Below are 144,179 nucleotides of genomic sequence, written 5' to 3' on the forward strand. Positions count from 1 at the left end.
AGAGGAGCTTGAACATCTTCATGTCGTTCTTGCAGAGAAAACTATTCATAAAGAGTTAATATCGTAAACATTTTGACATGTGTATCAGAACTAGGAAGAAAATGAGAAGCAATTCACATGATTGTTTGCGTGAAAGAAACTCACAAATAAATTAAAGTTACAGTGCTACCTTTCATTATTTTCTCTGAATAAGCAGATAAAGGTTTTTAATGCGCAAAATCAACATGTTTTCACCTACAGTTGTACTAAGCCGAAATTAAATTATTTTATTTTGCAATAATTCAACTGGAACCTTGATTGGCAAGCTGCTACATATGTTGATGTTAGCATCCTCGGGCATTTGTATTAAAGCATGGTTTTTGGTTACAGCTAAATATTTTGTGTGCAATTACTGAACTAAAATGTAAGAAATCAAATGCATTTATTGGATGGAACTGCTCACCAAATGTTTATTGTGGCTCTTGTTCTCAGGAACGATAAGATACTTACTGCTGTTTTTCTCCTGAGCAGTAATTAGATGACCAGGAAGACATTTGTGTGGCCGTGTGTGCACTATTGTGTGAGCATTGATTTCACTTACATTGAGATATTTTGCTTATACAGGAAGGGATTAATAATCGCATTAAAGTTCTTAATTAAAGTCATATTTTACTTTTGAAAATTAAGAGAATTACTTTGTGAAACAACGATTTAGAGATGCCGGAGTTGGACTGGGGTGAGCAAAGTTAAAAATCACAGGACACCAGGTTATATTCCAACAGGTTTATTGGGAAACACTAACTTTCAAAGTGCTGCCTCTTCATCAGGCGATCTTCATCTCTTCATCTGCTCGGCCAAGAGATTAAGGATTGGTGCCCGTGAGGTGTTGAAATGCACAATAATGAGGTGTTAAATGTTTATTGAAACTCTTCTGCAGAATTAATTTCACAGAATAAACAATATTTGAACAGTCTTGAGCTGACTGGAACTAAAATCCTGTTGCCCTCCATATGGATAACACTTGCATGCATTTTGATTAAATAAAATGATTTTCATTACTTAGATACTTTAAAATGTTAAAAACCGCAGTGTTCTCAAATCTAAAATTTAGATATAATGTAATATGATAAATAGTGTTATTAATGACTTGAAGATAATAAATTGCAGATTGAGAGATTATTGGAATGAACAACAGGCAGAAGCAGATCCAAAACTGGATTGAAAATGAATTCAAACTCTGCCTAGATATTTTCTAATCACCATTCTAAACTGCTCTGGCGTATCTCTGTTGGAGAAGGGAACTGAACCCACACCTCCTAGTCTCATTGGAGAGACACTACTAGAGCTCCACAAGTGTCTTTCATTATGTTCCTAACAAGGAAGTTCGTATTATAATCAATTGTGATTACTCAAATGTAGCTAATCAATATTCATTCCGATAATTCGGCTGGGAATTAATTCGACTGTTTCTGAGTGTAATGGAGTGAGAATGAAATGGTAATTCACAATAATGATGGTACTAAGCACATATGCTATACTTAAAAATTAAAGTCATGGCAATTGAAAGAAAGATAAATACACACATCATACACTTATTGTAAAATCATGCAAAATACAACTGCGGAATATGATTAAAGCAGTTTTTCTTATAATGAAATGATAACTGGAATGATTAGCAGCAGGATTTAATCGCAAAAAAAATCATTCAATGTGACTATTCTGCTGCAGGCAGCTCCCCTTCCTTACGCACATGTAAAACTTCCAACAATTCAAACTTTACTCTGATAAAGGAAAGAACGTGCGCATGTAAATTCTTTTTTATGTTGGCAAAAAAGTCACAAATTTGAATTTGTTTTAGCTATAAAATATTTAAATATTACTGTGATCAGAAATACAATAAATCTTCACATTGAAGAAAAATATAATCAAATCAAATCGAATCAATATTCACAATAATTGGCAGAGTGAACACAACAATATCTTTCCATCAGTTAATGTACTGAGCCATAATTGCACTGTTATATCCCTTAATGGATTGATCAATTTTAGATGTTAACAATAACTAAATTATTAATATGCTGTCAGTGAACTGAAAATTAATGAGAAATCTCATTATTGTTTGAACGAGCAATGTGTCGACATAAACAGTAATTATTAGTGAAATGTCTTAGATATCTCTTAATCGATGAGGCGGTGATTACTTTGATTGTTGGAACGAGTAGCATTCAGATATTTATAATGAGCATTGGTTGGAAAATCAATGTTTTTTTTGGTGTATACCTGAAATATTTTGTTATTGCAGCATAGGCAGTAAGAAATAATGGATTAAAGTATGATGTGCATCTCACCTTACTAAATATTTTCGAGTTTTCTAACAGGTTTCTGGTCCAATCTTCAGTTTAACAAGGGTAATTTTGGGTCAGAACATCAGTAACTGCAAACATTTTCAATACATCTCCATCGAAGTTGCTAATCTGATAATTCAGAACAAATATCAAAAAATTACCTCTGTAAATTTAATTGACTATATTTTTAGATTATAGTCAAGTTCGTTCTCTACTTATTTCCTTCCTATTTCTGACACCAGTAGCTAAATATTGATTAGATTAAGTGTCATATGAGTTCGATATTAGTTTTCTCTCAAAGACCTGTGCAGCACAGAAATAGGCCATTTGGCCCATAACGTTGTGCTGAACGTAATGCAAAAGAAACTCATCCCTTCTGCCTACTCTTGGTCCATATCCTTCCAAATTATCGAAACGAACATTAAAGAGCCTTAATATATCTGATTCCACCACCACCCTTGGAAGTTCATTCTAGACACCTACCTGTGTACAAAACAAATTGCCCCTCACATGCCCCATGAACTTTCCTTCTAACCTTAAACGCATGCCACATAGTTTTTGACGCTTCAACTCTGGGAAAAACATTCTGACCGTCAACCATATCTATGTATCTCATGATTGTACAGACTTCCATCACGTCTTCGCCCAATCTCCACCACTCCATAAAAAAAGCAATCTGAGATTTTCTCGCCTCTCCGAATCCAGGCAGCGTCCTGGTAAACGCTTTCTGTACCCTCTCCAAAGCCTCCATACCCTTCCTGGAACATGGTGAACAAAAGTGGATACAATACTTTAAGCATGCCTTAACCAATGTCTTATAAATTTACAACATGACTTCCTGACTCTTGTAACCAGTTCCCTGACCAATAAAGGCAAGAATGCCATTTGCCTCCTTACCACCTAATTACTTGCATGGTCACTTTCAGGGAGCCACGGTCTTTATCACCAAGATCCCTTTGAACAATAAAGCTGTTCAGGGTCCTGCCATTAACTATCTACTTTTCCTTAACATTTGAGCTTCCAAAGTGAGACACCTCACACTTGCATGAATTAAGCGTCACCTTTAATTTCTCTGCCCATATCTGCAATTTATCTTTTTTCCTGCTGCATTATTTGACAACCCTCTAGATTGTCCCCAACTGCAATGAACGCTATATCATCTACAAACTTATTAACTCACCCAATTAGATTTTAATCCATGTCACTTCTATATATTTGTATCACAAACAGAAGAGTTCCAGTAAAGATCCCTGTGGAAAAAAGTCAGAAAATGGGGGAAATGCAGAATTCTTGAAGAAATGAGTTTTTTTTTCAATGACAGAACGATTCCGATGAATAATCTTGTAAGGTGTGATTTTTGTTTTTAAATTAACCCAATATTATAATTCTCAGTTTACTGATCTTAATAAATACCCAGTACAAACTGCTTTGAAAATGTTGAATCATGTGAAGTGTTGAGTTTTAACATTAATTATTATTTAATTGTCATTTCAATTCACACACCATCATGAAATTTACATTTTAGTTCAATCCATTATTTATGAGAGTCAGGATCATAATGAAATACTAACATTCTTTTCAGATCAACACACCTGCAATCAACGAAAGTTTTCTCACCTAACACTCATTATAAATATCTCATTCTCTTTCATTTGAATTCTCGAATTAATGGAAGGATCATTAATCAGTCTTATCAATTAAGAGATGGCTAACTATTTTTCACATAAATATTTCAGTTTTTTCCAACATATTGCACAATTACATTGCAATAAGAGTTTTCTTATCATTCTTAAATTTGTTATCAGCAATTTTAAAACTAATTATTGGCAAAATCTAACCGGTAATCATTGTTGAAATCCAATATCTCCAGCTGTATATGTGGAACTATATCTCAGTACATCAATATTGCACTCTACAATCTCTTAATGTTAGCAAAAATAATTCTAAGTGTGAAAGTTTAGCTGGATTGAATTGGTTGTGAGCAAAAATACATTCTGAGGACGGGTTTTCTCCACAGATGCTGCCAGACCTGCTGAGTTGTTTTCCAGCCATTACTGATTTTGTTTGTGATCTCCAGCATCCACAGTTTTGTTTACATTCTTATATTGATTGTATTTCACTTCAATTCTAACATTTCTATATTTCTGATTATTACAATAGGAGATAAGTATTTTCATGTTAAGCATTATTTAAATTTCACGTGTTTCTTCTGTAAATAAACCAGAATTAACAAATGTTTGTTCTATGCTATTACAATAAATCTTTAATTCTTAGAAATCACAAATTTTTGAAAATGAGAGAAGTTGTCTTTCGCTGAGTAGTCGCATTGAATGACTAATGCTTTCGTTCCAACTCATGTGCATTACAAAGCAGGTTAATTTTAATTTATGCAGACGAATAACTGCTTCAAACATGTTGACTTACTTGATTATCATGAGATTTATTTTTGTTTAAGATCACTGTTGCTTCGTTCCATCATTATTAGAAATTACTAATTCTTTTTTATCAGTCCATTACACACTGGAACTGTCTAATACAATCCCAGTCCAATTATAACAATAAATTATAACAATAAATTTCTGAGCAGTTTTTCCTGTGAATAAACACAGTAAGTATGGGATTATAGTCCTGCCATTCCTGCATGGGAATATTATGGAGGTAATGTCTATACTCGTAGACCAGGAGCCATGGGTTCAATTCCCACCTTCATCAGAGATGTGTCAAAACACCTCAGAGTTGATCAGAAAATATCTAAGTGTCCATTGAATTGCTTTTCAACCAACATTGTCCCGCCTTGTAACTGTTGTTCATTATAATGATCACAACATCTTGAATTTATTTGCTTCACATCAGTTAATAAAGTATGAATGTTATTACGCTGCTTCTAAATAGCTCTCAACTTTTAATAACTTTGCAGTCTTAATGATTCTACGATGTAAATAATATTTAAGGTGAGGGGGAAATATTTAAAAGGGTTCAGAAGGGCAACTTTTCCACACAGTCTGTTTCACATATTGGCATGAGCTGTGAGAGGAAGGGCAGTGCCTGGTACAATTACAACATCTAAAAGACTTTTGGACAATCTATTGGATAGAAAACGTCCAAAGGGGTTTGGGACAAACACAAGGAAATGGGACTAATTTAGTTTAGGAAACCTGGCCGGAATGCCAATTTAGGCTGAATGGCCTTTTTCCGTGCTGTATCAGTCTAGCATTCTACAATTCAAACTTCACTGTGATTGGTAAAGGAAAGAACAAACGGGTGTTAATTCTATTTTGAGTCCATAAAAAAGTGACAGGAATTTTAAATAATTTTGTCACATGAAATAGTTTACTCTTATTGTAATTAGAAATACAATGAAAGTGAGCATTTACGTGAAATATAATTAAATCAATTCAACTGTGTTTCCATGGTTAAAATAAAAATTGATATTCACAATCATTGTGACTTTGTACATTGCAATATCTTCACATTACATCATGTACTGAGTCATTAGTACACATTTATACCCCCTACTGAACTGAATAATAAGTAGATATTAGCAACACTTAGATTTTCGAAAATCTATCAGTTCACTTAGAAGAAGGAGAAATTTAATTTTGTTACATTACTGTGCAGTGTGCAGACATGAACAGGAATTATTGCAGTGAAAAGTAGTTATAGTTCTTTGAATTCATAAGGCTGAGATTACTGTGATTATTCAAATGAGCAAAAGTCAGTTTGCAAAGTGTGTTGGATGCAAAATGATTGGTTCCATTGTGTGATAGTTGACCTGAAAACAATAGCATTGTTGCAATGGATTAAATTCAAATATGGATTAAAATAATATATGTATCTGACGATACACGTTAGAAAGACAAACAAATTATTCTACAATTATTATAAGGATAATGAATTCCTAATAAATGTTGTATTCTGAACAAATAAATTGACTCAATATTTTAAAAACACTTTGCAGACAATACAGAAGTAATGTACTTCATTTAATTAGTTTACTTGTAGAAACATGTGTTTTTAATTTATGACATTTTATTCTGATCGATGTTCAAACATTTGTGTCTGAATTAAGAAGAAAATAAAAAGATAATGAACGTGAATATGAGAGTCACCACAAGATACAGTCCATGACATTTGATAGTAAAAGGAATTTGCATAATCCCATGACTATTTAATATTAATAAATAATTGACTCCTCAGGTACTGAAACAGTCCAAGTCCAAGTACAACACGATCTGGACAATATCCAGGCTTGGGCTTACAGGAGACAAGTAACATACATGGCACACAAATGCAGGCTTTCACGTATAAGACATAACCTAACCACCATCCCTTGACATTCGATGGTGTTACCATGACTGAACACCCACTATCAACATTATCCTGTGGATAATCATTGATCAGGAACTGAATTGGTCTCACCACATAAACACAGTGGCTACAAGAGTAATTTAGCTCCTGGCTCCTGAAATCCTGTCCAAACGCTACCAGGCACAAGTCAGGAGTGTGATGGAATACTTCCCACTTGCCTGGATGAGTGCAGCCCTAACAACACTCAAGAAACTTGATACCATCCGGAATAAAGCAGCCCGCTTGATTGGCACTGCTGCTACTGAGCATCAGTGGTGGTGAGGGTGGATGCCTGTGGATGTCCTAGCTTCAATCTCTGCCTCTTCTTATTAACAAAGATAAACCAATCTTACATTGCTCAACTTTCTCATCAAAACCGAGTACAGTATTCACCCCAGCCCTCTGTTATACCAACCAGCAGCACTTCCACCACCAATAGCAGTTCCTCTTAAAATATTTTGTCAGTAACTTGTAAATAACTGGTTACTACAATTACAGCTGAAAATGGGTTGCTAGAAAAGCGCAGCAGGTCAGGCAGTATCAAAGGAGCAGGAGAATCGACGTATCGGGCATGAGGGTCCTGAAGAAGCAGTGAACCAAATTTTGAAATAATATTGTGAATGGGTTCCTGTGGACCTGGAACGGCAGAATAAGCTAGTATTTACTGTCTGAGGAAAGCAGTAGACCTGGATCCAGTTACCTCAGGGATCCCATAATATTCCAGTATATCCCACCGATACATGGCTGATGGAGTTCGCCAATTTAATCTTGCCAACACCTCAATATCTCAGTTGGGGAGAAAGAACATATCCAGATATTACACAGAGTATTGGGTCAGGTCAGGCAGGCCGGGCTTAAAATTAACCCACAGAGCGTGGGAAGGTAGGGAGAGATGTACCTGAGACATCACATCAGGGAAATAAAATCAGGAAAGGAGGGGGACAATCCCAGTTGAACGAAAGACCGTGATTTCAAAACTATCACCCGCAAACCGTGAAGGGGATAAGGCAAACTTTAGGATTGTTTAATTATTGGAGGACTTTTGTGGAGAATTACCCAGAAATGGCAGAACCATCACGAGCCCTGACAGAAGCACGGACATTAGCCAGGGGTCAGGGAGTCAACATGTACACAGACAGTCAGCATGCCTTTGGTATAGTTCATGACCAAGTGATGGCCTGGGCTCGGTGAGGGTACATCACCTTGTCTAGGGGCCACATAGAGCATGAAGAACAGGTCAAAGACTTTGTGGAAGCAGCTAACTTTCCCAGTGAAGCAGCAATAATGAAGATTATAGCTCACAGGAAAGTAGAAACCTCACACCAACAGGGCAGTGAGTATGTGGGTAAGGCAGGTGAATAGACAATAGGTCCAGGAGTAGGCCCTTCTGCCCTTCGAGCCAGCACCACCATTCATTATGATCATGGCTGATCATCCTCAATTAGTATCCTGCTCCTGCCTTATCCCCATAACCCTTGATCCCACTATCCTTAATAGCTGTATCCAACTCTTTCTTGAAAGTATCCAGAGACCTGGCCACCACAGCCTTCTGGGGCAGTGCATTCCATACACCCACCAGTCTCGGGGTGAAGGAGTTCCTCCTCAACTCTGTTCTAAGTGGCTTACCCCTTATTTTTATACTGTGTCCTCTGGTTCAGGACTCACCCATCAGTGGAAACATGCTTCCTGTCTCCAGAGTGTCCAATCCTTTAATAATCTTATAAGTGAAATATTGACTGAAACAGTGCAGACATTTAAGGAGATGGCAATGGGCGTAGCTACAGAAGTGAGAGAGGAGGTTTAAAGATATTCCCAGAAACAGTCCCACAACGGGAGAAACAGGAATGGGAAAAGGGTGGGGCAGTAATAGGACACGACAGAGTCTGGGTGATCCAGCAGTGCCATTACACTGTATAAGACAAACATTATTAAAAACATATCATGGGAGGATAAAATGCAATATCAGATGGTCCACTACAATCCTTGCCTGGAACAGGGAGAAATACAGCAAGGTATTGTCGAAGGTGTGTAGTGTGTTCACAGTGTGAGCCAGCGAAAGCAATCAGGATAAAATGGAGGCAGCAGCAGGGACCCAGGGACCCATGGGAACAACTACAGATGGATTTTACACACAAACCCATCCCAATCCCAGGGATGGAAGTCCTACTGGGTTTTAATAAATAGGTTTACTCAATGGATGGAAGCATTCCCCTGCAGATTATGACCAAGGGACAAATGTTACAGGGAACATAGCCAAAGAGCTATGTGACCTGTTTGGTACTGAACAGAAATCCCATCCCCCATACCACCCCCTCTTGGACAGTAGAAGGAATGACACAGACACTGAAAGCTAGTCTGACTCAGGCTCTCTCAGAGACAGGACAGCGATGGGTTACTCCCCACCAGCCTAATGAAACTGAGGACAACCCCAGCAAAGGGGACGGGGCTGTCCCCCTTTGAATTAGTGACTGGATGGACTATGCAGATGCCACAGGGTATGGTAGTGGAAGGGCCGGAGATGAGTGGTATTGGGAGGACTGGAGATTTGCAATGACAAAGATAGGGTTAAACCATTTGTGAAAGAACTGGCAAAGCAGCTGCATGAGCTGAGAGAATCAGATACTGAAAGGGAACTCGGGAATATCCGAGCTGACATTCCAAACACTGGAGTTCAGGTCAGGGGGAAAATATTACCGGAACGTATGAAGTAAACACATCAAAATGCTGGACTTATCTGGGGGAGTCAGAGAGGGACCTCTCCCATCATTTATTAATAAGGAGCTCTGAATAAACGTTGGTCATGCTGGTCAACACAGAACTCAAAGCTCCTCTTTGATATTTGTCCCAGCAACAGTTGAGAAGGGGCATGTTGCTGGCTGGAGGTCTCTGGCTAGTGCTGTTCCACAAGGATCAGAACTGGGACATCAGTTGTTTGTAATGTATATAAATGAAAAGTTTGAAAATGTAAACAATTTAATTAGCAAGTTTGTAGATGGCACAAACTGTTGAAGTTGTGAATCGTGAAGAATGATGTCAAAGGATACAGCAAGAAAGAGATGAGTCAGAAAGTTTTGTGGAGAAATTGCAGATATATTTTAATTCAGACAAGTGTGAGGTGATGCATTTTGGAAGACACATAGCAAGAGGAATGTATACAATAAACGGAAGGGCCATGACCAGCACTGATATACAGAGGGGTCTTCAGTTGCAAGCTGAAAGATTCTGTCTTTAGCAAACAGAATAAAGGATAACCCTGAAAATGTCTATAGGTATGTGAAGAATAAAAGGATGATTAGGGTAGGAATAGGGTTAATAAAAGACAGAAGTGGGAAGTTGAGTGTGGACCCTGCAGAGATCGGAGAAGTGCTAAATGAACATTTCTCATCGGTGTTTACACAGGAAAAGGAGAGTATTGTAGAGGACAAAAATGTGGTACGAGATATTAGACTAGAAAGGATTGAGGTTAGTTACACACAGGTGTTATCATTTCCAGAAGGAGTGGAAGTCGACAAGTCCCCAGGCCGGATGGGGTTTATCCGTGGATTCTCTGGGAGGCTAGGGAGGAGATAGCAGAGCGTTTGGCTTTGATATTTGAGTCATCATTGTCTATGGGTTTAGTACCCGAGGACTGGAGGATTGCAAATCTGGTGCCCTTGTTCAAGAAGGGCAGCAGAGATGACCCAGGTAATTATAGACCAGTGAGCCTTACTTCCATTGTAAGAAAGATTTTGGAAAGGATTATAAGAGATAATAGTTATAATCATCTAACAAGCAACAATTTGATTTCAGATAGTCAACATGGTTTCGGCAAGGGCATGTCGTGTCTCCCAAACCTCATTGAGATTTTTGAGAAGGTGACCAAGCATTTAGATGAGACTAGGGCAGTTGACGTGGTATACATGGATTTCAGTAAAGCCTTTGATAAGGTTCCATATGGTAAGTTGATGGAGAAAATGCAGAGGCATGGAGTTTAGGGTGATTTAGCAATTTGGATTTGAAACTGGCTTTCTGAAAGAAGGCAGCGAGTGGTGGTTGATGGAAAATATTCAGTTTGGAGCCCAGTTACTTGTGGTGTTCCACAAGGATCTGTTTTGGGACCACTGCTGTTTGTCATTTTTTATAAATGACTTAGACGCAGACATAGGTGGATGGATTAGTAAATTTGCAGAAGACACTAAAGTCTGTGGAGTAGTAGCCAGTTTGGAAGAATGTTACAGGTTGCAGGGGGATTTAGATAAACTGCAGAATTGGGCTGAGAAGTACAAGTGGAGTTCAATGCAGCTAAATGTGAGGTGATGCACTTTGGGAAGAATAACAGGAAGGCAGAGTACTGGGTCAATGGAAATATTCTTGGTAGTATGGATGTGCAGAGGGTTCTTGGAGTCCATGTACATAGATCCCTGAAAGTTGCCACCCAGGTGGAGAGTGCTGTTAAGGCGGCATACGGCGTGTTAGGTTTCATTGGAAGAGGGATTAAGATCTGGAACCGCAATATCATGCTGCAACTATACAAAATGCTGGTGCGGCCACAGTTTTAATATTGTGTACAGTTCTGGTCGCCCCATTACAAAAAGGATGTGGAAGAATTGGAAAAGGTGCAGAGGAGATTTATCAGTATGGTGCCTGGTTTGGAGGGAAGGTCTTATGAGGAAAGGCTGAGAGACTTGGATCTGTTCTCATTGGAAAGAAGGCAGCTCAGGGGGGATTTGATAGAGACATACAAGATGATCAGACGATTAGATATGGTAGACAGTGAAAGTCTTTTTCTTAGGATGATGATGACAGCTTGTACGAGAGGGCACAACTACAAATTGAGGCGTGATAGATTTAAGACAGATGTCAGAGGCAAATTCTTTACACAGAGAGAGTGGTAAGTGTGTGGAATGCTGTACTAGCTAAGGTAGTCAACTCAACGACATTAGGGAGTTTTAAGCAATCCTTAGATAAGCTCACGGATGATTTTGGGATAGTGTAGGGGGACAAGTTGAGAAAATTCCACAGGTTGGCGCAACATTGAGGGCCGAAGGGCCTGTTCTGCACTGTATTGGTCTATGTTCTATGTTCTATAATCTGAATCTTTTTCCAAGGTAGAAATGACAAATTCTAGAGGCCATAGATTTCAGGGGACAGGGGGAAATTTAAAGAAAATGAAAACCGAGAGAACAGCAGATGCTGTAAATCAGAAACAAAAACAGAAGCTTCTGGAAATGCTCAACAAGTCTGGAAGCATCTGTAAAGAGAAATCAGAGTTCACGTTTCTGAGGAAGGACCCGAAACATTAACGGATTTTTATTTTCACAGATGCTGCAAGACCTGCTGAGCATTTCTAACAACATGTGAAAGTTTAAAGGGAGTTATGTCAGGCAAGTTTCTTATGCAAAAGGTGGTAGATGACTGGAATGTACTCTCCTGGGAGGTGGTAAAAGCAGAAACAATAACAATGCTTAAGAGGCATTTGGACAGGCGCATACGCTGGCAGGGGTTGGCAGAAATATGGATCATGTCCAGGCAGGTGGAATTAGTTTGGAATGGCATCATGGTCCGCACAGACCTGTTGGGCCAATGATTCCGGTGCTGCACTGTTCTGTTTTCCAGAGTGTAAAATGTGTGGAGCGAGAGATAATATTTTGAGTGGAATATGCCTCTTCTTGAGAACACACAGTAAGTTGATGCATTTTGAGAGAAGCAATGTAGAAAGGGAATATATATTTGAATGGCACAGACACAGAGAGCAGGACAGCAGGAATGGGGGACAATGTGGACCAATCATTAAAGGAGAGAAAACATAAAGTGTTTTTAGTAAAACAAATGGGATGCTGGGCTTCATTGATCGGGGGAATGATAACAAACTCACGGAAAAGATGCTTACCCTTGACAAAGCTCTAGTTAGGTCTCAGTCAATCATTGCATTCAATTCTGATCAACTGGTCAGATTCCTGGTCAGAACGAGGAAGTTAAAATACCATAGAGGGACCAGTTCCATACCTTTTGCTTCTCTTTCAGGACACAGTGGGGTCTCAAGGGTTAAACATTCTCTTGCCAAAGGCCTTGTTTCATCAACTGAAGGCCTGTACTCTTAGAATACAGGCAGAACACCTCAGAAGGGGGGAGGCTGACAGTATCACAAAATAGAACCTCTTGCAGCCGCACATGTGGATTGCCCGTAACCCCAGACAGAGGAATTTGCCCTTTCCAGACAAGACTGAGTGCCCTGGGCAAAACCCTGTTAAACTGCCTCCCGCTCCCATTGTCTTACCTCCCCTCCATATGAGCATAGGTAAGTGAATCCCCCATTTACGGAAGGAAGAACCCTTCTGCCTTAATCTCTTCCCATCACCACATAATCATGAACAATACGATAATCAGTTTCTGTAATCCATCACACGTTATCACAGGACATCGTCTTTCATCAAGCTTTGTAAGGTCATAATTACCTACTTTAAACTATATAATGACAATCGTCTATGTGACTGATATGCCTTTGTCTAATTCCTATTAAATATTCTGTTTCTGTGGGTAAGGCAGAGATTCGTGAAGAAGAGTCTCTACAAGTAGACACTTGGCTACTTTAGAGAGGCTTTGAAACTCTCGCCGGCTGTCCAATAATAAAGCTACTGCTGTTGTGCAGAAAACTTGCGTCGTCTGGATTGTGGAACAAAATAGGCATCAACAATGAAGGATATGAGTGATCTTCAGAGTGTGGAGTACAGACTTACTGGAGTGGTTCACTGATGAAGAAAATGCAGTCACGGGATTGATTTGAAGGAATTGCGATTTTCTTTGAAGTGAAGTGAAGATATATTTTTGATAGAGCTGTATAAGATTATAACACCTACATATAACAGACAAAATATCTGTATTTTGATAGGTGATGGCACAAGAGTTAAGGTCAGATGTAAGGTTTTGAGACAGCGGGAGATGAGCAAGTGTTTCTGCTGACTGTATTGGCTGGAAATATGCAGAACATGTTTCCTATTATGATGGTGCAAGTAGAGAAGATCAATGATTGATAAAAAACAATTAGATCAGTTCTGAGGGAAATAAACTTGCAGAGTTTGGGGTACGTAGGGGGAATGAGAATATTGGATTCTGCTACAGAGAGCCAGCTTGGATTTGATGGGCCTCTTTCTGTGCTATAATGCATTTTACTTGGACTTGCTTAACTTGCTCTGGTCACCGATTAAGTTTTCATTTAGGTAATTCTGCTCAGTGTTCCTACTCAGACCCAAACAAGCTGTCCCTCCAGGTGATAATGTTTACTGTTTTTTACTGGGTTCTTGGGGGTTGGAGGGGGTGGTGGTGGCGGGCTAATGGTGTGTGTAACAGTCTGCCAGCATTTATCTGAAATGGCAAAACACCAGTGCAGTCACACTAGGGACCGACTCTGGAAATGTGGGGAATGCCAGAAGGGAATTCTTTACCGATCCCACCTGGAAACTGGCCAAACCAGTCAGACTGGGGAGAAGCTGTTCACCTGCTCTGTGTGTGTGTGGGGGGGCGGGCGGGGGGGGGGGGGGGGGGGAGGGGGGTGTGGGGAGGGGGAGAGATTCACTCAGGCATCCATCCTGCTGAGATACCAGTCAATTTACTGATAGCCACAGTTCAAGGATTTTTTTTCTCTTTTTCACGCCAAGTGAAAAAGAGAAAAATGGTTTTGGCAGCTCATGAACAATGGTTTTGGCAGCTCATGAAGTTGTGCACATCGAGATCTTGGCTTTGGAAATGTTCACAACATCGTTGAACATGCACAGATTCACACTGGGTACAGACTTTTATTTTCCTTTAATCATTCACAGGATGAGGGTGTCGCTGGCCCAGCAGCATTTACTGCCCATCCCTAATTGCCCAGAGGGCAGGTAAGAGTCAACCACAATGTTGTGGGTCTGAAGTCACAATGTAGGCCAGACCAGGTAAGGATGGCAGCTTCCTTCCTGAAAGGGCATTAGTGAACCAGATGGGTTTTTCTGACAATCGATTAATGGTCATCATTAGACTCTAAATTCACAAGTTTTTTTATGGAATTCAAATTCCCCCATCTTCTGCAGCAGGCTTTGAACTCAGGTTTCCATAACACTATCTGGGGTTTTAGATTAACTGCCTCGCGACAATACCACTCGGCCAATACTTCCCTACATCGCTGTCCATCTGCACAGAGTGAACAGTGATTTTCTGGTTCATCAGAACAGAGTAATCACACATACGTTTGCTCAATAATTGCAGGAGTTGGATGTTGATTGGCTATTGACATCCATCTCCGAACAATGTATTCTGGGGTTTGTTTCTAGTGATGATTGGAAGCACCATCAGTCTTGTTATCTTTTGGGGATAAAAACAATTTCAGTTAGCTTTCTGTTAAATGCATGGCAATCAATTCTTTCTCACAACTCACAGGCAGATTAGTTTCTTTTGAAGGGCTGTCCAACTCCCCAACCTCCTCCATCCTCACCCCCAACTGTACAATAATCTCATAGAGTCTCTTTATGACTATGAATGAGAAAATCTGATCAGCTGCTTCTTTCCCTACTCCTATGTCAAGTTGGATCTTAAACTCCGCCCGCTTACTGCAGTTGTGATCCTGCATCATTGTAGAGTGTTGCTCGTATTTCATGTCTTGGCCTATCAGTATTCATGATACTGCATGTAGTATATGGGGCCAACAGTGTAAGAGTTTAGCTCTTTCCTTCCAACAACAGCAGTAGAATTGTACTCCAACAAAACTTACAGAATCACAGCCAAGCATATCCCCCAACTTACCTCTTACCATCAAACCAGAGTATCAATCCTCTTTCAACTGAGAGAATTCAGGAGGGCATGTCAGTCACAGCAGCATGAATACCTAAAAATGAGGTGTTGACCTGATGAAGTTCCCGAAGAGGACTACTTGTGTGCCTAACAGCATAAGCAGCAAGTGATAGACAGAGTGAAGCAATCCGGGAAACAACAGAACAGATCCAAGATCTGCAGTCCAACCAAATCCAGTTGTGAATGAAGTCAGAGCACAGCTGGAGTTCTGAGGACAGTTCTCTTCTAGATATTACCCAACAAGAATGTCAGACTGGATTAATTATCATAAAACTCAAGTCCGTTTGATATTCATATATTTACAATCAGTGTTCAATTCACCAAATGTAGAGGAAAGGTAAAGATAATCTTCAAGTGATTGTAACAGTGGAGACATCTGAATACTTGATCAGCAAATTAAAGCCTGTTGTGTTTAGATAGTAATAATTTGAAAGAGATGTTTAAAACGTATGGTGACTTGAGTACAATGGAAGAAGTTGATTGGTGGGTAGCTGATAATGTTGTTTTAATCTGAAGTTAATTTAGGATTAGTTAACAAATAAGCACATGTTAGGGAATCCCAGCACTATGGAGTGCACATCCAGTTCCATGTGGGAAAGTCAGGGCAGTTCTTGTGTGAGCAACAACCACAAGAACACGGAGGTGACACGGGAAATGACAGGAACACTCATTTGACTGCGGTTAAAATACTGCACACATTTCTGATCCCCACATTCCAGGGTTGATGTAATCACACCAGAGAGGGTACAGAGGAGATTGATCAGAGTGTTTCTACAATTGGAAAATTTCTGCTCTGAGAAAGGTTGGATAGGCTGGGGACGATTTCCGAGGAGGATGAGCTGAGATTTAATTGAAGTGATAAAATGCTGAGGAATCCAGATCGAGTGGATAGGGAGGAGCTATTCATTAACTGAGAGGTCAGAAACTGCAGATTTTATATTGAAACTCATTCCCAGAAAGAACGGGAGGGGAGAATTCATTTCACTCGGAGATGGTGGGGAGCAGGAACTCATTGATGGGGTGGCAGAGGCAGTAACCAGCATCACATTAGAATAAAAGGACATGGATGTAACTGAGATGCTTGAACATGCAGGGCTGCGGACTAAAGTCTGCAGAATGGGTCATTGTGATTTATTTAACAATTCTCCAGAATATTAAACTCAAGTCCAATTTGAGAATTTATGAACATCTTCCGACCTGAATTTCAAATGTCAGAATACATTTATCAGAAAGTTACAGCACAGATCGAGGCCACTTGGCCTATCCTGCATGTGTTGGCTGTAATAGAATGACCCAGGCTTTACAGCGTTCTGTACTCACCAATGAGAGCAACAATTTCAGACTGCGCATTCTGCCCTCTATGTTGTTATAATCTGTTTTTTCCAATGTATTTCTTTGACAGCTGCTCACCTTGTTTCCTGGTTTCTTTCCCAGTCCTAACTCCATTCCCCATGGCCTTGAAGGACTACCATTTCTGGAATTTAAATCTCTCCTGCCTTCCCCCATGTGACAGACTGTCTTTTTGTCCTTGTCTCACCCCCACCTTTCTCACAACTTGTGATATTTCTGATGGTTCCCAGACCTCTGTGACTTCACTGCGCCCCCTGGGTCAGTGGCACGAGTTTTGAATTCTCTTCCTCATGAGATAATCGGAAATCTTTCTGGCTGCAGTTTCCCCCAGATTTTATTTTGAAAAAAAAAGAGGATTTGCGTCAGAGTCAAGTATTTGTGAGCCTTCATCCACAATCCTGAGCACTTAGACATAATATATGACCCTCCCACAGATGTGCAGGTTTGATGGATTGGCCGTGCTAACATGGCCTGTAGTGTATAGGTTAGGTGGGTTGGGTTAGCCATGCTAAATGTGGGGTTATGGAGGTAGGGTGGGACAGCAGGTCATTGCAGACTCGATGGACCGAATAGTCTCTTTGTGCGCCTAAAGGATGCTGTGATTCTAACTAGTTGTGATTGTTGTCACATTTTCCTAAGTCCAGGTTCATTCAGCTCAGATACATATGCTGCCTTTTGTGTTTCTGTGGGTGCTCACTCAATCCTTTCCTTCTGTTTTACATCAATTTCACACTGTATGTAAGGGTGGGAATGAATCTGTAAATACTCCAACCGAAACCCGTCAAAATCAGGAACTGTTTCTGCTACTAGCATCACTCACAACAGGAAAATAAAGGTTCCGTCACAAATCTGACAGAAACACAAAAGTTATAATCACCAGGAAAGGCTTAACAGCTTAAAACTCTTTTCTTAAGAAAGGAGGAGGCTGAGAGACAACCTGGTACAAGTAAGAAGCTTTGTGTCTGTGTTTTCAGAGATTTGAGGTTGAAATCATTGGGTTGGAAGCATGTTTCATTGCCCAGGTCATCAAAGGTGCTATCTAAATGTGCATCTTTCTTTCTGCTTATCTGTCTGAGTCAACAATCAGATGGATATGTTATTGTCTGAGTGTTTTCCCAAATCCCTGATTGAATTTGCCTCCCCCCCACAATCTCAGGTGCCAGCTGCCTCTAGCCCACCCACATGGGCATGTTGAAGAGCATGTCAGGAGAATGGATTGAAACCGAGAGTTCAATGCCAGAATGAAGTAGGAAGAAGGAAATAAACGGGATTTTTGGATCCCAGGGGATACAGACTGCAGGATTAGTCCTTGTGGGCATTCCTGCAGTAACATGAGACAGCATTCCATGATGAGAGTTAAATCCGGGTGGCAGTAGAGGGAACCACTGAACATGCGCAGGTTTAGTTCAAACACAGGAGGTTTGTTCAGTCAGTAACAGTGTGTTAGACATGGAAGTGAAGTGACCATTGAGGGGAAATGTTACCACAAGCTGCAGATCGATAACTTTCATTGGAACAGGAGGAAGCCATTCAGCCTTTCAATCCTGCTCTGCCATTCAATAGATCATGGCTGATTTATGGCCTAAGTTGCAATGTTCAAAACTCTCCAAACTCATCAATAAACTCCTCTGCAACAGACAAGATCAATATTCAAAAACGAAACATCTGCAAATGCTGGGAAATCAGGAATAAAAATAGACATTGCTGGAAAAAAATCAGCAGATCTGGCAGCATTTGTCGAGAGTGAAGCTTTGGATCCTGTGACTGATCAGGTGACCACCTGCAGCTGGCCATTCTGTCTTTTCTGTAACACTCTCTGGAACAGGTTCTGGTGGGAGGGGAATGAGACTGTCAATAACAACTGAGAAAATAGGAGGACGTGCTCAATCAGAATAAAACACATTTTGGTCTTCCACTTTTAATTCAACTGCAAAAATTATTCATGATCATTTCAGAAATAAGATAATAGGCCAGAAATCAACTCTTCGTGTCATTGGGTCTCAGAAACCGTTAGTTCTGACCTGATCCAGCCGACATGTGAATCTAGACATTGAATAATATGATTGATAACCATCTCTTGGGCAGTTAGAATGGATGACAAATGTTGCCCCAGTAAGTGATGCCGTGATCCCATGAACAAACAAAACAAATCCAATCGCTGTGGTTACTTGTGAACTGGCTGGTGTTATTGGAAGAGAATGAATAGGAAGGTTTATGGGGTAAAGGGAGAAGAATGGCTTACAGTGAGGTGATCCTTTGGAGAGATGATGAGCCAATCAGCCTCCTTTTGCGCAGTAACAATTCTGTGAATATTTCATTCTAAGCCATCTAAGGAAATTTCAGGGCAGGGTTTGTAAAGAGGTCAGATTGTATGAGTGTCTTGGTGAACACAAGTGAGACACAGGTACAGAGAGGTTTTGGGATGGATTAAATTATATTTTATACATTTGCATAGTCATCAACTTTACAGCAGTTAAAACTGGGAGTGTAATTAGAGCAGCAAATAAATCTTAAACATTTATGCAGCTAAAGGGGATGCTGGGTGAAGATACCGTAGTTAGTGCTTATTTTATTCCAGGCACACCAGCCTAGGAGCACATCCTTCCTGTATCTATCCTCTCGAGCTCTTGAAGATTTTTGATCCTTTGAAGGGTTTAATTTTAGAAACTCCAGAGAAGACAGCTTCAAGCTCCTCAATCTCTCCTGCCAGGGCAATGCTGCCGTTAGAATTCAATTCACTGGTGCAGGTTACTGGCTGCTTCATGGACTGGAACTGGCAATTGAGAATGAAAGGTTACTGTATAAAATACCTTCAATGGTATTGGCAGACGGAAGTGGTTTTAGGAAAATGACCTTGACTTACGGGCATTGAGTGTCAGAGCACTTCCTGTTGTGGGGCATCCTGTTTAGATACAATCTATTGCTAACTATTAGAACTGACTTACACTGGCTCCGTCAAAGTGGTCAGAGCATTATGGCTATCATTGAAGCTAGTAACAAACATCCCATGGGTTAAAAATCGTAAATGATAGAGTAGGTACGAGGTCTGATGACACTGTTGGAGTATTGATTTTGTTGTTAATCACATTAACTCGGCTGGAGTTGACTGAATTTATATTGTCTCTTTCTGAATCTCAGGATATCTCTCTGGGCAATAAGTCTCCACAAACAGCAATGTGATAGTGAGCAGGGATCATCTGTTTTGATTTAAATTGGGATTATAGCACTGCTGCTTCACAGCACCAGGTACTAGGTTGGAGTCCAGCCTTGGTCAACAGCCTGTGTGGTGTTTGCACATTCCCCTATGATTGTGTGGGCCCCCTCCAGGTGCTCTGGTTTCCTCCCACAATTCAAAGATTTGTGGGTTAGGTGGATCAGTTGTGCGAATTTGTCCACAGTGTCCAGAATTGTGCAGACTCGGTGGATCAGCCATGGGAAATGCAGTGTTACAAGGATGGAGTGCTCCAGGTGGGATGCTCTTTAGATGGTTGGTGGGGTTTGATGGGCCAATTCTCTCATGCCACACTGTTGGGATTCTATTCTATGATTGAGGATAAAGGCTATTCTATGATTAAGGATAAAGCAGGGTGTCCTTGGAGAAGGAGCATGTGGTATGTATCAATGCTCTCGATGCCTTTAGGTAGAGTTGGGCATCGCAGGGGATACAGTGCTTTATCTCCATTGCTGACCCCTCACCCCTAACCCTACTTTGATTTGGTCCATTCCCACTCTGTCATTTGTAATGGTTTGCTTTGCCGTAATGGGCTTTGTTTGTAAATATTCAATTGGTTACACGGGTGGATTACTGCTGGTAATTATATAATAACAAAACCCAAAATGGTGTAATGATGAACGTGGGAATGTTGCCCAGCTGTGTGAGATAACACTTCTGGGTAGGAGAAATGGGGGGAAAAAGAACACTTCACAGCTCACAGAAGGAGAACTCAAAAGCAGTTCAATCAAACCAAAGGTTCAGATAGGGAGGGAATACTTCCCTGGAGTTTAAGTAACTGGAAAGTGATGGTGTCCGGGAATAGACAGGATTTTGTTTTACAGTGCGTTTGAAATTTTTAAAAACTGTCATATTCAGATAGTTTCATTTCTTTTCTTTTAGTTTTATTTATTGTGGAATAAATAGCTACAATATTTTAAAACCAAATTCATAAACCTTGTGTTAAAGACAAATGTTAAATAAAATCCATCAAACCATCCCTCACTGAAAACTGATGTGGAGGTGCAATCTCCTGGAGAATCCCTGCCCTGCCGACTTCTTTCTACCCGGGCTCCATAGCTATTTACCTACCTGGGAGATGGCAGCAGTAGGCCATTCGGCCTTTCAATCCTGCTCCACCATTCAAAGGGAAACAGCTAGCCATGAAGCTCAATGTCCTGATCCTGTTGTGTTCCAATCCCCTTTCATGAATTTACCTCAAAGAACTATATCTAAGACCTTCTTTGGCTTCACTGCATTTTGTTCCAGTGGCGTTGTTTTGTTACTGTGTTGGTGTAGGCAGGGGTAATGTGATGGTGCTGCCTCCTGGAGGATGCACTCAGCGTCCCTCTTCATCCTGCAGTCACATCAATTGGGTTTCAGCAACTAGAGATAGAAACCATTTCCAGGATATGGGCATCACTGGCTCAGCCGGCATTTATTCCCCATCTCTAGTTACCCTTCAGAAGATGGTAGTGAGCTGCTGTCTTGTACCATTCACAGTCCATTTGGCACAGAGAGACCGACAATGCTGGGAGGGAGAGTGTTGCAGGATTTTGGCCGAGTGATTCTCCATCTTTGGTTCTTCAAATTCTGGTTAACTTAATCACGATCGGCACATGATGTTGAGATTTCAGTCTGCAAATCTTCACTATCTAACACCCTGTATAAAGGAATATGTACAGATTAGAAATTCAGAACAGACAATTCTCGTTTCTCTGGAATATCTTTTTCCCCTTTCTTCCCCCAAAGCTGTAAGCCTCCAGCCCACTTACTCTCTCCCACCATTCTGACTCTACTACCCCCTAAGATACACCCTCCCCATTCTCATGGAATTGTTGATAAACAGGTCTATGCCACCACTTCCCGTCCCTGGTTGGACTCTTCACCCTTTCTGGGTTCACTTCCTTTCCCTCAGTTGCTGCTAGTCAATAATGTAACAGCAGAATGAATCAAAAGGAAACAGAAGGAGGTGGCAGATCCTGGACAGAACAGGAACCTGCAGTCTGGGAAAATGGGTGACATCCTTTGTTTATCATTGGTTGATTCCAGTGTTATGACAAGTTGGGAATGTAATTTGGTCCCATGTAGGTGTGGTGACACTTTGATCCTCCAACAGATCAATACTACAAGCAAATACGTTCCTCCTCCAGACAATCACAGTGTGAAATACTTTCCAATAGTTACCCCAAAGCACATGTTCCAAAACTCACCAACATTCTGTACCTGTGCAGTGCCAGGTTTCCCCACAGACGTGTGGTCCCTGCCTCGGAATTTGGGAGTTGCAGTCCTCATGCAGGCACTGGAGCCCTGTCTCTGGAACATGAATGAAAAGTGTGGGATGGAGGATGTTGTGTATCGGATCCCCATTCAGACATACGGGACATGTGGGCTGTCACTGGGATTTACTGAGACATCTGCTTAGACAACCTGATTTCTGACGTAAGGAACATAGATTCAGCCAATTGGGGGATAGGGAGGTTATTAAGGCGCAGTAGGATTTAAGAAGCGATGGCTCAGTGGCTAGCACTGCTGCCTCACAGCGTCAGGGACCTTAGGCGACTGTGTGGAGTTTACACATTCTCCCCATGTTTGCATGGTTTCGTGCAGTTCTCCAGTTTCCTCACACAGTCCAAAGATGCGCAGGTTAGGTGGATTTCCCATGCTAAATCGCTAACAGTGTCCATGCACGTGCCGGTTAGAGAATTAGCCATGGGAAATGCAATGTTACAGGGAACGAGTGGGTCTGAATGGGATGATCATCATAGGGTTGGTGTGGACTCGATGGATGAATACTCTGTTTCTGCACTATAGAGACTCTGTTCCTGCACTATAGAGACTCTATTCTATTCTCATGAGGAAGAATGTACTTATCTCGATGTGTTGCGAATCTGTGGAATTCCCTATTCAAAATGCGGTGGATGCCAGGACAATGAGCCAATTTAATGAAGAGATACAGATGTTGAATTTGCAATGAGATGAAGGGTGAGAGAGAGCAGGTGGGAAAATCCAGCTGAGACCGATGTGAGCTCAATCATCACCGTATTAAATGGTGGGGCTGGTTCTCCTGTGCCCAGTGCTTATCTTCTTACGGTAATAACTGGAAAGCTGAATCCAAAAATCACCACCTTCACCAAAGGAGATTTTCGGAAAATGACAGATAGTCAGGTGGATTAGCATTCCAAGCTTAGATAGTGTGGAAATGTGTAGGAGATAATGATTTTGCCATTTTAAACTGAGGGGAGACTGTGATTTATGGTTTTAGATTGTGTCGTACATTGGCACGCTGTTGTGAATATATATCCTGTACTTTATTACAAAGCCAAGGTCACTGACAATTAAAACCAAAACACCCAGGAAACATCGCCTCCCCTCGTAATCTGATAAAAGACTTCTGATAATTCTGATTGAACTTAGAACACAGATGGAAAGCTGGAAGATTAGATCCGCTCCCAAGATCCTGTGCTTAAACAAAAGGAGACTACAATAGGATGAGGCAGGAGTTGGCTAATGTAGACTGGAAACAAAGACTTTCCGGTGGGAAAGTTGACGGACTGTGCGGGAATATCAAAGCAATTTTTTGAAGTGCTCAGCAAAAGAATATATCAGGGAAAAGGAAGGACTGTAGGAAAAGGAATAATCTGCCATGGGTGGCTCAGAAAATAAGAGAAGCTTCAGCAAAATCGCCGTTTCGGGCAAAAGCCCTTCATGATTCCTGATGAAGGGCTTTTGCCCGAAACGTCGATTTTGCTGAAGCTCCTCGATGCTGCCTGAATTGCTGTGCTCTTCCAGCACCATTGATCCAGAATCTGGTTTCCAGCATCTGCAGTCATTGCTTTTACCCACGAAATAAGAGAGTCTATCAAACTGAAATAAAATGCATACAAATTGCCAAAGACCAAGGAGATTAGAAAAACTTTAAAGATCAACAGAAAGCTAGATGGGATTGGCGGAGAAAAGTGATTAATACCTATCCCCAGGGCCAGAATAGTAGTTTACACTGCTAGAGGGGAACCTATTGTGTGGGGAACATATGGTCTCTGCAATTGTTGAAGCACTTCCCTGTTACCATAGAGATAATCCTGATCAAGTTACAAATCACAGCACACCCCAAAAAGCTTGTTCTTCCAAATAAACCTGTTGGACTATAACCTGGTGTTGTGTGATTTATAAGTTTGTTCACCGCACCCCAATACCGGCTCCTCCACATGAGAATCCTGATAGATACCCCCTGAAACTGAAGCACCTGTCAGATACTTGAGGGAGCCACGGGAGCGTGGGGGAAGTGCGTGTGGTTTAACCACAAAGTGCTGAGCTGAACTCGACTTTCTAACTGCCGTTGCCATGGAGATAATACTGAGAGACAGTCTCTATTCAAAGTCCCAAACCACAAAGGTACAAGAATGGGAGCGGCATATCGGACAGGCGGGGAGTTACCTGATGCTGCCTGGAGGTGTTCTGCATGTACACTATCCAGGTAACTGCCATGTCTCATCAATAAAGACTCAAAGAAGACCTCTCAGAGTTCTGTGCCCAGTTATTCCTATCCAGCAGGGTTCAGGAATATGGGTACACAGCAGTCAGTCTTCACAGTGGAGGATACGAAGAACATGCCAGTAATTGATAAGGAGACTGAGGAAGGTGAGGACCTAGATAATAACCATTATCGTGAAAGAGTTAGTGCTGGGCAAGCTAATGGAGCTAAAGGTACACAAGTCTCATTGCCCTCATGGAATACATCCCAGGATACCAACAGAGTTAATGGGAGAAATAGCAGATGCACTTAGAGTCATAGAAGCCGACAGCAGAGACAGGCCCTTTGGTACAAACTGGCCCATGCCGACCTGAATGTTCATTCACACTAACCCCATTTCCCTGCACTTGGCCCATTTGCTTCTGACCCTTTCCAATCCATGTATTTGTCCAAATGTCTTTTACCTGTTGTGAGTGTTCCTGCCTCAACCACTTGCACTGGCAGCTCATTTCATATACATATCACTCTCTGTGTAAAACAGTTGCCCCTCAGCTTCCCTTTTATTCTTTCTCCTCTAACCTTGAACTGATCCAATCAATCCGTCCAATCCTTGAGTTCCTGGGAAAAAGACTGAGTGCATTCACCTTTTCCATGCCTCTCATAGTCTTATACACTTCTTGAAAAGAGCCCCCTCAGTTTCCCCTGCTCTAAACATAAATCCTCACTTGTCCAACCTCTCCCTATAACTCAGACCCCTGAGCCCTGGCAACATCCTTGTAAATTGTTCTGCACCTTTTACAGTTTAATAACTGAAACCAACATTACATTCATCATATTTCAAGTATTTCCCCACGGCGCTGGAACCGACGTGACAATGCCAATGGATTATAATCCATGATCGAGAATGAACTCCTTTACAACAATCCCGTTTTCATAGTGCTTCCCATGGTGCAGGTATCCTTGTGTCTTTCTGGTTGTATGGTTAATTAAAGACTTCTCCTTCTACAAAGCAAAGTTGTGGCTTAATTGTTCCTGGGAAATGTGCCATGATTTTCCAGACTTTCAAAAACAAATGAAACCTCTCTCCACACTCACCATGCTGACATGGACTTGGCTGTGTCTCAGTACTTTTGCAGTCACACTGAGATTTGGAATATTCGCCCACGGACAGAGTGCACACCTTTCCTTCCAGATGAAAAGGCCAATGATATGCAGATCGGCACGGATCAAGTAACTATCACATCTGAACATGAAGGTCAATTTGTATTTCTCATCCGCAAATCCACCCTTTCAGTACCTTACAACAGAGCACCCAAGTTACCACTGTTAATACAGGATGGACATTCATAAGACAATTGTAGATTAAACTGTCGTTTCCTTGTTCCCCCAAAGCTTTAAACCTCAGTCTCACAATTTCTCTCTTCTGTGAACTGAAATCCAAACCAATCCCCCACTCCTTTCCTCCACACCCAGTTCTCACACACTCTCTCTTCGAATTCAGTTTCCTAGCTCCTGATGAGAACCATCCTGCATACACTGTTTCCTGCACACTCTGGCCAAGACCCACCTTACTAAAATGAGCCAAATTAGAATTCTAATTGCAGACCCATCCTTGTCCCTTTCCATAACAACCCTGAATCTTCACAAAAGAGTTCTGATAACTTTCTGCAAAACGCTGCACCACTGATAGTCTGATCACATGTCAGGGTAGCAAGAAAAGGGCCATTCCTCTGGGTCCTGCTCCAAGAGGGATGAAGCTGCTAATGATAGATTAATCCCTCACACCCACAGCCTCCTTCCCAGGCACTGACCTATACTGCGCATACTCCCACAGTTGCCAGCACTGCACCCATGCATTGGTCTCCCCTCCTACAGCACGTGCTCCCGATCATACAGGAGTCCGGGTGATTGACAGCAGCTGCTGCCCAATATATCAGAATCCCTACAGTATGGAAACAGGTCCTTCGGCCAAACAAGTCCAGACCGACCCATTTCCCCTAACTAATGTAACTAATACTATGGGCAATTTAGAATGGCCAATTCACCTGACTTGGGCATCTTTGGATTGTGGGAGGAAACCGGAGCACCCGGAGGAAACCCGCTCAGACACGGTGAGAATGCGCAAACTCCACACAGACAGTCGCCGTGGCCGGAATCGAACCTGGGTACCTGGTGCTGTGAGGCAGCAGTGCTAACCACTGAGCCGTCTCTATCGACGGGAAGGGGCGGGGCTGGAGGACTGGGTCAATGGGATTGTTAACAATGAATGAATGCGGAGGACACTGAGGGATGGACAGGTCAGTGAGGGACAGGATCAGTGCAGCAGCAGGAGGGGATACTGGACAAACTAAGTAATGGGAGAGTCTGACAGGACAGAAACTACAGGAAGGTTCTGTTTGGAGGCTCAGGCAAGGACAGCTGGGAGACAGTATGGCCTGGTGGCTTGGGCAGGTTTACTAATCAGCCTCTTCAAAGATGCTGTTACTCAACTCTGAGCCTGATCCTCCTAGTCCAGAGGTAAGGACACTTACATTATTTCCAGGTGGGCAAGCGATACAGGCACTGCCTTTCAAAAGGAACTCACCTGTATTGGTGACATTAACAAGACTCAATACAGACTCACTGACAAAATGCTGGTGTACTTGAACTTCATCCAGAATATTAACACCTATAACTGGGCAACGCAGACCCCAATGTACAGAGTTAAATCCTGGATACTAATAACAGCTTTGTGCATGGGAAATCATATCTCATGAATTTGACTCAGTTTTGTTGAAGAAGTAACAAAGAGGATTGCTGAGGTCAGAGCATGGATATGGTCTACATAGACTTAAGTAACGTGTTTGACAAGGTTCCTCATGGGAGACTGGTCAGCAAGGTTAGATCGCATGGAGTACAGAACTGGCCCGAAGGTAGAAGGCAGAGGGTGCTTTTCAGGCTGGAGGCTTGTGACTAGTGGAGTGTCACAAGGATCGGTGCTGGATCCACTACTTTTCGCCATTTATATCCATGATTTGGATGTGAACATAAGAGGTATTGTAAGTACGTTTGCAGGTGACACCAAAATGGGAGGTGTAGTAGACAGTGAAAAGATTACCTCAGAGTACAAGGGGATCTGGATCAGATGGGTGAATAGACTCAGGAGTTCAGTTTAGAAAAATGCGAGCTGCTGCATTTTGGAAAAGCAAACTTTAGCAGGATTTATACAGTTAATAGCAAGTTCCTGGGGAGTGCTGCTAAATAAAGAGTCCTTGGAGTGCAGGTTCATAGTTCCTTGACAGTAGAGTAAGCAAGTAATTAGGATGGTGAAGGCAACAGTTGGTCTGCTTGTCTTTACTGGTCAGAGCATGGAGTATAGGGGTTGGAAGGTCATATTGCGGCTGTACAGGACATTACAAAAGTTGCTGAATCAATATTCCATATCATTCTGTTCTCCTTCCTATCAGATGGATGTTCTTAACCTTTAAAGAGATCAGAAAAGAATGATAGCATGTTGCCAGGGTTGGATAGGCTGTTTTCCCTGGAGCGTGAGAGGCTGAATGGTGACCTGAAAGAGATTTTTAAAATCAGGCTGGGCATGGATACGGTAAATAGACAAGATATTTGCCCTGCAGTGGGGGAGTACGGAACTAGGGGACTGGGAGGGAGGGTAGGCAGACAGGGGGTGTATGGATCGAGAGGGGTGAGACAGAAATGGCTGGGGAAAGAGGGGGGTGACAGAGAGGGCGGCACAGAGACGGGTGGGGACAGAAAGTGGGATTAGAGAGGAGGGGAACAGACAGGGGGAACGGGGGGAGGATGACAGAAAGGGGGAACACGCCGACGGGGGTGGGGTGGTAGAACAGGCCGACAGAGGGGAGGGACGGACAGAGTGGGGGGAGACGGAGGGGGGGGGGGGGAGCAGACAGAGCGGGAGAGACGGGGGGAGCAGAGGGGGAAGATGGAGAGTTATTTTATAGATCTAAAACTCAACCCTGTTCCTGTTTTCTCCTCCTCACCTTAATTCCCTCTGGAGGGCTCAGAACAACTGTATAGTTCTTGGAAAGTAGAGTTTCAGGGAGATCAGGTGCTGAAAGTGGCATTTGGGACACGAACATTGAATGGAATGTGTTGATTCGATTCGATTCCACTCTCTGTGTGGTGTTTGCACATTCTCCCTGTGTGTCTGCGTGGGCTTCCTCTGGGTGCTCTTAATTTCCGCCCACAAATCCAAAGACATGCAGGTTAGCTGGATTAGCTTTGGGTAATGGTAGGTTACAGAGTTAGGGTGGAATGCTGTTCCGATGGTTGGTATGGTCTCATGGGCCGAAAGGCCTGCTTCCACACTGTAGGGATTCTATCACTGAGTATAGGGATTAGGAGGTCATGTTGTGGCTGAGTAGGGCATTGGTGAGGCCAGTTTTAGAATACTGCATTCAATTGTGGTCTCCCTGATTTCAGAAAGATGTTACCAGAATAGGACTCAACCTCCTAATGACAAGTTCGTGGGAAGTGTTGACAGACAAACAGACCATGCAGTGTGGGTGGATAGTTCCTTGAAAGTGGGGTTGAAGGTAGACAGGTCAGTGAAGGTGGTGTGCGGTATGCTAGCTGTTTTTGGGCAGTGCGTTGAGTATCGGAGTTGGGAGATCATGTTTCGGTTGTACAGTTGATCGGCTCGGCCACTTTTGGAATCCCATACTGCTTTCAATTCCAGTCTCCCTGCTATAGGAAAGATGTTGGGAAACTTGCAAGAGTTCAGAAAAGTTTTTCCAGGGTGTTACCACTATTGGAACATTTGAACCATAGGGAGAGGCTGAATAGACTGAGGCTATTTCCCTGCAGCACTGGACATTTTAGGTGGCTTTATCGAACTTTATAAAATTATGAGGAGCAATGATAGGGTGACTAGTCATGGTTTCTTTTTTCCCAGGGTAGGGGAGACCAAACAAATATGAATCTTTTTTCCAAGGTGGAAATGACAAATTCTAGAGGAGAGACGGCAAGTTTAAAGGATATGAAAACCGAAACAACTGAAGATGCTGTAAACCAGGAAGAGAAACAGAAGTTTCTGGAAAGGCTCAGCAGGTCTAGCAGCATCTGTGAAAAGAAATTAGAGTTAACGTATCTGAGGAAGGGTGACCAGACCCGAAACTTTAACTGATTTTTCCTTCACAGATGTTGCATGACCTGCTGAGCATTTCCAACAAAATCTGTGCAAGTTTAAACGGAGTTGTTTGGAGTATATACCCGAGAGTAACTTTATAAAGTGCGACGGAGACCATATCTGGAGTAATGACAGATGTTTTGGTCCCTTTATTTAAGGAAATGTGTCATTTCATCAGAGGCATTTCACAGAAAATTGACTGGGATGAACCCTGGTTTGCAGGGATTATCTTTTAAGAAAAGGCTGAAGAAATTGGGTCTCTACTTACTGGATTTGGGAAGAATAAGAGGTGATCGCATTGTAACATGTAGGATTCTTAAGGGGTTTGACAGGGTAAATACTGAGCGGATGTTTCCCATCATGAGGGAGTTTGGAACCAGATTCTGGGTCACTCACGGAATCACGGGTTCTGTTTTGGATTCGTCAAGTTTAAGGCAACACTGACACAGGTCAGGGGTTTCAGTAGCAATGGAGCTGGGGTGAGGTGGAGATAAGCAACATTTTAAGAGTTTGAAATTCCTGGTGTTTGTGATTGTGTAGATGTCTGATCAGAAGGTCATCTTGGGGTCAGATATGAGAGCAATATTGTGAAGGGTGCGGTTCTGTCTCAGATAGTTCCCAGTGGGCGGGAGGGGCTCAGCAATAAGGGAAAGTAATTTGTAATAGCAACTGAAGACAATGGCTTTAACCATTGCAACGTTCCTTTGCAGGAAATTGCAGCCAATCGCGTAGTGGGAGTGTGATGAGCAGTTTGATAACTGAGTAATGGAGAGCGATGATGGTGAGGGAGAGCTGGGCATTGTCAGTGTACATGTGAAACCTAACACGGTGATTTTGGACAATGTCACCTCCTGGAAGTATGTAGATGAGAAACAGGAGGGACCGAGGAGAGATCCTTAAGGGACACCAAATACAAGGAATTAAGAAAGGAAAGGGAGAGTTGGGATGGAGCAGGTTTTTCCAACAACGGTGGGGTCAAATATTAGTTTGCAGCAGAATGGGAGAGAAGGACATAACCAGAAAAGACAGACAGATAGAACAAGGAACAATATCTGTGAATTGGGAAGGGGGAGTGATGAAGAGGAGGAGCAGCCCAACTCAAAAAGCACTATTCCTACATTCGTGACATCACCCAACTCCACCCTAGTCTCAGCTCATTTACTGAAATACTCGTCTATCCCTGTGTTATCTCCAGACTTCATTATCCAAACACACTCCTGGCCAACCACACAACCTGTGAGACCCCGACAGCTCATTTTCTTTCAGACTCCCAACGATGTGTTTATTCATTGCTTCACCTGTCTGGCTGTTTCTACTGTTGCCAAGGCAACACGGTCTGGAATTCCCACCCGAACGCCCTCAGACCTGCTTTCCTCCTTTAAGGTATTCCTGAAAACCTGCTTATTTGGCAACTCTTTTGATCACCTGACCTAATATCCCCATCTGTGGCCTTATGTCAGAAGTTCTCAATAGTATTTCTGTGGAATTATAAACATGATAAAAAAAACAAACTGTTGATGATTTGCACATACATTGTGAACTCTTCACTGTCGCTGAGTGAATAATCTAAAACAGCTCTTACCCAAACACATTGTGGGAGCACCTTCACCACACGAACTGCAGCTGCACAAGGAAGTCAAACATCACCTTCTCCACAGGCAATGGGGCTTTGGCACTGATCATTGGTATCTGTGGAGGGAGAAACACACAGTTGATATTTCAGGGAGTGCAAAAAGCATTATAGGGAGGGAAAATGGTGCAGAATTTGGGATTTTCAAATTTGCGTTTTAGAATGTGCACTAAGTTCTGTAAAACCTCTCATCCCATACCATGAAAATTTCCTCCTCTTCCTGGTCAATATGTCTTTCATTTCCCCTGCCCTGCACCTTCACACATTGCCAATGCCTTGGCCACAACAACACTGTGCTGTCAGTGAAGTTTATCACGTGGTTGAGTATAGTCCCGCCCCTCATTCACTCCGATTGGTTGAAGGCCCAACTAGCACCTCTAGCCCCCGTTCCCCCACTCTTATTGGTCCTGCGCTGACATCAATAATCCGAGGCCCATTGTGCGCTGGAGCATGCTCAGTGCTTCCTGCTTTTGCTGTTGTTCATCAGGTGTAAGAAAGAGAGGGCTCATCCCTGTTTCTCCTGATGTCAGACAATAACAACAACTACCTGCATTGTATGGAGCCTTTCACACTGACAAATCTCCAAAAATGCTTCATGAATGATGGAAACGTTGATTAAAGAGAACGATTTTTAGATACATCTTTAAGGCGGACAGAGGGGGTTCGGGAGGATATTCCAAAGGTTTGTGTCCTCGGCAGCTTCAATTGTGGAGTGATATAGGTGGGCAACAGCTTACAATGGAGACAGTTAGTGGCTAACCATAGGTTAACAATGTCATGTCGTAGCCCCCTACCCCACACACCAGGCCTTGTTCTCACAGCCTGCCATTACACATTACCTATGGTAAGCCACTAACGGTCTCCATTAACAGCTAGTCACCCTCCCCCAGCCAGATGGTTATCCTTTATCCAACTGTTCTTCTCACTCTATCCCCACCTATCCTTTACTCCTTTTATCCTTCCCCCACACTATTTTCTGCACATAAACTGACTTTTATTCTCAGTAACATCTGTTCTGTGGAAGGGACACCGGATCTTAAACTTTAACTCTCATTTCTCTTCACAGATGCTGCCAGACCTGCTGAGCTTTTCCATAACCTCCTGGTTGTTGTTTCTGATTTACATCTTCCGCAGTTCTTTTGGTTTTAATTTACCGGGAGTTTGTAATTCAGGTCCAACAGCCTCTGTCCCAGTCTCTGCTGTCTCTCCCAACCCCAAACAGTGACACTGCACCTGCACAGCTCATGGACAGGTGTTGTCTTGCTGGCCACACCCCTCATTCAATCCCATTGGCTGCAGGACCACACAGACTCTCCTCCCATTGGTCTAGAGCTGCCATCAATCAGCCGGGCCCCATTGTGATGAGAGTGGAGGGCTAATCGCTCTCTCTGCCCTGGGATGAGCTTCATAATTCACAGTGAATGGGGCAGTATCACAGAGCACAGGGGCTGGGGGCTATTCAGCCCATTGGGGCTGTACTCTCTCCCTCTGGAGATGCTGCAAGTCTGTCCCAAGTCCCCTCCCATGTGCCCACAGCCCCCCAAATCTTTCCTTAAAAAGTAAATTCCAAGTCTGCTTCAGAATACCTGCTGAATCTGTGTCGTTCAGACTGTTCCAGGTGCTCAGAACTTACTGAGTAAAATAGTGTTCACATTTTCACCTTGTATTATTTGCCAATTACTTGAAAGTAGTTACTAAAAATTGTGACAGTGTTAACAATCCCTCTCTCTCTCTGCAAATTCAAGATCTTGGAACCTAATCTGCACCAGATCGAAATCACTGCTTCACCTTCTCAGCTCCAAGGATAATTATCTGTGCTTCAGCTAGCTCTCCACCAAATAGAGGAATGCATCTTAATTTATTAAGATCAAAGAAACAGACCTTCGGTCCAATTCGTCCGTGCCAACAAGGAATCCTAAACTAATGGATTCCCATTTACCATCTATTGGCCTGTATCCATCGAAACCCTTCTTATTCATGTACCCAATTGGAAGCCTTTTAAATGTTGTGATTTGATCAGCCTCCACTACTTCATCTGGTAGCCCCTCCCATACACACACCACACTCAGCTTGAAAACGTTGCCACTTATATCCCTTTTAAATCTTTGCCCTCTCAACTTCAACCCAAGTGCTCTCGTTTTGGACGCACCTAACCTGAGGGAAAAGGACGCCAGCTGCTCACCTTATCCACGCCCCTCATGATTTTATAAATCTCCATGAAGTCACCTCTCAGTCTTTGACTCTCCAGATAAAATAGCCCCAGCCTATTCAGCCTCTCCCTGTAGGACAAATCCTCCAATCCTGGCAACGTTTTTGTAAATCTTGTCCAAACCTTTTCAGGTTTCACAACATCCTTCCCAGAACGGGGAAATTCAAACTGAAAACGGAATTCCAGAAGTGGCTTAATCAACGTCCTGTCCAGCCACAGTATGAAGTCCCAGCTTCTGTATTCAATGCATTGACCAATAACGGAGTGTGTTAATGAAGTCCCATTTGCCAGCGGTTCACCCTTATCCCTCTAAAACCTTCCTCTTCATGTACCCAATCAGATGCCTTTTAAATGCTGCAATTGTACTAGCCTCCACCCCTTCCTCTGGCAGTTCATTCCATACTTGCAATGCCCTCAACATGAATAAGATGCACCTTAGATCCCTTTTACATCTTTTCCATCTCACCTTAAGCCTGTACCATCTAGGTCTGGACCCAACGAACTTGGGAAAAAGTCCCTGACTGCTCACCTTATCCATGCCCTTCATGATTTTATAAGATCACCTCTCAGCCTCCAACTCTCCAGGGAAAATAGTCCCAATCTATTAAGCCTTTTCCAATAGCTCAAACCGTCCAACCCTGGCAAAATCCTTGCAAATATTTTCTGAACCCTTTCAAGTTTCTCAACATTATTCCAAGAACGGGGAGATTGGAACTGAAAACAGAATTCCAGAAGGGCTTTAATCAGTGCCCTGTCCAGCCACAATATGACGTCACAACAGCTGCATTCAATGCATTGACCAATAACGGGGGGGGGGGGGGGGAGGTACCAAATGCTGCATTCACTACCCCGGCTACCTGTGACTCTACTTTCAAGGAACTATGAACCTGCACTCCAAGGTCTCTTTGTTCAGCAATGTTCCCCAGGACTTTACCATTAAGTGTATAAGTCCTGCCCTGATTTGCCTTTCCAAAATACAACAGCTCACATTTATCTAAATTGAACTCCGTCTGCCATTCCTCGCCCCAGTGGCCTATCTGATCAAGATCCTGTTGTATTCTGAACTAACCTTCTTCACTGTCCACGACACCTCCAATTTTGGTGTCTTCTGTAAACCTACTGACCATACCTCATATAGTCACATCCAAGTCATTTATTTAAGGGCCCAATATCCATCCTTGCAGCACATCGCTCCTCACAGGCCTCCAGTCCGCAAAGCAACCCTCCATCATCATCCTCTGTCTCCTACCTTCAAGGCAGTTTTGTAATGGCTTGCTCTCCCTGCATGCCATGTTATCTAACCCTGCTAACCAGTCTGCTTTGTGGAACCTTGTTGAATGTCCATATAAACAACGTTCACCGCCTGGAGTAATCAATTTTCTTTGTCACTTCAAAACATTCAGTCAAGTTAGTGAGACACAATTGTGCATGTACAAAGCCACATTGACTCTCCCTGTCATTCCTTACCTTTCCAAAATAGATGGATATCCTGTCCCTCAGAATCCCTTCCAACAACTTGCCTGCCACTGACTTCAGGCTCACTGTTCTCTTGATCCATGGCCTCTCCTTACCAGTTTTTTAAAATAATGGCACCTCACCTGTCGCTATCAACGATACAAATACCACAGGAGAGCTGGAAATGTGTTGCTGGAAAAGCGCAGCAGGTCAGGCAGCATCCAGGGAACAGGAGAATCGACGTTTCGGGCATAAGCCCTTCTTCAGGAAGGGCTTATGCCCGAAACGTCGATTCTCCTGTTCCCTGGATGCTGCCTGACCTGCTGCGCTTTTCCAGCAAAACATTTTCAGCTCTGATCTCCAGCATCTGCAGACCTCACTTTTACCTCAGGAGAGGCCCAACAATCACCACCAGATTTCCAGAAAGTTCCAGAATACACCTGATCATTTTCCAGGGCTTTATCCACCTTGATGCGATTTAAGACATCCAGTACCACCTCCTCTGTAATATGGACACTTTTCAAGTTATCACTGTTGATTTCTCCAAACTCTCGAGCTTCCATATACTTCTCCAGTAAAAATGACTTGAAATATTTGCATATCTTTCCCACTCCCTGTGGTTCCATAGACAGCCTTGTTGACCTTTAAGGGGTCCTATTCTCTGGTCCAGCTAATCTTTTGTCGGTCATATATTTGTTTAATCTCTTTGGATTCTATTCCAGGACATCCCAGAAAGGCCTACTTCACGGACTGTAAATTTCCTCTGACTTGATCAACACATACCCTCCACTTCCCGCACCTCCGCATTTACCCCACCCCTCCAGCCATAATAAAGAATATAACCCTGCGGTCTTCACCTTCCACCCCACTAATCTCCAGATACAGCACATTAACCTCTGTCATTTCTGCGACCTAAAGTCGTACCCCACCACCAGAGACATATTTCCCTCCCCACCTTTATCTGCGTTCCGCAGAGACCATTCCCGCTGCGCCTTCCTTGTTCGGTCCACACCCTCCCACCAACCCACGCTCCACATCCTTGACCCTCCCTTGCTGCCATGGGAGATGTAAAACATGCGGCCACACCTCCCTCTGACATCTGTCTAAGTTCCCAAAAGGATCTTTTCACATCAAGCAGAGATTTGCCTGCACATCCCAAAACCTCATATACTGCATCTGGACACTATGGGAAGAAGGGCCTATGCCCGAAACGTCGATTCTCCTGTTCCTTGGATGCTGCCTGACCTGCTGCGCTTTTCCAGCAACACATTTTCAGCACTGGGGAGAATGTACCAACTCCAACACAGACAGTTGCCCGAGGCTGGAATCAAACCCAGGTCCCTGGTGCTGAGGAAGCAGCGCTAACCACTGAGCCACAATACTGTGGGATCTTTGGTGCTGATGCGCTGCCCCACTGATACCTCAGTCACTCACCCTGCCTCATTTCCTAAGAGGCAGTGATGACGGAGTGAAATTATCGCTAGACAGTTAATCCAGAGACCCAGATAAGGTTCTGGGGACCCGGGTTTGAATCCCATCACGGCAGGTTTTGGAAAGTGAATTCAATAAATATCTGGAAAAAATAATCTAGTGACAACAAGGATTCCACTGTCAATTGTTGGAAAAACCAATGTGGTTCACTAATGACCTTTAGGGAAGGAAAATGCCATCCTTACCTGGCCTGGTCTGCATGGGACTCCAGACCTATAGCAACGTGGTTGACTCTTAACTGCCCTCTGGGTAAACGCAGCAATAAATGCTGGCCGAGCCAGTGACAGCCTCATCCTGTGAATGAATAAAGAAACAGGTCAGGTTTTGTTCCTTCTCTAGTAGGTACATCCTACAAACTGATTCTGAAATGTTCTCGTACACACTGAACAAATACCTTTCCATCCAAGCCCTTAATACGACAGCACTCCGAGGCTATGTTGGTAAAGTTAAAACCCCTTATCATTGCATCCATAATATTCTTACAGATAACTGAGGTCGCCTGGTAAAATTGTGTCTCAATTCCCCGCTGACTATTGGGAGAGACTCTATAATACAATCCCATTAAGATGGTCATCCCTTTCTTATTTCTCAGTACCAACCAAATAACTTGCCTGGATGTACTCCCAGGAATATCCTCCCAAAGCCCAGCCATAATGTTATCCCTAATCAAAAACACCTCTCCCCCTGCTCTGTTGCCCCCTTTCTATCCTTGCTATAGCATCTATACCCTGGAACATTAAGCTGCCAGTCCTATCCATCCCTGAGTGAAGCCTCTGTAATTGCTGTAATATCCCAGTGCCATGTTCAAAACCATACCCTGAGCCTGCCTCCCTGACTTGTAAGGCCTCTTGCACTGAAATAAATGCAGTGCAACTGGTCCGTCGCACCTCATTCTATGACTTGCTCTTGCCTACCTTGACAGTCTGAGTGGTGAACAGTACCAGCCTCAGACTCACCTCTTTTCTCACTGTCTCTTTAGGATTACCCCAACTTCCTCACTGGTTTAATGCCTTCCGAGTGGCCGAAACAAATCTCCCTGCTCGTCGGGATCCCATTCTTTCCCTTCCTATGCCATTGCTACCAATGTACAATGACCTCCCACTGGTTATTTTCCCTTTTGAAAATACTCTGCTCCCTCTGTGAGACATCCTTGACACTGGCACCAGGGAGGCACCACCCCATCCTGATGTCTCACTGTCAGCTGCTGAAACAGCAGACTGTGCCCCTGACTAGAGAGTCCCCTATCACCGTCGATCGTGTGGAACTGGATATACCTCATATTATGTTAAAAGCCAGTCTCAGTACCAGTAACTTGACTGTCAGTGCTACATTCCCCTGAAAGTCTATGACCACCTACATTTTCCAAAACAGTATACTTGTCTGAGATGGGGATAGCCACAGGAGACTCCTGCAGTACCGACCTACCCCTCCTAGCTTTCCTGGCCGTAACCCATCTCCCTGACTGTATCTGCAGTATCCTGCATTCCTGACACTGCCACCTATAACACCCCCGGCTCCTGTCAATTTCTCACTGCCTTTAATCACTCCTCCACCAATCCATGCGATCCAAAAGGATATGCAATCACACTTGCTACAGACATAATTATCAGGATCATTGAAACTCTCCCTAATCTCCCACATCCAACAGGAAAAGCACGCCACTCTACAAAGGCCATCTCTCCGCCTTAACAATCTACAGACCAAAACAAAGGCACAGTCTTACTGCTCGAAAAATACTGCCCGAGAATAACTTAATGCTTATGTTTCATATCTTAAACATTTAATCAAGAGACCCTAAGACATTAAAAAGAAATCCTCACCTTACTCACGATTGTAGATTGAATAAAATAAAACCGACTAAATATTTGAAGAGACTGAAACTCACTGAGCCGATCCCCGGCTCTGAGTACTTCCAAGGGCGAGGTCTCTCTGAGGGCAGCTGTGAAATGTCACTGTTTCTCTTCTCTGCCCACTCCATTTCCAGAGAGGTTTTTAACTTCACAGCAAGTCAGCTCAGAGGGGTCACTGTTTGGTTTGATTCACTGGGGGTTGCCTTTGCTGCCCAGACCAGTATTTATTGGCCACCTTTACTTGTCTTGGAGAAAGTGGTGGTTAACCGCCTCCCTGAAATGCTGCAGTCCATGTACACCACAGTGATATTTGGACAACAATCCCCCTCTGGGCCCACAACCCTCCCTGTCTCTGTAATCCCCCTCCGGCTTCAGAAATTACATGTCTGTGGCATAAGATTTTTATTTGGATTCATTTTTGTTTAATAAACCCCCCCAAAAAAGTGAAATATTTGGCCCCAAACAAATTTCTGTTGATTGACCTTTCGGAGAGGCTGACACATGGACGTTGCAGTATTTTATCTCACATTGTACACCGAGAATGATGGAACTTTCTTTTAAACATTGCTAAAGAGGGAGGCAATGGCTTAATGGTATTCCTGCCAGATGAGTGATATGTACAGTGTTCCGAGGACTAGGGATAGAATCCCAACATGGCTGATGGTGGCATCGGAATTCAATACAATCTAGAATGAAAAGGTGAATGATGACCATGAAACTATTGTCGATTGTTAGAAACCCACCTGGTTCACTAATGTCCTGTCGGGAAGGAAACGGTCATCCTCACCTGGTCTGGCCAACATGTGACTCCAGACCCACAGCAATGTGGTTAACTCTCAACTGCCCTCAGGCAAAATACTTTAAAAACTGTTAACAAATATTCCGCAGGTATCACTTATAAACTGGCTGTTCACATTGGGACCATGTGAATATCTGAAGGGCCTGAACTAAAACTGAGTTTCAGCTTCACCTTCTCCCTGTCTCACATCAGTCTGTTTACACCCAACTCCAGAACACTCTCATTGAGCCAAGCAGCCCTCACAGTTGCAGCCCTGTCATCTTCATTTTCTGCTCATACCTACATTGCCCTCAGCCTCCTGTACTGTTCGAATGCATCTCAATGGGAGCTCAGGAACAGCACTTCATCTTTCAATTCAGCCCTTTGTAACCCCAGAGTCAACATGGACGTCAGCAGTTTCTGAATGAACAGACAGTTGTCAGAAGCTGGAACATTCCACCTGAAAAGGTACTGGAATTTGAGCCCAAAAGGATTTTTAATGGGAAGTTTGCAGGTAATTGAAATCATGAAGTTTACATGTTAGCATCATGAAGTGGGTGATTGGGTCTAAATCTGAGAGTTCTTACAAAGAGACGAGGTGTAATTTGGATAAATCTGTGCTCCCTCTCAGGCCAATATCTCCTTCCTCAGCTGCAGCGCCCAGAACAGAGCACACACCCATAGGGTGATCCAACCACGAATTTGTACATCTTTCTGCTTAACAAAAATATTGGAGATATCTTCCCACAAACAGAACAGACAAACCTTTCTCCTTCCACAGTTAAATGCCAATGATATTCAGATCCTGATGACTCTATTGACTGTAAAAACTTGCTTTTGAGATCCCAGCCTCAATTATTCTGATTTAATATCCTATGAAATGAATTCACAAAACAAAACTCACAGTCAGTACAGGAAGAATATAAAGACATACTTTTTTTCTTGGTATGTGCTTGATGTGTAAATGCCTCTCTTCAAGTTGCACGCCCCACCCCCTCCACCCTAGGCACATGCGCCTCACTGTACCTTACCCCCAATAAAAATGGCGGCCATATCCCAGGACCTTTCACTGCCTGAGGGCCGCAGCCATTTTCCCATCTGCTGCAAACGTGGGATTAAGAGTTTCTAATTCAGACTTACAAACCGCACAGAGTGTAATTAAAACTTCCCATTCTAAAGTGACTCATTATCTCCCTGTCTCTGAGGCCACTCTCCCCTTCCCTGTTTGCGTCTCCCACATTCACCAATGGCCGAGTCACGTGGCACTGCATCGGCTGAGTTACTGGTGACGTGTCATCCCACTGGCCACGCCCCACATTCACTCCCATTGTTTGGATGACCAGCTGGTTCCACTTGGTCCACCAGTCCCACCACCTTTTCCTATTGGCCCGAAGCTGCCATCAATCAGCTGGACCCCATTGTGAGGTCAGTGGTGGTATCCTCCCCATGTCTGAATAACACCCAGAAGGTGTATGGATGATGTCAAATCTGGAACAACAAGCAGAAGGTGCTGGGAAAGCTCAGCAGGTCTGGCAGCATCTGGGAACAGAAATCTGTCCAGTGGCCCTTCCTCAGAACAGATGAGAGCAGGGAAAATTAGAATCTTGACAGCATGGCCCAAAATGTCCACAGAGTCCCTCCGAAAGGTATCCCACCCAGACCCATTCCCCTACCCTACTACTGTATATTTCTCCTAACTAATGCACCTAACCTACATATCCCTGAATATTATGGGAAATTTAGCTTGGCCAATTCAACTAACCTGCATATCTTTGTATTGCAGGAGATAGGGGTTAAGGTGTAAATAACAGGGAGGGACAGAACCCTAAGAGGGACTGGAACATTTGGAAAGAAAAATGAGTGGATTACGATCTGGCTGGGAGGGTGCATAGCTGTTAATGGAGGGGACAGGAACCTGTGTCTGGCAGCATCTCAGTGGAGGTGGCCGAAATGACAACTGATGATCTACGTTCTGCTGCAAAAACAGACCCCGAGCTTCCAGCTGCCTGCCACTTTAAACACACGAGTCTGTTCCCTGGCCAACATCTCTATCTCATGCTTAGTGCTGTGTCCCAGTGAAGCCAGAACATACCAAATGGCCCCATATTTCGAGGACTGCAATTTCCCCTCCCATGTGGTCAATACCATCCAATGTATCTCCTCCACTTCCTGCACCTCTGCCTTTGAAACCCACATCTCCAACTGCAACAAGGAGAGAACCCCCCCCCCCCCCGCTCCACCAAGTCCTTACCTTCCACCCAGATACAACACATCATCGTCTATCATTTCCACCAGCTACAATCAGACTGCACCACCAGATTCTTCAGGGGTTTGACCGAATAAATACTGATGTGTCTGAGGGTAAATACTGGGGGGGGGGGGGGGGGGGGGGGGGGGGGTCTGAAACCAAATTCTGAGCCATTCACAGAATCAAGGGTTCTGCTTTGGGTTCGTCAAGTTTAAGGAACACAGACACGGGTAAGGGGTTTCAGTAGCAATGGAGCCGAGATGAGGAGGAGATAAGCAACGGTTTAAAGACTGGAATTCCTGGTGTTTGGGATTGTATAGATGTCTAATCAGAAGGTCAGCTTCGCGTCCGATATAACAGCAGTATTGTGATGAGTCTAGTTCTGCTTCATAGTTCCCAGTGAGAGGGAGAGGCTCAGCAGTTAGGGAAATGAACTTGTTAGGCAACGGGTTTAACCATTACAATGTTTTATTGGAGGAAACTGCACCTAATCGAGTAGTGGGAGCATGGTAAGCAGTTTGATAACTGAGTAACAGTGGAGTAATGGAGAGGGATGATGGGGAGGGAGAGCTGGGCATCGTCAGTGTACATGTGAAACCCAACATGGTACTTTTGCACAATGTCACCTCCTGGCAGTATGTAGGTGAGATACAGGAGGGGCCAAGGATAGATCCACGAGGAACACCAAATGCAAGTAATTCAGAAAGGAAAGGGAAAGTGGAGATGGAGCAGCATTTTCCAACAACCGTGAGGTCAAATGTCAGTTTTTCACAGAATGGGTGAGAAGGACCATAACCAGAAAAGATAGAACAAGAAACAATGCCTGTGAATCGGTGAGGGGGACTGATATGGAGGAGGAGAAAAGAGAGTTGGAAAGTATATGGTTTCGTGAGATTAGGGTAAAGGGTCAAGATGAGCTCTGATAAGGCTTGACATGAGATGAGATTGGAGAAAGATGTAGGTTTGGACAAAAACCGGGAACACCACATGAAGCAGTTTGACTCAGTGGGCTAGTGGGAGGGATGGAAGCAGCAGATCGGATTATCTCAGTCTTAGTGACAGAGAAACTCCATGTGCTCCAAACCCATGTTGTTGGAGGGGAGAGTGGAGGAGACAGGAGGATGGACAGTGTTTACAAAGAAACAAAACCTGGGTAAGTGATATTTAAAGTGAGTGAACAAACCTAATGTATTTAAATTTTATCCAAAATATTAAAACAAACGACTGAAGTCCTGGTTCGAATCCCATCTTGGCAGATGTTGGAATCTGAATTCAAGAAAAAATAACTGGAATTAGGAATCTCCTGAACTCCATGGAATCATTGTCAATGGCGAAAAACATCCTGCCAACCTGACAGTGACCCAGCAAGCTACTCACTGAAATAATCACTGCAAAGTTTCAACAAAGGAATGAAACTGGATGGACCACTCGGCATCTAACAAGGCACCAGAAAATACAACCACAGAATCAGCCCTCTCGATGGTGCAATGTCTTCCAGACGAACATCTGGATTTTGGTACCAACATGTGCAGAGCTGTCTCACAGACCAATCAAGGAACAGCCTGACATACTCATACTCATGAAATCAACCCTTACAGACAATGACCAGACACCACAATCACCATCCCAAGATATTGAAATTGTGGTGATGGAAAAGCGCAACAGGTCAGGCAGCATCCGAGGAGAAGGATAATCGATGATTCGAGCCTAAGCCGTTCATCAGCCTGACCTGCTGTGCTTTTCCAGCACCAGACTCTTGACTCTGATCTCCAGCATCTGCAGTCTTCACTTTCTCCTGAAATCTCTGGATATGTCCTGCCCCACCTGCAGGACAGACCAGGCAGAGGTCGTGGCACAGACAGGGAGGATTTGCCCTGGGAATACTCAGCATTGACTCCGGACACCAGGAAATCTCATGGCTCCTGCTGATTACCACGTACCGTCCTCCCTTGGCTGATGGATCAGTTCTCTTTCATGTTGAACAACATTTGGTGGAAGCACTGAGGAAGTAAAATGGTGTCAAACGTACTCTGGGTACAGGAATTCAATGTCCACAATCGAGACTAGCTCTGCAACAGAATTACTGACTGAGCTGGCCAGGTCCTGATGGACACAGCTGCTCAACTGAGTCTGCAGCGGGTGGTGAGGGAACCAAGAGGGAAAAACATACTTGATCTCATTGTTATGAATTGACCAGCTGCAGATACATCTGGCCATGACAGTTTCAGTAAGAGTGACCATCACACATTCCTTTCTGAGTCATAAGTCTTGGCTTAAAGTTGAGAAAAACCTCCATTGTGTTGAGTGACACTATCACCGTTCTAATTGGGACAGACTTCGAAGAGATGTAGGATCTCCAACTGGGTATCTCTGAGGCACTGTGGGACATCAACAGTAGCAGAACTGTACTCCAGCACAATCTGTAATCTCATGGGTTTGTAAGTCCTGCTCTCACCCACCACAATGGACAGGAAAGGATGGCATGCCATGTGCAGCACCAGGAAGACCTAGAAATGAAGTACCAACCTGGTGAAGCTACCAAACAGGACCATTTGCATTTCAAACAGCATCAGCAGCAAGCAACAGAGCTAAACGATCCCACAACCAATGGAACAGATCGGAGCTCTGCAGTTCTGCCACACCCAGTTGTGAACGGTGATGGACAATTAAACAACTCACTGGAGGAAACATCACAGAAATCCCCACCCTTACTAATGGAGGGGCCTCACACATCCATGCACCAGACAAGATGACAGCATTTGCAGCAATCTGAAGCCAGAAGTGTAAAGTGAGATGATCCATCTCGGCCTTCTCCAGTGGTTTCCAACATCACAGATGTGAGTTTTAAGCCAGTTCGATTCAGTTTGAATAACATCAAGAAATGCTTATGTCGTGCAAAGGCTACGGGCTCTGTCACTATTCTGGCAATAATACTGATGGCTTGTGCTCCAGAACTTGCCACCAACCGAGCCAAGTACCACTCCAGCACTGGCATCTACTGACAATGTAGAACATTGCCCAGGCATGTTCAACACAGGGCAATTCAACCCAGCCAATTTCCCTCTCTCAGTCCACACTCGATCAGCAGTAAAGTGATGGAAGATGTCATCAACAGGGCTACCAAGCAGCAGCTGCTCAGCAACAGCCAACTGAGCGACACTCGTTTTAGGCTCCACCATGGCAACTCAGCTCCCGATTGTGTTACCGCCCTGATTCGCAACCTGACGACCAATTGAATTCCAGAGGTAAGGTGAGGGTGACAGCCCAGTCCCACTCCAAGATCACTATTTCTAGCTGATTCTACCCTTGTCTCAGCTCATATACTCTCATCCACCTTGTGTTATCTCCAGAATTCATTATCCAAACACACTCCTGCCAGCTTCCCACATTCAACCTCCCTGTAATCTCAAGAAAAACTAAATCTCTGCTGCCCAAGTACTCCCTTGTACCAAAACATGTTGATCCATCAAAAGGCTCCTATTCATAATCAACAACATAGAGCCACAGAGATATACAGCATGGAAACAGACCCTTCAATCCAACCTGTCCATGACGACCAGATATTCCAACCCAATGTAGTCTCATCTGCCAGCATCTGGCCCACATCCCTCAATTTAAAATTCTCATTCTTGATTTAATTCCTGGTTGTGATCATCCCTAGCTCGCCGCATCACACATCCTTGAAGACCTCGACAACCCATTGTGTTCGAAACACCCAATGATCTGTTCATTCATTATTTCACCTGTGTGGCTGCTTTTACAGTTGCCAAAGCAACATTTTCTGAAATTCGCAGCCAAAACCTCACAGGTCTGCTTTCCTCCTTTAAGACATTCCTCAAAGCCTGTTTATTTGGCAATGCTTTTGGTCACCTGACCTAACATCATCAGTCTCTGACCTTATGCCTAAAGTTCCCAACAATATTCTTGTGAAATTATAAGCAGGATAATAAAACTACAAACTGTTCTTGATTTGGACATTACCTTCAAATCATCACTGTTGCTGTCATGAATAACCTATAATGCCACTTACCCAACCACACTGTGAGAGCACCTTCACCACACAAACTGCAGCTGTACAAGGAAGTCAAACATCACCCTCTCCACAGGCAACAGGGCTTTGGCATTAATCACAGGTATCTGTGGAGGGAGAAACACAGTCGATGTTTCAGGGAGTGCAAAACGGATTACAGGGAATGAAAATGGTGCAGAATTTGATAGTCAGAAATGGAAGGAAAATGCATTTGCTTATTGGAAAAAAAGAATTCTCGACTGTCAAAGATTTTCCAGAAAAAAATTAATAAGCAGCATATGGTCAGGGGCTGTGCAGCAGTGAAAAATTAACTTACAAAAATGTCTGTAAAAGTAATAGTAAAATACTAAACAGACCAAATATACACGCATTGTTCGAGACTGAGGAAGCCAGATATTGACAAAGTGGTCATGAGGGAGCCCAGAGATGAAGCAGAGCAGTATAAGCTGTTATGATCCCACATAGAGATGTATAGCACCAACACAGACCCTTCGGTCTAACTCATCCACGCCAACCAGGTATCCAAACCTAATCTATTCCCATTTGCCAGCACTTGGCCCCTTTTCCTGTAAATGCTTCCTAATCATATCATGTGTCCATTTAGATGCCATTAACATGTTTTAATTGTACTAGCCTCCACCACTTCCTTTGGCATTCATTCCACCCACTGCATGAAAGAGTTGTACTTTAGGTCCCTTTGAAATTTTATCCGTTCACCCTAAAGCAATGCCCTCTACTTCTAGACACTCCTACTCCAAGGAAAACACCTTGTTCATTTACTCTATTCATGCCCCTCATGATTGTATAAACCTCCATAACATCACCACTCAGCCTATGGCACTCCAGGGAAAACAGCCCCAGCCTTTTATGCCTCACCCTACAGCTCAAATCCTCCAACCGCAACAACATCTTTGTAAGTCTTTTTTGAAACCTTTCAAGTTTCACAGAACCCTTCTGATCGGAGACAGGCCAGAACTGCACACACTATTCCAAAACTGGCCTAACAAACGTCCTGTACAGCAACATGACCTCCCACATCCTATACTCAATGCTCTAACCAATAAAGGAAAATATACTGAACACCTTCTTCAGCATCCTATCGACCTGAAACTTGACTTGCAAGGACTATGAACCTGCAATCCAAGGTCTCTTTGTTCTGCAAACGTCTCCAGGGCCTTGCCATTCAGTGTACAAGTCCTGCCCTGATTTGCTTTTCCAAAACGCAGCACCTCACATTTATCTAAATTAAACCCCATCTGATCAATATCTTATTGTAATCTGAGGTAACCTTCATTATCCACAATACCTCCAACTTTGTATGACCTGCAAACTCATTTACGATACCAAATCATTTAAATGAATGACGAAACAAATCCAGAAATAAACATCCATTTCTCTGAGTTTGAATGTGCTCTGTGTAAATCCTGCCCAATGACTCTGTACCAGAGAAAGGCTGCACATGCGCTTGGCTGCACCTTACCCCCTACAAAGCTGGCGGCTCCGCACGTGTCCAGTGAATTCTTGCCCCGAATAAAGATGTTGGCGGTCACTCATGCCTGCAGCCACACTGAGGCAATTCCCCGTTTACTGAAAACACGAGACTGGGACGTTCAAATTTGTGTTTTCCGATGTGCACATTTTGTTTGTAAAACCTCTCCGCTCATACAGAATCGCTCTCACCTCCTGCGGTTCCACAGACAGCCTTGATGATTTTTGCGGGTACCTATTCTCTGCCTGGTTACTTGTTTGTCCTTAGTGTATATGTACAATCACTTTGGATTCTCCTTAAACCTATTTCCTAAAGCTATCTCATGTCCCCTTTTTTGCCCTCCTGGTTTACCTCGAGTACACTCCTACTGCTGCTACACTCCTCTAGGGATTCACACAAACACAGCTCTCTGTACCTACCATATCCCTCCTTCATTTTCTCGACCAGGCCCTCAATTTCTTTCGTCAGGCAGCACTCTTTACACCTACCAGCCTTGGCCTTAACAGGAACATACTGTCTATATACTCTCATTGTCGCAGGCCTATGGAGGCAATGGCAGATGAGGATACAGAAGCAATCATTCTCAGAAAAGAGGTAATGTTGGGAAAGATAACAGCCTAAAGGTAGATGGGTCTCCTGACTCTGATGGAATGCATCCCAGGGACTAAAAGAGATGTTGCGGGGCGTGGGGGGGGGGGGGGGGGGGGGGGGGGACAGAATAACAAATAGACCAGGTGATAATTCACTAAAATTTGTTGGATGTCTGGTTTTGACAGACTGGAAGCTGCAAATGTTGTGCCACTATTTTTCAAAAAGGATCCGTTAGCTTAACTTCTGTAGTGGAGAAAATGCTTGAACCTCTCAAGGAAGTAGTGGTGAGATATCTGGGTAGAAATTGTCTCATTGAGCAGACACAGCATGGATTCATGAACGGCAGGTCACGTTTGACGTGTTTACTAGAATTACTTGAGGATACGACGAGTGCGTTGGACAAGGGGGACTCGGTGGATGTGGTGTACCTGGATTTCCAGAAGGCATTCGATAAGGTGCCACATAAAAGGCTGCTGAATAAAGTAAAGATGCACAGCATTATGGGTATCATTGATACAGGATCGGTTAACCAACAAAATGTAAAGAATGGGGATAAATGGGTGTTTGGATTTGTGTTGGCACTACAACTGTTTGCAATTTACACAAATGTTTTGGAGTTGAGGACCAAGTGTACGGTGTCAGAGTTCACATTTGATACAAAGATGAGGTAGAGCAATGTGTGCAGAGGCCACTGTAAGTATGCACAGGGATACAGATCAGTTATGTGGGTGGGTAAGGATCTGGCAGATGGAGTTCAATGTTGGGATATGTGAGGTCATCCATTTTGGTCGGACTAACAGCAAACTGGATGATGAAATGTTGAAAACATGCAGCAGGCTGCTGGACAGAGGGAGCTGGGTGTCCTTGTGCATGAATCACAGGAAGTTGGTTTGCAGGTGCAGCAGGTAATTAAGGCAGTGAAGGCAATATTGTCCTTCCTTGCTAGAGGGATGGTTATGCTGCAGCTGTACAGGGTGCTGGGGAGGCCACACCTGGAGTACTGTGTACAGGTTTGGTCTCCTTACTTCAGGAAGATGTACTGGCACTGGAGAGAGTACAGAGGAGGTTCACTAGTTTGAGTCAGGAGTTGAGGATGGGTGCATGTGGAGAGATTGAGAAAACTGGTTCTATAGTCATTGTAATTTAGAAGAATGGGAGGTTGGATAGGAAACAATAAAATTATGAAGGGAGTAGATAAGACAGAAGCAGGGAGGCTATTTCCACTGGGGGTGGGTCAAACTACAGAGCATTACCTCAAAATAAGGGAGAGCTGAGCTCAGGAGGAGGTTCTTCAGCTAAAGGGTTGTGAATTTGTGGAATTCCCTGCCGAGGGCAGCATTTGACGTTATCAACTTGAATGCCTTTAAGGCAAAATGTAGATTTGTGAACAGGAAAGGAATTAAAGGTTATGGTGAGAGATCAGGAAAGTGGAGCAGAGGCCATGAGAAGATCAGCCCTGGTCTTATTGAATGGTAGAGCAGGCTTGAGGGGCCAGATGAAAGTTCTTGCCTTGTGCCATCAAAATTGGCCTTTGTCCAATTCAGAACCTTAACTTTTAGATCTGGTATATTATTTTCTGTAACTACTTTAAAACTAGTAGAATTATCAGAGACTCCCAACAGTGTGGAAGCAGGTCATTCAGCCCATCATATTAATACTGATCTGGAAAGCCTCCTAACCTCCTCCTATAACATTGCATTTCCCAGGGCCACCTAACCTACACATCCCTGAACATTATGGGCAATTCAGCCTGGACAATCCACCCAACCTGCACATCTTTGGACTGTGGGAGGAAACCAGAGCACCCGGACGAAATCCATGCAGAAATCCCCAATAAGGTGATTATCCCTTTCTTATTTCCCAGTTCCACCTAAATAACTTCACTGGGCGTACTCCCAGGAATATCCTCCCTAAGCAAAAACACAATGCTATCCAGAATCAAAAATGCCACTCCCCCTCCTCTCTTGTCCACCTTTCTATTCTTCCTATAGCATCTATACCCTGGAACATTAAGCTGCCAGTCCTATCCATCCCTGAGTGATGCCTCTGTAATTGCTATAATATCCCAGTGCCATGTTCAAAACCATACCCTGAGCTCCTCTGCCTTCCCTGTCAGGCCTCTTCTATTGAAGTAAATGCAGTGCAACTGCTCAGTCCGACCTCATTCTGTGCCTTGCCCTTGCCTGCCTTGACTATTTGACTTCTGAACTGTACCAGCCTCAGACATATCTCTTTCCTCACTATCTTCTTGGGTTTACACCCACTCCCTCACTGGTTTAATGCCTCCAGAGTATCACCAGCAAGTCTCCCTGCCTAGACATTAGACACCTTCCAAATCAGGTACAATCCATCCTTCTTACGCAGGTCAACTCTACTCCAGAGGAGATCACAACGATCCAAAAAACGTGAATCCTTTTCCCCTGCACCAGCTCCTTAGCCACTCATCCAGCACCTCCTCCTCCTCTGTAATATGGACATTTTCCAAGATGTCACCATTTATTTCCCCACATTCTATATCTCCCATGTACTTCTTCACAGTAAACACTAATGCAAAATACTTGTTTCCTATCTCGCCCATCGCCTGCAGCTCCACACAATGGCTGCCTTGCTGATCTTTGAGGGTCTCTATTTTCTCCCTAGTTAGCCTTTTGCTCCTCATGTATTTACAAAAGCCCTTTGGATTATCCTTAACCTATTTTCCAAAGCTATCTCATGTCCCTTTTTTGCCTCCTGATTTCCCTCTTAATTATACTCCTACTGCCTTTATACTCAATTTTTTTTTGGATTGGAATAAATGCAAAATATAATATCCTGACAATAAAACAAGGGTAGTACTTATACTCAATAAAAGTAGGGCCTTGAGTAGTGATATGGGAACAAAGAGACCGAGGGGTTCACGTCTCTGAAGTTTGTGTTACATGTAGACAGGGTGGTTAAGGTGCTTAGCACACTTACCTCCATTGTTCAGACCTTTGAGTACAGGAGTTGGGACGTTATGTTGAGGATGTACAGGACGTTGGAAAGGTCTCTTCTGGAATACTCTGTCCAGTTCTGGTTGTGCTGTTATAGGAAGGATATTATTAAATTGGAGCAGGTTTAGGAGAGATTTACCTGCATGTTGCCATGAATGGAGGGATTGTGTTCTAAGGAGAGGCTGGATAGGCTGGGATTTTTTTCACTGGAGTGCAGGAGGTTGAGGGGTGACCTTAGTAGAGGTTTATAAAATCAGAAAGAGTGTAGATAAGGTGAATGGACGAGGGAGAGGGGGATTCAAATCTCGGGTGCATTCATTTTGAGAAGAAACGAGAAAGATTTGAGAAAAGACATTAGGGTTTTTAAAAAAAAATTATATGTGTGAAATGAACTTCCAGAGGAAGTGGCAGCTGTGAATACAATTACAATATTTAAAAGACATTCAGATAAGTGCATAAATAGGAAACATTTGGATGGATGTGGACTAAGCGGAGGCAGGTACAATTAGTTCAGTTTGCAATTATGGTTGGCATGGACTGGTTGGACCACAGGGCCTGTTTCCTTGCTGTATAACATTATGACTCTAAATTCCTCCATCCTCAACTCTCCCGTTCACTGCCACTTCATCCAGCCTCACAACTCTTCCTTATTTATATAATTCCTCACCAGCCACAGAACGCTCCCTATCTCATGTCCTCCAGTTTCTCAAATCTCTGCGATATGTGCCTTTCTTTAGTTCCAGCCTTGAGGATGCCCTCATTCACTCCGATTGGTTGGAAGACAAACTGGTACGACCTGGTCCTCCAGTACGGCCCTCTGCCCCCTATTGGCCTGTGCTGACATCAATCATTGGGGCCCATTGTGAGGTGAGTGGTGGGATCCTCCCCCTCTCTGCCCTGGGATGAGTTACAATATTCACTGTCAATGGGGCAGTATCACAGAGCACAGGGGCTGGGGCTATTCAGTCCATTTGGGATGTACTCTCTCCCTCTGGAGATGCTGCAAATCTGTCCCAATTCCCTTCCCATAGCCCATAGCCCCCCCAAATCTTCCCTTAAAAAGTAAAATTCCATATCTGTTTATGAATAACTGCTGAGTCTGTGTCCAGCTGCCATTCAGACTGTTCCAGATACTCAGAACTTACTGAATAAAATAATGTTCACATTATTTGCCAATTACCTGAAAATAGTTACTAAAATTGTGACATTGTTAACATTTCCACTCTCTCTGCAGATTAGATATCCTAGACACAAATTTGCACCTGGTCAAAATCACTGCTTAACCTTCTCAGCTCCAAGGACAATTATCTGTGCTTCTGCTAGCTCTCCACAAAAGAGGAACACATCTTATTTTCATTTATTAGTGTCAGAGAGATGTACAGCACAGAAACAGACCTTTGGTCCAATTTGTCCATGCCAAATAGGAATCCTCAACAAATGGAGCCCCATTTGCCAGCTATTGGTCCGTATCATTGGAAACTCTTCCTCTTCATGTACCCAATCGGATGCCTTTCAAATGTTGTAATTGTATCGGCTTCCACTATTTCATCTGGCAGCTCATTCCACACATACACCACACACAGCTTGAAAGCTTTGCCCCTTAGATCCGTTTTTAATCTTTGCCCTCTCAACCTAAGCCCATGTGATCTTATTTTGATTCCACCTAACTGGGGGGAAAGGACCCTGGCTGTTCACCTTATCCATGCCCTTCATGATTTTATAAATCTCCATGAAGTCACCTCCCAGTCTTTGACTCTCCAGGGAAATTAACCCTGGCCTATTCAGCCTCTCCCTGTAGTCCAAATCCTCCAACCCTAGCAAAGTCTTTGTAAATCTTGTCTGAACTCTTTCAAGATTCACAACATCCTTTCCAGAACAGGGAATTTCGAACTTAAAACATAATTCCTGAAATGGCTTAATCCATGTCCTGTCCAACCACAATTTGACGTCTCAGCTTCTGTACTCAATGCATTGACCAATAAATATAAGCATACCAAACACCACCTTCACTAGTCTGCCTACCTGCGACTCTACTTTCAAGGAACAATGAACCTGCACTCCATGGTCTCTATGTTCAGCAACATTCCCAAGGACTTTACCATTAAGTGTACAAGTGCTGCTCTGAGTTGCCTTTCCAAAATCCAACAGCTTACATTTGTCAAAATTGAACCCAGTCTGCCATTCCTCGCTCCAATGGCCCATCTGGTCAAGATACTGTTGCATTCTGAACTTGTCCACTTCTTCATTGTCCACTACACCTCCAATGTTGGTGTCTTCTGTAAACCCACTGACCATATCTCATATTCACATCCAAGTCATTTATTTAAGGACCCAATATCCATTCCTGCAGGACAATGCTGCTCACAGGCCTCCAGTCCGCAAAGCAACCCTCCATCACCACCCTCTGCCTCCTACCTTCAAGCCAGTTTTGTATCCAAATGGCTCGTTCTCCTGCCATTTCATGTTGTTATCTAACCTTGCTAACCAGTCTGCTTTGTGGAACATTGTTCAGTGTCCATGTAGACAACGTCCACAGTCTGCCTTCATCAATCATCTTTGTCACATCTTCAAAAAAACTCAATCAAGTTAGAGAGAGAGAATTTCCCACACAAAGCCATTTTAGCTATCCCTAATCAATCCTCATCTTTCCAAATACATGTAAATCCTGTCGCTCAGAATCCCTTCCAACAACTTACCTACCACTGACGTTAGGTGGACTGTTCTCTTGTTCCCTGGCCTTTCCTTACCACCTTTTTAAAATAATGGCCACCCATCTTCCAGCATCTCATCTGTCACAAACAATGATATAAATACTTCAGGGAGGGGCACTGCCATCACCTTCCTAGCTTTCCACAAATTTCTGGGATACACCTGATCAGGTCCCAGGGATTTATCCACCTTGTTACTGTTTAAGACATCCAGTACTTCCCCCTCTGTAATATAGACACTTTTCCAGTGATCACTATTTATTTCTCCAAACTCTCTAGAATAGAATAGCATAGTATTTCTCCCACCTCCTGTTGTTCCATCGATGGCCTTGTTGATCTTTAAGGGGTCCTATTCTCTGTCCGGTTATTATTTTATCTTTAATGTATTTGTAGAATCTCTTTGGATTCTCCTTAAACTATTTCCTAGAGATATTTCAAGTCCCCTTTTTGCTCTCCTGATTACCCTCGAGTATATTACTGTAAAAACGTGATCCTGTACTCCCAATTCCTCTGCCTCTGCCATATCTGCTCCCAGGAGAAGCAGTTCCACTCCAGGACATCCCAGAAAGGTTTCCTATTTCAAGTACCACATTTCCCTTCCACGTGATCAACAATGCGCTCCAACGCATATCCTCCACCTCCTGTACCTCCGCCTTCCCCCCCCACCCCTCCATCCACAATAAGAATATAACCCCCCAGTCCTCACCTGCCACCCACGAATCTCCATTAACCTCTGCTATGTCCGCTACCTACAGTCAGACCCCACCACCAGGGATATATCTCCCTCCCCAGCCCTTTCTATCTTCCGCAGAGACCATGGGATCTGTGGTGCTGATGTGCTGCCCCACGGATACCTCAGTCACTCACTCTGCCAAATGGTCTAGTGAGATTATCACCAGATGGATAATCCAGACATCCAGATAACATTCTGGGGCCCAGGGTTTGGATCCCATCACGGCAGAGAGTGGAATGTGAATTCAATAAAAATTTGGAAGTAAGAATTTATTAAAGACCATGAATCCATTGTTGATTATTGCGAAAAAAAACCTCATCAGATTCGCTAATATCCTTCAGGGAAGGAATCTGCCATCCTTACCTGATCTGGCCGACATGTGACTCCAGACCCACAGCAATGTGGTTGACTCTTTACTGCCCTTTGGGCCCAGCCAGTGACACCCTCATCCTGTGAATGAATAACAAAGAAGGTCAAGTCTTGTACACAACCATACTATTCTTACAGAGAAGTGATCTCTTAGTAAATTTGCTTCTCAACTCCCTGCTGACTATTTGGGAAGGGGGGTCAATAGTACCATCCCAATAAGGAGATCATCCCTTTCTTATTTCTCAGTTCCACCTGTATCACCTGCCTGGATGTACTCCCAGGAATACCCTCTTGAAGCCCAGCTGTAATGTTATCCCTAATCAAAAATATCTCTCCCCTTGCTCTGTTGCCCCCTTTCTATCTTTGCTATAGCATCTATACACTGGAACATTAAGCTGCAGGTCCTATCCATCCCTGAGTAATGCCTCTGTAATTGCTATAATATCCCAGTGCGATGTTCAAAACCATACCCTGAGCTCCTCTGCCCGACCTATCGGGCTCCTGCATTGAAATAAATGCAGTGTAACTGCTCATTCTGTGCCTTGCCCTTGTCTGTCTTGACTGTTTGACGTCTGAACTGTACCAGCGTCAGACTTAGCTCTTCCTCACTCTCTCTCTGGCTTTACCCACATTCCTTCACTGGTTTAATGCCTCCTGAATAGCACTAGCAACTGTTCCCTTCCAGTGCAGGTACAATCCATCCTTCTGATGGAGGTCAATTCTACCCCACAAGAGATTCCAATGATCCAACAATGTGAACTCTTCTATTCCTATGTCATTGATACAAATAAACAACAGCCTCCCCTCAAAATGGTTATTCTCCCCTTTAAGAATATTCAGCTCCCTCTCTGAGACATCCTTATACAAAAATTACACATTCGAATAATAAACCTTATACTCATCACGTCATCATAAAAGGATTACATGACACATTGAAGGTTTGGGGAGACCTTTTGCGAGAATGCGATGATTCAAAGGAGAATTTTTAAGCAGCAAATGGGATTTATCTGGAACACAATGCGAATATCCAGATCCTGATATACTGAGTAATTCAATCAGAGTTTAGCAGAATATTTACTAAGATTACCATCTGAATGTCCACCTGTAATATCCTGTAATACAAGTTTATAAAATCTGTCACTACCAGTTCAAGTTAGAAACCCACACCATTCCCTCCTTGTGGCCCAGGATGACTGTACATATTACCCTTGATGACATCAGCAGTCAACTAAGGGGGCAATCTGTGGGTTTCTAGGAGATTCCAACTTGAGATCTCATGTGACTGAACACAGCAGTTCTTTGACACGTTGGAGAAAATGATCCAAGCGTCAGTGAGATATGGGGAACAAGAATGACTTTCTTTTCTTTCATTCCGTGCTGCCGCTCTGCCTCATCAATAAGACATGGGTGTGAAAGGCTAACGATGGGCAAGTTGTCTCCATCCTGACCAATGGGGAGGAGGATCCTTGCAATCACTCCAAAGCGTATCCCTAAAAAGATAGCAACGCTGCTTGCTTCCCACTGCCCAGTGCTCCCAGTAAATGTTTGGAAGAATGGGAAGGGGGGATATCTCCTAGAAAAGGCATAACTGTAAAAATGTCTAGGAGGATTATGAAAAGAGAGAGATGCTCAGGAGAAGGGGGCAACAAGTTGCCAGATAGGGCGTAACTTGGAAAAGTGGGAAGTTGCTCAGTTTGGAGGAGATAATAAAAGAACAAAGTACTATTTAAATGGTGGAAACTGTAGAAAGCTGCACAACAAAGGGACCAGGGGTAATTGTTCAGGAAACACAGAAAGCTACCACACAGTTACAACAGGGAACCAGGAAGGGGAATGGAATGTTTTGTTTCAAAGGTTTTTAGTATTAGAGTTTGGAGTATATACCTGAGAGTAACGTGTGGAAGTGCTGGTGAGACCACCATATCTGCAGTAATGAGAACAGTTTTGGTCCCTTTAGATAAGGAAATGTGTCACTTTATTGGAGGCATTTCAGGGAAGATTCAATGAGATGATCCCTGGTTTGGAGGCATTATCTTTTAAATAAAGGCTGAAAAGGTTGGGACTCTACTCACTGGATTTTGGAGAAAGAGAGGTGATCTCATTGAGACAGATGGGATTCTTTAGGGGTTTGACAGGATAAATACAGAGAGGATGTGTCTGAGGGTAAATACTGAGAGGGGAGTCTGAAACCAGATTCTGAGTCACGGAATCAAGGGTTCTGTTTTGGATTCAAGGTTAAGGCGACACAGACACAGGTAATGGGTTTCAGTGGCAATGGAGCTGGGGTGAGGTGGAGAAAAGCAACGTTTAAGAGACTGGAATTCCTGGTGTTGTGATTGTGTGGATGTCTGATCAGAAGGTCATCTTGGGGTCAGATATAACAGCAATATTGTGAAGAATGTAGTTCTGTCTCAGAGAGTTCCCAGTGAGAGGGAGGGGCTCAGCAGAAAGGTAAAGGTAAGGCAATGGGTTTAACCGTGACAATGTTTCATTGGAGGAAATTGCAGCTAATCGAGTAGTGGGAATGTGATAAGCAGTTTGATAACTGAGTAACAGTGGAGTAATGGAGAGGGATGATGGGGAGGGAGAGCTGGGCATCGTCAGTGTACATGTCAAACCTAACACAGTGTTTTTGGACGATATCACCTCCTGGCACTATGTACGTGAGATAGAGGAGAGACCAAGGATAGATCGTTGAGGGACACCAAATGCAAGGAATTCAGAAAGGAAATGGAGAGTGGAGATGGAGCAGGATTTTCCAACAACGGTGAGGTCAAATATTAGTTTTTCACAGAATGGGAGAGAAGGACATAACCAGAAAAGACCAACAGACAGAACAAGGAACAATATCTATGAATTGGCGAGGGGGGGTGATGAGGCGGCAGCGGAGGAAAGAGTGTTGGGAAGTGAGTTTAGTGAGATTAGAGTAAAGGGTCAAGGTGAGCTCTGATAAGGCTTGACAAGAGACTGGAGAAAGATGTAGGTTTAGGACAAAAACCAGGAACATCACCTGAGGCAGTTTGGCTCAGTGGGCTAGTGGGAGGGAGAGAAACAGCAGATCGGATTATCTCAGTCTCAGTGACAGAGAAACTCCATGTGCTCTTCACTCGTTGTTAGAGAGGAGGATGGAGGAGACAGGATGATGGACAGTGTTTCACAAAGAAACAAAACCAGGGTTAGTGATATTTAAAATGAGTGAACAAACCTGATGTATTTAGCTTTTATCCAGAATATTAAAACAAACGACTGAAGTCCTGGTTCGAATCCCATCTTGGCAGATGATGGAATCTGAATTCAAGAGAAAATACAACGTATTAGGAATCTCCTGATCTCCATGAAACCATTGTCAATGGCGAAAAAAATCCTGCCAACCTGTCAGCGGCCCAGCCAGCTACTCACTGTATTAATCACTGCGAAGTCTCAACACAGGAATGAAACTGGATGGACCAGTTGGCAACTAACAAGGCACCAGAAATTACAACCACAGAATCAGCCCTCTCGATGGTGCAACGTCCTCCTCACTAACATATGGTTTTTGGTGCCAAAATATGGACAGCTGTCTCACAGACTAGTCAAGGAACAGCCTGACATAGTCATACTCATGGAATCATCCCTTACAAACAATGACCGGACACCACCATCACCATATCTAGATATCGAGAATGTGGTGCTGGAAAAGCACAACAGTCAGGCAGCATCCGAGGAGCAGGAGAATCGACGTTTGGAGCCTAAGCCCTTCATCAGCCTGACCTGCTGTGCTTTTCCAGCACCAGACTCTTGACTCTGATCTCCAGCATCTGCAGTCTTCACTTTCTCCTGAAATCTCTGGATATGTCCTGTCCCACCGGCAGGACAGACCAGGCAGAGGTGGTGGCACAGTGGTGTACAGACAGGGAGGATTTGCCCTGGGAGTACACAGCATTGACTCCGGAGACCAGGAAATCTCATGGCTCCTGCTGATTACCATATACTGTACTGGCTGATGAATCACTTCTCCTTCATGTTGAACAACATTTGGAGGAAGCACTGAGGCAATAAAATGGTGTCAAACGTACTCTGGGTACAGGATTTCAATGTCCACAATCGAGACTAGCTCTGCAACAGAATTACTGACTGAGCTGGTCAGGTCCTAAAGGACATAGCTGCTCAACTGAGTCTGCAGCGGGTGGTGAGGGAACCAACAAGAGGGAAAAACATACTTGATCTCATTGTTATGAATTGACCAGCTGCAGATACATCTGTCCATGACAGTATCAGTACGAGTGACCATCACACATTCTTTTGGAGACAAAGTCTTGGCTTAAAGTTGAGAAAAACCTCCATTGTGTTGAGTGACACTATCACCGTTCTAATGGGGACAGACTTTGAACAGATGTAGGATCTCAAACTGGATATCTCTGAGGCACTGTGGAACATCAACAGCAGTAGAATTGTATTCCAGCACAATCTGTAATCTCATGGGTTTGTAAATCCCGGTCTCACCCATCACAATGGACAGGAAAGGAGGGCATGCCATGAGCAGCACCAGGCAGACTTAAAACTGAAGTGCCAACCTGGTGAAGCTATCAAACAGAACTACCTGCATATCAAACAGCATCAGCAGCAAGCAACAGAGCTAAGTGATCCTACATCCAATGGATCAGATCGGAACTCTGCAGTTCTGCCACACCCAGTTGTTAACGGTGATGGACAACTAAACAACTCACTGGAGGAAGCATCACAGAAATCCCCACCCTTACTGATGGAGGGGCCTCACACATCCATGCACCAGATAAGATGACAGCATTTGCAGCAATCTTCAGCCAGAAGTGCAAAGTGGGATGATCCATCTCAGCCTTCTCCAGTGGTTTCTAACATCACAAACGTGAGTTTTAAGCCAGATCGATTCAGTTTGAACAACATCAAGAAATGGTTAAGTAGTGCAAAGGCTACGGGCCCTGCCAACATTCTGGCAATAATACTGATGGCTTGTGCTCCAGAACTTGCCACCCACCAAGTCACGTACCGCTCAAGCACTGGCATCGACCAACAATGTGGAACATTGCCCAGGCATGTTCAACACAACAACACAGGACAATCCAACCCAGGCAATTTCCCTCTATCAGTCCACACTCGATCAGCAGTAAAGTGATGGAAGATGTCATCAACAGGGCTACCAAGCAGCAGCTGCTCAGCAACAGCCAGCTCAGCGACACTCATTTTAGGCTCCATCAGGGCCACTCAGCTCCCGATTGTGTTACCGCCCTGATTCACAATCTGGCAACCAGCTGAATCCCAGAGGTGAGGAGAGTGTGATTACTCAGTCCCACGCCAAGGCCACTATTTCTAGCTGATTCCACCCTTGTCTCAGCTCATACTTTCATTTTCCAAACACACTCAGGGCCAGCTTCCCACATTCAACCTCCCTGTAATCTCAAAAAAGTCTAAATCTCTGATTGTTGATTCATCAAAAGGCTCCTAACTAAAATGAACAGCGTGCAGCCATAGAGATGTACAGCAAGTAAACAGACCCTTCGGTCCAACCCGTCCATCCCGACCAGATATCCCAACCCAATCTCGTCTCACCTGCCAGCACCTGGCCAATATCCCTCAATTTAAAATTCTCACACTTGATTTAATTCCTGGCTGTGATAATCCCTAGCTCCCTGCACCACACACACTTTGAGACCTCGACAACCCATTTTCTTCGAGACTCCCAACCATTTGTTAATGCATTACTTCACCTGTGTGGCTGTTTCTACAGTTGCTGAAACAGCATGGTCTTAAACTCGGAACCAAAACCTCACAGATCTGTTTTCCATCTTTAAGACATCCCTCAAAACCTGCTTTTTGGCAATGCTTTTGGTCACCTGACCTAATATCTCCATCTCTGGCCATATGTTTAAAGTTCTCAATAGTATTTTTGTGAAATTATAAGCATGATAATTAAAATACAAACTGTTGTTGATTTGGACATTATTTTCAAATCATCACTGTTGCTGAATGAATAATCTATAATGCCACTTACCCAACCACATTGTAGGAGCACCTTCACCACACAAACTGCAGCTGTACAAGAAAGTCAAACATCACCCTCTCCACAAGCAACAGGGCTTTGGCATTAATCACTGCTGTCTGTGGAAGGAGAAACACAGTTGATGTTTCAGGGAGTGCAAAATGGATTACAGGGAATGAAAATGGTGCAGAATTTGATAGTCAGAAATGGAAGGAAAATACACTTGCTTGTTGGAAAAAACAATTCTTGACTGTCAAAAATATTCAATATTTAAAAGTAATCTGATAATAGAGCAGTACATGACACATGGTCACGGGCTGGGCCGCAGTGAAAAACTAATTTACAAAGGGTCTATAAAAGTAATAATACAGTAGTAAGCAGACCAAAAATACACCCATGGTTCGAGACTGAGGAAGCTAGATATTGACAAAGTGGCCATGAGGGAGCCCAGAGGTGAATCAGAGCAGTATTGGCTGATGTGATCACAATGACTCATTACTAGAGAAAGGCTGCACATGCGCCTGGCTGCACCTTGCCCCCTACAAAGATGGCTGCTCCGCACGTGTACAGTGAGTCATTGTCCCGAATAAAGATGGCGGCGCTCACTCAGGCCTGCAACCGTGCTGAAGCAATTCCCCATTTACTGCAAAAATGGGACATTCAAATTTGTGTTTTCCGACATGCACAATTTGTTTGTAAAACCTCTCCACTCATAGCAACACAGTTTTTCTCCCGTTTCCTGTTTATTTCTTTCCTTACCGTATCCTTTCTCTCCATAACTTCCCGAGCCTTCATTACAGCGACTCTGCGCCGCGCGCGACGGTGATCACATGGTTTAGTTTAGTTCCGCCCTTCATTCACTTTGATTGGTTGGAGGACCAACCTCACGCTCGGTCCTCCAGCTCCGCCCACTGTCCTTTCATTGGTCCGGTGCTGACATCAATTACTTGGAGTCACTTTGTTGGCGAGAACATGCGCAGTGTGTCCTGCTTGAGCTGATATGTTGGGTAATGTGATGGGAGAGTTTACTGAGGGTAAGAATTCCCTTTGTGTGAGCTCTGCAGTAGATTTCCTTTATTCATGGAGGGAATTGCCTTCCTACTCATTACTGTATAGCTGTGATTGATGAATCAATGCCATCTGAATCAGTACATAAACACCCCATTTTCACATCTGAGATCTTTAGCACATTGTATCGCGTTCTTCTTTGGAAACAAAAAAAAACATGAAATGGAGCCTCAAGGAATCGGAGCAGGAGTAGGGCATTCGTTCCCTTCAGCTTGTTCCCCCATTCTATCAGATCATGGTTTGGCCAACCCAGACCTCAACACCTCTTTTATGCTTGATCTGCATAGCCCTCAACTGCTCAATATTTCAAAAATCTATCTGCCCTCTTTTAAAATAATTTGTGATTGAATCATAGATTCCCTACTGTGTGGAAACAAACAGGCCCTTCAGCCCAACAAGCCAGAACAACCCTCCAAAGAGGAACCCAACCATTCCCCTCCCACATTTAATTTTCACAAAAGTTTGGGCGAGAAAATTCTAGCCATTCACTGAGAGAAAAAATTCTGTACTTTTTCTAAAATGAATGTTCCCTTATGTAATGTCCCCTGGTTTGAGACTTCACTGGTGCTAGAAGATCTAGTCAACATCCACCCTGTCAAACTCATCAGAATCTTGTTTCCATAAGATCACCCCTGCATATCTATTCTTGATAGGTCAACCCTATTGTCCTCAAAGTAGCTAAGTGAATCTTATTTTGAATGGTCTCTGATGTTGGTTTATCCTTTATTAAATATGGGAGCTAACATTGTATACAGTACTTCAAGTGAGGACTCAACAACAGCCAGTGTGGTTCACCAATCCTCAGTCCATGCTAATACATTACCCTGATACCATGAGCTCCTAAATTGTGCAATTAACTTTTATGTAGCACCTTATCATTTGCATTTTTAAAATCCAAATACAGAACATCATTGGATTGCCCTTTATCAGCTCTGCTTGTTATCTCCTCAATGAACTGTCGTAAATTTGTCAAATATAGTTTCTCTTTCACAAAACCCAGTCTACCATGTTTAATGATAAGCTTTTCTAAATGTCCTGCAATTTCTTACTTTAATATTCTGTAGATTCTTTCAGTAGATTTGCTAAGTACTTAAATCCATGCGGACTCTGTCCAATCCTGTCACTGTTCAGTAAGAAACTTGACTGTACTCCAATATAGTTAGTAAATGTATCTGTATTTATTTTTAAAAATTGATTACTTATCAATGCTGGACCCATGCAATATCAATGAATTAGTGACTCTGAATTGGGGTTAGAATTTTTTTTTGTTAATTCCTTTTTGTACTGTGTTATGCAGACAGCACCAAGTGATCACTCTTAATTGAGAGTAACGTTAAAAATAATATGTTAAAAATGACATCCAAAAATGCTGCCTCATTATTGTGCAAGGACGATTTTGCATTCAATAGTTTGCAGATAAAATTGAACAGATTTTTGCTGCAATTTGGCCAGACTGCAGGTTACACCAAAGTGGCAACCCTGTTGTCAAATTCTTACTTGAAACTGCCCAAGGCGATACTGATGGGACTTCACTTTGCCATTCTTGTTCACCAGCTTTATTTCCAGGTTTAATTCTATAATCATTCTAGAGCTTGTAATTTTAGACAACTTCTCCTTTAGGTACATATGTAAATATCATACTGAAATGTTGCACTGAATGGTACCAATTCTGAAATTAGTCTCTAATCTGATAGTAACATGCTCTGACCCTTCTACATATGTATTGGTATAAGTCTATGTCAGTTATTTTTCTGAAGCCTGTGATTCCTGATGAAGGGCTTATGCCTGAACCATCAAGTCTCCTGCTTCTCGGATGTTGCCTGACCTGCTGTGCTTTTCCAGCATGACAGTTTTCATCTCTGATGTCCAGTTTCTTTGAGTAGATTAAACCAAGAATAAGTTTTGTTGATCACAGTGCAATAGTAACCAATTCATGAAATTCAGATATCTCACATTTACCTTAACTGTGTGAAGGCTAAGACATTACTAAATTATTGTCAGTAATTGAAATTGTGCTGACAAACTTGTGCAGTATCAGTGCCTCACCTTTAGAGTGTTCCCAGATAACACTCAGCTGCAGTATTTTGTTTTGTGCTCAGCTATATGTTGTTCTCACTTGTTTCTTTGTGAAAGATTACAAAATTAACTTGGATGAATGAACTTATGATTTCTTAAACCAATGTTGGGAGAAAAAAAATGTCAGTATTTCAAGTGCTGATAAAGTAAAATAAACTGATAATCAGTAGAAAGGGTTTAAGATGGATATGGAACAAATGCTGGCAAATGGGACTAGATTAATTTTGGATATCTGGTCAGCATGGGCAAGTTGGACTGAAGGGTCTGATTTTGTGTTGTACAACTGTGACTTCATTCTCTCAGTTATTCAAGAAGTTGAATACTTCGAGGAGGAAAAGGAGAACTTATGCAGAGAATGCACTTGAAATGATGATTGAGGTATATCAAACTCACATTATTTCATGACCTTTTCCTCTGGGTTCTTCAATGAACAAACTTGTTTTATTATCTGAATAACTATGTATCATGTGATTTGTTTCACACAAAATATTTCGTCAGGATCTAGTGAACTATTAAGAAGTGTTCATGTTTAAAATTTAGGCAGCGTGATTGTTAAGCAAGAAAAGGTTAGCGTTTTACTCCCACTGAATCATTGCTCTATATAAGGTAACAAGCTTTTTATCTGTTCTGGGCACTGAATATATGGAAGTCAATTCTGAAGGAAAAAAATCCTCGTCAGTAATGTTCCCACATTTGTGGAGTAATTGCTTCTGGTCACTCTTCAGGCGATAGAGGCTCGGAAAGAAAGAGTTGGCCAAAGTTAGCCACATCATTTCGATGGACTATGCTCATTGGGGAAACTTTCAGGATCTGGAGAAGGAACATGTGTTTCAGAGTGTATGCAATAAACCTGAACATTGTTATTTTTTCACAGAGCTTGAGACCCGACTGGAGCAGCAATGAAGCTCGTATTGTTTTTTTAAATTTCCGAGTTTGCCAAATTATTGTTGGTAAATGCAGGTGACTTTATCAAAACACATTTCACATGCCCCAGCCAGGAATTTGGTCCCAATTCTGTCAGTCCATCCATTCCTATGGATAACAGGTATTTTAAATGTGAGCACTCCATTTAACTATTTGAATTGAATACTTCAGTGGTTAAGTCCTCTTGGATTCTTAATTTCAAATTACTCAAATGTGATTTTTTTGTCCCCCCTGAATTTGCAAAGCACTGGGCAGTTCTGGAATATTCCAAATATTTACAATAGATGCATTCACACTATTGAAGGCAACCTGGCAGATTTAAATACCATTCGGGTAGTCACCAACAATGCATAAGTAACTTTTTAAATTGCTTACTGTACACCAACACAAGCCAAGTACTACTGAAACCACATATTGTCTCCCAAGGATTCCCAAATCTCAACGGTGCATTCCAGATATGCTCACTATCACCATCTGGGAGCAGTCTCCCAAAGTGCTCCCAGAATTTAGAAAGCACACACACTGCCTTCCAAAGCTAAATCTGCTGTCACAGGCTTCACTCTTATTGCATACAATGACATTTATTGTCCAGTTCTTTAATGTAACATGATTTTACAAACAATTTGTAGAAGTGAATGGAAAGTGTGATGTTTGTTTGACCTTTGGCTCTATGTATCAGACTGAACTGAACCTTTAGTAAGATGTGGGATCTTTCCCACAAACTTTGTTTAAAAAAAAAGCAAAGATTATGCTCTGAGATTTAAATGTTCAATCAGGTTTAATAAAAATCCTTCCAAAAATTGAGTTTGACTTCAGTTCCTTTAAAGAGACATGCTCTCGGCCTTCAATTTTGTGATATGTGATCATTCTTTGATAAAGGTGGCTGTGTGCAACACTGCAGGATGTTGTGCTGAAGTGCCTCATTGGGTTGATGAGCTTTATTACTGGTGTGACTCGGCTAATTTTCAGATGGAATGTTATTTTGAGTTAAATCTTGTTTTTAAACTGAGGTGTGCTTCTGTAACTCAAGTGTAGACACTATGCTCAGGTTTACAATGAACTTTTCACTTTTGCAGATTAGTATTTTCCGATCTGTTTTGTAAATAAAGTTCAATATAAAAAGCACAATGCTGGAGAACCGCAGGTCCAGCAGCATATCTGAGGGGAATAAAACATTGTAAGTTCAAAGTCTCATGACCTTTTGTCCTTTCAGATGAAGAGTCAGTGAAGTTGAAATGTAACATTTTTTCTCTTCACCGATGCCCTCAGAACTGCTAAGTTTCTCCAGCACTTTGTTTCTGGGGTTTAGATCTCCAGCACCTGCAGTTTATTGTTTTATTATACACCCTATGATTTGACTTGAGGAGCGAGAGGCAGCAATTGTGATCAACTAGAATAAAACTCCCCAACCATGAAAAAAAAACACAGTTCTTTATACTTTGCAAAACACGACTGTAAATAAGAAATGCAATTAAGCTAAGTGCAAGGCGGCATACCACCTGCCTTGTCTCAAATCTGCTACTCATCTTTGAGGACTAATCTGTCAGAATTGTGTTTGCTCGCTTCCTTTGCGATGACAGTCCACAAATGTCCCAGTTCCAGTTCCTGGGCCGGGCCCAGTTACCACATTGCAGTGGGGTGGGGAGCTTTGTGTCAGCCTGAAGTTTTTGTTAACAGCAACATTGCAGGTTGAAGTTGACGGTTTTGACTAATATTGTGTCATCAAACTTGGAGGAAATCCTTCCGAATGTATTGATTAACTGGACTGAACCTGTTTACATGCAGTCCTGTTAGTAGTGCTGTAATATTCTAAGAATCACACAACACCAGGTTATAGTCCACCAGGTGTAATTGGAAGTACACTAGCTATCGAAGCGCCGCTCCTTCATCAGGTGATTGTGGACGGCACAGTTCTAAGGCACAGAATGTATTGCAAAAATTTATAGTGTGATGTAACTGAAAATGTCCATTGAAAAATACCTTGATTGTCTGTTGAGTCTTTCATCTGTTTGAATACCATGATAGTTTCATTTCTTTCATGTGTAAATCACAAAACCTTATTTTAAAAGTTGCATTCCTGACAACACTCAACACTCCCACCAAATCACTCATTGTATTAATCACTGCACAGTCTCAACAAAGGAATGAAACTTGATGGACCACATTACATCTACTAATGCACTGGAAAATACAACACAATCAGCCCTCTTGACCCTGCAACTTCCGCCTCACTGTGGGCCAACAACAGCAGCAGAACTGTACTCCAGCCCAATCTGAAATCTCATGGCCTGGTATAACCCCCACTCAACCATTAACATCAAGCCAGGGGATCAACCCTAATTCAATGGAGAGTTCCACAGGGCATGCCAGGAGCAATACCAAGCATACATAAAAATGTGGTGCTAACCTGGTGAAGCTACCCAACCTGCAAGCCAAACAGTGCAAGCAACACCAAATAGAACTATGTGATCCAACAACCAATGGATCAGATCTGAGCTCTGCAGTTCTGCCACACCTTGTCATGAATGGTGATGGGCAATTCAACAACTCACTGCAGGAAGCATCACAGATATCCCCACCCTTACTGATAGAGGGGTCTCACACATCCATGCAACAGACAAGACAACAGCATTTGCAGCAATCTTCTGCCAGCAGTGCCATGTGGATGAGCCTTCTACATTGGTCCCTGACATCACAGATGTGAATCAAATTGGTTCAAAACGTATTTTAAATCAGATCAAGAAATGGAGAAGTAGTGTAAAGGCTGTCAGCCCTACCAACATTGTGGCAATAATACTGATGGCTCTGCTCCAGAAATTGCTGCCCACCAAGACAAGTACTGCTCCAGCACTGGCACCTACTGACATTGTGGAACATTTCCCAGGGATGTTCAACACAAAAACGCAGGACAGAGCCAACTCATCCAATTTCCCTCCATCAGTCGACACTCGCTCAGCAGTGAAGTGATGGAAGGTGTCATCAACAGTGCTGTCACGCAGCTGCTCAGCAATAACCTTCTGTGACACCCAGTTTGGGTTCTGCCAGGGCCACTCAGCTCCTGATCTTGTTACAGACTTGATTCACAAACTGGCAAACAGCTGAATTCCAGAGGTGAGGTGAGGGTGATAGCCCAATCCCACTCCAAGAACATTATTTCGACTTCAGTGATATCACCTGACCTCACCACAGTCTCAGCTCATTTACTGAAACTCTCATTCATTCATTCATTTTGTTAACTCTAGATTTCATTATCTAAACCCACTCCTAGCCAACATCCCACAATCACCCTCCCTATAATATCCAGAATATTGAAAATTGTACCGCCCAAGTGCTCACTTGTACTAGAGCTTGCTGATCCATCAAAAGGTTCCCATTTATAAGCAACAACAATTTACCTTCACACCCTTGACTTAATTCCTGGCTGTAATCATTCCTATCTCCATGCACCAGACACCCTTTCACATCACAATAACTCATTTTAGTTTAGACTCCCAATGATATGTTTATTTTTGAGTTCAGCTGTGTGACTGTTTCTACAGATTCCAAGGCAACACGGTCTGGAATTCCCACCCTCTAAGATCTGCTTTCTTCCTTTAAGTCATTCCTGAAAAATTGCTTATTTCGCAAAGGTTTGGTCACCGGACATAATCTTCTCCATCTGTGGCCTTATGTCAAAAGTTCTCAATATTTTTGTGAAATTAAAAATGTGTTGATTTGTACAGATATCTTCTACTCTTCACTATCTCTGAGTGAATAATCTGTAATGTCTCCTACCCAACCACGTTATGGGAGAACCTTCACTGTACCAACTGCAGCAGTACAAGGAAGTCAAACATCACCTTCTCAACAGGCAACAGAGCTTTGGCCTTGATCACTGGTATCTGTGGAAGGAGAAGTACACATCATGTTTCAGAGAGTGCAGTATGAATTATAGGGAATGAAAATAGTGCAGAATTTGACTGTCAGAAATGGAAGGAAAATCCACTCACTTATTGGAAAAAAGAACTCTTGACTGTCAAAGATATTGTGGAAAAAATAACCTGATAATGGAGCATTTGGACAGGAGCCAGGCAGCAGTGGAAAATTCATTTACAAAAAGGTCTGTGAACGTAATAGTAAAATACTACACATAGCAAAAATATGCACGATAGACTGAGAAAGCTAGACAACAAACAAGTGGACATCAAGGAGCCCAGAGATGAATCAGAGCGATATTCACTTTTATGATCCTACAATCAGAGATGTCTAGCACAGAAACAGACTCTTCGGTCCAACCCATCTATGCCAACCAGATATTCTAACCTAATCTATTCCCATTTGCCAGCACTTGGCCAACATCACTCTGAACCCTTCCGATTCAAATGCCTTTGAAATGTTACAATTTTAGTTGTCCTTTAGGCTCCTTTTGAATTCCCCCCCTCCCCAACTCTAAACCTATATCTTCTAGTTCTGGGCTCCACCAACCCTTGTCTATTTACGCTATCCATGACCCTCACAATTTTATAAACCTCTATAACATCACACCTCAGCCTATGACACTCCAGGGAAAATGACCCCAGCCTATTATGCCTCTCCCTGCAACTCAAATCCTCCAACCCTGGTCACATCCTTGAAAATCAATTCTCAAACCTTTCAAGTTTCAGTGCCTCCTTCTGATAGGAGGGAGGCCAGAACTGCACACAATATTCCAAAAGTGACCTAACCAATGTCCTGTCCAGCTCCTTTATTCAATGTTCTGACCAATAAAGGGAAGCATACCAAACGCCTTCTTCACGGTCGTATCTACCTGCGACTCTATTTTCAAGGAAATATGAACCTACATTCCAAGGTCTCTTTGTTCAGCAAGATTTTCCAAGATCTTACAATTCAGTGTGTGAGTCCTGCTCTGATTTGCTTTTCTAAAATGCTGCACCTCACATTTATCTAAATTAAACCCTATCTGCCACTCCCCAGCCCACTGTTCCATCCGATCAATATCCCATTGTGCTCTGAGATACCCTTTATCACTGTCCACAATACCTCCAATTTTGGTGTCACCTGCAAACTTACTAACTGTACCGCCTCTATTCACATCCAAATCATTTAAATGAATGACAAAACAAATCCAGAAAAAAAATCCTTTTCTCTTGGTGTGAATATGCTCTGTGCAAATCCTGCCCTATGACTCTCTACCAGAGAGGGCTGCACATGCGTCCCGCTGAACTTTGCCCCCCACAAAGCTGGCGGCTGCACGGGTCCAGTGAATTGTTGCCCCGAATAAAGATGGCGGCGCTTACTCGAGTCAATCGCTGGATGAGGCATTTTCCCGTTTACTGCAAAAAAGGGACTAAGTTTCAAATTTGTATTTTCGATGTGCACCAAATGTCTATAAACCCTCTCAACCCATACCAACAACATTTCCCTCACGCTTCCTGCTGTTTATTTCTGTATTTACCAACAGCGCTCCGTCCACACATCCCGAAACGACCACGAGGATGATCACGTGGTAAAGCCTAATCCCGTCCCTAAATCACCCTGATTGGTCGGAGGACCAACTGCCCTGCCAGGTCCTCCAGCTCTGTCCATGCCTTTCCATTGGTCCACCGCTGACATCAATCACCCGGAGTCCATTGTTGGCTGGAGTATGCGGATTGCTTCGTGACTTTTGTTGCTGTTCATGAGTTACAAGAGTTAAAAATGACAACAGCATCTCAAAACCACCTGATGAAGAAGCAGCAAACCTAGTGCTTCCAAATAATCTTGTTGATCAATAGCCTAGTGTTGTGTGAATTTTACTTTTGTCCATCCCAATCCAACACCAACACCTCCAAGTCACGAATGAGGGAGGATGTATAACAGAAGAAGAACTAGGAACAGTAGAAGGCCGTCCTGCCCTTCGAGCCTGCTCTCCCATTCAAGAAGATCATGGTTGATCATTTCGTGGACACAGAACCATTTACCCACGTTCTCACCATGTCTATTAATTAATTACTTTTTAAAAAAATCTAACCTAGCTTTAAAAACGTTTACTGAACTAGCATCAACTACTTCCCTGGGCAATGAATTCCATCGATGTCAAGAAGTTCCTTCTCAATTCAGTCTTAAATTTGCTGCCTCTAAGTGTTGTGGTGATGCCCTCTTGTCCTGGCTTCACCTGCTAATGGAAACATCTCTCTACTTCTATTTTATCCATTCCATTCATTATTTTATGTGTTTCCATTCTTCTGAATTCCAATGATTATAATCCCAATCTAGTCAGTCTCTCTTAAGCCAACCCCCTCAACTCCGAAGTCAACCCAGTTAACATCCTCGGCACCCCCCTTTCGTGCCAGTACATCCTTTCTCAACGAAGAAGATAAAAACTACATGGAGTACTCCAGGTGTGGTCTCAACAGCACCCAAATACAGCTGGAAAATAACCTCTGCTTTTAAACACAATCCCTTCAGGAATGAAGGACAAAATTCCATTTGTTTTCTGAATTGATTGTTGTACCTGGTGACCAACCTTCATGCAGAAGGATGCTCAGGTCCCTCTGAAGAGCAAATGATGCAACTTTATAACATTCAAGTTTTTTTTTTAAATGTTACTACAACCAAAGAGTATAAACTTTATATTTACAAACATTCTATTTCATTTGACAGACCATTACCCACTCACTCAATGTATCTATGTTCCACTGGAAAGTTTCACAGTCCTCCACTCACTTTGTTCAATTGTCTGTACAATGGGACAATTTCTATCAAAATTCTGCCCGGCACAAAGATTTGCTGTCCATCAGGGCTCTGTGCATACTGTATAATGGCTGCTCCAACCTTGGCTGTAGCTGCGTTGGTCACTGTTAGTGTCTGGAGTCCTTGCACTCCATCCGTACCATTGTTGGCCAACTGAATTGCTCCCCCCTGTGTAATAGCAATGTATTGTCCGCTGCTCATCTGATAGATGGGTGTCTGCATTGTCATTGTAGTAATGGTTGAGACAGATTCTTCTTCTGATTTTTCCTCATCGATTTCTTGGCACACTGGGGGGATCAGAAGAAAGTTCATTCAGGATTTTCCTGTATGAAGGCCGTCTCAGTAGAATTTCTCTACATTTCTGAGAGTCAGTCATGCTATCCACAGATTCCTCGGAGTCCTCATTTTCAAGTATAGTAGAAATCTGAACAGTCTGAAATTGAGGGGACTGTATGACTGAGGACTGAGCTGCTTGGATAACTCCTTGGAGTTAAACAGTCTGCCCATTCAGCAATTGCACTAAAGTTACTGCTGGACTTGGTGTTGATTGGATCCCAGGCATGGTTACCTGCATAGTCACATTATATATTAATGATCTTGATGAAGGGACTGGGGGCATTCTAACGAAGTTTGCTGATGATACGAAGTTAGGTGGACAGGCAGGTAGTACTGAGGAAGTGGGGAGGCTGCAGAAGGATCTAGACAGTTTGGGAGAGGGGTCCAGGAAATGGCTGATGGAACTCAATGTGTGCAAACGCAAGGTCTTGCATTTTGGAAAAAAGAATACAAGCATGGACTACTTTCTCAACGGTGAGAAAATTAATAAAACCAAAATATAAAGGGATCTAGGAGTGCTAGTCGAGGATTCTTAATCAGGTTGAAACCGTGATTAAGAAAGCAAATGCGATGTTGTCATTTATCTTAAGAAGGTTGGAATATAAAAGCAGTGATGTGCTACTGAGACTTTAAAAAGCTCTGATTAGGCCCATTTAGAATACTGTGTCCAGTTCTGGTCCCCACACCTCAGGAAGGACATGCTGGCACTGGAGTGTGTCCAGCAGATATTCCCACGGATGATCTCTGGAATAGTAGGTCTAACATACGAGGAATAGCTGAGGATCCTGGGATTGTATTCATTGGCGTTTAGAAGGTTAAGAGAAGATCTAAAAGAAACTTACAAGATAATACATGGTTTGGAAAGGGTGGACTCTAGGAAATTGTTTCCGTTAGGCGAGGAGCCTAGGACCCATGGGCACAGCCTTGGAATTAGAATGGATCAATTCAGAACAGAAATGCAGAAACATTTCTTCAGCCAGAGAGTGGTGGGCCTGTGGAATTAATTGCCACGGAGTGCAGTGGAGGCTGGGACGCTAAATGTCTTCAAGGCAGAGATTGATAAATTCTTGATGTCACAAGGAATTAAGGGCGACGGAGAGAATGCGGGTAAGTGGAGTTGAAATGCCCATCAGCCATGATTAAATGGCGGAGTGGACTCGATGGCCGAATGGCCTTACTTCCTCTCCTATGTCTTATGGTCTTATGGTTTAATTTGATCACTTTCCTCAGATACCCATTGCCGAGTATGCCTTTTCATACAGTTCTTCCTTTTCACTGGAATAGACTTTTGTAAAATGTCTTTGAAAATCTTCCACTGCTCATCAACTTCCCACCATAAAATGTTTGTTTCCAGTCTACTTTATCCAGATTCTCTCTCATTCTATTGTAGTTCCCAGTGTTCAAGCACAGGACCCAGTTATTAGTTATTATCTTCACACTCTCCATATATATTCTAATTCAACCATACGGTGATCGCTTCTTCCCAGGGGATCCCTAATTCTGAAGTCATTGATTATTCCTGCCTCATTGCACAGGGCCAGGTCTTGGATAACTTGCTCCCTTGTCAGTTCCATTTCATACTGTTCAAGAAAACTATCATGAATACACTTAATGTACTCCTCAAGGCTACCTTGACTGATTTGGTTTGAGCTGAAAATGTGTTGCTGGAAAAGCGCAGGTCAGACAGCATCCAAGGAAAAAGTGAGGATTGCAGATGCTGGAGATCAGAGCTGAAAATGTGTTGCTGGAAAAGCGCAGCAGGTCAGGTTTGACCTGGTTTGACCAATCTACATGTAGATTAAAATCACCCACGATAATAGCTGTACCATTTGTACAGGCATTAGTTATGAATTTGTTTAATACCTATGCCTATTTGGTGGCCTATACACTACGCCTATCAGTGACTTTCTTGTTAGAATTTTGACTGCATCATTCCTGTACGGCAATAACAACAACGACTTGCCTTGTATGGAACTTTCACAATGGCAAATCTCCTAAGGTGCTTCATGGATGATCAAAACGTTGATTAAAGAGAATGATTTTAAAATACATCTTAAAAGGAGGATAGAGAAGTTTAGGGAGGCTATTCCACAGACTTCTGCTCTTGACAGCTCCAACTTTGGAGTGATGCAGGAGGGGTGGGTTGGAAAGGGAACGTGCAAAGGGGAAATGGAAGAGTGCAAGCAGTGCATACAGTCTTAAGTCAGAGGAGGTTCCAAAATCAGTTTGTCTATCATAAAGAGTATGGCAACATACTGCAACAGATCCATGACTATAGTGCTAAAAGAGATTTCTGCTGTCTTAAACAGAGTTACGGATCTTGTATTGTGGGCTTATGAAATGTCACTGATCTCTACCAAACATGTACGAGGTAGAGTCAGGGCAATAATAAGATGCTGCAACAGGAGCGGAACAGGTAGCTCCATACAAAACCCTACTCCTTCTCACCTATTTTCACCTCCAAAACTGAGGGAGTTCCAGAAAAGCACCTTTATATCCCACCGCAACATTTTATCCTACAATCGTGGTATATGGCTGTGCACAAGGAAAAGTGGAACAGACTGTATTGGGTCCCTGAAACACTTGGTAAAGACCAAAATCATCTGAGTATTGAGAGCCCCACCACATTGTATGCGTTTTCTATTGTTTTTACTCGGTTCCTGACTTCCCTTTGTTTTCCCTCATGAACCTGTTCAAAGTTGTTTTTACACACACCTGCACCATCTGTGAATTGAACCCAGGCCTCTCGATCCAAGATTGGGGATATTTTCACCGCATCACAAGGCATCGACTCCAACTTCCCTTCTCCCTTAATGTTTCTGTTGCTTAGCTGCTGAGTCGCGCCTCAATCAACACTGCAATTGGGAGGAAGGGGCGGAACTGGAGGACAGAGCAGCGTCCGGTCCTCCAACCAGAGTGAGTGAGGAGCGGGACCAATGCATTCTCGGGAGTGAACGCTTCAGGATTGGTCAGAAAGTAAACTGTTTTGCAGGATTGATCATTCTCACGACATCGTGGAGCATTATCCCCTCTCATAAAACAATGTGAGGTTTTAAAGAAATCGTTAAGATGTAAATCTGACAATGTACATATTTCCAATCGATTTACACAACTCGAGTAACAAACTTCTTTTCAAACTCCCAGAACGATTGGTAATTTACTTACCTGGCCGGTATGGTTAAGTTTGACCGAGAAATCTATTTGTATATGAACCATCTCAATGCCTGTAACTCGACAGAGCAATTGCTAATGTCTAATATTTCTCCCTTGATTCTATGCAGGTATGAATGTTCTCTATAAACTCACTGATAACATCCGACGCACGCGCAGTTTAGTTTCTATGAAGGGCATGCGCAGTGTCACATTAACGAAGACACGGCGAGACTTGGAGCAGCTTTCTCCGGGTGCGGCTACGATCGGCTTCAGAGAGCGGCGTGTGGGAGACTCACTGGGAGAAAGGAGCGGAGAAAATTCACAAGACGCCGATACAGGTGAAAAAACCCGAAAACGACCCTCCAGGACCTGATAAGGAGATGGTGGTCTCTGTCGGGAAAGCGGCCCAGGGTGACGGCCGCCATTTGTTTGAGGGAAGAGGGAGTGCGGGCCTCAGAGCCGCCATCTTGAGAAGGTCAATGTGCAGGTGGGCGGGGCTATCGGGGTCGAGGACAATTGGAGAAAAGACCCACCTTAGATTACTTCACTAAAGACATGAATGCACCCGGTGGATTTTTCTTAACATCAGCGATTGTTTAATATTCACTTACAGGTTTTTAATTACATCGGTTTTGAAGCATTTAATTCACATTCAATCATTTGCAATTGTGGGATTTCAACCTGTGTCCAGAGCACACTTGCTGAGTTTCTGGATAAATTGTTTCACATAATGCCACTAGGCCATCACTTCGCCTGCTCATAAGTTGCGCATCCCATTGCAACAAGAATCAAAACCCTTTCTTCCTGTACAATTGTTTGATCTTGCACTCTGGTGATATTACTTAGTAACTCTCCATGTGGTATCCCTCACTGTGTGGGTCTAATTGTTGCCTCTGTCAGTGTCCCTCGCTCTTGGAGCTACTCCAGATCCTGAGCAAACAGAATTCTCCACTCCAGATAGACGATGGAGACTGGGATGTTCCAGATTTCTGTCGGACTCAGTGCCATTTGACATGTGTAGCCATCACTGCATCAGTCTAATTTCCAATTCTGTTTATCTGTCTGTAGGTACTCAGGAAGGTCCTGACCTAATAGACTTCCCAGCTGCTGGGTGTCTCATCCATCCCTCATTGAAGATGGTTTGTCAGCCAGAGAGACACAGGTCAGGGAGATCTGGAGCCTTCAATAAATCCTGCAGTGAGGTAAGATCACTCACAGTCCAGAGAGCAATGAGAGGGCTCCAAACATCAGTTAACAGGACATGACATAGCTATAGTGCTGGAAGGGGAGCACAATACAGACACACCCCAGGTTCGGTCACCGCCTTTACTGCAAGTTTTGTTGTACTAAGATGTTAGAAACGAAAATCGCTTCTCAATAATCGCTCTAGACAAATTCAGGAAAACAAAGTTTTATTAACAAGTCAAGTCTGCAGAGTCGGGCACCCTTAAAGAAAAGGCGCGCTGAGGCTTACAAAGTCTCCATTATTTATAGGACAAGTCCCTCCTCTCCCTGGCTCCAACAAGCCATGAGGTTCACATTCTTAAAAACATCATTATTTTTATCACAAAGTCTGCAACAAAAGGCTCCAGAGTCTCCAAAGTTTGTTGTTTTTCTCACCCTGTAGTCTTATCAGTCAAAAGCTTTAATCTGAAACAGATGTCTCAAGTCGTACTCCCATCCTGGAGTCTTATCAGCCAAGGACTCATCCTTCTCTGCTGTGTGAATGGCTTCATTAATCAAGAGCCTGCTTGCTTTTACTATCGCTCACAAATTGTCAGCATTCTGCACAATTTAAACTACTCTACTTTTGAGTATATAAAATGGTTGTTAGAAAAGAAACAAAGGTTTTGTCTTTTATTATAGATCAGTCTGTGGTCCAGGCACATCTTAAAGTTTAAACCGAAATTACCTCTCACAATTCCACCCTTTTCTTTCTTTAAGATGTGCCTGACCAAGATAAGCCCCCCCCCCTTCCCTCAAGGGCCCGGGAAATCCTTGGTCTTTCGCAGCAACATCACTTTAAGTTCCCGTGTCCCATGTTGTGGAACCACCACTGCCTGGAGTCGGGAAATATTTTTCTGAATTAAAAACTGAATACAGGGAGTTAGGCAGGGTAATACGAGAAGACGAATCATGCCGCCCCCAACCACCAGCAACGCCGTGCGCCACCAGCTACCACCTAGGAGACCATCCCACCATCCGATGCCACTAAGAGGACGCCAAGATTGTACTGGCACATGGGCCAATCTCCGAATTTCATCGGAAATTTTCAAAACCGCTTTACCATTATCGTCAATTTCTAGACAGCAGTTTGTCAGGTTAAATTTCCCGCACACACCCCCCTCCGAGGCCAACAGATAATCCAAGGCAAGTCGGTTTTGATATATAGCAGCCCTCATCTGATCCTGCTGCTGAGCCAACAGCTCTAGGGCCAGGGCAGTCCGGTTAGTAATGACCTCTACGACTGCTTGGAGCCTGATAATTCGATTTAGCATATAGATAGGAGTACGATATCCCCATGATCCGTCCTGTGCCCAAGTAGCCGGCCCATAGTATTCAATAATCCGGGCCGGTGGCCACTCATCCCCCCAATCACCGACTTGGATATCCCTTGGCTTTTTCTGTCGTTGTCATGAGTCCAAGTGGTTTGCAGCAATTCCCCTATGTCTAAGCTTTGACCAGTCCACGGCCATTGTTCCGACATATGCGGCCCCCCCACAGACCCAGCAATTGCTAACATTTAAAACAGTGGCTATTCTAGAGGTGAGATCAATAAACAGGTTTTGTGTAACATCAGGGAGTTCAATCTGTCCTTCTACCTCTTCGTATACAGATGGCACTTTAGGGAGCACGACAGTTCCCTGACGGTCTTGCTCTTTCCCCAACCCCCGATCAGGAATCTGTATCTTGGTCTCCTTGACTCTGTCAACCTGCTCCCTGAGCAACACGGAGGATAGGTCCCACCTCCCAGTTTTGCTAATACACACCCAGCGGTCATTTATAGGGCATCCATGGATTTTGCCACCGTATCCTTTATTATATACCTGATAATAGGGTCTCCCATCCTCCCAACATTCATGGTGTGCACTCACATCGTAACACCTATCGTCCACATAGGAATGGGACACAAATGATCCCGAATAGATTCGAATCCCAAGTCTTACTGTAGTTCGACATTTGTCACATCTCTCCTCACCCTCCCCCACATACAGGAGTAAACTGATCAATATCCCCACCAATACAGTCCAAGCAGAGTTCATTATTGCTGTCTTTTCAGTTTTACCGACAACGGCTTGTCCCCTTGCTCGCATGTCCAGGTGCTTTCTTCTTCAGGCGGAACGGGCCCCTTTATCCTTGATGCGTGGACCCACCCTTTTTCTTTCGTTCGAACAGCTGCCTCAGTTGTTAACAGAACCAGGAACGGTCCTTCCCACCGCGGCTGGAGCTTTTCGGCCTTCCAGGTCTTAACAAGTATCCAATCTCCGGGCTCCACCTTATGCAGGAGGAAGTCGAGCGGCGGAGTCTGAGCCAGGAGACCTTTCCTTCGGAGTTCTGCAAAAGAACGGGATAAGGCCAGTAAATAGGTTCGGATAAATACATCCCCCCCTTGTAGAGTGGGACATCCATCAACCTTACTCCAATACGGTAATCCGAAGAGCATTTCATAGGGGGAAACCCCGACATCTCGGCGAGGTGCCGTACGTATCCTCATTAGGACAATGGGCAGGCACTTTGGCCAGGGTAACTTAGTTTCTAACATCAGCTTAGTCAATTGGGTCTTGAGCGTGCCATTCATTCTCTCAACTCGACCCGAACTCTGAGGATGCCAGGGTGTGTGGAATTTCCATTGGATACCCAGGGCATTACAGATCAAATGGTGTAGCTTAGAAATAAAATGCGTCCCGCAATCGGAGTCAATAGATTCCATTATGCCATATCTCGGGATTATGTTCTCTAACAACAGTCGGGCCACGGTTGGTGCATCGTCTTTGGCAGTTGGGAAAGCCTCTACCCAGTGAGTGAAATGGTCTACTATTACTAGCAGATATTTCCATCTCTGTACTGGGGGTAATTCTGTAAAGTCGACTTGGATCCTCTGAAATGGCCTAATCGCTAGGGGCTGACCACCAGCTGGCATAGAACGCATGGCTTTCTGATTAATACGCCGGCAAGTGGGGCATCCGACTACCTCTTGTTGGGCTAACGTGTATATCCCCCTGCATACATAGTCTCTCAGGATTGTGTCACACATGGCTTGCACCCCCCAGTGGGTCTGATGGTGTAATCGGTGCAGAATACCCCGGGTGATCTGTTTGTTCAGTACTTGTCTCCCATCAGGAACCGTCCACTTCCCGTTAGTATCTAGCCGGGCACCCAATTGATCCATTTTATCAATCTCCCCCTGGGTGAAGACGGGTTGTTTAGCGAGGCCTTCCCTCAACGGTATTAACGTTAACAATTGGACGGATTTTTCGACCGCTGCCCGCTTGGCTTCCTCATCTGCCAGCCGGTTTCCCACCGTCTCCGGTGTCGACCCCTTCTGGTGACCGGGTACATGGACTACTGCAAGTTCCGTAGGTAACGCCAGGGCTTCCAACGTTAGGCTGATCATTTGTTCGTGAGCTAATTCTTTTCCCCGGGAAGTTATCAATCCTCGCTCATTCCAGATTTTCCCGAAAGTATGAACGACTCCGTATGCATACTTTGAGTCAGTATATATGGTCCCCACTTTCCCTTCCAACAGCTTCAGGGCCCTCTGGAGGGCGTACAACTCACAGGATTGGGCTGACCACTTCCCGGGCAGTCGTCCAGACTCAATCGTCCGTTTCGTTGCACCATCTATAACAGCATAGCCACTGTATCGTACTCCACTGATGCACCGGGAGGACCCGTCGATATACAGTTCCTGTCCCTCACCCAGCGGGGCTTCTTGCAGGTCCTCTCGGCTTTTGGTCTGCAAGTCCACAAATTCCACACAATCATGCTCCTGTTCCCCGTCTGCAGGACGTCCGTACAGAAACTGGGCAGGGTTGCAACTGAGATCTTTTGCAAAATTGAGATCGTTCCCGGTCATCAAAATCGTCTCATACTTTAGGATGCGAGAGTCTGTTAACCAGCGGTGAGCCTTCTGAGCCAGTATGGCACTAACTGAATGTGGGGAGTATACTGTGATCCTTCCTCCAAAGGTAAGTTTTCGGGCCTCTTCTACTAACATTGCCGTAGCTGCCACTGCCTGTATACAGGTCGGCCATCCACATGACACAGGGTCTAACATTTTTGACAAAAATGCAACCGGCTGACGTTTCCCTGCCCGCAGCTGAGTGAGCACACCCTGGGCAATTCCGCCGGCGCTATTAACATATAACTGGAACGGTTCCTTCAGGGTGGGTAAAGCCAATACCGGAGCTCGAATCAGTTTATTTTTAATAATATTAAATCGCTGCTCCTCCTCATCTGACCAGTCCACCTTTTGTCCTCCTTGTCCCAGTTTGTCGTACAAAAATTTTACTAAAGTGGTGTAACTTTCAATCCATATCCGGCAATACCCTACTAGTCCCAGGAATTGTCTGACTTCCTTCTTCGTCCTGGGTATTGGCATACCCGTAATTCCTGATATTCGTTCTGGCGTGATACGGCGGTGCCCCTTACTGACTTGATGGCCCAGATATCTTACTTCTCGCTCCACAAACTGGAGTTTTGTCCTGGAGACGCGTAGACCCTGTTTCCCCAGGAAGTTCAACAGGGCAACGGTGTCTGCTCGTACCTCCTCTTCTCTTGGTCCTGAGAGTAAGAGATCATCGACATATTGGAGCAATTGATTCTCCGCGTTACACTGAAATCCTTCGAAGATCTGCTCCAGTATTTGTCCAAACAAATTGGGTGACTCCGTGAATCCCTGCGGCAAGACCGTCCATCTTAACTGTCGCTTTCGTCCTGTGAAGGGATTCTCCCATTCAAAGGCAAAAAGGTTCCGACTTTCTTCGTCAAGGGGGCAACTCCAAAAAGCATCCTTCAGATCTATTACGCTGAACCATTCATGTTCGGGGGGAATTTTACTCATTAACGTGTAGGGATTAGGTACCACCGGGTATCTAGCCTGGACTACTTCATTCAACCCCCGCAGGTCTTGCACCAGCCTATATGTCCCGTCCGGCTTCCTCACAGGGAGTATTGGAGTATTGAAAGGGGACATGCATTCCTCCAGTAGTCTATCTGTGATTAATCTTTCTATCACAGGTTGTAACCCCTCCCGTCCTTCCATAGCAATCGGGTATTGTTTCCTTCTTACCGGGCCTCTTCCTGGTAACATGGTGATTTGGAGAGGTTTGATGTTTAGACCCCCTCTGTTCCCCTCTCGGTACCAAACTTCCGGGTCTATTTGTTGATCATCTTCTTCGGTGAGGGCGAACAACCTTACCACCATTTCCCCGTTACTTGGTACCGTTCCGATCCCTAGTTTGACCTGCAAGTCTCTTCCTAACAAATTAAATCCCGCCGATGGCAGTAGAAGGAGGTCTCGTTTAGTAGTTCTGTTTTCATATCCAATTTCCACGTCCTCTACCACTGGGACTTGTAATTTCTGTCCTCCAATTCCAGATACCCCCATAACTTTTCCTCCTGCTCGGGTGCCGGGGGGTATTTGGATTATACTTGATCTTTCGGCTCCCGAGTCCACCATAAATGTGATCTCCGATCCTTGGGGCCCTACTTTCAAGTTTACCAGGGGTTCCTGTCGATAGTCCTTTTGCCCCAAGGGTAGGAACCCCCGACCTCCCTAATCTTCCTCCATCAGGGCGTACGACCTCACCTCCCCCTTGTAGCGGGAGCACTCCCGTTTAAAATGTCCCTCTTCATTACAATAGTAACATCTGAGTGTCCTCTTCGTTTCCCTGTCGCGGTCTCGCGTTCCTCCACTCTTCCTTTGTTCCGGCCATGGTTCTCTTTTCCTCTGCTCTTGCCACGACTCTCCCCTTTCCTGTTTCTGCCACGGATCTCCCTTTTCCTTTCTTCCAGCTGTCATTTGTTGCACCGTTTGCATCATTATCTTTGTTGCCTTCCTTTGCTTCTCATCGTCCCTTCTCACAAACACCTTTTGCGCCTCTCGTAGTAATTCACTTAAAGATTTACTATCCCAATCATCCATTTTCTCTAACTTCTTTCGTATGTCCAGCCAGGCCTTTGATACAAACTCTACCCGTATGAGTTGTTGCCCCACGTCCGTCTCAGGGTCCACCCCAGCAAACTGCTGCACATTCTTCCTAATCCTGTCTAGGAAGTCCGTAGGGGTTTCCTCCGGGTTTTGATGATTACCAAAGGCCTTGGTAAAATTGTGCCCCTTCGGGGCTGCGTGTCTTATTCCTTTTATCCAATATTCCCGCATGTCTCTCATGTTGCGCCGTCCTCCCTCCGTGTTCTTATCCCACTCGGGGTCGGTGAGGGGAAACTTCTGCTCCCCTCCTTCTCCCCCCTCTCTCTCACAGACCAAGAGCGCAGCTTGTCGTATCATCTGACGCTCCTGGCTAGAGAACAATATTTTCATGATGGAACACATCTCTTCCCACGTGTAAGTATTCGGACCCAGGAACTGATCCAATTGTTCAGCAAGTCCCATGGGGTCCTCTAGTAGACCCTTCATCTCCCTCCTGAAATTCCGTACTTCAGTACTCGTCAAGGGAACGTTCACATATCCCGTCCTTCCTTCCTCGCTCCCCATGGGCACTTCCCGGAGTGGATTCATTCTTGCAATCGAGACAGGGTCCTGTCTGTGACCCTTTCCAGCTTGAGATCTGGTCTGTACCCCTGAGGTAGTTTGTGATTCCTCCCCATCTTCTTCCCCTTCCCCTGAATCGTCGTCACCCGAAGGAACATTCTGTGGGGCAGACGGGGTCACGTAGGGCGGCGGTAAGTGATCTAAAGGGTCCCATTCTTTCTGCCCTTTCGAGTCTTTATTAGTTACCTGCATTTGGCAAGATATCGTAACCGGCAGCCAACAAAGGGCATAATCACTTTCTTCCAGATTAACATCAGGTTTTGAATTGACATATAAAATGAGGGCTTGCCGGACCCAGTCTTCGTCAGTACCGAATCTAGGCCACCACACTGAGTCGCCCTGAATAGGTTTCTGGGACCACTTTTGACAGTATTTTACCATCTTCCTTTTAGATTTTCCCTTTCTTCCAGCCTGATCCCAATTATTTAGCATTCTCCCTAACGGACTATCGTCAGGTACCCCGGGGTATGTGTCATTGTCCCTGTTTAAGCCTACCTTTCCCTTAATCACCTTAGATCCCTTATTTCCCATTTCCGAGGACTTCGTATTTTTCCCGTGATAATCTATCACAATGTAGCCAATTCCCGGACCTTCAGTCCCGTGATCGCCCAGGTTCCTTTGCAGGCACCCCCGGTCTTTGGATTCCTGTGTCCTACGTCTCTGTGACACAAATCACAGGCACCCCGTAGGTACACGTTCCTCCTCAAACACGGTCTCTGCAAAATCCCTCACAGGCGAGCCCCGGTCTCCAGATTCCTGAGTCCCACGTCTCTGTAGAAAAAAAAATCCACAGGCACCCCGTAGGTACCCAGTCCTCCGGAAACACGGTCCCCGCAAGTTTTGTCTTACCTGGGTTCGGTGCACCGAAATTACTCGATCGTTAACCGTCCCCACTGCCTCGGGTACACCCCTCCTTTGTTTTCCTGAGCCTCCCGGATATCACTCGCTCAAGCCGCGCGGGGCGACAAGCAAGGAATCAGGGACTGCTGAACTCAGCAGGGTGCACCTTCTCCGATATCCTTCCTCAACTCCCCTTGCGGCCGGAGTGTTGATCCCGGATGACGAGCCCCCAAGTTGTTAGAAACGAAAATCGCTTCTCAATAATCGCTCTAGACAAATTCAGGAAAACAAAGTTTTATTAACAAGTCAAGTCTGCAGAGTCGGGCACCCTTAAAGAAAAGGCGCGCTGAGGCTTACAAAGTCTCCATTATTTATAGGACAAGTCCCTCCTCTCCCTGGCTCCAACAAGCCATGAGGTTCACATTCTTAAAAACATCATTATTTTTATCACAAAGTCTGCAACAAAAGGCTCCAGAGTCTCCAAAGTTTGTTGTTTTTCTCACCCTGTAGTCTTATCAGTCAAAAGCTTTAATCTGAAACAGATGTCTCAAGTCGTACTCCCATCCTGGAGTCTTATCAGCCAAGGACTCATCCTTCTCTGCTGTGTGAATGGCTTCATTAATCAAGAGCCTGCTTGCTTTTACTATCGCTCACAAATTGTCAGCATTCTGCACAATTTAAACTACTCTACTTTTGAGTATATAAAATGGTTGTTAGAAAAGAAACAAAGGTTTTGTCTTTTATTATAGATCAGTCTCACAAATTGTCAGCATTCTGCACAATTTAAACTACTCTACTTTTGAGTATATAAAATGGTTGTTAGAAAAGAAACAAAGGTTTTGTCTTTTATTATAGATCAGTCTGTGGTCCAGGCACATCTTAAAGTTTAAACCGAAATTACCTCTCACATAAGACAACATCGGGAGTGTCACAGTTATCAATCCAAGCCTGTGCTGTCTTAGTGAGCATCAGCATAAAAGAGGGGAAAGCAGGCCTTCCACGAGAGGGTGAGAATGCTGTCTGGGAATGTTCCATTCTGTGTTCCCTCTCCCACACTGTATCTATGGCTTGTCATGTGGATCAGTCATTCTAACGCTAAAAACAATCTTCAATCATTCTAATGATAAAAACAGTTCCTATCTCTGTACTTTCCTCCCCTCTCACCAATCACTTCATACGTTTGAACCTGCTCCAGTCCAGACGACCATCCATATCTCTGTAACTTACTTCAGTCTCGACAACATGCCTTGTCACGAGAGTCCACTCCCCCAATAACGCAAGACTTAGGGTCTGTTTCTGTGCTGCATGACTCTCTGGCCGAAGTCACCAATGCTGGCCAGGTTTCCTGAACTGAACGCATTTCCCTGCGTTTGGCCCATGGCCCTTCAAACCTTCTCCCCTCCATGTTCCTGCCCAAATGTCTTTTCCATGTTGTAATTGTTCTTGTTTCTCCCATGTGCCACTGGCAGTCCATTCTGTATATGAACCGTCCTCTGTGGAAAATGTTGCCCCTCAGCTCCCTAAGTAAATCTTTGCTCTCGGTCACTCCTCAGGCCTTACCCATTCTGCTGTGGGACACAAACCCTCCCCGGTACAGACTTCCCTCGGACATTTGTGGGTGGCATGGTGGCACAGTGGTTAGCACAGCTGCCTCACAGCGCCAGAGACCCGGGTTCAATTCCCACCTCAGGCGACTGACTGTGTGGAGTTTGCACGTTCTCCCCGTGTCTGCGTGGGTTTCCTCCGGGTGCTCCGGTTTCCTCCCACAGTCCAAAGATGTGCAGGTCAGGTGAATTGGCCATGCTAAATTGCCCGTAGTGTTAGGTAAGGGGTAAATGTAGGGGTATGGGTGGGTTGCGCTTCGGCGGGTCGGTGTGGACTTGTTGGGCCGAAGGGCCTGTTTCCACACTGTAATGTAATCTAATCTAATAACCTTCCTGCTGTGGGACACAATCCCTCACCGGTACAGATGGCCCTCAGGCCTTACCCATTCTGCTGTGGGACTGAACTCCTCCCCGGTACAGACTCCCTTCGGGCCTTACCCATTCTGCTGTGGGACAAAACACCTCCCTGATACAGACACCCCTTAGGCTTTACCCATCCTGCTGTGGGACTAAATTCCTCCCTGGTAAAGTCTAATATTGAGCCTTGCCCACCCTGCTGTTGGACACAACCCCACTTGGGTACAGTTTTCCCTCTGGCCTTACCCATTCTGCTGTGCAACACATTCCATCCCCAGTACAGACTGTCCTCAGGCCTTTCGCATCTTGCTGTGGGACCGAACTCCTCCCTGGTACAGTCTACCATTGAGGCTTACCCATCCTAATTTGCGACGCATACCCTCCCCAGTATAGATTACTCTCTGGCCTTAACCGTCTTGCTGTGGGACACAACCCCTCCGAGGAACAGACTTCCCCTCGAGCCTTACCCATCCTGCTGTGAGACACAACCCCTCCCTGGTGCAGACTCCCCTCGGGCTTTACCCATCCTGCTGTGGGACACATCCCCTCCGAGGTACAGACTCCCCTCGGGCCTTAACCGTCTGGCTGTGGGACACAACCCCTCCCCAGTACAGTCTACCCTTGAGCCTTACCTGTCCTGCTTTGGGTCGCATACCTTCCCTGGTACAGAGTACCCTCGGGCCTCACCCTTCCTGCCGTGGGACACAACCCCTCCCCGGTATAGACTCTTGACTGGCCTTAACCATCCTGCTGTGGGACACAACCCCTGCCGGGTACAGACTCCCCTCGGGCCTTACCCATCCTGCTGTGGGACACAACCCCTCTACAGGGTGGACTCCCCTCAGGCCTTACCCATCCTGCTGTGGGACACATCCCCTGCCTGGTACAGACTGCCCTCTGGCCTTACCCATCCTGCTGTGGGACACAACCCCTGCCGGGTACAGACTCCCCTCGGGACTTACCCATCCTGCTGTGGGACACAACCCCTCTACAGGGTGGACTCCCCTCAGGCCTTACCCATCCTGCTGTGGGACACAACCCCTTCCCGATGCAGACTCCCCTCTGGCCTTTCCCATCCTGCTGTGGGACACAACCCCTTCCCGGTGCAGACTCCCCTCTGGCCTTACCCATCCTGCTGTGGGACACAACCCCTGCCCGGTACAGACTCCCCTCGGGCCTTTCCCATCCTGCTGTGGGACACAACCCCTGCCCGGTACAGACTCCCCTCGGGCCTTACCCATCCTGCTGTGGGACACAACCCCTGCCCGGTACAGACTCCCCTCGGGCCTTTCCCATCCTGCTGTGGGACACAACCCCTGCCCGGTACAGACTCCCCTCGGGCCTTTCCCATCCTGCTGTGGGACACAACCCCTGCCCGGTACAGACTCCCCTCGGGCCTTTCCCATCCTGCTGTGGGACACAACCCCTGCCCGGTACAGACTCCCCTCGGGCCTTACCCATCCTGCTGTGGGACACAACCCCTGCCTGGTACAGACTGCCCTCGGGCCTTACCCATCCTGCTGTGGGACAGGTTGATAATTGTATTGAATAGTATCCCTCCAATGTGGAAACAGGCCCTTAGTCCAGCAAGTCCACACCGACCCGCGATACATACCCTGCTCAAAATAGCTTCAAAATACATAGAAACAGTGATCACTGAATTGGGTAAAAACTCCGCAGTTACATTGGGCAGTTTAAAAGTCTCGCTGTATTGGTGATATGTTCCTTTTCTTCAAACAGGTAACATTTTTATTAAAGCAGCAGATGTTCATTGTGAGAGTGTCTCTGTTAAACTAGAATCTGTTCTGTTCTCTGTGTAACAGGCTGTTGTTCTGTGCGATGGACTGTCACTAACAGTGTAATTGACCTGTGAGTCCGAGATCAGGTTTCCTTTGTCTGTAAATCTAATGATCAGTGAACTATGCATCTGCTCTTCTTGGCGAAAACAAAGAATCATTTCTCAACGAAAAAACGGCACATCACAAAGCTATTTCATGGATTTCTGGCACACACCACCTACCAATGTATCTGGTAAGTCTGTTTCCTGAATAATTCTGAACTCTATCTGTAACTCTGAAAGTATCTGTATTGCTTGTCAGTTGGTTGAGAATTCAGCCTCTTTGTTCTGAGCTGTTGTGATGCAGGCGGTGGCTTCATTCTGTCTCTGCCAAGTTTGTTTTCTCCTTCTGCTGTGATTCTGGGAGATTCCTTTCTGCAGGTTAGAATATTCAGTGACTGAACATTGAATGATTTTGACTCTAACAGAGCAGTGGCCTTGTTTTCAGCTCATTATTCACTTTCCATTTCCTGGTTGTGTTGAATGTTACAGAAACAGACTCTGAGCAATGTTTCCGTATGAGAATCCATTCACATGTCTTGGATTCATTGACAGCCACGTGGTCAGTCAGTTTCAGGCCGATGGATCAGTTTCTCTGACCTATTAGATGGTGGCCACTTGCACAGTTTCCGATGGTTCACCTCAGTGTCAGGCCGTCAGCTGCTGAAACCCTCCATCCAGCATTTGTTCCCTCTCACCATGACTACTCCAATACTGTCCCAGCTCCCACATTCTACCTTCATATACTCACGATCACCTCAGATTCTACTGTCAGTATCCTTACAGCAAGTCACGTAAGTCATCCACCTCCATTTCACGCTGCTCTACATTACATTCAGTCCAAATATAATTTCAGAATTCCATTCATTGCGTTTAAAAACACCCATGATCTTGTCCTGTCCAAGCATCCAGGTTCCATCAGGTAGGTGGGTGTCCGCGTGGTTGGGTTGGAGCAAGAGCAGGAAACTGAGGATCGTACAGGGGACAAAGATGGGGTTGGATGCGGGATGTTTAAGGAGAGAAAGCTGGTGTATTGTTGGGGATAGCTTCTCAGGGGAGTAGCACAGCGGTAGCCAGGTCTATAATACTCAATGGCCTGAGTTATCGGAAGAGGTTGGACAAGCTGGGACATTTTTTTTCAGAGCACAGGAGACATAAGGGAGATCTTATAGAAATGTATTTAATCATGAGAGGCATGGTTAGGGTGAATGCATTCAGTCTTTTTCCCAGGGTTGAAGAATTGAGGACTAGAGGGCATTAGTTTAACGTTAGAGGGGAAAGAATAAAAGGGAACGTTAGCAGCAACCTTTTTACACAGATGCTGATTCTCATACGGAATGAGCTGTCAGTGGAAGTGGCTGAGGCAGGTACATTAACAACATTTAAAAGGCATTTGGACAAATACATGGATAGGAAAGGATTAGAAGGATATGGGGCATGGGCAGGGAAATGGGGTGACCATAGATGGACATTATGGTTGCCAGGGATCAGTCTGGCCCTTAGGGCCTCTCTCTGTGCTGTAGGACTCTATGACTCTATACCTGACTGCTGTAGAACAAGGTCGGGCAAAATCCAAGGGAGCGAAAATGGGAGGAGAAGCACTAGTTGGGGGCATAGACAGGTGTTACTGTGGCTGCGTCTGAGACTGTTGTATCTCTGGTGCCTGGTCAAGGACATCTCTGAGCATTTGCTTGAAATTCTGAATTGGGAGAATGGGAGGCCAGAGGTCATTGCTACCAACGACACGAGTAGAAAGAGGGATGAGATCCTGAGCAGTAAGCACAGGAAGTAGGGAACGACTGAAAAGCAGAACCTTGAGGCTAGTAATCATTGCGTTACCACCAGTCCCATGTGCTTGTGAGACAAGGAATTGAAAGATAGCAGAGATGAATGCATGGCTGAAGAGCTGGTATAGGGGGAAGAGTTTCAGGATCTTGAATAATTGGGACCTGAACTAGAGGGGAACTGATATCCTCACTGGGAGGTTTGTTCCTGCTACAAGGGAAGGGTTTAACCTAGAATGGCAAGGTCCTGGGAATCACAGCAGCAGGGCAGCACGTGGGGGGTAAGGAAGGTCGGAAGATGTATACGAGTCAATCAGAAAGGAAATACAGAGAAATGAACACCATTGTACGAATGGGCTGATTGTGTTAATTTCAACACAAGGCGCAACATAGTTAAAGTAGATAAGCACAGATCCGATATTGTGGCCATTCCAGAGATTTGGTTCGGAGAAGGATAGGACTGGCTGCTCAATATTCCAGGGTTTCATTGTTTCAGATGAGATGGAGAGGATGGTAAAAGAGGTGGAGGAGCTGCATTACCAATCGGGTGAATGTTATGTCTGCACCCAGGACATACTGGAGGGGCTCGCCCACTGAGGCAACGTGGATAAGAAGGATGCAGTTAATGGGATTATACTATAGGACCCTCAATCTGCCAACGATACCTCGAGGTACAAATATCTTGGCAGAATATCTTGGCAGAGGCAATAACAACAGAGTTCTCAAAGTATCTTTAACTTCCCCACCATTTGCTGGCACTACTTTAGAGCAAGAGGCTGAGACGGTGCAGAGTTTATTAAGTGTATCCAAGAGGGTTTCTTGAAATAGTAGTGTAAAGGAGGGGTAGGGGCCATAGTGGACCTTATATTGCTGAATGAGCCTGGCCAGGTGACTGACCTTTCAGTGGGAGACCATTTTGGAAACAGTGATCACAACTTAAGTTTTTTTTAAGGCAGCTACGAATAAATGGGATGTTTCTAAATTGTGGGATTGCAAATGATGTCAGTATTAGGCAGGAGCTAGGGAGTGTTAATTGGGAGGAGCTGTCATCAGACAATGCCACATTGGGCACGTGGGAGTTAGTTAAAGGCTTGCTGAGTGGAGTTCACGACCAGCATGTTCCAGTAAGGAGGAGGGATAAGGCTGGTAATGTAAGGGCCCCTTGGATAACAAGGGAGGCTGGGAATTTAGTCAAAAGGGGAAAAAAACAAGCCTATGCAAGGTTTGGGAAGCTAGAATTGGGCATGGCATGTGAGGAACGTAAAAAAACAAAAGCTGGAAGGAACCTGAACCGGGAATGAGCAGAGCAAGGAGGGGCATGCCCTTCGCAAGTAGGGTTAAAGAGCATCCCAAATCGTTCTGGAGATAATTACCCACAAGAGGATGTGAACATGGATCGTTACAGCGCAGTACAGGCCTTTTGGCCCTCAATGTTGCACCGACCTGTGAAAATAATCCGATGCCTATCTAACCTACACACTTCCAATATTACCCATATGTATGTCCAATGCCCATTTAAATGCCCTTTGCGTCGGCAATTCTACTACTGTTGCAGGCAACTAAGTCACCTCTCGACCTTCTTCTTTCCAACTAAAACAGCCTCCATTCCCTCAGCCTTTCCTTGTAAGACCTTCCTTTCATACCAGGCAATATCCTAGTAAATCTACTCTGCACTCTTTCCACAGCTTCCACATAACTAGGAAAGAAGTCGGGCCAGTCAAGACTAAAGGAAGGAACTTGTGCTTCAAGTCAGTGGAAGTGGACGAGATCCTAAATAATTACTTTGCATCGGTATTCACCCAGGAAAAGGATATTGGGGATACTGAGATTTGTGTGGAGTATGCTAATGTGCTCGGGTATTTTTGAGGTCGAGAAAGAAGCATTAGATTTCTTGAACAGCATTAAAGTGGATTAATCCCGAGGATCCGACGGTAGCTACCCCAGGTTATTGAGAAAGGCAAGACAGAAGATTTTTGGGGTCTTGGACATGATTTTTGAGTCCTCACTTGCCACTGGAAAGGTCGCAGAGGACTGGTGAGTAGCTTATGGTGTTCCTCTCTTCAAGAAGGGAAATAGGAACAATCCAGGAAGTTATACCCTGGTGAGTCTCACCTCAGTGGTTGGGAAGCTTTGGACAGAATTTTTATGGATAGGATTTATGTGCATTTGGTAAAGAATGACCTAATTAGGGACAGTCAGCGCAGCGTCATAAGATGCACAAGGTTGCTGGTCAAAATGTTTTACCCAGAGCTGAAATATCTTTACTAGAGAATGTGCATTTAAGGTGAGAGGGGGAGAGCTCAAAGGAGATGTGAGGGGTAATATGTTTTCCACAGAGAGTGGTCGGAATCTGGAACATGTTGCCAGGGATGGTGGAGGAGGCAGAAATGAGAGGGGTGTTGAAGGGGTTTTTGGGTAAGCATGTGAATATGCAAGGATATGGAACAAAGATAGGAAGAAACAATGAGTTTAATTTTGTGTCACATTCAGCACAACATTCTGGGCTGAAGGGCCCGCTCCTGTGCTGTACTGTTCTTTGTCGTGTTTCTTTTGTTACAACATGACGGTGACCCCCTCTGTTAGTTAAACCAAACACCCAGAAAAGTTCACCTCCCCACATAATCTGTTAAAGTATGAATGACAGAAAACTCACACATTCCACTATTTAAAGAAAATAGCATTATAGAACATAGAACATAGAACAATACAGCACAGAACAGGCCCTTCGGCCCACGATGTTGTGCCGAACTTCTAACCTAGATTAAGTACCCATCCATGTACCTATCCAAATGCCGCTTAAAGGTCGCCAATGATTCCGACTCTACCACTCCCACGGGCAGCGCATTCCATGCCCCCACCACTCTCTGGGTAAAGAACCCACCCCTGACATCTCCCCTATACCTTCCACCCTTCACCTTAAATTTATGTCCCCTTGTAACACTCTGTTGTACCCGGGGAAAAAGTTTCTGACTGTCTACTCTATCTATTCCTCTGATCATCTTATAAACCTCTATCAAGTCACCCCTCATCCTTCGCCGTTCCAACGAGAAAAGGCCGAGAACTCTCAACCTATCCTCGTACGACTTCCTCTCCATTCCAGGCAACATCCTGGTAAATCTTCTCTGCACCCTCTCCAAAGCTTCCACATCTTTCCTAAAGTGAGGCGACCAGAACTGCACACAGTACTCCAACTGTGGCCTAACCAAAGTCCTGTACAGCTGCAACATCACTTCACGACTCTTGAATTCAATCCCTCTGCTAATGAACGATAATACTCCATAGGCCTTCTTACAAACTCTATCCACCTGAGTGGCAACCTTCAAAGATCTATGTACATAGACCCCAAGATCCCTCTGTTCCTCCACCTGACTAAGAACCCTACCATTAACCCTGTATTCCGCATTCTTATTTGTTCTTCCAAAATGGACAACCTCACACTTGGCAGGGTTCAACTCCATCTGCCACTCCTCAGCCCAGCTCTGCATCATATCTAAGTCCCTCTGCAGCCGACAACAGCCCTCCTCACTGTCCACAACTCCACCTATCTTCGTATCATCTGCAAATTTACTGACCCACCCTTCGACTCCCTCATCTAAGTCATTAATAAAAATTACAAACAGCAGAGGACCCAGAACTGATCCCTGCGGAACTCCACTTGTAACTGGGCTCCAGGCTGAATATTTACCATCTACCACCACTCTCTGCCTTCGACCGGTTAGCCAGTTTTCTATCCAATTGGCCAAATTTCCCTCTATCCCATGCCTCCTGACTTTCCGCATAAGCCTACCATGGGGAACCTTATCAACTGCCTTACTAAAATCCATGTACACTACATCCACTGCTCTTCCCTCATCCACATGCTTGGTCACCTCCTCGAAGAATTCAATAAGACTTGTAAGGCAAGACCTACCCTTCACAAATCCGTGCTGGCTGTCCCTAATCAAGCAGTGTCTTTCCAGATACTCATAAATCCTATCCCTCAATACCCTTTCCATTACTTTGCCTACCACAGAAGTAAGACTAACAGGCCTGTAATTCCCGGGGTTATCCCTATTCCCTTTTTTGAACAGGGGCACAACATTCGCTACTCTCCAGTCCCCTGGTACCACCCCCGTTGCCAGTGAAGACGAGAAGATCATTGCCAACGGTATTGCAATTTCCTCTCTTGCTTCCCACATAATCCTAGGATATATCCCGTCAGGCCCGGGGGACTTGTCTATCCTCAAGTTGTTCAAAATGTCCAACACATCTTCCTTCCTAACAGGTATCTCTTCTAGCTTACCAGTCCATTTCACACTCTCCTCTTCTACAATACGGTCCCTCTCGTTCGTAAATACTGAAGAGAAGTACTTGTTCAAGACCTCTCCTATCTCTTCCGACTCAATACACAGTCTCCCACTACTGTCCTTGATCGGACCTACCCTCGTTCTCGTCATTCTCAGGTTTCTCACATACGCATAAAATGCCTTGGGGTTATCCTTGATCCTATCCGCCAACGATTTTTCATGCCCTCTCTTAGCTCTCCTAATCCCTTTCTTCAGGTCCCTTCTGGCTATCCTGTATCCCTCCACTGCTCTGTCTGAATCCTGTTTCCTCAACCTTATGTAAGCCTCCTTCTTCCTCTTTACCAGACATTCAACCTCTCTCGTCAACCAAGGCTCCCTCACACGACCATTTCTTTCCTGCCTGATAGGTACATACATATCATGGACACGTCGTATCTGCTCTTTGAAAAAGTTCCACATTTCCACCACATCCTTCCCTGACAGCCTATGCTCCCAACGTATGCTCCTCAAATCCTGCCTTACAGCATCGTAATTTCCCTTCCCCCAATTATAAAATCTACCTTGTTGTGCGCACCTATCTCTCTCCATAACCAAGGTGAAAGTCACAGAATTGTGGTCACCATCACCAAAATGTTCACCCACTAACAAGCCCACCACTTGTCCCGGTTCATTACCGAGTACCAAATCCAATATGGCCTCCCCTCTGGTTGGACAATCTACATACTGCGTTAGAAAAGCTTCCTGGACACACTGCACAAACACCGCCCCATCCAATCTACTTGATCTAAAGAGCTTCCAATCAATATTTGGGAAGTTGAAGTCGCCCATGACTACGACCCTGTGGCTTCTGCACCTTTCCAAAATCTGTTTCCCAATCTGTTTCTCCACATCTCTGCTGCTATTGGGGGGCCTATAGTAAACACCCAACAAGGTGACTGCACCTTTCCTATTTCTGACTTCAGCCCATACTACCTCCAGAGGCAGATCCCCCTCAAACTTCCTTTCTGCAGCCGTTATACCATTTCTAATTAGCAATGCCACCCCCCCCCTCCTTTTTTCCCACCCTCCCTAATCTTACTGAAACACCTGTAACCAGGAACCTCCAACAGCCATTCCTGCCCCACATCTATCCACGTTTCCGTGATGGCCACAACATCGTAGTCCCAGGTACCGATCCACGCCTTAAGTTCACCCACCTTATTTCTGATACTCCTTGCGTTGAAGTATACGCACTTGAGCCCATCTCTGTGTCCGCAAGTAGTCCCTGTCAGTGCTACCTTCTCCACAGCCTCCCTACAGTCCTGGGCATCCTGACAAACAGCTAACCTACTTGCTGGACTACAAGTCCGGAACCCATCCCCCTGCCAAATTAGTTTAAACACCCCCGAAGAGTGCTAGCAAACCTACCCCCCAGGATATTGGTGCCCTTCTGGTTCAGGTGCAACCCGTCCTGTTTGTACAGGTCCCACCTTCCCCAGAATGCAGTCCAATTGTCCAAATATCTGAAGCCCTCCCTCCTACACCAGCCTTGCAGCCACGTGTTCAACTGCACTCTCTCCCTATTCTTTGCCTCACTGTCACGTGGCACCGGCAACAACCCAGAGATGACGACTCTGTCTGTCCTAGCTTTTAGCTTCCAGCCTAACTCCTTGAGCTCTTGAATGACCTCCCCACCCCTCTTCCTACCTATGTCGTTGGTGCCAATGTGCACCACGACTTCTGGCTGCACACCCTCCCCCTTAAGGATTCTGAAGACACAGTCTGAGACGTCTCGGACCCTAGCACCCGGGAGGCAACAAACCATCCGTGAGTCTCGCCCATGTCCACAGAACCGCCTGTCCGTCCCTCTAACTAGAGAGTCCCCTATATCTAGCGCTCTCCTCCTCTCCCCCTTTCCCTTCTGAGTCTCAGAGCCACAGACCCCTTCACTGCAGCTTACACCTGCAACGCTGTCCCCCCAACAGTTTTCAAAGCTGTATATTTATTTTTTAGGGGAACGAGCATTAATCTATTTTTAACTCCAAGTGAATATTAAACAACTATTCATAAATCTAAGCTCTCCCTTTCTCTTCACTGCATATTATCTGCCTCCAGCTCTATAACTATACGTTATTTCAATAAGACACTTATTAAAATTACATCAATTTAATATCTGACCCACACAGTGACTCGTGAATTTTGTGTCTTTCTGCTTCTGGCTGAGGATCTCCCTGGGTCGTCGTTGTCTTCTTTTACTCCGAGTATATTTCATATGAAAAGGTACCCTTTGATTGAGAGACTTTCCTAATTTATTGGTGAGCAAGATGTTGACTCTCCCAGACAGCAATTACTCTCTGACCAATTTTTAAAATGTCCACATTTTATACGCCCCCATCAGAGCATCTCCTTGGCTTGATGCTGGCAAAACAATAAATTCAAACTCAATTGGGTTTTAGAATCTTGGGGTATAATTTAAACTGATAGGTTAAATTTGAATTTTGTCAAAACAGCAACCAACATAGGTCTATATTTCACAGCCAAATGTTACATTTGTTTCTTTTCCCAGTACACTTTGGCTTGCTGGCTAGTCATATACAGTACACAGTTCAGAAGAGTGTTCTCTCCCTCTTAAAGATAGAGTACACACCTTCAACTTTATAACACTTTGAGCATTACCTTATCAGAAAGTTCGTTTATTAAAGTGACAAGCAGTAGATTGTTTACATAACCTTTTTGGCTTAATATTTCAATTTCAACATAAAACAATAGCTTGTGTTTGTGAGAGGATCATGTTGCTGTGTGCAACAGACTGTCACTAATAAGATTATGCTCCCAATAATGCAGATTTCCTTTGTAAATTCTGCATGAAGTGATTTAAACACCTGAAAAGGGATTTGGCTTTCCAATGTGATTTCCATCAATGCACTTATTGGAACCTCAGGCAGACAGATAGACCCAGATGGGTGCAAATTTGTTTTCCTCACTGAAGGAAGCACACGTTGCCATCAGAGTGTTTGTAACAGAGGGGCACCAACTTATTCCTGGTTCTGGAGATTGTTGAATAAGTGGGTGAGATTCAGATATCCTGTATTGCATGTGATAAGAGGTGTTTTCATTGAATTGGATATTATGACCAAAGAGATTGGCAGGGTTGATGTTGGCAGCTGTCTCTGCTGATAGGAATCTACGATGGGTCACAGTCTCAGGACTGGAGAGCAGCCTGAGTGACTGAGGTAAGGAGAAATGACTTCACTCAAACACCTGGGAATCTGTGATCATTTCCACCTCAAGAACGGAATCACTGACTACATTCCAGAGAATAATTTGCAATGTTTGCAATACTAAGTGGATCAAAAGATGTTGCAGAAACTGGGTGAGTTCTGAAAAGTTAACGATGATGTTACTAAAATGAACACAAATGCTGTGGCTGCTGGAAATTTGAAACAGACCGGCAGCTAATGTAGAGAGAGACAAGCAGAGTTAATGTTTTGCATTTGATTAGATTATATTACTTACAGTGTGGAAACAGGCCCTTCGGCCCAACAAGTCCACACCGACCCGTCGAAGCGCAAACCACCCAGACCCATTCTCCTACATCTAACACTACGGCCAATTCAGCATGGCCAATTCAGCTAACCTGCACATCTTTGTGACTGTGGAAAGAAACCCAAGCACCAAGAGGAAACCCATGCAGACACAGGGAGAATGGGTGGAGTTTGCACAGTCAGTCGCCTAAGGCGGGAAATGAACCCAGGTTTCTGGCGTTGTGAGGCAGCAGTTCTAACCACTGTGCCACCGTGCTGCCTACAATCTTTTAATCAGAACAAAGAATGTTATTAAGCTGCAGTCAGGCTCCTGGGGCTAAATGGTATCGTTCTGTCTGTGTTGCTAAAGTTTTTTTGGGAGAAACAATCCCCTCATTTGCTTGGCTGTGGCACTGTGATTGCGCTATTGAAACAGCAAGGACTCTTTCTGGGTCTCATTGATGTCTGGGTGTAAATTAGGGTCCATTGTTCATCGCTGACTCTGGAGGCAGTCCTGATACATGGGAATATTCAATTTAAAATGTTGATCTTGCAAAATAGCAAGGTTTTCTCCCAGACAGGGAATCAGACGTCCATTACTGATCCTCACTGACCATGACAGGATTCAAACCGAGAGATTTATTTTTGTGACTGACACAATCAGATGTGGTATACAGTAGGTCTCACAGTCCTGTCCTTCCACACATCCTGGCTTCTGGACTCTGAATCAGAGGATCTCGATGGAGAAACACTTCCAGCAGTTGGGACAATTCAGGAGATACCCAATACACACATTCTCCCTCAGGGGGAATCCCTGACAAGTGGTCTGTCAGGTTCATAATGGATATTTCTTTAATATTTACTCAGTGAATTCCTAGAACAGAGAGATTCATTGGAGGCCCAGATTGTCAGCTTGAAGAGTAGTCACTGCTTTGGTGTAGGAAATGGAAGGGTATCATTTGGATTGTTCATTTCACCCATTTGTAGAGGGAGCTATTGCTTTCATTGTGAGTGGGAGCTTGAGAGAAGTTGATTGATCGTGGTTGTGGGGATGTTGACACTAACTTTCAGGAACGGATTAATACACCAGAGGAATGTGTCAGTGTTTCCAGGGGGCTCCGAGAGGGGTGGGGGGGATTGTGTCAGTGTTTCCAGGGGGCTCCGAGGTGGGGGGTTGAGGAGGGGGAATGTGTCAGTGTGTACAGGGGACGCTGAGGGGCTGGGTGGGATGTATCTCAATTTACAGGGGGCTCCTGTCTCCCCACCCACCCCCAACCGCGTCCAACGCTGCTCCCATCAACCACGTCTGACACCGTCCCCCCAACCCCGTCCCCCCCAACGCCGCCCTCCCAACCCTGTCCCCCAATCCCGTGCAACGCCGTTCCACCCCCAATCTCGTTCCCCCCACCCCGTTCCCCCAACCCCGTTCCCCCATCCCTGTACCCGCCCAACACCGTGCAATGCCATCCCTGCCCAAACCCGTCACCCAACACTGTGCAACGCCGTTGCCCCAACCCCGTGCAATGCTGTTCCCCCCAACCCCGTTCCTCCAACTCCATCCCCGTCCAACCCCATGCAACGACCCCCCGAGCCCGTTCCCCCAACCCTGTGCAACGCTGTCCCCGCCCAAACCCGTTCCCCCCAACCCCGCCCCCACCCAACCCCGTTCCCCCAACCCTGTGCAACCCCGTTACCCCCAACCCCGTTCCCCCCCTACCCCGTGCAACGCCGTCCCCCCAACCCCGTGCAACGCCGTCCCCCCAACCCCGTGCAACGCCGTCCCCGCCCAAACCCGTTCACCCCAACCCCGTCCCCACCCAACCCCGTCCCCCAACACTGAGCAACCCTGTTCCCCCTCAGCCCTGTACCCCCAACCCCGTGCAACGCCCTTCCCCCCAATCCAGTGCAACGCCGTTCCCCCCAACCCCGTGCAACGCCGTTCCCCCAACCCCGTGCAACGCCGTTCCCCCCAACCCCGTGCAACGCCGTTCCCCCAACCCCGTGCAACGCCGTTCCCCCCAACCCCGTGCAACGCCGTTCCCCCCAACCCCGTGCAACGCCGTTCCCCCCAACCCCGTGCAACGCCGTTCCCCCCAACCCCGTGCAACGCCGTTCCCCCCAACCCCGTGCAACGCCGTTCCCCCAACCCCGTGCAACGCCGTTCCCCCCAACCCCGTGCAACGCCGTTCCCCCCAACCCCGTGCAACGCCGTTCCCCCTTACCCAGTGCAACGCCGATACCCCCAACCCAGTGCAACGCCATTCCCCCCTAACCCCGTGCAACGCCATTCCCCCCTAACCCCGTGCAACGGCATTCCCCCCCAACCCAGTGCAACGCCTTTCCCCCCAACCCAGTGCAACGCCGTTCCCCTAACCCCGTGCAACGCCGTTCCCCCAACCCAGTGCAACGCAGTTCCCCCTAACCCAGTTCAACGCAGTTCCCCCTAACCCAGCGCAACGCAGTTCCCCCAACCCCGTGCAACGCCGTTCTCCCTAACCCAGTGCAACGCCGTTCTCCCTAACCCAGTGCAACGCCGTTCTCCCTAACCCAGTGCAACGCCGTTCCCCCCCTAACCCAGTGCAACGCCGTTCCCCCCTAACCCAGTGCAACGCCGTTACCCCCAACCCCGTGCAACGCCGTTCCCCCAACCCCGTGCAACGCCGTTCCCCCCAACCCCGTGCAACGCAGTTCCCCCTAACCCCGTGCAACGCCGTTCCCCCTAACCCTGTGCAACGCCGTTCCCCCTAACCCTGTGCAACGCCGTTCCCCCCAACCCAGTGCAACGCCGTTCCCCCCAACCCAGTGCAACGCCGTTCCCCCTAACCCCGTGCAACGCCGTTCCCCCATAAACCAGTGCACACGCCGTTCCCCCCAACCCAGTGCAATGCCGTTCCCCCCAACCCAGTGCAACGCCGTTCCCCCCAACCCAGTGCAACGCAGTTCCCCCTAACCCAGTGCAACGCAGTTCCCCCTAACCCAGTGCAACGCAGTTCCCCCCAACCCCGTGCAACGCCGTTCCCCCAACCCAGTGCAACGCCGTTCCACCCATCCCAGTGCAATGCCGTTCCACCCAACCCAGTGCAACGCCGTTCCCCCCAACCCAGTGCAACGCCGCTCCCCCCACCACAACCCCGTGCAACGCAGTTCCCCCTTACCCAGTGCAACGCCGTTCCACCCAACCCAGTGCAACGCCGTTCCCCCCCAACCCAGTGCAACGCCGTTCCCCCCAACCCAGTGCAACGCCGTTCCACCCCATCCCAGTGCAACGCCGTTCCACCCATCCCAGTGCAACGCCGTTCCACCCAACCCAGTGCAACACCGTTTCCCCCAACCCAGTGCAACGCCGTTCCACCCAACCCCGTGCAACGCAGTTCCCCCTAACCCAGTGCAGCGCCGTTCCCCCCCAACCCAGTGCAACGCCGTTCCCCCCAACCCCGTGCAACGCAGTTCCCCCTAACCCAGTGCAACGCCGTCCCACCCAACCCAGTGCAACGCCGTTCCCCCCCAACCCAGTGCAACGCCGTTCCCCCCCCAACCCAGTGCAACGCCGTTCCCCCCCAACCCAGTGCAACGCTGTTCCCCCCTAACCCAGTGCAACGCCGTTCCCCCCTAACCCAGTGCAATGCCGTTCCCCCTAACCCAGTGCAACGCCGTTCCCCCCAACCCAGTGCAACGCCGTTCCCCCCAACCCAGTGCAACGCCGTTCCCCCCAACCCAGTGCAACGCCGTTCCCCCCAACCCAGTGCAACGCGGTTCCCCCTAACACCGTGCAACGCCGTTCACCCTAACCCAGTGCAACGCCATTCCCCCCTAACCCAGTGCAACGCCATTCCCCTCTAACCCAGTGCAACGCTGCTCCCATCAACCACGTCTGACACCGTCCCCCCAACCCCGTCCCCTCCCAACCCTGTCCGCCAATCCCGTGCAACGCCGTTTCCCCCCAATCCCGTTCCCCCCACCCCGTTCCCCCATCCCTGTACCCGCCCAACACCGTGCAATGCCATCCCCGCCCAAACCCGTCACCCAACACTGTGCAACGCCGTTGCCCCAACCCCGTGCAATGCTGTTCCCCCCAACCCCGTTCCTCCAACTCCATCCCCGTCCAACCCCATGCAACGACCCCCCAACCCCGTTCCCCCAACCCTGTGCAACGCTGTCCACGCCCAAACCTGTTCCCCCCAACCCCGTCCCCGCCCAAACCCTTTCCCCCAACCCCATCCCCACCCAACCCCGTCCCCCAACCCTGTGCAACCCCGTTACCCCCAACCCCGTTCCCCCCCAACCCAGTGCAACGCCGTCCCCGCCCAAACCCGTTCACCCCAACCCCGTCCCCACCCAACCCCGTCCCCCAACACTGAGCAAGCCTGTTCCCCCTCAGCCCCGTCCCCCAACCTCGTGCAACGCCATTCCCCCAACCCCGTGCAACGCCATTCCCCCAACCCCGTGCAACGCCATTCCCCCAACCCCGTGCAACGCCGTTCCCCCTAACCCAGTGCAACGCCGTTCCCCCTAACCCAGTGCAACGCCGTTCCCCCCCAACCCCGTGCAACGCCGTTCCCCCTAACCCAGTGCAACGCCGTTCCCCCTAACCCAGTGCAACGCCGTTCCCCCTAACCCCGTGCAACGCCGTTCCCCCTAACCCCGTGCAACGCCGTTCCCCCTAACCCCGTGCAACGCCGTTCCCCCTAACCCCGTGCAACGTCGTTCCCCCCAACCCAGTGCAACGCCGTTCCCCCAACCCAGTGCAACGCCGTTCCCCCCAACCCAGTGCAACAATGTTCCCCCTAACCCAGTGCAACGCAGTTCCCCCTAACCCAGTTCAACGCCGTTCCCCCTAACCCAGTGCAACGCAGTTCCCCCTAACCCAGTGCAACGCAGTTCCCCCTAACTCAGTGCAACGCAGTTCCCCCTAACCCAGTGCAACTCCGTTCCCCCTAACCCAGTGCAACGCCATTCCCCCCTAACCCAGTGCAACGCCGTTCCCCCAACCCCGTGCAACGCCGTTCCCCCTAACCCAGTGCATCGCCGTTCCCCCTAACCCAGTGCAACGCCGTTCCCCCCAACCCAGTGCAACGCAGTTCCCCCTAACCCCGTGCAACGCCATTCCCCCCTAACCCAGTGCAACGCCGTTCCCCCCAACCCAGTGCAACGCCGTTCCCCCTAACCCCGTGCAACGCCATTCCCCCCTAACCCCGTGCAACGCCGTTTCCCCCTGACCCTGTGCAACGCCGTTCCCCCAACCCAGTGCAACGCCGTTCCCCCCAACCCAGTGCAACGCCGTTCCCCCTAACCCCGTGCAACGCCGTTCCCCCAACCCAGTGCAATGCAGTTCCCCCCAACCCCGTGCAACGCCATTCCCCCCAACCCAGTGCAACGCCGTTCCCCCCAACCCAGTGCAACGCCGTTCCCCCAACCCAGTGCAATGCAGTTCCCCCTAACCCCGTGCAACGCCATTCCCCCCTAACCCAGTGCAACGCAGTTCCCCTCAACCCCGTGCAACGCCGTTCCCCCCAACCCAGTGCAACGCCGTTCCCCCCAACCCAGTGCAACGCCGTTCCCCCTAACCCAGTGCAACGCAGTTCCCCCTAACCCAGTGCAACGCCGTTCCCCCTAACCCAGTGCAACGCCGTTCCCCCCAACCCAGTGCAACGCCGTTCCCCCAACCCAGTGCAACGCCGTTCCCCCCTAACCCAGTGCAACGCCGTTCCCCCCTAACCCAGTGCAACGCCGTTCCCCCCTAACCCAGTGCAACGCCGTTCCCCCCTAACCCAGTGCAACGCCGTTCCCCCCTAACCCAGTGCAACGCCGTTCCCCCTAACCCAGTGCAACGCCGTTCCCCCTAACCCAGTGCAACGCCGTTCCCCCTAACCCAGTGCAACGCCGTTCCCCCTAACCCAGTGCAACGCCGTTCCCCCCCAACCCAGTGCAACGCCGTTCCCCCTAACCCAGTGCAACGCCGTTCCCCCAACCCCGTGCAACGCCATTCACCCCAACCCCGTGCAACCCCGTCCCCCCAACCTCGTGAAACGCCGTTCCCCCACAAACCCGTGCAATGCCGTTCCCCCCCACCACAACCCCGTTCTCCCAATCCCATCCCCCCAACCCCGTGCAACGCCGTTCCCCCCAACGCCGTTCCCCCCCAACCCTGTCCCTCAACCCCGTGCAACGCCGTTCCCCCAACCCCGCGCAACCCCGTTCCCCCCAACCCCGTCCCCCCAATACTGTGAAACCCCGTTCCCCCTCAACCCCGTCCCCCCAACCCCGTGCAACGCCGTTCACCCCCAACCCCGTGCAACGCTGCCCCCCCAAAACCGTGCAATGCCGTACCCCCAATGCCGGTCCCCCCAACCCCATCCTCCCAACACTGTGCAACGCCGTCCCCCCAACCCTGTGCAATGCCATTCCCCTCACCACAACCCCGTTTCCCCAATCCCGTCCCCCCAACCCCATTCAACGCCGTTCCCCCCAACGCCTTTCCCCCCCAACCCTGTCCCCCAACCCCGTACAATGCCGTTCCCCCCCCAACCCTGTCCCCCAACCCCGTTCCCCCCAACCCCGTCCCCCCAACCCCGTGCAACACTGTTCCCCCCAACCCCGTCCCCCCAACCCCGTGCAACACCGTTCCCCCCAACACCGTTCACCCCAACCCCGTGCAATGCCGTTCCCTTCAATCCCATGCAACGCCATTCCCCCCAACCCCGTGCTGTGCCGTACCCCCCAATGCCGGTCCCCCCAACCCCGTCCTCCCAACCCCGTGCAACGCTGTACACCCCAATGCCGTACCCCCAACCCGTGCATCACCATTCCCTCCAACCACATCCCTCCAACCCTGTGTAACACCCTCCCCACAACCTTGTGCAATGCCGTTCCCCCAACCCCGTGCGACGCCGTTCCTCCCAAGCCTGTCGCCCAACATCGTGCAACGCCATTGCCCCAACACCGTGCAACACCGCCCCCACAAGCCAGTGTGACCCCCTTCCCCCCAACCCCATGCAACGCCGTTTCCCCCCCACCACATGCAACACCGTTCCCCCCCACCTGGTGCAACACTGTTCCCCCCAACGCCGTTCGCCCGCAACCCCATGCAACGTAATTCCCCCCAAACCCATCCCACGCCGTTCCCCCATCCCCATCCCCCCCAAAACCGTGTTACGCCGTTACCCCTCAACCCCGTGCAACGCCGTTCCCCCCCAACCCCGAGCCCCTAACCCCGTGCAACACCATTTCCCCCAACCCCGTACAACGCCTTTCGCCCCCCAATCTCGTGCAACGCCGTACCCCCAATGCCGTTCCCCCCAAACCCGTGCAACTCCATTCCCCCAACCCGGTGCAACGCCGTTCTCCCAATGCCGTTCCCCAAACCCCGTGCAACCCCCTACCCCCCAATACCATTCCCCCAACTCCGACCCCCCAACCCCGTGCATCACCATTACCCCAACCACATCCCCCAAACCTGTGCAACACCGTCCCCACAACACCGTGCAATACCGTTCCACCCAACCCTGTGCAACACTGTCCCCGCAACCCCGTGCAACGTTGTTGCCCCAACCCTGTGCAATGCCATTTCCCCCCACACAACCCTGTTCCCCTCAACCCCGTGCAACACCACCCCCACAACCCAGTGCAACGCCATTCCCCCAACCCCATGCAACGCCATTTCCCCCAACTCTGTGCAACGCCGTTCACCCCAACCCCGTGCAATTCCGTCCCCCCAACCCCATGCAACGCTGTTCCCCCAATCCCGTGCAATGCCGTTCCACCCAACCCATGCAACGCCGTTCCCCCAACGCCGTTCCCCCTAACCCCGTGCAAAGTTGCACCCCCACAATGCCGTTCCCCCAAATCCCATGCATCACCATTCCCTCCAACCACATCCCCCCAACCCCGTGCAACACCGTTCCCCCAACCCTGTGCAACGATGTCCCCCCAACCCCATGCAATACCGCTCTGCCCAACCCTGTGCAACACCGTCCCCCCAACCCCGTGCAATGCAGTTTCCCGCAACCCCGTGCGACGCCATCCCCCCAACCCCATGCGACGCTGTTTCTCCCCAATCCCGTGCAACGCTGTTTCTCCCCAAACCCATCCCACGCCATTCCCATCCCCATCCCCCCGAACCCCGTGCAACGCCGTCCCCCCTCAACCCCATGCAACATTGTTCGCCCAACCCCATGCAACCCCGTTTCCCCCCAAACCCGTCCCGCATCCCCATCCCCCCAACACCGTGCAATGCCATTGCTCCCAAACCCGTGCAATGCCATTACCCACAACCCCGTGCAACGCCGTCCCCCCAACCCCGTGCAACGCCGTCCCCCCAACCCCGCGCAATACCGTTCCCCCAACCCCGTGCAACGCCGTCCCCCCAACCCCGTGCAACGCCGTCCCCCCAACCCCGTGCAATACCGTTCCCCCAACCCCGTGCAACGCCGTTCCCCCAACCCGGTGCAACACCGTTCCCCCAATCCCGTGCAATGCCGTTCCCCCAATCCCGTGCAATGCCGTCCCACCCAACCCCGTGCAACACCATTCCCCCAACGCCGTTCCCCCTAACCCCGTGCAACGTCGAACCCCCACAATGCCGTTCCCCCAAACCCCATGCATCACCATTCCCTCCAACCACATCCCCGCAACCCCGTGCAACACTGTCCCTGCAACCCCGTGCAACACCGTTCCCCCAACCCTGTGCAACGCTGTCCCCCCAACCCCATGCAATACCGCTCTGCCCAACCCTGTGCATCGCCATTCCACCAACCATATTCCCCATATACCTGTGCAACACCGTCCCCCCAAACCCGTGCAATGCAGTTTCCCGCAACCCCGTGCGACGCCGTTCCCCCCAACCCCGTGCGACGCCGTTTCCCCCAACCCCATGCGACGCCGTTCCCCCCAACCCCGTGCAATGCAGTTTCCCGCAACCCCGTGCGACGCCGTTCCCCCCAATCCCGTGCGACGCCGTTCCCCCCAACCCCGTGCGACTCCGTTCCCACCAACCCCGTGCGACTCCGTTCCCGCCAACCCCGTGCGACTCCGTTCCCGCCAACCCCGTGCGACTCCGTTCCCCCCAACCCCGTGCGACTCCGTTCCCGCCAACCCCGTGCGACTCCGTTCCCCCGAACCCCGTGCGACTCCGTTCCCCCCAACCCCGTGCGACTCCGTTCCCCCCAACCCCGTGCGACAATGTTCCCCCCAACCCCGTGCGACTCTGTTCCCCCCAACCCCGTGCGACTCCGTTCCCCCCAACCCCGTGCGACTCCGTTCCCCCCAACCCCGTGCGACTCCGTTCCCCCAACCCCGTGCGATTCCGTTCCCCCCAACCCCGTGCGACTCCGTTCCCCCCAACCCCGTGCGACTCCGTTCCCCCCAACCCCGTGCGACTCCGTTCCCCCCAACCCCGTGCGACTCCGTTCCCCCCAACCCCGTGCGACTCCGTTCCCCCCAACCCCGTGCGACTCCGTTCCCCCCAACCCCGTGCGACTCCGTTCCCCCCAACCCCGTGCGACTCCGTTCCCCCCAACCCCGTGCGACTCCGTTCCCCCCAACCCAGTGCGACTCCGTTCCCCCCAACCCCGTGCGACTCCGTTCCCCCCCAACCCCGTGCGACTCCGTTCCCCCCAACCCCGTGCGACTCCGTTCCCCCCCAACCCCGTGCGACTCCGTTCCCCCCCAACCCCGTGCGACGCCGTTCCCGCCAACCCCGTGCGACTCCGTTCCCCCAACCCCGTGCGACTCCGTTCCCCCCCAACCCCGTGCGACGCCGTTCCCGCCAACCCCGTGCGACTCCGTTCCCCCAACCCCGTGCGACTCCGTTCCCCCCCAACCCCGTGCGACGCCGTTCCCCCCAACCCCGTGCGACGCCGACCCCCCCAACCCTGTGCATCGCCATTCCCCCATCCACATTCCGCCCATCCCCGTGCAACACCTTCCCCCCAACCCAGTGCAACGCAGTTCCCCCTAACCCCGTGCAACGCCATTCCCCCCCAACCCAGTGCAACGCCATTCCCCCCAACCCAGTGCAACGCAGTTCCCCCTAACCCCGTGCAATGCCGTTCCCCCTAACCCCGTGCAACGCCGTTCCCCCTAACCCCGTGCAACGCCGTTCCCCCTAACCCCGTGCAACGTCGTTCCCCCCAACCCAGTGCAACGCCGTTCCCCCCAACCCAGTGCAACGCCGTTCCCCCCAACCCAGTGCAACGCAGTTCCCCCTAACCCAGTGCAACGCAGTTCCCCCTAACCCAGTGCAACGCAGTTCCCCCAACCCAGTTCAACGCCGTTCCCCCTAACCCAGTGCAACGCAGTTCCCCCTAACCCAGTGCAACGCAGTTCCCCCTAACTCAGTGCAACGCAGTTCCCCCTAACCCAGTGCAACTCCGTTCCCCCTAACCCAGTGCAACGCCATTCCCCCCTAACCCAGTGCAACGCCGTTCCCCCAACCCCGTGCAACGCCGTTCCCCCTAACCCAGTGCAACGCCGTTCCCCCCAACCCAGTGCAACGCCGTTCCCCCAACCCAGTGCAACGCCGTTCCCCCCTAACCCAGTGCAACGCCGTTCCCCCCTAACCCAGTGCAACGCCGTTCCCCCCTAACCCAGTGCAACGCCGTTCCCCCCTAACCCAGTGCAACGCCGTTCCCCCCTAACCCAGTGCAACGCCGTTCCCCCTAACCCAGTGCAACGCCGTTCCCCCTAACCCAGTGCAACGCCGTTCCCCCTAACCCAGTGCAACGCCGTTCCCCCTAACCCAGTGCAACGCCGTTCCCCCCCAACCCAGTGCAACGCCGTTCCCCCTAACCCAGTGCAACGCCGTTCCCCCAACCCCGTGCAACGCCATTCACCCCCAACCCCGTGCAACCCCGTCCCCCCAACCTCGTGAAACGCCGTTCCCCCACAAACCCGTGCAATGCCGTTCCCCCCCACCACAACCCCGTTCTCCCAATCCCATCCCCCCAACCCCGTGCAACGCCGTTCCCCCCAACGCCGTTCCCCCCCAACCCTGTCCCTCAACCCCGTGCAACGCCGTTCCCCCAACCCCGCGCAACCCCGTTCCCCCCAACCCCGTCCCCCCAATACTGTGAAACCCCGTTCCCCCTCAACCCCGTCCCCCCAACCCCGTGCAACGCCGTTCACCCCCAACCCCGTGCAACGCTGCCCCCCCAAAACCGTGCAATGCCGTACCCCCAATGCCGGTCCCCCCAACCCCATCCTCCCAACACTGTGCAACGCCGTCCCCCCAACCCTGTGCAATGCCATTCCCCTCACCACAACCCCGTTTCCCCAATCCCGTCCCCCCAACCCCATTCAACGCCGTTCCCCCCAACGCCTTTCCCCCCCAACCCTGTCCCCCAACCCCGTACAATGCTGTTCCCCCCCCAACCCTGTCCCCCAACCCCGTTCCCCCCAACCCCGTCCCCCCAACCCCGTGCAACACTGTTCCCCCCAACCCCGTTCCCCCGAACCCCGTGCAACACCGTTCCCCCCAACACCGTTCACCCCAACCCCGTGCAATGCCGTTCCCTTCAATCCCATGCAACGCCATTCCCCCCAACCCCGTGCTGTGCCGTACCCCCCAATGCCGGTCCCCCCAACCCCGTCCTCCCAACCCCGTGCAACGCTGTACACCCCAATGCCGTACCCCCAACCCGTGCATCACCATTCCCTCCAACCACATCCCTCCAACCCTGTGTAACACCCTCCCCACAACCTTGTGCAATGCCGTTCCCCCAACCCCGTGCGACGCCGTTCCTCCCAAGCCTGTCGCCCAACATCGTGCAACGCCATTGCCCCAACACCGTGCAACACCGCCCCCACAAGCCAGTGTGACCCCCTTCCCCCCAACCCCATGCAACGCCGTTTCCCCCCCACCACATGCAACACCGTTCCCCCCCACCTGGTGCAACACTGTTCCCCCCAACGCCGTTCGCCCGCAACCCCATGCAACGTAATTCCCCCCAAACCCATCCCACGCCGTTCCCCCATCCCCATCCCCCCCAAAACCGTGTTACGCCGTTACCCCTCAACCCCGTGCAACGCCGTTCCCCCCCAACCCCGAGCCCCTAACCCCGTGCAACACCATTTCCCCCAACCCCGTACAACGCCTTTCGCCCCCCAATCTCGTGCAACGCCGTACCCCCAATGCCGTTCCCCCCAAACCCGTGCAACTCCATTCCCCCAACCCGGTGCAACGCCGTTCTCCCAATGCCGTTCCCCAAACCCCGTGCAACCCCCTACCCCCCAATACCATTCCCCCAACTCCGACCCCCCAACCCCGTGCATCACCATTACCCCAACCACATCCCCCAAACCTGTGCAACACCGTCCCCACAACACCGTGCAACACCGTTCCACCCAACCCTGTGCAACACTGTCCCCGCAACCCCGTGCAACGTTGTTGCCCCAACCCTGTGCAATGCCATTTCCCCCCACACAACCCTGTTCCCCTCAACCCCGTGCAACACCACCCCCACAACCCAGTGCAACGCCATTCCCCCAACCCCATGCAACGCCATTTCCCCCAACTCTGTGCAACGCCGTTCACCCCAACCCCGTGCAATTCCGTCCCCCCAACCCCATGCAACGCTGTTCCCCCAATCCCGTGCAATGCCGTTCCACCCAACCCATGCAACGCCGTTCCCCCAACGCCGTTCCCCCTAACCCCGTGCAAAGTTGCACCCCCACAATGCCGTTCCCCCAAATCCCATGCATCACCATTCCCTCCAACCACATCCCCCCAACCCCGTGCAACACCGTTCCCCCAACCCTGTGCAACGATGTCCCCCCAACCCCATGCAATACCGCTCTGCCCAACCCTGTGCAACACCGTCCCCCCAACCCCGTGCAATGCAGTTTCCCGCAACCCCGTGCGACGCCATCCCCCCAACCCCATGCGACGCTGTTTCTCCCCAATCCCGTGCAACGCTGTTTCTCCCCAAACCCATCCCACGCCATTCCCATCCCCATCCCCCCGAACCCCGTGCAACGCCGTCCCCCCTCAACCCCATGCAACATTGTTCGCCCAACCCCATGCAACCCCGTTTCCCCCCAAACCCGTCCCGCATCCCCATCCCCCCAACACCGTGCAATGCCATTGCTCCCAAACCCGTGCAATGCCATTACCCCCAACCCCGTGCAACGCCGTCCCCCCAACCCCGTGCAACGCCGTCCCCCCAACCCCGCGCAATACCGTTCCCCCAACCCCGTGCAACGCCGTCCCCCCAACCCCGTGCAACGCCGTCCCCCCAACCCCGTGCAATACCGTTCCCCCAACCCCGTGCAACGCCGTTCCCCCAACCCGGTGCAACACCGTTCCCCCAATCCCGTGCAATGCCGTTCCCCCAATCCCGTGCAATGCCGTCCCACCCAACCCCGTGCAACACCATTCCCCCAACGCCGTTCCCCCTAACCCCGTGCAACGTCGAACCCCCACAATGCCGTTCCCCCAAACCCCATGCATCACCATTCCCTCCAACCACATCCCCGCAACCCCGTGCAACACTGTCCCTGCAACCCCATGCAACACCGTTCCCCCAACCCTGTGCAACGCTGTCCCCCCAACCCCATGCAATACCGCTCTGCCCAACCCTGTGCATCGCCATTCCACCAACCATATTCCCCATATACCTGTGCAACACCGTCCCCCCAAACCCGTGCAATGCAGTTTCCCGCAACCCCGTGCGACGCCGTTCCCCCCAACCCCGTGCGACGCCGTTTCCCCCAACCCCATGCGACGCCGTTCCCCCCAACCCCGTGCAATTCAGTTTCCCGCAACCCCGTGCGACGCCGTTCCCCCCAATCCCGTGCGACGCCGTTCCCCCCAACCCCGTGCGACTCCGTTCCCGCCAACCCCGTGCGACTCCGTTCCCGCCAACCCCGTGCGACTCCGTTCCCGCCAACCCCGTGCGACTCCGTTCCCCCCAACCCCGTGCGACTCCGTTCCCGCCAACCCCGTGCGACTCCGTTCCCCCGAACCCCGTGCGACTCCGTTCCCCCCAACCCCGTGCGACTCCGTTCCCCCCAACCCCGTGCGACAATGTTCCCCCCAACCCCGTGCGACTCTGTTCCCCCCAACCCCGTGCGACTCCGTTCCCCCCAACCCCGTGCGACTCCGTTCCCCCCAACCCCGTGCGACTCCGTTCCCCCAACCCCGTGCGACTCCGTTCCCCCCAACCCCGTGCGACTCCGTTCCCCCCAACCCCGTGCGACTCCGTTCCCCCCAACCCCGTGCGACTCCGTTCCCCCCAACCCCGTGCGACTCCGTTCCCCCCAACCCCGTGCGACTCCGTTCCCCCCAACCCAGTGCGACTCCGTTCCCCCCAACCCCGTGCGACTCCGTTCCCCCCCAACCCCGTGCGACTCCGTTCCCCCCAACCCCGTGCGACTCCGTTCCCCCCCAACCCCGTGCGACTCCGTTCCCCCCCAACCCCGTGCGACGCCGTTCCCGCCAACCCCGTGCGACTCCGTTCCCCCAACCCCGTGCGACTCCGTTCCCCCCCAACCCCGTGCGACGCCGTTCCCGCCAACCCCGTGCGACTCCGTTCCCCCAACCCCGTGCGACTCCGTTCCCCCCCAACCCCGTGCGACGCCGTTCCCCCCAACCCCGTGCGACGCCGACCCCCCCAACCCTGTGCATCGCCATTCCCCCATCCACATTCCGCCCATCCCCGTGCAACACCTTCCCCCCAACCCAGTGCAACGCAGTTCCCCCTAACCCCGTGCAACGCCATTCCCCCCCAACCCAGTGCAACGCCATTCCCCCCAACCCAGTGCAACGCAGTTCCCCCTAACCCCGTGCAATGCCGTTCCCCCTAACCCCGTGCAACGCCGTTCCCCCTAACCCCGTGCAACGCCGTTCCCCCTAACCCCGTGCAACGTCGTTCCCCCCAACCCAGTGCAACGCCGTTCCCCCCAACCCAGTGCAACGCCGTTCCCCCCAACCCAGTGCAACGCAGTTCCCCCTAACCCAGTGCAACGCAGTTCCCCCTAACCCAGTGCAACGCAGTTCCCCCTAACCCAGTTCAACGCCGTTCCCCCTAACCCAGTGCAACGCAGTTCCCCCTAACCCAGTGCAACGCAGTTCCCCCTAACTCAGTGCAACGCAGTTCCCCCTAACCCAGTGCAACTCCGTTCCCCCTAACACAGTGCAACGCCATTCCCCCCTAACCCAGTGCAACGCCGTTCCCCCAACCCCGTGCAACGCCGTTCCCCCTAACCCAGTGCATCGCCGTTCCCCCTAACCCAGTGCAACGCCGTTCCCCCCAACCCAGTGCAACCCAGTTCCCCCTAACCCCGTGCAACGCCATTCCCCCCTAACCCAGTGCAACGCCGTTCCCCCCATCCCAGTGCAACGCCGTTCCCCCTAACCCCGTGCAACGCCATTCCCCCCTAACCCCGTGCAACGCCGTTTCCCCCTGACCCTGTGCAACGCCGTTCCCCCAACCCAGTGCAACGCCGTTCCCCCCAACCCAGTGCAACGCCGTTCCCCCTAACCCCGTGCAACGCCGTTCCCCCAACCCAGTGCAATGCAGTTCCCCCCAACCCCGTGCAACGCCATTCCCCCCAACCCAGTGCAACGCCGTTCCCCCCAACCCAGTGCAACGCCGTTCCCCCAACCCAGTGCAATGCAGTTCCCCCTAACCCCGTGCAACGCCATTCCCCCCTAACCCAGTGCAACGCAGTTCCCCTCAACCCCGTGCAACGCCGTTCCCCCCCAACCCAGTGCAACGCCGTTCCCCCCAACCCAGTGCAACGCCGTTCCCCCTAACCCAGTGCAACGCCGTTCCCCCTAACCCAGTGCAACGCCGTTCCCCCCAACCCAGTGCAACGCCGTTCCCCCAACCCAGTGCAACGCCGTTCCCCCTAACCCAGTGCAACGCCGTTCCCCCCTAACCCAGTGCAACGCCGTTCCCCCCTAATCCAGTGCAACGCCGTTCCCCCCTAACCCAGTGCAACGCCGTTCCCCCCAACCCAGTGCAACGCCGTTCCCCCTAACCCAGTGCAACGCCGTTCCCCCTAACCCAGTGCAACGCTGTTCCCCCCTAACCCAGTGCAACGCCGTTCCCCCCAACCTAGTGCAACGCCGTTCCCCCCAACCCAGTGCATCGCCATTCCCCCCAACCCAGTGCATCGCCGTTCCCCTAACCCATGCATCGCCGTTCCCCCAACCCCTGCAACGCCATTCACCCCCAACCCCGTGCAACCCCGTCCCCCCAACCTCGTGAAACGCCGTTCCCCCACAAACCCGTGCAATGCCATTCCCCCCACCACAACCCCGTTCTCCCAATCCCATCCCCCCAACCCCGTGCAACGCCGTTCCCCCCAACGCCGTTGCCCCCCAACCCTGTCCCTCAACCCCGTGCAACGCCGTTCCCCCAACCCCGCGCAACCCCGTTCCCCCCAACCCCGTCCCCCTAATACTGTGAAACCCCGTTCCCCCTCAACCCCGTCCCCCCAACCCCGTGCAACGCCGTTCACCCCCAACCCCGTGCAACGCTGCCCCCCCAAAACCGTGCAATGCCGTACCCCCAATGCCGGTCCCCCCAACCCCATCCTCCCAACACTGTGCAACGCCGTCCCCCCAGCCCTGTGCAATGCCATTCCCCTCACCACAACCCCGTTTCCCCAATCCCGTCCCCCCAACCCCATTCAACGCCGTTCCCCCCAACGCCTTTCCCCCCCAACCCTGTCCCCCAACCCCGTACAATGCCGTTCCCCCCCAACCCTGTCCCCCAACCCCGTTCCCCCCAACCCCGTCCCCCCAACCCCGTGCAACACTGTTCCCCCCAACCCCGTCCCCCCAACCCCGTGCAACACCGTTCCCCCCAACACCGTTCACCCCAACCCCGTGCAATGCCGTTCCCTTCAATCCCGTGCAACGCCATTCCCCCCAACCCCGTGCTGTGCCGTACCCCCCAATGCCGGTCCCCCCAACCCCGTCCTCCCAACCCCGTGCAACGCTGTACACCCCAATGCCGTACCCCCAACCCGTGCATCACCATTCCCTCCAACCACATCCCTCCAACCCTGTGTAACACCCTCCCCACAACCTTGTGCAATGCCGTTCCCCCAACCCCGTGCGACGCCGTTCCTCCCAAGCCTGTCGCCCAACATCGTGCAACGCCATTGCCCCAACACCGTGCAACACCGCCCCCACAAGCCAGTGTGACCCCCTTCCCCCCAACCCCATGCAACGCCGTTTCCCCCCCACCACATGCAACACCGTTCCCCCCCACCTGGTGCAACACTGTTCCCCCCAACGCCGTTCGCCCGCAACCCCATGCAACGCAATTCCCCCCAAACCCATCCCACGCTGTTCCCCCATCCCCATCCCCCCCAAAACCGTGTTACGCCGTTACCCCTCAACCCCGTGCAACGCCGTTCCCCCCCAACCCCGAGCCCCTAACCCCGTGCAACACCATTTCCCCCAACCCCGTACAACGCCTTTCGCCCCCCAATCTCGTGCAACGCCGTACCCCCAATGCCGTTCCCCCCAAACCCGTGCAACTCCATTCCCCCAACCCGGTGCAACGCCGTTCTCCCAATGCCGTTCCCCAAACCCCGTGCAACCCCCTACCCCCCAATACCATTCCCCCAACTCCGACCCCCCAACCCCGTGCATCACCATTACCCCAACCACATCCCCCAAACCTGTGCAACACCGTCCCCACAACACCGTGCAACACCGTTCCACCCAACCCTGTGCAACACTGTCCCCGCAACCCCAAGCAACGTTGTTGCCCCAACCCTGTGCAATGCCATTTCCCCCCACACAACCCTGTTCCCCTCAACCCCGTGCAACACCACCCCCACAACCCAGTGCAACGCCATTCCCCCAACCCCATGCAACGCCATTTCCCCCAACTCTGTGCAACGCCGTTCACCCCAACCCCGTGCAATTCCGTCCCCCCAACCCCATGCAACGCTGTTCCCCCAATCCCGTGCAATGCCGTTCCACCCAACCCATGCAACGCCGTTACCCCAACGCCGTTCCCCCTAACCCCGTGCAAAGTTGCACCCCCACAATGCCGTTCCCCCAAACCCCATGCATCACCATTCCCTCCAACCACATCCCCCCAACCCCGTGCAACACCGTTCCCCCAACCCTGTGCAACGATGTCCCCCCAACCCCATGCAATACCGCTCTGCCCAACCCTGTGCAACACCGTCCCCCCAACCCCGTGCAATGCAGTTTCCCGCAACCCCGTGCGACGCCATCCCGCCAACCCCATGCGACGCTGTTTCTCCCCAATCCCGTGCAACGCTGTTTCTCACCAAACCCATCCCACGCCATTCCCATCCCCATCCCCCCGAACCCCGTGCAACGCCGTCCCCCCTCAACCCCATGCCACATTGTTCGCCCAACCCCGTGCAACCCCGTTTCCCCCCAAACCCGTCCCGCATCCCCATCCCCCCAACACCGTGCAATGCCATTGCTCCCAAACCCGTGCAATGCCATTACCCCAACCCCGTGCAACGCCGTCCCCCCAACCCCGTGCAACGCCGTCCCCCCAACCCCGTGCAATACCGTTCCCCCAACCCCGTGCAACGCCGTTCCCCCAACCCGGTGCAACACTGTTCCCCCAATCCCGTGCAATGCCGTTCCCCCAATCCCGTGCAATGCCGTCCCACCCAACCCCGTGCAACACCATTCCCCCAACGCCGTTCCCCCTAACCCCGTGCAACGTCGAACCCCCACAATGCCGTTCCCCCAAACCCCATGCATCACCATTCCCTCCAACCACATCCCCGCAACCCCGTGCAACATTGTCCCTGCAACCCCATGCAATACCGCTCTGCCCAACCCTGTGCATCGCCATTCCACCAACCACATTCCCCATATACCTGTGCAACACCGTCCCCCCAAACCCGTGCAATGCAGTTTCCCGCAACCCCGTGCGACGCCGTTCCCCCCAACCCCGTGCGACGCCGTTCCCCCCAACCCCGTGCAATGCAGTTTCCCGCAACCCCGTGCGACGCCGTTCCCCCCAACCCCGTGCGACGCCGTTTCCCCCAACCCCGTGCGACTCCGTTCCCCCCAACCCCGTGCGACTCCGTTCCCCCAACCCCGTGCGACTCTGTTCCCCCCAACCCCGTGCGACTCCGTTCCCCCCAACCCCGTGCGACTCCGTTTTCCCCAACCCCGTGCGACTCCGTTCCCCCAACCCCGTGCGACTCCGTTCCCCCCAACCCCGTGCGACTCCGTTCCCCCCAACCCCGTGCGACTCCGTTCCCCCCAACCCCGTGCGACTCCGTTCCCCCCAACCCCGTGCGACTCCGTTTCCCCAACCCCGTGCGACTCCGTTCCCCCCCAACCCCGTGCGACTCCGTTCCCCCCCAACCCCGTGCGACGCCGTTCCCGCCAACCCCGTGCGACTCCGTTCCCCCCCAACCCCGTGCGACTCCGTTCCCCCCCAACCCCGTGCGACGCCGACCCCCCCAACCCTGTGCATCGCCATTCCCCCATCCACATTCCGCCCATCCCCGTGCAACACCTTCTCCCCAACCCCATGCAACGCCGTTCCCCCGCACCACATGCAATACTGTTCTCCCCCACCACATGCAATACTGTTCTCCCCCAACGCCGTTCGTCCCCAACCCCGTCCCCTTCACCCCATGAAACGCAGTTCCCCCCACCCCGTGCAATGCCATCCCCCCAACCCCATCCCCCAACTCCGTGCAACGACTTTCCCCCAACCCCGTGCAACTCCATTCCCCCCCAAACCAGTCCAATGCTGTTCCCCCAACCCCGTCCCTCCAACCCTGTGCAATACCGTTCCCCCCAACGCCATTTCGCCAACCCCCTGCATCGCTGTTCCCCCAACCCCGTGCAACACCGTTCCCCTCCAACCCCGTGCAATGCCGTTCCCCACACCCTGGCCCCCACCCCGTGCAACCGCGTGCCCCCAACCCCGTCCCGCCAACACCATGCAAGGCTGCTCCCCCAACCCTGTTCCCCCCAACCCCGTGCAATGCCGTTCCCTCCACCATGTGCAACTCTGTTCTCCCCCAATTCCGTTCGTCCCCAACCCCGTCCCCCCACCCCGTACAATACCGTTCCGCCCCACCCCGTGCAACGCCGTTCCCCCCACCCCGTGCAACGCTTTCCCCCCACCCTGTGCAATGTCATTCTCCCCAACCCCGTGCAATGCCGTATCCCCAACCCCGTGCAACACCGTTCCCCCATCCCCATCCCCCAACACTGTGCAACGACGTTCCCCCAAACCCGTCCCCCAACCCCGTGCAACACCGTTCCCCTCCAACCCCGTGCAATGCCGTTCCCCAAACCCTGTCCCCCCACCCCGTACAACCGCGTGCCCCAACCCCGTCCCGCCAACACCGTGCAAGGCTGCTCCCCCAACCCTGTTCCCCACAACCCCGTACAACGCCGTTCCCCCATCCCCATCCCCCAACCCCGTGCAACGCCGTTCCCCCCAACCCCGTGCGGCGCCGTTCCCCCCAACCCCGTGCGACGCCGTTCCCCCCAACCCCGTACCCCCAACCCCATGCAACACCGTCCCCCCAACCCCGTGCAACGCCATTCCCCCACAACCCGTGCAATGCCATTCTCCCCCAACCCCGTGCAACACCGTCCCCCCAACCCCGTGCAACGCCATTCCCCCACAACCCGTGCAACGCCGTTCTCCCCCAACCCCGTGCAACGCCGTTCCCCCACAACAAGTTTCCCCCCATCCCGTTCCCCCAACCCCGTGCAACGCCGTTCTCCCCCAACCCCGTGCAACGCCGTTCTCCCCCAACCCCGTGCAACGCCGTTCTCCCCCAACCCCGTGCAACGCCGTTCTCCCCTAACCCCGTGCAACGCCGTTTCTCCCCCCCAACCCCGTGCAACGCCGTTTCTCCCCCCCAACCCCGTGCAACGCCGTTCCCCTCCAACCCCGAGCAACGCCGTTTCTCCCCCCCAACCCCGTGCAACGCCGTTTCTCCCCCCCAACCCCGTGCAACGCCGTTTCTCCCCCACCAACCCCGAGCAACGCCGTTTCTCCCCCCCAACCCCGTGCAACGCCGTTTCTCCCCCCCAACCCCGTGCAACGCCGTTTCTCCCCCCCCCAACCCCGTGCAACGCCGTTCCCCTCCAACCCCGAGCAACGCCGTTTCTCCCCCCCAACCCCGTGCAACGCCGTCTCTCCCCCCCCAACCCCGTGCAACGCCGTTTCTCCCCCCCCAACCCCGTGCAACACCGTTCCCCCCCAACCCCGTGCAATGCCATTCCACCCCACCCCATCCAACTCCTTTGCCCCCAAACCCATTGCCCAAACACCGTTGCCACCACTCTGAGTGCGTGAGAGAGTCCCATGGTTTGTGACAGAATCACAGAATATCCCAGTGTGTGTGCGCGCGTCCAAGAGCGTGTCCCAGGGTGTGAGCGCGCAAGAGAGAGCGCCCCAGGGTGACCCAGAGTGTAATGGAATCCCAGAGTCTGTGAGGCCATCCCAGAGCGTCCAAGAGTGTCAGAGAGAGTCCCACAGTGTCCCAGAGTTGGTGAAAGAATCCCAGTGTGTCCCAGACTGTGTACCGAGAGTGTGTGGGAGAGGGTCCCAGTGTCCCAGATTGCGTAACGGAATCCCAGATTGTCCCAAAGTGTGTTAGGGATACTTGAGTGTGTGAAAGAATTTGAGACTGTCCCAAGGGGTGTGAGAGTGTCCCAGTATCCCAGAGTGTGTGAAGGGAATTCCAGAATGTGAAACAGAATCCCACAGTGAGTGAGAGAGAGTCCCAGAGTGTGTAACGGAAGCCCCGAGTATATGAGAGAATCTCTGAGTGTGCCAGAGTGTGTAAGGGAATCCCAGAGAATCCGAGAGTGTGGAACATTATCTCAGGGTGTGTGTGAGAGAGTCCCAGGCTGTGCCAGAGTGTAAGAGAGCCCCAGAAAGTGGCAGAGGGAGTCCAAGAGTTTGTGAGAGGGAATCCCAGAGAGTCCCAGATGATGTCAGAGTGTCCCAGAGTGTGTGTGTGTGTGTGAGAGAGAGAGAGAGAGAGAGAATCCCTGAGACCCAGCGTAGTGTGTCTGTGAGAGTCCCAGTGTGTGTGTGTGTGTGTGTGTGTGTGTGTGAGAGAGAGAGTCCAAGAGTGTGTGTGTGAGTCCAAGTGTGTGTGTGTGTGTATGTGTGTGAGAGTCCAAGAGTGTGTGTGTGTGTGAGAGTCCAAGAGTGTGTGTGTGAGAGAGCCCAAGTGTGTGTGTGTGTGAGAGAGCCCAAGTGTGTGTGTGTGTGAGAGAGCCCAAGAGTGTGTGTGTGTGCGTGAGAGAGCCCAAGAGTGTGTGTGTGAGAGAGAGTCCAAGAGTGTGTGTGTGTGAGAGAGAGTCCAAGAGTGTGTGAGTCCAAGAGTGTGTGTGAGAGAGTCCAAGAGTGTGTGTGTGAGAGAGAGTCCAAGAGTGTGAGTCCAAGAGTGTGTGTGTGTGTGTGTGAGAGAGAGAGTCCAAGAGTGTGTGTGTGTGAGAGAGAGAGTCCAAGAGTGTGTGTGTGAGAGAGAGAGAGTCCAAGAGTGTGTGTGTGTGTGTGAGAGAGAGTCCAAGAGTGTGTGTGTGTGAGAGAGAGAGAGTCCAAGAGTGTGTGTGTGTGTGAGAGAGAGTCCAAGAGTGTGTGTGTGTGTGAGAGAGAGAGTCCCTGTGTGTGTGTGTGTGTGAGAGAGAGGGTCCAAGAGTGTGTGTGTGTGTGAGAGTGAGAGAGTCCCTGTGTGTGTGTGTGTGTGTGTGTGAGAGAGAGAGAGAGAGAGAGTCCTTGTGTGTGTGTGAGAGAGAGAGTCCCTGTGTGTGTGTGTGTGTGTGTGAGAGAGAGAGAGAGAGTCCCTGTGTGTGTGTGAGAGAGAGAGAGAGAGAGAGTGAGAGTCCCAGTGTGTGTGTGTGTGAGTCCCAGAGTGTGTCAGAGAGGGGATACCATAGTGTGAGAGAGAAAAGGAATCCCAGTGAGTCCCAGAGTGTGTGTGAGAGAGGGAATCCCAGAGTGTGTGTGAGAGAGGAAATCCCAGAGAGTCCCCGAGTGTGCGTGAGAGATATGGATTTCCAGAGGGTCCCCGAGTGTCTCTGAGAGATAGGAAATCCCAGAGAGTTTCCGAGTGGGTGAGAGAGATAGGGAATCCCCGAGTGTGCGTGAGAGATAGGGAATCCCAGAATGTGGGTGGGAGATAGGGAATCGCAGAGACTCCCCGAGAGATATGGAATCCCGGAGTGTCCCCGAGAGTGTGTGAGAGATAGGGAATCCCCGAGTGTGGGTGAGAGATAGGGAATCCCCGAGTGTGGGTGAGAGACAGGGAATCCCCGAGTGTCCCCGAGTGTGGGTGAGAGATAGGGAATCCCCGAGTGTCCCCGAGTGTGGGTGAGAGATAGGGATTCCCCGAGTGCCCCCGAGTGTGGGTGAGAGATAGGGATTCCCCGAGTGTCCCCGAGTGTGGGTGAGAGATAGGGAATCTCAGAGCGTCCCCGAGTGTGCCTGAGAGTTAGGGATTCCCAGACAGTTCCCGAGTGTGCGCGAGAGATAGGGAATCCCAGGGAGTCCCCGAGTGTGTGTGAGAGATAGTGAATCCCAGAGAGTCCCCGAGTGTCTCTGAGAGACAGGGATCCCCGAGTGTGTGTGAGAGATAGGGAATCCCGGAGTGTCCCCGACTGTGTGTGAGAGATAGGGAATCCCGGAGTGTCACCGAGTGTGTGTGAGAGAGATAGGGAATCCCCGAGTGTGTGTGAGAGATAGGGAATCCCAGAGTGTGCCCGAGTGTGCGTGAGAGATAGGGATTCCCAGAGAATCGCCGAGTGGGTGTGAGAGATAGGGAATCCCAGAGTGTCCCGGAGTGTGTGTGAGAGATATGGAATCCCCGAAGTTGAGTGAGAGATAGGGAATCCCAGAGTGTCCCCGAGTGTGTGCGAGAGACAGGGAATCCCAGAGTTTCCCCGAGTGTGTGCGAGAGACAGGGAATCCTGGAGTGTCTCCGAGAGTGTGTGAGAGATAGGGAATCCTGGAGTGTCTCCGAGAGTGTGTGAGAGATAGGGAAACCTGGAGTGTCTGCGAGAGTGTGTGAGAGATAGGGAATCCCGGAGTGTCCCCAAGTGTGTGTGAGTGATAGGGAATCCCGAGGGTGATTGAGAGTTTGGGAATCCCAGAGAGTCCCCGAGTGTGTGTGAGAGATAGGGAATCCCCGAGTGTGTGAGGAAGGGAATCCCAGACTGTCCCCGAGTGTGTGTGTGAGAGAGGGAATCCCAGCGAGTCCCCGAGTGTGTGTCAGAGATAGGGAATCCCGGAGTGTCCCCGAATGTGTCAGAGATAGGGAATCCCAGAGCGTCCCCGAATGTGTCAGAGATAGGGAATCCCAGAGTGTCCCCGAGTTTGTGTGAGATAAAGAGAATCCCGGAGTGTCCCCGAGAGTGTGTGAGATATAGAGAATCCCGGAGTGTCCCCGAGTGTGTGCGAGAGATAGGGAATCCCAGAATGAGGGTGAGAGATAGGGAATCCCAGAGAGTCCCCGAGTGTCTCTGAGAGATAGGGATCCCCGAGTGTGTGTGAGAGATATGGAATCCCGGAGTGTCCCCGAGAGTGTGTGAGAGATAGGGAATCCCGAGGTGTCCCATAGTGTGTGTCAGAGGTAGGGAATCCCAGAGTGTCCCCAAGTGTGTGTCAGAGATAGGGAATCACAAAGTGTCCCCGAGTGTGTGTGAGAGATAGGGAATCCCGGAGTGTCCCCGACTGTGTGTGAGAGATAGGGAATCCCGGAGTGTCCCCGACTGTGTGTGAGAGATAGGGAATCCCAGAGTGTGCCCGAGTGTGCGTGAGAGATAGGGAATCCCAGAGAGTCCCCGACTGTGTGTGAGAGATAGGGAATCCCGGAGTGTCCCCGACTGTGTGTGAGAGATAGGGAATCCCGGAGTGTCACCGAGTGTGTGTGAGAGAGATAGGGAATCCCCGAGTGTGTGTGAGACAAAGGGAATCCCAGAGTGTGCCCGAGTGTGCGTGAGAGATAGGGAATCCCAGAGTGTGCCCGAGTGTGCGTGAGAGATAGGGAATCCCAGAGAGTCCCCGAGTGTGTGTGAGAGATAGGGAATCCCAGAGTGTCCCCGAATGTGTCAGAGATAGGGAATCCCAGAGTGTCCCCGAGTGTGTGTGAGAGATACGGAATCCCAGAGAGTCCCCTAGTGTGTGTGAGAGATACGGAATCCCCGAGTGTGTGTGAGAGATAGGGAATCCCGGAGTGTCCCCGAGTTTGTGTGAGATATAGAGAATCCCGGAGTGTCCCCGAATGTGTCAGAGATAGGGAATCCCGGAGTGTCCCCGAATGTGTCAGAGATAGGGAATCCCAGAGTGTCCCCGAATGTGTCAGAGATAGGGAATCCCAGAGTGTCCCCGAGTTTGTGTGAGATATAGAGAATCCCGGAGTGTCCCCGAGAGTGTGTGAGATATAGAGAATCCCAGAGTGTCCCCGAGTGTGCGTGAGAGATAGGGAATCCCGGAGTGTCCCCGACTGTGTGTGAGAGATAGGGAATCCCGGAGTGTCACCGAGTGTGTGTGAGAGAGATAGGGAATCCCCGAGTGTGTGTGAGAGATAGGGAATCCCAGAGTGTGCCCGAGTGTGCGTGAGAGATAGGGAATCCCAGAGTGTGCCCGAGTGTGCGTGAGAGATAGGGAATCCCAGAGAGTCCCCGAGTGTGTGTGAGAGATAGGGAATCCCAGAGTGTCCCCGAATGTGTCAGAGATAGGGAATCCCAGAGTGTCCCCGAGTGTGTGTAAGAGATACGGAATCCCCGAGTGTGTGTGAGAGATAGGGAATCCCGGAGTGTCCCCGAGTTTGTGTGAGATATAGAGAATCCCGGAGTGTCCCCGGATGTGTCAGAGATAGGGAATCCCAGAGTGTCCCCGAATGTGTCAGAGATAGGGAATCCCAGAGTGTCCCCGAGTTTGTGTGAGATATAGAGAATCCCGGAGTGTCCCCGAGAGTGTGTGAGATATAGAGAATCCCGGAGTGTCCCCGAGTGTGTGGGAGAGATCGGGAATCCCCGAGTGTATGTGTGATAGGGAATCCCAGACTGTCCCCGAGTGTGTGTGAGAGATAGGGAATCCCGGAGTGTCCAGAGTGTGTGTGAGAGATAGGGAATCCCAGAGTGTCCCCGAGTGTGCGGGAGAGATAGGGATTCCCGGAGTTACCCGAGTGAGTGTGAGAGATAGGGAATCCCAGAGTGTCCCCGAGTGTGCGTGAGAGTTAGGGATTCCCGGAGACTTCCCGAGTGTGAGTGAGAGATAGGGATTCCCAGAGAGTCGCCGAGTGGGTGTGAGAGATAGGGAATTCCAGAGAGTCCCCGAGTGTGTGTGAGAGATATGGAATCCCCAAAGTTGAGTAAGAGATTTGGAATCCCAGCGTGTCACTGAGTGTGTGCGAGAGACAGGGAATCCTGGAGTGTCCCCGAGAGTGTGTGAGAGATAGGGAATCCTGGAGTGTCCCCAAGTGTGTGTGAGAGATATGGAATCCCAGAGAGTCCCCGAGTGTGTGTGAGAGAGGGAATCCCAGACTGTCCCCGAGTGTGTGTGAGAGATCGGGAAACCCCGAGTGTATGTGAGAGAGGGAATCCAAGACTGTCCCCGAGTGTGTGAGAGATAGGGAATCCCAGAGTGTCCCCGAGTGTGTGTGAGAGATAGGGAATCCCAGAGTGTCCCCGAGTGTACGTGAGAGATAGGGAATCCCGGAGTGTCCCCGAGAGTGTGTGAGAGATAGGGAATCCCGGAGTTACCCGAGTGTGTGTGAGAGATAGCGAATCCCCGAGTGTGTGTGAGAGATAGGGAATCCCGGAGTGTCCCCGAGTCTGCGTGAGAGTTAGGGTTTCCCAGAGAGTTCCCGAGTGTGCGTGAGAGATAGGGATTCCCAGAGAGTCGCCGAGTGGGTGTGAGAGATCGGGAATCCCAGAGTGTCCCGGAGTGTGTGTGAGAGATATGGAATCCCCGAAGTTGAGTAAGAGATTGGGAATCCCAGATTGTCCCCGAGTGTGCGCGAGAGACAGGGAATCCTGGAGTGTCTCCGAGAGTGTGTGAGAGATAGGGAATCCCGGAGTGACCCGAGTGTGTGTGAGAGATAGGGAATCCCCGAGTGTGTGTGAGAGATGGGGAATCCCAGAGAGGCGCCGAGTGGGATTGGGAGATAGGGAATCCCAGAGTGTCCCCGAGTGTGTGTGAGAGATAGGGAATTCCAGAGTGCCCCCGAGTGTGTGTGTGTGAGAGATATGGAATCCCCGAAGTTGAGTAAGAGATTGGGAATCCCAGAGTGTCCCCGAGAGTGTGTGAGAGATAGGGAATCCTGGAGTGTCCCCGAGAGTGTGTGAGAGATAGGGAATCCTGGAGTGTCCCCGAGAGTGTGTGAGAGATAGGGAATCCTGGAGTGTCCCCGAGAGTGTGTGAGAGATAGGGAATCCTGGAGTGTCCCCGAGAGTGTGTGAGAGATAGGGAATCCTGGAGTGTCCCCGAGAGTGTGTGAGAGATAGGGAAACCTGGAGTGTCCCCGAGTGTGTGTGAGAGATAGGGAATCCCGAGGGTGAGTGAGAGTTTGGGAATCAGATAGTGTCCCCGAGAGTGTGTGAGAGATAGGGAATCCCGGAGAGTCCCCGAGAGTGTGTGAGAGATAGGGCATCCCAGAGATTTCCCGAGTGTGCGTGAGAGATAGGGAATCCCAGAGAGTCCCCGAGTGTGCGAGAGACATAGAGAATCCCAGAGTGTCCCCGGGTGTGTCAGAGATAGGGAATCCCAGAGACTCCCCCAGTGTGTGTGAGAAACAGGGAATCCCAGTGTCTCCCCGAGTGTGTGTGAGAGATAGGGAATCCTAGAGTGTTCCCGAGAGTGTGTGAGAGATAGGGAAACCTGGAGTGTCCCCGAGTGTGTGTGAGAGATAGGGAATCCCGAGGGTGAGTGAGAGTTTGGGAATCACATAGTGTCCCCGAGAGTGTGTGAGAGATAGGGAATCCCGGAGAGTCCCCGAGAGTGTGTGAGAGATAGGGCATCCCAGAGATTTCCCGAGTGTGCGTGAGAGATAGGGAATCCCAGAGAGTCCCCGAGTGTGCGAGAGACATAGAGAATCCCAGAGTGTCCCCGGGTGTGTCAGAGATAGGGAATCCCAGAGACTCCCCCAGTGTGTGAGAGAAACAGGGAATCCCAGTGTCTCCCCGAGTGTGTGTGAGAGAAAGGGAATCCTAGAGTGTTCCCGAGTGTGTGTGACAGAGTGAATAGCAGACTGTCCCCGAGTGTGTGTGAGAGATAGGGAATCCCAGACTGTCCCCGAGTGTTTGTGAGAGATAGGGAATCCCAGAGAGTCCCGAGTGTGTGTGGGAGATAGAGAATCCCCGAGTGTGTGTGAGAGATAGGGAATCCCAGAGAGTCCCGAGTGTGTTTGAGCGATAGGGAATCCCCGAGTGTGTGTGAGAGATAGGGAATCCCAGAGAGTCCCCGAGTGTGTGTGAGAGATAGGGAATCCCAAAGAGTCCCCGAGTGTGTGTGAGAGATAGGGAAACCCCGAGTGTGTGTGAGAGAGTGAATCCCAGACTGTCCCCGAGTGTGTGTGAGAGATAGGGAATCCCAGAGAGTCCCCGAGTGTGTGTGAGCGATAGGGAATCCCAGAGAGTCCCCGAGTGTGTGTGAGAGATAGGGAATCCCAGAGAGTTCCCGAGTGTGCGTGAGAGATAGGGAATTCCCGAGTGTGTGTGAGAGGTAGGGAATCCCCGAGTGTGTGTGAGAGGTAGGGAATCCTGGAATGTCCCCGAGAGTGTGTGAGAGATAGGGAATCCTGGAGTGTCCGCGAGAGTGTGTGAGAGATAGGGAATCCCAGAGTGTCCCCGAGTGTGTCAGAGATAGGGAATCCCAGAGAGTCTCCGAGTGTGTGTGAGAGATAGGGAATCGTGGAGTGTACCCGAGTGTGTGTGAGAGATAAGGAATCCCGGAGTGTCCCCGAGAGTGCGTGAGAGATAGGGAATCCCGGAGAGTCCCCGAGTGTGCGTGAGAGATAGGGAATCCCAGAGAGTCCCCGAGTGTGCGTGAGACATAGAGAATCCCAGAGTGTCCCCGAGTGTGTCAGAGATAGGGAATCCCAGAGTGTCCCCGAGTATGGCAGAGATAGGGAATCCCTGAGAGTTCCCGAGTGTGTGTGAGAAATAGGGAATCCCAGTGTATCCCCGAGTGTGTGTGAGAGATAGGGAATCCCAGACTGTCCCCGAGTGTGTGTGAGAGACAGGGAATCCCAGAAAGTCCCCGAGTGTGTGTGAGAGATGGGGAATCCCCGGGTGTGTGTGATAAAATCCCAGAGAGTCCCCGAGTGTGTGGGAGAGATAGGGATTCCCAGAGAGTTCCCGAATGTGTGTGAGAGAACGGGGATCCCAGAGAGTCCCCGAGTGTGTGTGAGAGACATCGATTTCCAGAGTGTCCCCGAGAGTCTCTGAGAGGTAGGGAATCCCAGAGTGTCCCCGAGTGTGTCAGAGACATGGAATCCCAGAGTTTCCAGGAGTGTGTCAGAGATAGGGAATCCCAGAGAGTCCCCGAGTGTGTGTGAAAGATAGGGAATCCCAGAATGTCCCCGAGTGTGTGTGAGAGATAGGGAATCGTGGTGTGTACCCGAGTGTGTGTGAGAGATAGGGAATCCTGGAGTGTCCCCGAGTGTGTGTGAGAGATAGGGAATCCCGGAGTGTCCCCGAGAGTGTGTGAGAGATAGGGAATCCAGGAGTGTCCCCGAGAGTGTGTGAGAGATAGGGAATCCTGGAGTGTCCCCGAGAGTGTGTGAGAGATAGGGAATCCCAGAGAGTCACCGAGTGTGTCAGAGATAGGGAATCCCAGAGTGTCACCGAGTGTGTCAGAGATAGGGAATCCCAGAGTGTCCCCGGGTGTGTCAGAGATAGGGAATCCCAGAGACTCCCCAAGTTTGTGTGAGAAACAGGGAATCCCAGTGTGTCACCGAGTGTGCGAGAGACATAGAGAATCCTAGAGTGTTCCCGAGTGTGTGTGAGAGAGTGAATACCAGACTGTCCCCGAGTGTGTGTGAGAGAGAGGGAATCCCCGAGTGTGTGTGAGAGAGGGAATCCCAGACTGTCCCCAAGCGTGTGTGAGAGATAGGGAATCCCAAAGAGTCCCCCAGTGTGTGTGAGAGAGAGGGAATCCCAGAGAGTCCCCGAGTGTGCGTGAGAGATAGGGAATTCCCGAGTGTGTGTGAGAGGTAGGGAATCCCCGAGTGTGTGTGAGAGGTAGGGCATCCTGGAGAGTCCGCGAGAGTGTGTGAGAGATAGGGAATCCTGGAGTGTCCGCGAGAGTGTGTGAGAGTCAGGGAATCCCAGAGTTTCCCCGAGTGTGTCAGAGATAGGGAATCCCAGAGAGTCTCCTAGTGTGTGAGAGAGATAGGGAATCGTGGAGTGTACCCGAGTGTGTGTGAGAGATAGGGAATCCTGGAGTGTCCCTGAGTGTGTGAGAGAGATAGGGCATCCCAGAGAGTTCCCGAGTGTGCGTGAGAGACAGGGAATCCCAGAGAGTCCCCGAGTCTGCGTGAGACATAGAGAATCCCAGAGTGTCCCCGAGTGTGTCAGAGATAGGGAATCCCAGAGTGTCCCCGAGTGTGTCAGAGATAGGGAATCCCTGAGAGTCCCCGAGTGTGTGTGAGAAATCGGGAATCCCAGTGTGTCCACGAGTGTGTGTGAGAGATAGGGAATCCCAGACTGTCCCCGAGTGTGAGTGAGACATAGGGAATCCCAGACTGTCCCCGAGTGTGTGTGAGACATAGGGAGTCCCAGACTGTCCCCGAGTGTGTGTGAGACATAGGGAATCCCAGACTGTCCCCGAGTGTGTGTGAGAGATAGCGAATCCCGGAGTGTCCCCGAGTGTGTGAGAGAGATAGGGAATCCCAGAGAGTTCCCGAGTGTGCGTGAGAGATAGGGAATCCCAGAGAGTTCCCGAGTGTGCGTGAGAGATAGGGAATCCCGGAGTGTCCCCGAGATGGTGTGAGAGATAGGGAATCCCGGAGTTACCCGAGTGTGTGTGAGAGATAGGGATTCCCAGAGAGTTCCCGAGTGTGAGTGAGAGATAGGGATTCCCAGAGAGTCGCCGAGTGGGTGTGAGAGATAGGGAATTCCAGACAGTCCCCGAGTGTGTGTGAGAGATATGGAATCCCCGAAGTTGAGTAAGAGATTGGGAATCCCAGCGTGTCCCTGAGAGTGTGTGAGAGATATGGAATCCCAGAGAGTCCCCGAGTGTGTGTCAGAGATAGGGAATCCCAGACTGTCCCCGAGTGTGTGTGAGAGATAGGGAATCCCAGAGTGTCCCCGAGTGTGTGTGAGAGATCGGGAATCCCCCAGTGTATGTGAGAGAGAGAATCCCAGAGTGTCCCCGAGTGTGTGTGAGAAAGGGAATCCCAGACTGTCTCCGAGTGTGTGTGAGAGATAGGGAATCCCAGAGTGTCCACGAGTGTGTGTGAGAGATCGGGAATCCCCGAGTGTATGTGAGCGAGGGAATCCCAGACTGTCCCCGAGTGTGTGTGAGACATAGGGAATCCCAGAGAGTCCCCGAGTGTGCGTGAGAGATAGGGAATCCCGGAGTGTCCCCGAGTGTGTGTGAGAGATAGGGAATCCCCGAGTGTGTGAGAGAGATAGGGATTCCCAGAGTGTCCCCGAGTGTGCGTGAGAGATAGGGAATCCCGGAGTGTCCCCGAGAGTGTGTGAGAGATAGGGAATCCTGGAGTGTCCCCGAGAGTGTGTGAGAGATAGGGAATCCCAGAGTGTCCCCGAGTCTGCGTGAGAGTTAGGGATTCCCAGAGATTTCCCGAGTGTGCGTGAGAGATAGGGATTCCCAGAGAGTCGCCGAGTGGGTGTGAGAGATCGGGAATCCCAGAGTGTCCCGGAGTGTGTGTGAGAGATAGGGAATTCCAGAGAGTCTCCGAGTGTGTGTGAGAGATAGGGAATCCTGGAGTGTCCCCGAGAGTGTGTGAGAGATAGGGAATCCTGGAGTGTCCCCGAGAGTGTGTGAGAGATAGGGAATCCTGGAGTGTCCCCGAGAGTGTGTGTGAGATAGGGAATCCTGGAGTGTCCCCGAGAGTGTGTGAGAGATAGGGAATCCTGGAGTGTCCCCGAGAGTGTGTGAGAGATAGGGAATCCTGGAGTGTCCCCGAGAGTGTGTGAGAGATAGGGAAACCTGGAGTGTCCGCGACAGTGTGTGAGAGATAGGGAATCCCGGAGTGTCCCCAAGTGTGTGTGAGTGATAGGGAATCCCCGAGTGTGTGTGAGAGATAGGGAATCCCAGACTGTCCCCGAGTGTGCGTGAGAGATAGGGAATCCCAGACTGTCCGCGAGTGTGTGTGAGAGATAGGGTTTCCCAGAGTGTCCCCGAGTGTGTGTGAGAGATAGGGAATCCCAGAGTGTCCCCGAGTGTGTGTGAGAGATAGGGAATCCCGGAGTGTCCCCGAGTGTGTGTGAGAGATAGGGAATCCCCGAGTGTGTGTGAGAGATAGGGAATCCCAGACTGTCCGCGAGTGTGTGTGAGAGATAGGGAATCCCAGAGTGTCCCCGAGTGTGTGTGAGAGATAGGGAATCCCGGAGTGTCCCCGAGTGTGTGTGAGAGATAGGGAATCCCCGAGTGTGTGTGAGAGATAGGGAATCCCAGAGAGTCCCCGAGTGTGCGTGAGAGATAGGGAATCCCGGAGTTACCCGAGTTGCGTGAGAGATAGGGAATCCCAGACTGTCCGCGAGTGTGCGTGAGAGTTAGGGATTCCCAGAGACTTCCCGAGTGTGGGTTAGAGATAGGGATTCCCAGAGTGTCCCCGAGTGTGTGTTAGAGATAGGGAATCCCAGCGAGTCCCCGAGTGTGTGTGAGAGATAGGGAATCCCCGAGTGTGTCAAAGATAGGGAATCCCAGAGTGTCCCCGAGTGTGCGTGAGAGTTCGGGATTCCCAGAGAGTCCCCGAGTGTGTCAGAGATAGGGAACCCCAGAGAGTCCCCGAGTGTGTGCGAGAGAGAGGGAATCCCAGAATGTGGGTGAGAGATAGGGAATACCAGAGTGTCCCCGTGTGTGCGTGAGAGTTAGGGATTCCCAGAGAGTTCCCGAGTGTGAGTGAGAGGTAGGGATTCCCAGAGTGTCCCCGAGTGTGTGTGAGAGATAGGGAATCCCCGAGTGTGTGAGGAAGGGAATCCCAGACTGTCCCAGAGTGTGTGTGAGAGAGATGGAATCCCAGCGAGTCCCCGAGTGTGTGTGAGAGATAGGGAATCCCCGAGTGTGTCAATGATAAGGAATCCCAGAGTGTCCTCGAGTGTGCGTGAGAGTTAGGGAATCCCAGAGAGTCCCCGAGTGTGTCAGAGATAGGGAATCCCAGAGTGTCCGCGAGTGTGTGTGAGAGTTAGGGATTCCCAGAGAGTTCCCGAGTGTGAATGAGAGATAGGGATTCCCAGAGAGTCGCCGAGTGGGTGTGAGAGATAGGGAATTCCAGACAGTCCCCGAGTGTGTCAGAGATAGGGAATCCCGGCGTGTCCCCAAGTGTGTGTGAGAGATATGGAATCCCAGAGAGTCCACGAGTGTGTGTGAGGGATAGGGAATCCCAGACTGTCCCCGAGTGTGAGTGAGAGATCGGGAATCCCCCAGTGTTTGTGAGAGAGAGAATCGCAGAGTGTCCCGAGTGTGTGTGAGAGAGGGAATCCCAGACTGTCCCCGAGTGTGTGTGAGAGATAGGGAATCCCAGAGTGTCCACGAGTGTGTGTGAGAGATCGGGAATCCCCGAGTGTATGTGAGAGAGGGAATCCCAGACTGTCCCCGAGTGTGTGTGAGACATAGGGAATCCCAGAGAGTCTCCGAGTGTGCGTGAGAGATAAGAAATCCCCGAGTGTGTGAGAGAGATAGGGATTCCCAGAGTGTCCCCGAGTGTGTGTGAGAGATATGGAATCCCCGAGTGTGTGAGGGAGATAGGGATTCCCAGAGTGTCCCCGAGTGTGCGTGAGAGATAGGGAATCCCGGAGTGTCCCCGAGAGTGTGTGAGAGATAGGGAATCCTGGAGTGTCCCCGAGTGTGTCAGAGATACGGAATCCCAGAGTGTCCCGAGTGTGTGTGAGAGATAGGGAATCCCAGAGTGTCCCCGAGTGTGCGTGAGAATTAGGGATTCCCAGAGAGTTCCCGAGTGTGCGTGAGGGATAGGGATTTCCAGAGTGTCGCCGAGTGGGTGTGAGAGATCGGGAATCCCAGAGTGTCCCGGAGTGTGTGTGAGAGATAGGGAATTCCAGAGAGTCCCCGAGTGTGTGTGAGAGATAGGGAATCCCAGACAGTCCCCGAGTGTGTGTGAGAGATAGGGAATCCTGGAGTGTCCCCGAGAGTGTGTGAGAGATAGGGAATCCTGGAGTGTCCCCGAGAGTGTGTGAGAGATAGGGAATCCCAGAGTGTCCCCGAGAGTGTGTGAGAGATAGGGAATCCCAGGGAGTCCCCGAGTGTGTGTGAGAGATATGGAATCCCCGAAGTTGAGAAAGAGATTGGGAATCCCAGAGTGTCCCCGAGTGTGTGCAAGAGACAGGGAATCCTGGAGTGTCTCCAAGAGTGTGTGAGAGATAGGGAATCTTGGAGTGTCCCCGAGAGTGTGTGAGAGATAGGGAATCCTGGAGTGTCCCCGAGAGTGTGTGAGAGATAGGGAAACCTGGAGTGTCCGCGAGAGTGTGAGAGAGATAGGGAATCCCGGAGTGTCCCCAAGTGTGTGTGAGTGATAGGGAATCCCGGAGAGTCCCCGAGTGTGTGTGGGAGAGGGAATCCCAGACTGTCCCCGAGTGTGTGTGAGAGATAGGGAATCCCAGACTGTCCGCGAGTGTGTGTGAGAGATAGGGAATCCCAGAGTGTCCCCGAGTGTGTGTGAGAGATAGGGAATCCCCGAGTGTGTGTGAGAGATAGGGAATCCCAGAGAGTCCCCCAGTGTGCATGAGAGATAGGGAATCCCGGAGTGACCCAAGTATGTGTGAGAGATAGCGAATCCCCGAGTGCGTGTGAGAGATGGGGAATCCCAGAGTGTCCCCGTGTGTGCGTGAGAGTTAGGGATTCCCAGAGAGTTCCCGAGTGTGCGTGAGAGAAAGGGAATTGCAGACTGTACCCGAGTGTGTGTGAGAGAGAGGGAATCCCAGAGAGTCCCCGAGTGTGTGTGAGAGATAGGGAATCCCAGAGTGTCCCCGAGTGTGCGTGAGAGTTCGGGATTCCCAGAGAGTCCCAAAGTGTGTGTGAGAGATACGGAATGCCAGGGAGTTCCCGAGTGTGCGTGAGAGATAGGGAATCCCGGAGTGTCCCCGAGTGTGTGTGAGACATAGGGAATCCCAGAGAGTCCCCGAGTGTGCGTGAGAGATAGGGAATCCCCGAGTGTGTGTGGGAGATAGGGAATCCTGTATTGTCCCCGAGTGTGTGTGAAAGATAGGAATCCCCGAGTGTGTGTGAGAGATGGGGAATCCCCGAGTGTGTGTGAGAGATGGGGAATCCCCGAGTATGTGTGAGAGATGGGGAATCCCAGAGTGTCCCCGAGTGTGTGTGAGAGATAGGGAATCCCAGACTGTCCGCGAGTGTGCGTGAGAGTTAGGGATTCCCAGAGAGTTCCCGAGAGTGGGTGAGAGATAGGGATTCCCAGAGTGTCCCCGAGTGTGTGTGAGAGATAGGGAATCCCAGCGAGTCCCCGAGTGTGTGTGAGAGATAGGGAATCCCCGAGTGTGTCAAAGATAGGGAATCCCAGAGTGTCCCCGAGTGTGCGTGAGATTTCGGGATTCCCAGAGAGTCCCCGAGTGTGTCAGAGATAGGGAACCCCAGAGAGTCCCCGAGTGTGTGCGAGAGAGAGGGAATCCCAGAATGTGGGTGAGAGATAGGGAATACCAGAGTGTCCCCGTGTGTGCGTGAGAGTTAGGGATTCCCAGAGAGTTCCCGAGTGTGAGTGAGAGGTAGGGATTCCCAGAGTGTCCCCGAGTGTGTGTGAGAGATAGGGAATCCCCGAGTGTGTGAGGAAGGGAATCCCAGACTGTCCCAGAGTGTGTGTGAGAGAGATGGAATCCCAGCGAGTCCCCGAGTGTGTGTGAGAGATAGGGAATCCCCGAGTGTGTCAATGATAAGGAATCCCAGAGTGTCCTCGAGTGTGCGTGAGAGTTAGGGAATCCCAGAGAGTCCCCGAGTGTGTCAGAGATAGGGAATCCCAGAGTGTCCGCGAGTGTGTGTGAGAGTTAGGGATTCCCAGAGAGTTCCCGAGTGTGAATGAGAGATAGGGATTCCCAGAGAGTCGCCGAGTGGGTGTGAGAGATAGGGAATTCCAGACAGTCCCCGAGTGTGTCAGAGATAGGGAATCCCGGCGTGTCCCCAAGTGTGTGTGAGAGATATGGAATCCCAGAGAGTCCACGAGTGTGTGTGAGGGATAGGGAATCCCAGACTGTCCCCGAGTGTGTGTGAGAGATCGGGAATCCCCCAGTGTTTGTGAGAGAGAGAATCGAAGAGTGTCCCGAGTGTGTGTGAGAGAGGGAATCCCAGACTGTCCCCGAGTGTGTGTGAGAGATAGGGAATCCCAGAGTGTCCACGAGTGTGTGTGAGAGATCGGGAATCCCCGAGTGTATGTGAGAGAGGGAATCCCAGACTGTCCCCGAGTGTGTGTGAGACATAGGGAATCCCAGAGAGTCTCCGAGTGTGCGTGAGAGATAAGAAATCCCCGAGTGTGTGAGAGAGATAGGGATTCCCAGAGTGTCCCCGAGTGTGTGTGAGAGATATGGAATCCCCGAGTGTGTGAGGGAGATAGGGATTCCCAGAGTGTCCCCGAGTGTGCGTGAGAGATAGGGAATCCCGGAGTGTCCCCGAGAGTGTGTGAGAGATAGGGAATCCTGGAGTGTCCCCGAGTGTGTCAGAGATACGGAATCCCAGAGTGTCCCGAGTGTGTGTGAGAGATAGGGAATCCCAGAGTGTCCCCGAGTGTGCGTGAGAATTAGGGATTCCCAGAGAGTTCCCGAGTGTGCGTGAGGGATAGGGATTTCCAGAGTGTCGCCGAGTGGGTGTGAGAGATCGGGAATCCCAGAGTGTCCCGGAGTGTGTGTGAGAGATAGGGAATTCCAGAGAGTCCCCGAGTGTGTGTGAGAGATAGGGAATCCCAGACAGTCCCCGAGTGTGTGTGAGAGATAGGGAATCCTGGAGTGTCCCCGAGAGTGTGTGAGAGATAGGGAATCCTGGAGTGTCCCCGAGAGTGTGTGAGAGATAGGGAATCCCAGAGTGTCCCCGAGAGTGTGTGAGAGATAGGGAATCCCAGGGAGTCCCCGAGTGTGTGTGAGAGATATGGAATCCCCGAAGTTGAGAAAGAGATTGGGAATCCCAGAGTGTCCCCGAGTGTGTGCAAGAGACAGGGAATCCTGGAGTGTCTCCAAGAGTGTGTGAGAGATAGGGAATCTTGGAGTGTCCCCGAGAGTGTGTGAGAGATAGGGAATCCTGGAGTGTCCCCGAGAGTGTGTGAGAGATAGGGAAACCTGGAGTGTCCGCGAGAGTGTGAGAGAGATAGGGAATCCCGGAGTGTCCCCAAGTGTGTGTGAGTGATAGGGAATCCCGGAGAGTCCCCGAGTGTGTGTGGGAGAGGGAATCCCAGACTGTCCCCGAGTGTGTGTGAGAGATAGGGAATCCCAGACTGTCCGCGAGTGTGTGTGAGAGATAGGGAATCCCAGAGTGTCCCCGAGTGTGTGTGAGAGATAGGGAATCCCCGAGTGTGTGTGAGAGATAGGGAATCCCAGAGAGTCCGCCAGTGTGCATGAGAGATAGGGAATCCCGGAGTGACCCAAGTATGTGTGAGAGATAGCGAATCCCCGAGTGCGTGTGAGAGATGGGGAATCCCAGAGTGTCCCCGTGTGTGCGTGAGAGTTAGGGATTCCCAGAGAGTTCCCGAGTGTGCGTGAGAGAAAGGGAATTGCAGACTGTACCCGAGTGTGTGTGAGAGAGAGGGAATCCCAGAGAGTCCCCGAGTGTGTGTGAGAGATAGGGAATCCCAGAGTGTCCCCGAGTGTGCGTGAGAGTTCGGGATTCCCAGAGAGTCCCAAAGTGTGTGTGAGAGATACGGAATGCCAGGGAGTTCCCGAGTGTGCGTGAGAGATAGGGAATCCCGGAGTGTCCCCGAGTGTGTGTGAGACATAGGGAATCCCAGAGAGTCCCCGAGTGTGCGTGAGAGATAGGGAATCCCCGAGTGTGTGTGAGAGATAGGGAATCCTGGATTGTCCCCGAGTGTGTGTGAAAGATAGGAATCCCCGAGTGTGTGTGAGAGATGGGGAATCCCCGAGTGTGTGTGAGAGATGGGGAATCCCCGAGTATGTGTGAGAGATGGGGAATCCCAGAGTGTCCCCGAGTGTGTGTGAGAGATAGGGAATCCCAGAAAGTCCCCGAGTGTGCGTGAGAGATAGGGAATCCCAGACTGTCCCCGAGTGTGCGTGTGTGATAGGGAATCCCGGAGTGTCCCCGAGTGTGTGTGAGAGTTAGGGATTCCCAGAGAGTTCCCGAGTGTGAGTGAGAGATAGGGATTCCCAGAGTGTCCCCGAGTGTGTGTGAGAGATGGGGAATCCCGGAGTGACCCGAGTATGTGTGAGAGATAGCGAATCCCCGAGTGTGTGTGAGAGATGGGGAATCCCAGAGTGTCCCCGAGTGTGCGTGAGAGTTAGGGATTCCCAGAGAGTTCCCGAGTGTGCGTGAGAGATTGGGAATTTCAGAGAGTTCCCGAGTGTGTGTGAGAGATAGGGAATCCCAGAGTGTCCCCGAGTGTGTCAGAGATAGGGAATCCCAGAGTGTCCCCGAGTGTGTCAGAGATAGGGAATCCCAGAATGTCCCCGAGTCTGTCAGAGATAGGGAATCCCCAAGTGTGTGTGAGAGATAGGGAATCCCGGAGTGTCCCCGAGTGTGTGTGATAGATAGGGAATCCCAGAGAGTCCCAAAGTGTGTGTCAGAGATAGGGAATCCCAGAATGTCCCCGAGTGTGTCAGAGATAGGGAATCCCAGAGTGTCCCCGAGTGTGTGTGAGAGATAGGGAATCCCAGAGTGTCCCCGAGTGTGTGTGAGAGATAGGGATTCCCGGAGTGCCCCGAGTGTGTGTGAGAGATAGGGAAACCCGGAGTGTCCCCGACTGTGTGTGAGAGATAGGGAATCCCGGAGTGTAACCGAGTGTGTTTGAGAGAGATAGGGAATCCCCGAGTGTGTGTGAGAGATAGGGAATCCCGGAGTGTCCCCGAGTGTGTGTGAGAGATAGGGAAACCCGGAGTGTCCCCGACTGTGTGTGAGAGATAGGGAATCCCGGAGTGCAACCGAGTGTGTGTGAGAGATAGGGAATCCCAGAGTGTGCCCGAGTGTGTCAGAGATAGGGAATCACTGAGTGTCCCCGAGTGTGTCAGAGATAGGGAATCCCAGAGTGTCCCCGAGTGTGTGTGAGAGATAGGGAATCCCAGAGTGTCCCCGAGTGTGTGTGAGAGATAGGGAATCCCAGAGTGTCCTCGAGTGTGTGTGAGAGATAGGGAATCCCAGAGAGTCCCCGAGTGTGTGTGAGAGATAGGGAATCCCAGAGTGTCCTCGAGAGTGTGTAAGAGATAGGGAATCCCAGAGAGTCCCCGAGTGTGTGTGAGAGATACGGAATCCCCGAGGGTGAGTAAGAGATTCGGAATCCCAGAGTGTCCCCGAGTATGTGTGAGAGATAGGGAATCCTGGAGTGTCCCCGAGAGTGTGAGAGAGATAGGGAATCCCAGAGTGTCCCCGGGAGTGTGTGAGAGATAGGGAACCCCAGAGTATCCCCGAGTGTGTGTGAGAGATATGGAATCCCAGAGTCCCCGAGTGTGTGTGAGAGAGGGAATCCCAGACTGTCCCCGAGTGAGCGTGTGTGATAGGGAATCCCGGAGTGTCCCCGAGTGTGTGTGAGAGATAGGGAATCCCCGAGTGTGTGTGAGAGATAGGGAATCCCAGAGTGTCCCCGACTTTGTGTGAGTGATAGGGAATCCCGGAGTGACCCGAGTATGTGTGAGTGATAGCGAATCCCCGAGTGTGTGTGAGAGATGGGGAATCCCAGAGTGTCCCCGAGTGTGCGTGAGAGTTAGGGATTCCCAGAGAGTTCCCGAGTGTGCGTGAGAGATAGGGAATTCCAGACTGTCCCCGAGTGTGTGTGAGAGATACGGAATGCCAGAGAGTTCCCGAGTGTGTGTGAGAGGTAGTGAATCCCAGGGAGTCCCCGAGTATGTGTGAGAGATAGGGAATCCCAGAGAGTTCCCGAGCGTGCGTGGGAGATAGTGAATCCCCGAGTGTGTGTGAGAGATAGGGAATCCTGGAGTGTCCCTGAGAGTGTGAGAGAGATAAGGAATCCCAGAGAGTCCCCGAGTGTGTGTGAAAGATAGGGAATCCCCGAGTGTGTGTGTGAGATAGGGAATCCCAGAGAGTCCCCGAGTGTGTGTGAGAGATAGCGAATCCCGGAGTGTCCCCGAGTGTGTGAGAGAGATAGGGAATCCCAGAGAGTTCCCGAGTGTGCGTGAGAGATAGGGAATCCCAGAGAGTTCCCGAGTGTGCGTGAGAGATAGGGAATCCCGGAGTGTCCCCGAGATGGTGTGAGAGATAGGGAATCCCGGAGTTACCCGAGTATGTGTGAGAGATAGGGATTCCCAGAGAGTTCCCGAGTGTGAGTGAGAGATAGGGATTCCCAGAGAGTCGCCGAGTGGGTGTGAGAGATAGGGAATTCCAGACAGTCCCCGAGTGTGTGTGAGAGATATGGAATCCCCGAAGTTGAGTAAGAGATTGGGAATCCCAGCGTGTCCCTGAGAGTGTGTGAGAGATATGGAATCCCAGAGAGTCCCCGAGTGTGTGTCAGAGATAGGGAATCCCAGACTGTCCCCGAGTGTGTGTGAGAGATAGGGAATCCCAGAGTGTCCCCGAGTGTGTGTGAGAGATCGGGAATCCCCCAGTGTATGTGAGAGAGAGAATCCCAGAGTGTCCCCGAGTGTGTGTGAGAAAGGGAATCCCAGACTGTCTCCGAGTGTGTGTGAGAGATAGGGAATCCCAGAGTGTCCACGAGTGTGTGTGAGAGATCGGGAATCCCCGAGTGTATGTGAGCGAGGGAATCCCAGACTGTCCCCGAGTGTGTGTGAGACATAGGGAATCCCAGAGAGTCCCCGAGTGTGCGTGAGAGATAGGGAATCCCGGAGTGTCCCCGAGTGTGTGTGAGAGATAGGGAATCCCCGAGTGTGTGAGAGAGATAGGGATTCCCAGAGTGTCCCCGAGTGTGCGTGAGAGATAGGGAATCCCGGAGTGTCCCCGAGAGTGTGTGAGAGATAGGGAATCCTGGAGTGTCCCCGAGAGTGTGTGAGAGATAGGGAATCCCAGAGTGTCCCCGAGTCTGCGTGAGAGTTAGGGATTCCCAGAGATTTCCCGAGTGTGCGTGAGAGATAGGGATTCCCAGAGAGTCGCCGAGTGGGTGCGAGAGATCGGGAATCCCAGAGTGTCCCGGAGTGTGTGTGAGAGATAGGGAATTCCAGAGAGTCCCCGAGTGTGTGCGAGAGATAGGGAATCCTGGAGTGTCCCCGAGAGCGTGTGAGAGATAGGGAATCCTGGAGTGTCCCCGAGAGTGTGTGAGAGATAGGGAATCCTGGAGTGTCCCCGAGAGTGTGTGTGAGATAGGGAATCCTGGAGTGTCCCCGAGAGTGTGTGAGAGATAGGGAATCCTGGAGTGTCCCCGAGAGTGTGTGAGAGATAGGGAATCCTGGAGTGTCCCCGAGAGTGTGTGAGAGATAGGGAAACCTGGAGTGTCCGCGACAGTGTGTGAGAGATAGGGAATCCCGGAGTGTCCCCAAGTGTGTGTGAGTGACAGACTGTCCCCGAGTGTGCGTGAGAGATAGGGAATCCCAGACTGTCCGCGAGTGTGTGTGAGAGATAGGGTTTCCCAGAGTGTCCCCGAGTGTGTGTGAGAGATAGGGAATCCCAGAGTGTCCCCGAGTGTGTGTGAGAGATAGGGAATCCCGGAGTGTCCCCGAGTGTGTGTGAGAGATAGGGAATCCCCGAGTGTGTGTGAGAGATAGGGAATCCCAGACTGTCCGCGAGTGTGTGTGAGAGATAGGGTTTCCCAGAGTGTCCCCGACTGTGTGTGAGAGATAGGGAATCCCAGAGTGTCCCCGAGTGTGTGTGAGAGATAGGGAATCCCGGAGTGTCCCCGAGTGTGTGTGAGAGATAGGGAATCCCCGAGTGTGCGTGAGAGATAGGGAATCCCGGAGTTACCCGAGTTGCGTGAGAGATAGGGAATCCCAGACTGTCCGCGAGTGTGCGTGAGAGTTAGGGATTCCCAGAGAGTTCCCGAGTGTGGGTGAGAGATAGGGATTCCCAGAGTGTCCCCGAGTGTGTGTGAGAGATAGGGAATCCTAGCGAGTCCCCGAGTGTGTGTGAGAGATAGGGAATCCCCGAGTGTGTCAAAGATAGGGAATCCCAGAGTGTCCCCGAGTGTGCGTGAGAGTTCGGGATTCCCAGAGAGTCCCCGAGTGTGTCAGAGATAGGGAACCCCAGAGAGTCCCCGAGTGTGTGCGAGAGAGAGGGAATCCCAGAATGTGGGTGAGAGATAGGGAATACCAGAGTGTCCCCGTGTGTGCGTGAGAGTTAGGGATTCCCAGAGAGTTCCCGAGTGTGAGTGAGAGGTAGGGATTCCCAGAGTGTCCCCGAGTGTGTGTGAGAGATAGGGAATCCCCGAGTGTGTGAGGAAGGGAATCCCAGACTGTCCCAGAGTGTGTGTGAGAGAGATGGAATCCCAGCGAGTCCCCGAGTGTGTGTGAGAGATAGGGAATACCCGAGTGTGTCAATGATAAGGAATCCCAGAGTGTCCTCGAGTGTGCGTGAGAGTTAGGGAATCCCAGAGAGTCCCCGAGTGTGTCAGAGATAGGGAATCCCAGAGTGTCCGCGAGTGTGTGTGAGAGTTAGGGATTCCCAGAGAGTTCCCGAGTGTGAATGAGAGATAGGGATTCCCAGAGATTCGCCGAGTGGGTGTGAGAGATAGGGAATTCCAGACAGTCCCCGAGTGTGTCAGAGATAGGGAATCCCGGCGTGTCCCCAAGTGTGTGTGAGAGATATGGAATCCCAGAGAGTCCACGAGTGTGTGTGAGGGATAGGGAATCCCAGACTGTCCCCGAGTGTGTGTGAGAGATCGGGAATCCCCCAGTGTTTGTGAGAGAGAGAATCGCAGAGTGTCCCGAGTGTGTGTGAGAGAGGGAATCCCAGACTGTCCCCGAGTGTGTGTGAGAGATAGGGAATCCCAGAGTGTCCACGAGTGTGTGTGAGAGATCGGGAATCCCCGAGTGTATGTGAGAGAGGGAATCCCAGACTGTCCCCGAGTGTGTGTGAGACATAGGGAATCCCAGAGAGTCTCCGAGTGTGCGTGAGAGATAAGAAATCCCCGAGTGTGTGAGAGAGATAGGGATTCCCAGAGTGTCCCCGAGTGTGTGTGAGAGATATGGAATCCCCGAGTGTGTGAGGGAGATAGGGATTCCCAGAGTGTCCCCGAGTGTGCGTGAGAGATAGGGAATCCCGGAGTGTCCCCGAGAGTGTGTGAGAGATAGGGAATCCTGGAGTGTCCCCGAGTGTGTCAGAGATACGGAATCCCAGAGTGTCCCGAGTGTGTGTGAGAGATAGGGAATCCCAGAGTGTCCCCGAGTGTGCGTGAGAATTAGGGATTCCCAGAGAGTTCCCGAGTGTGCGTGAGGGATAGGGATTTCCAGAGTGTCGCCGAGTGGGTGTGAGAGATCGGGAATCCCAGAGTGTCCCGGAGTGTGTGTGAGAGATAGGGAATTCCAGAGAGTCCCCGAGTGTGTGTGAGAGATAGGGAATCCCAGACAGTCCCCGAGTGTGTGTGAGAGATAGGGAATCCTGGAGTGTCCCCGAGAGTGTGTGAGAGATAGGGAATCCTGGAGTGTCCCCGAGAGTGTGTGAGAGATAGGGAATCCCAGAGTGTCCCCGAGAGTGTGTGAGAGATAGGGAATCCCAGGGAGTCCCCGAGTGTGTGTGAGAGATATGGAATCCCCGAAGTTGAGAAAGAGATTGGGAATCCCAGAGTGTCCCCGAGTGTGTGCAAGAGACAGGGAATCCTGGAGTGTCTCCAAGAGTGTGTGAGAGATAGGGAATCTTGGAGTGTCCCCGAGAGTGTGTGAGAGATAGGGAATCCTGGAGTGTCCCCGAGAGTGTGTGAGAGATAGGGAAACCTGGAGTGTCCGCGAGAGTGTGAGAGAGATACGGAATCCCGAAGTGTCCCCAAGTGTGTGTGAGTGATAGGGAATCCCGGAGAGTCCCCGAGTGTGTGTGGGAGAGGGAATCCCAGACTGTCCCCGAGTGTGTGTGAGAGATAGGGAATCCCAGACTGTCCGCGAGTGTGTGTGAGAGATAGGGAATCCCAGAGTGTCCCCGAGTGTGTGTGAGAGATAGGGAATCCCCGAGTGTGTGTGAGAGATAGGGAATCCCAGAGAGTCCCCCAGTGTGCATGAGAGATAGGGAATCCCGGAGTGACCCAAGTATGTGTGAGAGATAGCGAATCCCCGAGTGCGTGTGAGAGATGGGGAATCCCAGAGTGTCCCCGTGTGTGCGTGAGAGTTAGGGATTCCCAGAGAGTTCCCGAGTGTGCGTGAGAGATAGGGAATTGCAGACTGTACCCGAGTGTGTGTGAGAGAGAGGGAATCCCAGAGAGTCCCCGAGTGTGTGTGAGAGATAGGGAATCCCAGAGTGTCCCCGAGTGTGCGTGAGAGTTCGGGATTCCCAGAGAGTCCCAAAGTGTGTGTGAGAGATACGGAATGCCAGGGAGTTCCCGAGTGTGCGTGAGAGATAGGGAATCCCGGAGTGTCCCCGAGTGTGTGTGAGACATAGGGAATCCCAGAGAGTCCCCGAGTGTGCGTGAGAGATAGGGAATCCCCGAGTGTGTGTGAGAGATAGGGAATCCTGGAGTGTCCCCGAGTGTGTGTGAAAGATAGGAATCCCCGAGTGTGTGTGAGAGATGGGGAATCCCCGAGTGTGTGTGAGAGATGGGGAATCCCCGAGTATGTGTGAGAGATGGGGAATCCCAGAGTGTCCCCGAGTGTGTGTGAGAGATAGGGAATCCCAGAAAGTCCCCGAGTGTGCGTGAGAGATAGGGAATCCCAGACTGTCCCCGAGTGTGCGTGTGTGATAGGGAATCCCGGAGTGTCCCCGAGTGTGTGTGAGAGTTAGGGATTCCCAGAGAGTTCCCGAGTGTGAGTGAGAGATAGGGATTCCCAGAGTGTCCCCGAGTGTGTGTGAGAGATGGGGAATCCCGGAGTGACCCGAGTATGTGTGAGAGATAGCGAATCCCCGAGTGTGCGTGAGAGATTGGGAATTTCAGAGAGTTCCCGAGTGTGTGTGAGAGATAGGGAATCCCAGAGTGTCCCCGAGTGTGTCAGAGATAGGGAATCCCAGAGTGTCCCCGAGTGTGTCAGAGATAGGGAATCCCAGAATGTCCCCGAGTCTGTCAGAGATAGGGAATCCCCAAGTGTGTGTGAGAGATAGGGAATCCCGGAGTGTCCCCGAGTGTGTGTGATAGATAGGGAATCCCAGAGAGTCCCAAAGTGTGTGTCAGAGATAGGGAATCCCAGAATGTCCCCGAGTGTGTCAGAGATAGGGAATCCCAGAGTGTCCCCGAGTGTGTGTGAGAGATAGGGAATCCCAGAGTGTCCCCGAGTGTGTGTGAGAGATAGGGATTCCCGGAGTGCCCCGAGTGTGTGTGAGAGATAGGGAAACCCGGAGTGTCCCCGACTGTGTGTGAGAGATAGGGAATCCCGGAGTGTAACCGAGTGTGTTTGAGAGAGATAGGGAATCCCCGAGTGTGTGTGAGAGATAGGGAATCCCGGAGTGTCCCCGAGTGTGTGTGAGAGATAGGGAAACCCGGAGTGTCCCCGACTGTGTGTGAGAGATAGGGAATCCCGGAGTGTAACCGAGTGTGTGTGAGAGATAGGGAATCCCAGAGTGTGCCCGAGTGTGTCAGAGATAGGGAATCCCTGAGTGTCCCCGAGTGTGTCAGAGATAGGGAATCCCAGAGTGTCCCCGAGTGTGTGAGAGAGATAGGGAATCCCAGAGTGTCCCCGAGTGTGTGTGAGAGATAGGGAATCCCAGAGTGTCCTCGAGTGTGTGTGAGAGATAGGGAATCCCAGAGAGTCCCCGAGTGTGTGTGAGAGATAGGGAATCCCAGAGTGTCCTCGAGAGTGTGTAAGAGATAGGGAATCCCAGAGAGTCCCCGAGAGTGTGTAAGAGAAAGGGAATCCCAGAGAGTCCCCGAGTGTGTGTGAGAGATACGGAATCCCCGAGGGTGAGTAAGAGATTCGGAATCCCAGAGTGTCCCCGAGTATGTGTGAGAGATAGGGAATCCTGGAGTGTCCCCGAGAGTGTGAGAGAGATAGGGAATCCCAGAGTGTCCCCGGGAGTGTGTGAGAGATAGGGAACCCCAGAGTATCCCCGAGTGTGTGTGAGAGATATGGAATCCCAGAGTCCCCGAGTGTGTGTGAGAGAGGGAATCCCAGACTGTCCCCGAGTGAGCGTGTGTGATAGGGAATCCCGGAGTGTCCCCGAGTGTGTGTGAGAGATAGGGAATCCCCGAGTGTGTGTGAGAGATAGGGAATCCCAGAGTGTCCCCGACTTTGTGTGAGTGATAGGGAATCCCAGAGTGACCCGAGTATGTGTGAGTGATAGCGAATCCCCGAGTGTGTGTGAGAGATGGGGAATCCCAGAGTGTCCCCGAGTGTGCGTGAGAGTTAGGGATTCCCAGAGAGTTCCCGAGTGTGCGTGAGAGATAGGGAATTCCAGACTGTCCCCGAGTGTGTGTGAGAGATACGGAATGCCAGAGAGTTCCCGAGTGTGTGTGAGAGGTAGTGAATCCCAGGGAGTCCCCGAGTATGTGTGAGAGATAGGGAATCCCAGAGAGTTCCCGAGCGTGCGTGGGAGATAGTGAATCCCCGAGTGTGTGTGAGAGATAGGGAATCCTGGAGTGTCCCTGAGAGTGTGAGAGAGATAAGGAATCCCAGAGAGTCCCCGAGTGTGTGTGAAAGATAGGGAATCCCCGAGTGTGTGTGTGAGATAGGGAATCCCAGAGAGTCCCCGAGTGTGTGTGAAAGATAGGGAATCCCCGAGTGTGTGTGAGAGATGGGGAATCCTCGAGTGTGTGTGAGAGATGGGGAATCCCCGAGTATGTGTGAGAGATGGGGAATCCCAGAGTGTCCTCGAGTGTGTGTGTGAGATAGGGAATCCCAGAAAGTCCCAGAGTGTGTGTGAGAGATAGGGAATCCTGGAGTGTCCCCGAGAGTGTGTGAGAGATAGGGAATCCTGGAGTGTCCCCGAGAGTGTGTGAGAGATAGGGAATCCCAGAGTGTCCCCGAGAGTGTGTGAGAGATAGGGAATCCCAGGGAGTCCCCGAGTGTGTGTGAGAGATATGGAATCCCCGAAGTTGAGAAAGAGATTGGGAATCCCAGAGTGTCCCCGAGTGTGTGCAAGAGACAGGGAATCCTGGAGTGTCTCCAAGAGTGTGTGAGAGATAGGGAATCCTGGAGTGTCCCCGAGAGTGTGTGAGAGATAGGGAATCCTGGAGTGTCCCCGAGAGTGTGTGAGAGATAGGGAATCCTGGAGTGTCCCCGAGAGTGTGTGAGAGATAGGGAAACCTGGAGTGTCCGCGAGAGTGTGTGAGAGATAGGGAATCCCGGAGTGTCCCCAAGTGTGTGTGAGTGATAGGGAATCCCGGAGAGTCCCCGAGTGTGTGTGGGAGAGGGAATCCCAGACTGTCCCCGAGTGTGTGTGAGAGATA

At 49.2% G+C, this 144,179-nt stretch overlaps 1 long non-coding RNA gene and 1 pseudogene across 2 annotated transcripts; both read right to left on the reverse strand.

Annotated features, from left to right (window-relative positions):
* Window positions 1-20,766: 20,766 nt before the first annotated feature.
* Window positions 20,767-57,458, reverse strand: LOC148148167 (uncharacterized). 2 transcript variants are annotated; one of them, XR_015759327.1, is made up of 5 exons: window positions 57,413-57,458; window positions 39,833-39,940; window positions 36,625-36,733; window positions 31,237-31,343; window positions 20,767-21,697 (listed from the first exon to the last, which is right to left on the reverse strand). It is a non-coding gene; the product is annotated as an uncharacterized LOC148148167 (long non-coding RNA). The 2 variants fall into 2 exon arrangements; XR_015759328.1 differs by lacking the exon at window positions 57,413-57,458 and adding an exon at window positions 42,499-42,899.
* A 13,478-nt stretch (window positions 57,459-70,936) lies between these two features.
* LOC122546291 (cyclic AMP-responsive element-binding protein 1 pseudogene) lies at window positions 70,937-71,600 on the reverse strand (annotated as a pseudogene).
* Between the last annotated feature and the right edge of the window lie 72,579 nt (window positions 71,601-144,179).

This window comes from Chiloscyllium plagiosum, unplaced genomic scaffold (genome assembly GCF_037043375.1).
Source record: "Chiloscyllium plagiosum isolate Xiang-an unplaced genomic scaffold, Cpla_swu_hap1 HiC_scaffold_14, whole genome shotgun sequence".
Lineage (NCBI taxonomy): Eukaryota > Metazoa > Chordata > Chondrichthyes > Orectolobiformes > Hemiscylliidae > Chiloscyllium > Chiloscyllium plagiosum.